General features: G+C 43.4%; 4 protein-coding genes and 1 long non-coding RNA gene across 8 annotated transcripts; 3 read left to right on the forward strand and 2 right to left on the reverse strand.

The window, feature by feature from the left end:
- The first annotated feature begins 474 nt into the window (after positions 1 to 474).
- Positions 475 to 19,050, forward strand: MGC75872.S (uncharacterized protein mgc75872 S homeolog). 2 transcript variants are annotated; one of them, XM_018232828.2, is made up of 6 exons: positions 475 to 632; positions 1,928 to 2,023; positions 3,215 to 3,341; positions 14,604 to 14,822; positions 17,587 to 17,712; positions 17,826 to 19,050. In XM_018232828.2, exons 2-6 carry the CDS (start codon positions 1,977 to 1,979, stop codon positions 17,904 to 17,906), a joined length of 600 nt encoding a protein of 199 aa, XP_018088317.1. In that variant the 5' UTR covers positions 475 to 632; positions 1,928 to 1,976; the 3' UTR covers positions 17,907 to 19,050. The 2 variants fall into 2 exon arrangements, with proteins under 2 accessions (XP_018088317.1, XP_018088318.1); XM_018232829.2 differs by having other exon boundaries at positions 481 to 632; positions 1,932 to 2,023.
- Positions 19,051 to 25,130: 6,080 nt separating this feature from the next.
- Positions 25,131 to 60,900, reverse strand: hcfc1.S (host cell factor C1 S homeolog). Of its 3 annotated transcripts, none has more exons than XM_041574279.1 (26): positions 60,312 to 60,745; positions 52,514 to 52,662; positions 51,881 to 52,041; positions 51,557 to 51,765; positions 51,279 to 51,363; positions 50,489 to 50,595; positions 50,201 to 50,380; positions 49,741 to 50,094; positions 49,493 to 49,653; positions 48,991 to 49,188; positions 48,653 to 48,874; positions 48,393 to 48,497; positions 43,420 to 43,639; positions 43,059 to 43,201; positions 41,969 to 42,101; positions 41,592 to 41,809; positions 39,509 to 41,075; positions 36,589 to 36,812; positions 35,986 to 36,430; positions 35,193 to 35,588; positions 34,992 to 35,101; positions 34,777 to 34,911; positions 32,504 to 32,689; positions 28,325 to 28,622; positions 28,172 to 28,235; positions 25,131 to 27,742 (listed from the first exon to the last, which is right to left on the reverse strand). In XM_041574279.1, exons 1-26 carry the CDS (start codon positions 60,496 to 60,498, stop codon positions 27,703 to 27,705), a joined length of 6,297 nt encoding a protein of 2,098 aa, XP_041430213.1. In that variant the 5' UTR covers positions 60,499 to 60,745; the 3' UTR covers positions 25,131 to 27,702.
- Positions 60,901 to 61,118: 218 nt separating this feature from the next.
- On the forward strand, positions 61,119 to 62,122 carry LOC108700005. Its single transcript, XR_001932917.2, has 2 exons — positions 61,119 to 61,256; positions 61,807 to 62,122. It is a non-coding gene; the product is annotated as an uncharacterized LOC108700005 (long non-coding RNA).
- Positions 62,123 to 72,233: 10,111 nt separating this feature from the next.
- On the forward strand, positions 72,234 to 73,456 carry tmem187.S (transmembrane protein 187 S homeolog). The gene has a single exon (XM_018233717.2). The coding sequence runs from the start codon at positions 72,503 to 72,505 to the stop codon at positions 73,292 to 73,294; it is 792 nt and encodes a 263-aa protein (XP_018089206.2). The 5' UTR covers positions 72,234 to 72,502; the 3' UTR covers positions 73,295 to 73,456.
- A 22,057-nt stretch (positions 73,457 to 95,513) lies between these two features.
- LOC108700006 (interleukin-1 receptor-associated kinase 1) lies at positions 95,514 to 126,902 on the reverse strand. The gene is made up of 13 exons (XM_018232831.2): positions 126,599 to 126,902; positions 117,240 to 117,413; positions 115,821 to 115,985; positions 115,543 to 115,676; positions 112,747 to 112,926; positions 110,619 to 110,683; positions 109,998 to 110,112; positions 108,982 to 109,302; positions 106,837 to 106,905; positions 104,289 to 104,516; positions 101,172 to 101,736; positions 98,244 to 98,369; positions 95,514 to 96,665 (listed from the first exon to the last, which is right to left on the reverse strand). The coding sequence occupies exons 1-13, from the start codon at positions 126,885 to 126,887 to the stop codon at positions 96,613 to 96,615; spliced, it is 2,484 nt and encodes an 827-aa protein (XP_018088320.1). The 5' UTR covers positions 126,888 to 126,902; the 3' UTR covers positions 95,514 to 96,612.
- Positions 126,903 to 144,179: the final 17,277 nt, after the last annotated feature.

Raw genomic sequence — 144,179 nt, forward strand, 5'->3', positions numbered from 1 at the left:
AACTGCCACGTGTGATTAGCGCCGGCGTTTTTTCATTTTAGCCGACGCAGGAACAGGGAAGGCGTTTGGGGAGATTGGTTGCCGCAAAAATGAGTCGATTAGTCACCAGGTGACCAAATCTCCCCAAAACGCCCTGTGTGAACTAACCCTTAATAGAATTTTTATTATTCATCTTTCTATTCTATTCTATTCAGGCCTCTCCTATTCACATTATAGTCTCTTTTTCATATCAGTGCATGGTTAGTAGGGTAATTTGTACCCTAGCAAACTGGTGAAATTGCAAACTGGAAAACTGCTGAATAAAAAGCTAAATAACTCAAAAACCAAAAATAATAAAAAATGAAAACCAATTGCAAATGGTCTCAGACTATAACTCTCTACAAGATGAGCACAACCCTTTTATTAATACCATGGGTGCCAGGTAAGCAGCAGAGAAGGCAAGTGATGATCTTTAGGTTCCACTGCACCTTAGGGTGAGAGACACCTCCCTTGACTTATTTAATTCACTCCTCCTCTTCGCTCTCACATGTACCACAAGCAGGAACTCACTCAGCCCCAGCATGATTTTCTAATCCTCATGACTCGCTGTGCAAACTTGCAGCCCTTCCAGCTGGAGAAGCAAATACATTAAGGTACGTGGGCAAACTATGTATGCCGAGCACAGAAATCCCACAGAAATTCCTGGGACTGACTGGCATTACTTGTGTCTGCAATACTATAGATAGTTACTATTGTGATTCAGTTTATGATCTAAGGGAGAAATATTGTTCTGTAATTGGAAATAAAGGGAATGTTTTACCTTTGTGTTCTGAAATCCCTGATGGTATAATAATGGTATAATAGACTTTCCCAAATCTCCCAGCTGCTGTATAAAACTGCTGCACAGTGGCCACACGACTCACCGAGTTACTAAACAAGCACACGCAACGACAATTGGCAGCATGGTGTCGCCCTTATTGCAATTAACCAATTAAAATGCTCAAAAAGGATGTAAATAATTGCAATGTTGCTTGTGTTCTTTGGGGGTTATGTAATAAAAAAAAAAGCACTAAGTTTGCCCAGGAGCAGTAACCCATAGCAACCAATAAGATGTTTGCTTTTAAACAGGTGACCAATAAATGCTGCCTGCTGATATGTATTTTGTGTTAGGTTTGGTCATTGGGCCCCATTTCAGTCCAGTTTCTTGTGGCCCCCAAAGTCTTGTTCACATGTGACATGCAAAGCTGAAAAAATAAATAAGAACATATAGTACAGCTGCCCATACATGGCCCAATAAAAGCTGCCGACTTAGGTGTTGGCAGCTCATTGACTGTGTAAGGCTAATGTCAGACCTTGCAGATCTCTGCTGCTCCTCTGTTGTTTAATCCGCCTGCACCCTGATATATTACCTCGACCTGAGTGCATGCAAATGCGGTGGATTTTGGTGCCAACACATAGGAGAGATCTGCATTATGTTCGGAAGCACCTGATTCATGCAGCATTTTTAGTGGAACACCTGATACAGGCAGGGGCATGCTGTTATTCCAGAATGACAACCCTGCTTCTATAAATGCAGCTGCAGAGCTCAGAGAGTGGAGAAACAATTTACAGTTCCTGAAATACTTTCACCAGGGATCTCAAACGAACCCCTGCAGCTGTTACATTTGTGGAGGGAGTTTGCAGCAGTGGCGGAGTTCATGACTGAGGTTGTTGCAATGGGCACTTGTGCTGGAGACCTGGTGGGTCCTGGATCCCCCAGTCCAACATTGTGTATTTCTATTTGATTCATATTTAAAAGCAGTGATCTAAACAGATGTGGGTGCACCCTCTCACTTACCCTTCTGTAATACTCCAGATACCACTAGACTCATTCAACATGTCCCCCCTAATTCATCTTACGAATGTACAGTACAACAGACCCCCTTGCCTGATTATGTCTCCTTTTCAGACAGAGCTCTTCCTGGCTCCTGCTCTCTCTTGTCTGAAAGGCTTCCGCCATGTTCCACAGGAAGCACATCAAGCTTCTTCTCATTGGGAATGCAGGGTAAGTGTGAAACTACAAGGTCCCAGAATCCTCAGCCAACAAAATTCGGTCCCACTGAATGCATAAAGCGGAATTGTTGAGACCAAAACCCCTTAGAGTATTTATAGGGTCACTGCAGCTTCACAATCTTTTGGCAGCATTGTGCTTAGTGCAGAGGAATACCTATGTTGACATAGATTTATAGTGTCTTTTGGCTGATGGGATCTTGCCCTTCTGAATGACTGGCATTGTAACAGAATAGGAAACCTATAGAAGCAGTGGCTACACAGGCTAGGCAATAACATGCACATGGAGCAATCAATAACCTCAGATCCAGCAATTAAAGCAAAAGTGAAGGAAAATAAATACCCATTCATCTAGTAATGTTTCCATTAGGCACATCCGTGGAGAAAAATAAACAGCATAGATGCACTCACCCTTTAAATACAACCCATTTTTCATATTAATAATTAGATTGAAAGCTCTATGGTACAGAGATATCCTGGCACCTGGGATTCTTAAAGGAAAAGGAAAGCATCAATCCAGAAGTGGTGCTAAATATTAGGGCACCTCCCCCCCCCCCAAGGACCATATTGACTTACCGGTTCCCCTGAGCCAGTGCTTCTGTTAGCAGAAAATTGCACCAGCCTGGGACACTTGTGAGAGAGTGAAGCCCTTTCTTTACCCTCATCTGGAAGAAGGAAGAAAGAGGGTTGCTCACCCGGGCCCCACCAGGGCTGCTGCCTCAGGACCCCCACACCCCCCTGCCCTAGCCGCAACCCCCTCGGGCACCTCCACTTTCTTGCAGGTGGTGGAGGGCCAGGGAGGGAGGTCAGAAGCCAACCTCTGCAGGTAGAGGGTCTGGCCCAGCGGGGCCCACGAGGGTGGGTACCTGCCAGGTTTTTTCCTGCTATGCTGGCCGCCAAGTCAGACCCTGCTCACTCAAAATTCCACTGGGCGGGTACAGTTTTCTGCTAACACGAACCCCAGACCAGGGTACCTGTAGTCCAGAAATCTATTAATACCTTCACTACAGCAAACAAGGGGCTGCAGACAAATTTGAGACTACTGTGTCTCTTGAGACTGCTGAGGAGACAGCCCAGTTATAGAAACAGAATCTCTACCATAAAGCAAGACAGTGCTCCAGTTTTTCAGAGAAAGGACACAGCCATAAGAGTAAACATTATTTTCTTGTCTTCCATTTGCATTCAGATCAGGAAAGTCGGCACTGATGAACCAGTATGTCAACTGTCGGTTTACCAACTACTACAGAGCGACTATCGGCGCAGATTTCTTCACGAAGGAGTTACGGGTTAATGATAAGTTTGTGACAGTGCAGGTCAGTATGTGGGGTCTTGAGTCACGGTCATACTGCGTGCTTATATATATATTTCCCATGGTCACTATGGCAGCCTTTACACTAAGGGTTCCCCTGCTTCCCAAAGCCGACAGGACAGGTTAATAATGAATTCTCTCCCAATCCACCAATCTTAATTATCTATAAATACTCCCCCTTCCGCCATCTGCCCCTTGTCTTTTTTCCTGTCCTCGCTGCTGACGGAAGGTTGGTTTTTTATGGGCTTTTCAGCTCAGGAAATTTTTATTTTATGGCTCATCAGGACCCGGAGAATGGGATCCATTGACCTGGGGAGTTAGCCTCTCTCCCTGGAAGGGCTTTTGCAGGGTGCTGCCTCTCAGAGGAGGCAGCTAGCCAATATCCCGTTTTTAGGCAGCCCGGGATTACTAAAAGATCCTCTTGCAAGAGCCAGATTCAATCTAGGCAGCAGAGGTAGCGTGTATTCATACCTGAGTGATACACCAGGTGAGGGCGGCACCAGGGAACTTCTCTTGCTGTTTTCCATCGCGAAGTTAGGGAGGAAGTAGCCGTGACGCCATTTTGTTTATGGGCAAATGTGGAATGCATTCCTTCCAGGCGCAGGCAGCGTGACATCATCAGTCGGCGCAGGTGTAAAGCACGCTTTGGAAGGAGCGTGTCCTGGAGGCCCAAACGCTGTGTTAGGAGTGGCGGTTTTGTCTGTTCTAAGGTAGGGACAGTTCAGGCTATGTTTTTATGGGGCTTTTGTGTTTTAAGGCTCTCATGTTTGTTTCTTCGCAATTAGAGTAAAAGCTCAAGATGGAGCCACAGGTGCCTAGTAGCCCAGAAATTGCTGCCCGCAATGTTAGGAGGTGAGCCATATTTAAGGTAGGTTTGTGTTTGGGAAAAGAGTGCATTGGTGTTAATGAATGTTTTCATTTATTGGCAGTGTGTCTTCACCTAGAAAAAGGAGCAGTAAAGAGAAAAATAAAGTGTGTGCTGCATGTCAAAATCAAGCACAAAAACATTCAAAATTTTGTGATAGATGTGCAAGAAGATTAGCTGGAGATACTGCAGCAGATACAGCAGACATAATTAAATGGATTAGAGAAGCAGTGGCTGAAGGAGTTAAAACAGCCACAAAGAGAAAGAGTGGAGATTTTGAGCAAGAGCCAGAAATGCCGCTGTATAGAAATGTTCAACAGCACCCAGATTTCGCCTTGTCAGAAAATTCAGATGATGAGGATTTGGCAGAAGAAGAATCGAAGTCCTTATTTGATTTGTCACTTGTGGAACCATTAATCAAAGCGGTCAGGTTACAATTGGAATTGCCAGAGAAGCAGGATGCTCAACCGTCTTCATTTAACCCCTTTAAATCTTTGAAAAGAGACAGAGCTACTTTTCCTATACATGAAGTGATAAAGGAGATTGTAGCAAAAGAGTGGGAAAAAACTGAAGGAAAGTATCCAATCCCAGCTAAAGTTTTTAAGAAATATCCCTTGCCGTCTCAAGAAGAACAAGTGCTGGATAAACCTCCCAAAGTAGATGCAGCGGTTGCACGATTGTCCAGAAGAACAGCTTTACCAGTAGAGGAAATGGCAGCTTTCTATAATCCAATGGATAAAAAAATGGAGTCATCATTAAGAAAATCATATGTGGCTTTGGGAGCTACTGCAAAGCCAGCTCTAGCGTTAACATCAGTGTCAAGAGCATTGCAGTGCTGGTTACAAAATGTGGAAACAGCTCTGAAACAGTGAGTAAACAGAGCAAGTATTGTAGATGCATTGGAGGAAGTAAAACTAGCTGCAGATTTCATAGCGGAGGCCTCAGTGGATATGGTTAAAGCATCTTCCAGAGCAATGGCTTTATCAGTGGCTGCAAGGAGAGCATTGTGGCTGAGATCTTGGTTAGCAGATACAACTTCAAAAGTAAGTCTCTGTAATTTACCATTTGAGGGTTCGATGCTGTTTGGAGAAAAGTTGGATGATATAATCAAAAAAGTTACAGGAGGAAAAAGTGTCTTCCTGCCACAGGATCGAGCACCGGCAAGAGAAGGAGAAAGCAGTCAATCTAGACAATATTTTCAGGATAGACGTTTTAATAAAGATAAAACATTTAACAGATCGTCGAGACAAGGTTTCACAGCTACTCAGTGGAAAGGAGGGCAAAACTCTCTTTTTAGACAGCAGAGAGGAAGAGGTGCAAGAATTGGAGGCCAAAGCAAGAAAATGTTCTGAGGACTTGACAGTCCAGTCCTCCCTAATACCCAGAAGGCTATCACAATTTGTAGAGGTCTGGACAGAGTCCATCAAAGATCAATGGGTGTTGCAAACAATACAAAGAGGTTATTTCCTAGAGTTCGAAAAAACCCCAAAACACAACTGGTTTGTTTCATCAGAAATCCCAGTACAGAAAAAGAAAAAGGAGACCATGTTGAATTATGTACAACAGCTACTCATAGATGGAGCAATTGTTCCAGTTCCAAGGGAGTTCAAGAGAAAGGGATTTATTCAGTGATGTTTTTATTGGAGAAGAAAACAGGAGACTATCGTCCGGTGTTGGATTTGAGACCGATAAACACATGTCTAAAAATAAAGAAATTCAAGATGGAGTCTCTTCAGACGATTATCGCAGAAATCCACCTACAGGATTGGATGTTGTCACTGGATCTAAAAGATGCTTATTTACATATTCCAATTGCAGAAAGTCATCAGAAGTTTCTCAGATTTGCAATTGGGGAAGATCTACATTTCCAATTCACATGCCTACCATTTGGACTAGCAACGTCACCTCGAGTGTTTACGAAAGTGTTACAAGCGCTAATAGCGGAAATAAGGAAAGAAGGCATTTTAATCTATCATTACTTAGACGACATCCTCTTAAGAGCAAGAGATCCGGCAACATTGATAAAACATCGAGACAAAGTAATGAAGATTCTTCAGAAGCACGGGTGGAAGTTGAATATGGAAAAAAGTCAACTCCTACCGTCACAGGACTTAGTCTATCTAGGGGCAAGGTTTTTGACGAAACAAGCACTTGTAACTCTACCAGAAGAAAAGAAAATCAAGATAAGGAAAGTGATTATGGGTCTGATCCAGACAGTAGTGATGTCAGCGAGAGAGATATCCAGTGTAATCGGTCTATTAAATTCAGTGGTGCCGATGGTGAAGTGGGCCAGGTGGCATATAAGACCTTTGCAGCAGGTTTTCATTCAACAATGGAGACACTCGAATCACTCCTGGAATCAAAAGTGGATCATTCCAAATCAAGTGAAGCAAGACATGAAGTGGTGGTTAGAGGATGTGAACTTAGCGAGAGCGAAATCCTTGGACGAAATTCATTGGGAAGTGTTAACAACAGATTCCAGCCCGTGGGGCTGGGGAGCACATCTGGGGCAAACCTGGCTCCAAGGAAGGTGGGAGACGGAAGAACAGTACCTGTCATCCAATGTATTAGAATTGAGAGCGGTGTGGAAAGCCATACAAAGATTACATCACCAGCTGAGAGGGTCTTGTCTAAAGGTACAGGTAGACAATTTGGCAGCGGTAATGTATATAAAAAAGCAAGGAGGAACTCGAAGCATGAGTTTGTTGGAGGAAATGATTCCCATTATGAGGTGGGCAGAACAACATTTACAGGAAATGACTGCACTGCACATTCCGGGAAAGCACAATCAAGTAGCAGATTTCTTGAGTCGCAGTGTAATCAGCAAACACGAGTGGGAATTGAATCAAGAAGTATTCCTCAAAATTGTCCAGAAATGGGGACAACCAGTGATAGACTTAATGGCGACTCGGAAGAATCGGAAAGTGAATCAGTTTTTCTCGAGGAATCAATGTTGCCAATCGTTGGCAATGGATGCTCTTGCTCAAGACTGGAGACAAGGTCTATTATACATTTTTCCCCCAATTCATTTGATCCCGAGGATACTCAAGAAAATAAGGAAAGAGAAAGCCAACATAATAGCAATACTGCCCGATTGGCCCAGGAGGGTCTGGTACCCACTGTTGAGGTCTATGATGATAGACGAACCTCTGAATCTTTGGGGCAGATGAGACTTGTTGATGCAGGGGCCAATCAGTCATCCTTACCCGCAAACGTTATCGCTGAAGGCATGGAGGTTGAAAGGATCAGGCTGACAAAAGAAGGGTTCTCAGAGGCAGTAATAAAAACAATGTTGGCATCGAGAAAATCATCCACAAATAAGACTTATCGAGAAAATCATCCACAAATAAGACTTATCAGAGGATTTGGAAAATATTTCTGTCTTGGTTACATGACAGGGAAAGTACTTTGGAACAAGTGACAGTGTCGCATGTGTTGGATTTTTTGCAAGATGGATTTGACAAAAATCTGAGCCTGAGAACTTTGAACTTCAGACCTCTGCTATTTCAATCCTGACAGAGAGGCAATGGGCGAAAAATGAAAAAGTTATAAAATTTTTGTCAGGAGTCCTTCATTTAAGACCTCCAGCGAATACACTGTCTGCAACTTGGAGCTTGCCGTTAGTTTTAAAAAAACTAGCCACAGAGCCATTTGAACCGTTGGAGACAATTTCAGACATGTTGTTAACGCTAAAGACAACCTTGTTGGTTGCAGTTACTTCAGCAAAAAGAGTGGCTGATTTGCAGGCATTTTCATCAGAAGAACCCTATACTGTGATTCAAGCTGACAAAGTATTGCTGAGAGCAGTACCAGAATTTTTACCAAAAGTAGTAAAAGAGCACTATTTAAATAAGGAAGTGGTGTTACCATCTTTCTTTCCAGAACCTGTGTCAGAACAGGAGAAGGAGTGGCATAATTTAGACATGGTCAGATGTTTATCAGTCTACTTGGCTAAAACAAAAGTTTGGAGAAAGTCAAACAAATTATTTGTAATCCCAGCAGGAAGCAGGAGAGGACAAGCAGCCTCGAAATCCACAATAAGCAGGTGGATAATTAACTGCATTAAGCTGGCTTATGAAAAAGCTGAAGTGCAGCTACCAAAAGGAATTAAGGCACACTCCACTAGGGCAATCAATGCTTCATGGGCTTTTCAGGCAGAAGTCTCAAAGGAAGAAGTATGCAAGGCAGCCTCTTGGAGTTCTGCAAATACTTTTCTGAAGCATTACCATCTGGATGTGCGTTCCACACAGAGGGCTAATATTGGCCTTAAAGTTTTGGAATCAGTGTGTGAATAAAATATATTTGGTTTCAGCATTAATATTAAAAATATTAAGCTGTTTGTTTCCTCTCCCAGGTAGATTGCTAAGGTATATCACCCTTAGTGTAAAGGCTGCCATAGTGACCATGGGAAATAGAAAATTTAACTTCATACTTACCGAAATTTTCTTTTCCTGGTAACTATGGGCAGCCTTTACACTAACCCCTCCCCAAACAACTAGCTGCTCGGACATTAAAAGACAAGGGGCAGATGGGGGAAGGGGGAGTATTTATAGATAATTAAGATTGGTGGATTGGGAGAGAATTCATTATTAACCTGTCCTGTCGGCTTTGGGAAGCAGGGGAACCCTTAGTGTAAAGGCTGCCCATAGTTACCAGGAAAAGAAAATTTCGGTAAGTATGAAGTTAAATTTTCTATATTTCCTGGCCATCCCCCGTCAACATGGAAAAATACACTGATGGGTAGTCTCCTACTGCTTCCCAGCCTGGACAGAAGAAATGGTTAATTTTCCAACCCCATAAAGTCCACCCCTTCCTATTCCTCCTCAGTCTTTTCTTCTGTCCCAGCCTGGATGCAGTTAGAGATTGTTCCCTCTGTATAACCAGGCAAAATCTTACTCACATAGATGACCGGGCACAGTTCTTAGGGAGATTCTCTCTGCCCGCAGCCCCTGTCCTGTGTGGCAATTGCATTGGCTGGAAGGGGATCCTCTGTGCGGCTGGAAGTGTTTGCCACATTCGAGGTTCTAGGTTGCACTCTAGCTTCAGCGCGATGAAATCATCACCAGACGACCGCTGAAAATTTAAAAGTTTAGCACCAAAGCCAGTGTTACCCTTGTTGCTGCTGGTTTTTTTCATGTGCAAGATGGATCCAGCTCCCCCGTAAAGAGCCGCTTCCAATGTTGTAGTGTGTGTACTTGTTTTTTTTTGTTCAGGTAAGTTTATTTGAACAATAATTGCATATACAGCAGTGATAATGCATTGTCATGTTACAGCAGTATACAAACCAGATAATATGCTCGCATTTTACATTCAACAGGCCTGTCTATAGCTTACAGTGGTTTTCATGCAGTTCATACATTTTCCAGTATCCACAGTTGCCAAATGTTAAGCTGTTGTTTAATTGTACCATTATTTCTGACTATTAAATGCTCAACTGCTTGTGTTTCCTGGATAACTTTTTCCCATTCAGGGTATGTGGGGGGAGTTGTTTCTTTCCAGTGCTGTGCTATAAGCCTACGGGCTTGAAACTGTATTTTATTGGCCGGGCAGGTCAACAGAGTTGGAAGGTCCATTCCCATTAGGTACCACTTTGGGTCCAGCGGTATCTCAAACCCCAGCAATTTGATAATTCTCTCCTTTATTGCCTCCCAGTATGGCTTTATTTTAGTACAGGAGCAGAAGGTGTGTAATATAGTCCCTTCTTCTAGGTTGCATCTTAGACACATAGGGGAGATCTCAGCATTAAGCTTGTGCAAGAGGGTTCTCGTGTAATAAGCCCTGTGTATGAAGTACAAGTAGTAGTCTAAACTTCAATATGGGGGAAATCATCAGGGGGGTTTGGAGCACTTGGTTCCATTGGTCATTGGTTATTTGATCTATATTGGCCTCCCACCGGTCCCTGGCTTTCAATGGGGTTCTTTGTACTATGTGTGTTATCAGGGCTTTATAACACATGGATATTTTGTGGCCAGTTTGCTCCAGTATGAGTACTTCTACCATTGGAGATACTGCTAGCTGGCAACTTCTGGAGTCGAGGGACTGCTGCACTGCCCTTATAATTCTGTGGTAAGTGAACCATTGCAAGGGAGGGATTGAGTAGGCTTCCCTAAGGTAAGAGAATGAAGCTATACCTTGATCAGACCATACCTGCCCCAACATGTAGACCCCTGCTTCCAACCAGGGTTTAGGCGGGGGTAGTTTATTAAGTGGGGTTAGTTTTTTATCTAGCCACAGTGGTGTGTGTGTGGGTCCATTTCTCTGCCCTGGTTATATGGTTGGCCATGGTGAGAGCATATTTTTGGGAGATTAGTACTGGGTTGTTAACGGGTTTGGTGCACTTTGGGGTTGTAGTCTCCAAAGCGTGTATTTGGGGGAACTCCATCTGCAGTATTTCCTAGTGTGAGTACTTCTAACTTCCAATGTTATGTTTGCGAAAAGAATGTCCCCTGTATAGTGGCTTATGTATGCCCTTATTTTTATAGTGCCTCATCTCTCTTCTTACTGGGCTCTTCAGAAGGAGCAAAGCAGGATGCTGAGAGGAGATGCAGATCATGTAATAATATTACTGTTAAAGATAAAAGATTCTGTCAAGACTGATGACTACCTCTCTAGAGAGGTTAACCTTCCGTGGCCAGGGATTCCCCTCAGGATAACGCTGTTCCTTCTACTTCTGCCACTTTGCTTATTTATTTGATCAAAAGCATCTGAGTCAGCTCATTAAAGCTAGCGGATGCCTTCTAAATTTGGAAGATCCAGATCAGCCTTCTACCTCCCTTCTGTTTTCCAAGAAAGCTGAAGTAGCTTTTCCTATCCATAAGGAGCCGCAGGAGTTACTCCATTTGAAATGGGCTAACATTTTTAAGAGAATTACAGCTGAAAGAAGAATTGAGAAGTTATATCCCTTCTCAGATGATATCCAAGACATTTTGAATACACCTCCTTCAGTGGATGCTCCCGGTGGCAAGATTGTCAAGGAAGACAGCATTGCCCATAGATGATATATCTGCTTTAAAGCATCCTATGGACCGCTGCATGGAGACTGAGCTGAAGTGTTATATGTCAGCGGGAGCAGCCTGTAAGCCTTGTATAGATTTGGTGTCAGTTACAAAAGCGAGCTCCCTGTGGGCAGAGAATTTGGAACAAGCTGTTAAGAGAATTTTTTAGAAGACTTCAGATTAGCTTCCAATTTCTGCCTTCAAGTATCGTTGGATTTGGTAAAGTCTGCTCGTTTGATGTCTTTTGCGGTAGCAGCACATAGAGCCCTTTGGGTAAGATCTTGGTTTGCTGACACCGCTTCCAAGAATTCATTTTGCAAATTGCCCTATGAGGGTAAGAAGTTATTTGGGAAGGCCCTGGATGACATTATATTAATCTCCTGGGGGCAAGAGTACCTTTTGTGATAACTTCAAGAGGTGTCCAGAGAATTCCTTTTGGAGAAGAGATGATTTCAAGGGATTCAGATTCGGAAGAGATTTCTTGGTGCTCAGGTCAGACCGCCTTCAAGTCCAGAGTTAGACCTCCGAGGTCCCCAAGGTCCTCTTCAAAGGCTCAATGAAGGTCCCTCTACCCATCCCCCTGTAGGGGCCTTTCAGGGAGAATGAGCCAAAGAATTTTCCGATGTGTGGGTAGTCACTACAATCCAAAGAGGCTACCCAGGGTCGGACTGGGGGGCCCGGGGCCCACCGGGATTACTCCCTATTGTGACGTGCCCCCCCAGAATGTGATGCGCCGAGCGTGCATGTATGAAGGCTGCATCCTGAGTGAAAAAACAAACTTTTTTTTGTAGATCGGGAGAGGGGTCTGGCCCGGCGGGGCCCATTAAGGGTCGGGGCCCACTGGGTTTTTTCCCGGTGTCCCGCCAGGCCAGTCCGACACTGAGGCTACCTGTTTGAATTTTCTTTAAAACCTACCTTAGAGAGGATAGAGGTTTATCATTATCTGGATGACTTACTTCTTGTAATAAGAGATCTTTAAAACCTACCTTAGAGAGGATAGAGGTTTATCATTATCTGGATGACTTACTTCTTGTAATAAGAGATCCGAGGATGTTATCTGCCAACGTTTACAAAACCAAGGCTGTTCTGGAGAAATTTGGCTTGATCATAAATGTTGCCAAGAGTCAACTGATACCAGTTCAGAGGATGGTCTACTTGGGGGCTCAGATAGATACAATTCTGGGTATGGTATCTCCATGAAGATCCGGGCAATCTTGCAAGCACTTCTGGCCTTCAAGAAGATCATTCTGGGTTCCTCATTGAAAGTCAGGACAGACAATTCCTAAGCTGTGGCATTTATCAAAGGCCAGCGAGGAACAAGGAGCAAAACTCTTTTCAGAGAGACAACACCAATAATGCAGTGGGCTCAGGTCAGACCTTACTGCTTAACACATTCCGGGTGTTCAGAATTCGTGGCTGGACTATCTGAGCCTTCACCATTTACCTAAGGGGGAATGGGAACTGAACCAGGAAGTTTTTCTCTGGATAACATCTATTTGGTGTTGCTCACAGGGGGATCTCATGGTGACAAATCAGAATGCCAAGCTTTCAGTATTTTTTTCCAGGGCCCATTGTCCAGGAGCAGCAGCAGTAGATGCCTTCTCCAAGAATTGAGAGGGTCTATTTGCTTATGTGTTTCCCCTAGTACCGGTAATACTAAGAGTTTTACAGAAGATTTTGAGTTCAAAAATGGAAGTGAGAGCGATCCTCCCCAACTGGTCCAGAAGGTCCTGGTATCCACTTTTGTAGTACTTATCAATTGTGGATCCATTACCAATTCCGCAAACCAGAGACCTTCTACTTCAGGGAAATTAGAAATCTCAATCCAATGAGTTTCAGGCTGATGGCCTGGAGGTTGAGAGGAGAATCCTAAAATAATATGACTGTTCTGATTCAGTGATCGAGACCCTAGTTAGGGCCAGGAAGAGTAACACTAAAGCCAAATATCACAGGGTTTGGGAAACCTTTTAAGTCTTGGGCTTCAAGCAAATGCCTCAATCCTTTGACACCCTCTGTGTCAAATATTTTGGAGTTTCTCCAGTAAGGACTTCAGAAAGAATTAGGCCTTAGTACTTTGAAGGGCCAGATTTCAGTTTTATATGCAGTTCTGGAGAAGAGATGATCCAAAGAACCACTAATATAGAGATTTTTCAGGGAGTAAAGAGAATTCGGCCTTCAACTAGGCCCATTTGTCCCAGCTGGGATCTTCCACTTGCATTGAAAGTCTTGTTGGCCAAACCTTTCAAACCTCTGGAGCAGGTTCCTTTATGGTTACTTACCTTAAAAACTTTCTTTTTGGTTACCATTACGTCAGTTCACAGGATTTCCGAACTCCAGGCACTTTAGGCGGATCCTCCTTATACCGTTTTTCATGAGAAAAAGGTGTACCTTAGACCGTTTTCAGTTTCCTTCCTAAGGTTGTGACTAAGTTTCACATCAATGAGCCAATTACTTTACTTTCTTTTCAGCTTCCTACATCTTCCCATTTAAAAGATTTGTCAAGAGATGCTTAGAAATATACATCAAACGAATAGAGAGCTTCAGGAAGTCAAGAATGCTTTTTGTTATTCCCGCTGGGTAAAGGAAAGGGGAGCCAGCTGCTAAGTCCACTCTGAGTTCCTGGATAGTCAAGGCCATATCAAGAGCATATAAGGAGCAGGACAGCTCTCTACCTAAGGGAGTTAAGGCACATTCTGCTCGTGGTATGGTGACCGCTTGGGCAGCAGAGGCAGGAGTCTCGTCTGAGGTGAACTGCAGGGCAGCAACTTGGGGCACACCCAATGCATTCATTAGACATTACAGATTAGATGTGATGTCTTCTTCTCAGGCCCAGTTCAGGCAATGAGTTCTTTTTTTCTGGTTATGCTGTATAATAAATTTGAGCATTATTATCTGCTGTTCCTTGTTCTGATTGCTTGGGTATAACCCGTCAGTGTATTTTTCCATGTTGACGGGGGATGACCAAGAAAAGAGAAAATTAATTGATACTTACCGGAATTTTCTCTCCTGGCCATCTTCCCTGTCAACATGCCCGCCCTATTGTGACCTATTGAGGAGGAATAGGAAGAGGTGGGCTTTATGGTTGTGGAAAATTAACAATTTCTTCTGTCCAGGCTGGGACGCAGTAGGAGATTACCCATCATTTTTTTCCATGCTGATGGGGAGGATGGCCAGGAAAAGAAAATTCCCGTAAATATGAATTAATTTTCTCTTGTATATATAATATAGTATCTAGCCTATCAGCATGCAGGCTGAACAAAAAGGCGCCATGTGTACAGCCAGTTTCCTAACGTTCCATTCGTTTAGCCCAGAATCCCAAACAATTAGAACTGCAGGAAGTAAAGAGAGAGACTAGTTTTATAGAAGACACATTCCTGAACTCACAAGGCTTGGATTTTGGTGGCAGATATGGGACACAGCGGGCACGGAGCGCTTCCAGTCATTGGGTGCTGCTCTCTATAGAGGCACAGACTGTTGCCTGTTGGTGTTTGACGTGACCTCCCCTAAATCCTTCCATGCTCTGGATAACTGGCACAGAGAGTTCCTGGTACAAGCGGATCCCATATCTCCTGGAAGCTTCCTGTTCGTGGTGATCGGTAACAAAACAGACCTACAGGAGCGGCAGGTAAATTGGAATGAACCTGATGGGCTCAAGACATGCATGTTAAACATTAAACAATCTCTAAAAATCATGATACAAGACTATTAGTAAATAAAGGGGCGGTTCACCTTTAAGTTAACTTTTAGAAGGTTATAGAATGGCTAATTCTGAGCAACTTTTTCATTGGTCTTCATTATTTTTTTATAGTGTTTTTTTAATTATTTGTCTTCTTCTGACTCTTTCCAGCTTTTAAATGGGAGTCACTGACCCCATCTATAAAACAAATGCTCTGTAAGGCTACAAATGTATTGTTATTGCTAATTTTAACAAATATTTATATTCAGATGGCCTCTCCTATTCATATTCCAGTCTCTTATTCAAATCAGTGCATGGTTGCTAGGGGAATTTGGACCCTAGCAACCAGATTGCTGAAATTGCAAACTGGAGAGCTACTTAATAAAGAGCTAAATAGCTCAAAAACCACAAATACCGGTAGTAAAAAATGAAAACCAATTGCAAATTGACTCAGAATATCACTTTCTGCATCATACTAAAAGTTAATTTATAAGTGAACAACCCCTTTATTTAATCCACATTATATAGCAGCATAAAAACCACTGAATTCTGCATCAGAACTTAATTATCAGCCCAGTAGCATCAGCTTTTATGGTAATGATTTTGTTATGATGATTATCCACAACCCCTAAACTCAGGTTCTCAACAGCTGCCCAGAGCCCACTGAGCATGTGCAGTGCTGCTGTCATTGGCCTAACAAGATCCAAAATGGTGAGGTTCTGTGGACCATTTTACATATCTGAATCAGTACTGATATAGGGCTGCTGAGCTCTTGTGTTGGTACAGTAAGTTCAGTATAAATAATATGGCATTTCTAGCCATATCCTTTTTTAGGCTTTATTTCTCCATTAACTAGCCCCTCTGTTACAAATGTTCAATCTTGCACAGTAAGTGGGCTCACACTCTGGCAAAGTTCTCTCAGTGATAACAATACAGAAACTATTTGTGGCATGTCGTATGGACAGAATATCCTGAACACACACAACTTGTGAAGAAGAGAAAGCTCTTTATTCATTGGCTATCCATTTGCAGGTAAAGTGTGCTAAATGGACAATAACCCCCCCTCCACCCTTGTTCAACATGAATGCTACAAATACGGCTTGTCCTGAATGAAAAATAATTTGTGCCTATTGTTTTAATTAAAATATATACAGGTGTGGAATCCTTTATCTGGAAATCTGTTATCCAGAAAGCTCTGAATTATGGAAAGGCCATCTCCCAGAGACTCAGTTTCATTCAAATTTTTCCTTTATCTCTGTAGCTTGTACTTGATCCAAACTAAGATATACTTAATCCTTATTGGAAGTAAAACCAGCTTATTGGCGTTATTTAACGTTTACATGATTTTCTAGAAGACTTAAGGTATTTTAATAAAATCCGAACTCCGTGGGTCACGTTTTAGTGGTGCTCTATCTGGGAACTTTGCTGCTCAACAGTTCCATTTATACAGCAGAAACCAAGAAGATTCAGATGGCACACACATAGCAAAATGTGCTTAAACTTTGTGATTTATTTGGATCTCTGGTGCAGAGATCCAAATAAATCACAAAGTTTAAGCACATTTTGCTATGTGTGTGCCATCTGAATCTTCTTGGTTACTGCTGTAGACTTAAAGGGATCCTGTCATCGGAAAACATGTGTTTTTTCAAAACGCATCAGTTAATAGTGCTACTACAGCAGAATTCTGCACTGAAATCCATTTCTCAAAAGAGCAAACAAATTTTTTTATATTGAATTTTGAAATCTGACATGGGGCTAGACATTTTGTCAATTTCCCAGCTGCCCCTGGTCATGTGACTTGTGCCTGCACTTTAGGAGAGAAATGCTTTCTGGCAGGCTGCTGTTTTTCCTTCTCAATGTAACTGAATGTGTCTCAGTGGGACATGGGTTTTTACTATCTACCAGGCAGCTGTTATCTTGTGTTAGGGAGCTGCTATCTGGTTACCTTCCCATTGTTCTTTTGTTTGGCTGCTGGGGGGGAAAAGGGAGGGGGGTGATATCACACCAACTTGCAGTACAGCAGTAAAGAGTGATTAAGGTTATCAGAGCACAAGTCACATGACTTGGGGCAGCTGGAAAATTGACAATATGTATAGCCCCATGTCAGATTTCAAAATTGAATATAAAAATTCTGTTTGCTCTTTTGAGAAATGGATTTCAGTGCAGAATTCTGCTGGAGCAGCACTATTAACTGATTCTTTCTGAAAAATTTTTTTTCCCATGACAGTATCCCTTTAAGGTATAAAGATCCAAATTACAGAAAACTCCAGGTCCTGAGCATTCTGGATAACGGGTCCCTTACCTGTTCTATGGTTTTTTGTTTTTTTTCTTGCACAAAACTAGTTATGCAAAATCACTGTTTGCAAAGGAGCAGGTAGTAAAACAAATGATCAGTCAATAGATATCCCTGCTATATAATGAGCAGTTCCTTATTTGAAAGACAATCAAAGTCTATATGGGGCCCCCAGGGGTGCATATGCGTCAGCCAGGCCCTCCCCCCACCACCACAGCTGCAACCTCCCTCTGGCCCCTGCGCTTACCTTTTTTCCTGTTTGTGGCCGCAGCCGGGAGGGAGGTCGGAGGAGCAGCGTCAATAGTGGGACTGGGCGTTGGGGCCCACAAGGGCTGGGAGCCCACTGGGTTTTACCCGGCATCCCACTGGCCCAGTCTAACTCTGCCCTCGTGTATAATCTATATCACATATTGTGCACAGGTTTCACCACGGGAGGCAGAGGAATGGTGTAAAATGTTCAGTGCAAGATACTTTGAAACCAGCGCTAAGGAAGCAAGCAACGTAGAGGAGGCATTCCTGGAAGCCATCAAATTAGCCTTAAACTATGTATGTAATTATATATGATTGGGGGGGGAGTGTTGAGTTTGGTGTGGCTTTGGTGTATTAACCATATTCTCACCTTTGTATCCCCTGGCTATCCTTTCTTTCACTTCACACAGCACCAGGAGCCTGACCAGAACTGGGAGACCAAGGTAGTGAACTTGTCTCCTCCGAGCAATAGCAAGAAATGTGACTGTTAGAGCGAGTGGCAGGAGAACTGTATCCATTGTGCCTCAGGAGACCTTGTACAGGTGAAAGCAACTATAGCCAGATCAGCCTCACCGTCACTCTCAAGATCACAACGAGTTACTGCAAGGATGGAGAACTGCGGGCAGATCCTGTTTACTCATCAGCCTGTACAGAACTTGTCAAACTGGTCAGGGCTACAGGAAGCCTATCCTTATCACTGAGATGTGGCACAGGAACCAGTGGGTAACTTTACATTTCTCAGCTGGAACAAAATAGAAGGACTTTATTCTCACTCTTTGGGTCACCACCAGGAAGAAGACCCTGCGGCTTCAGGGTACCCCATGAGGCCCTAATTAATGAGTAATTTGAATATATATTGGTAAAACAGGACAACCTCTGGAGAGTTTGGGGGGCTTAAAATTATTTTGCTGTAGGGCCCAGTAACATCTAGTTATGCCACTGGTCACCACAAAGCCATCACCAGGACCAACCAGGTCTGCCTGTAACCCCACCAACTTCCCACTAAGGCCTGCCTGTTATACATGGACAAATGACAGATTGGACTTTGCTGGCAGTCATATAGGGGGCAGGACTGGACTGGAAATCTGGAAACAGAAGGGTGGCTTATACTGGGTCTGTGTGGGGCCCTGAACATTTTTTGGAGGTTCAGTATCAGCTCACATCCTGGTACTAGCTGTAGGGGGAGGATGGTATTTTTATATTCCACAAGATTTTACAAATATATATTTAATTGGCAAATTCTAAGAGCATATTACTAAAAACCAAAAAAACACCATTGATTTTTTCTCGGTTCTATAACATATTAAATGAGAAGTTTTACTTTTACTTTTAGGGTGGTGGCACACGTGAAGATTCAGGGGAGATTAAGCACCTCACGAGGAAACTTCGGAAAACCGAAGCGATCCGTCTGCCATCCCGCTGACAATTCACACTTGCAGGAAGGCATTTCAGGAGATTAGTCGTCTGAAGAAGAGATTTGTTACTGGGCGACTAATCTCCCCGAATCTGCATGTGTGCCACCACCCTTAAGTATATTTTGATAATGGTTACCTATTGTTCTGTTTTTATTTGCTTTTTTTCTTTTCTGACCTGAATATCCAGCTATGTTATTCTTAAAGGGGTTGTTCTTTGCAATTGGTTATTTCGCTTTTTATTCCACAGTTCTCCAGTTTGCAAATTTAGCAGTCTGGTTGCTAGGCCCCAAATTACCCTAACAACCATGCCTAGAGTTAAATAAGCAAATGGAATATGAATATGAGTGACCTGAATAGAAAGTAGCATTAACAATACATTAGTAGCCTAAAAGCAGTTGTTCACCTTTAAATTAACTTTTATTATAATGTTGATTACGATATTCTGAGACAATTTGCAATGGTTTTAATTTCTTATTTGTGGTTTTTGAGTTATTTAACTTTTTATTCAGCTGCTCTCCAGTTTGCAATTTTAGCAAGCTGGTTGCTAGGTCCCAAATTATGCTAGCAACCATGCACTGATTTGAATAAGAGACTGGAATATGAATAGGAGAGGCCAGAATAGAAAGATGAGTAATAAAAACATACCTCCCAACATTTTGGAAACAGAAAGAGTGACAAAAAGATTTGTTGCGTATATTGCGGCAAATTTTTTGACCATGTCCGTTTTACAAAATTTGGCAGGTTATGAAAATTTGAACACATTTCTGTGGTTTTTATGTATTACTAGACATTAAGCCCGTTAAATTAACGGGCGCTAGAACATATGTAGTCAAACATTTATAAAAACAGAATTGTCTAAAAAAAATTCGCTAGAGACGGTCCGTGGGGCACATGCGCAGTAGCGCAATCCCACGGATACAGGGACTGGACGCAGAGACACTTCAACTTTGTTATATAGGATAGGATAATGAGCCAAGATACACTGGGTCCCCCCACACCTTATTGCCCTATTATCCCCTATTGCCCTATTCTACGCCCCACAACTTTCCCTCTGTGCCCCCCTTTACCTGCTGTTTCACCCCTGCTGACCCCACCCAGACCATCCCCATCAGACACCCCATTATTCCTTCCCCCAATCAGACACCCCATTATTCCTTCCCCCAATCAGACACCCCATTATTCCTTCCCCCAATCAGACACCCCATTATTCCTTCAATCAGACGCCCCATTATTCCTTCAATCAGACACCCCATTATTCCTTCCCCCAACCAGACACCCCATTATTCCTTCCCCCAACCAGACACCCCATTATTCCTTCCCCCAATCAGACACCCCATTATTCCTTCTCCCAATCAGACACCCCATTATTCCTTCCCCCAATCAGACACCCCATTATTCCTTCCCCATCAGACACCCCATTATTCCTTCCCCCAACCAGACACCCCATTATTCCTTCTCCCAACCAGACACCCCATTATTCCTTCCCCCAACCAGACACCCCATTATTCCTTCCCCCAACCAGACACCCCATTATTCCTTCCCCCAATCAGACACCCCATTATTCCTTCCCCATCAGACACCCCATTATTCCTTCCCCATCAGACACCCCATTATTCCTTCCCCCAACCAGACACCCCATTATTCCTTCCCCCAATCAGACACCCCATTATTCCTTCCCCCAATCAGCCAACTCAATCAGCCAACTCTGCCCCAAACAGCATCTCACTGGATCCCGACCTCCAAATTAGTGACCCCAGTCTCCCACTCTGTATCCCTGTCCCCCAATTAAAGACCCCATTATCCCAGTGTGTATCCCCAGAGTATCTCACTGCTTCCCAACCCCCATCAGAGACCCCACTCTCCATTCCTGGATCCCTGTGCCACAATCAGTAGCCACCCCCGTATTCCTTTAATCCGCCCATCTCTGTTCTCCAGCCCCGACCCCCAATCTGATCGCCTCCTCCTCCCACAGTCCCAGTCAGCTCAGTTGTACACGATCATCATCATCAGCGCAGCCCGTGTCCCTGTGTCGCCCCCACGAGTGTCCTGGTGCCAAATAATGACGGGACCCTAATCCTGCGGCTCCGCGACTGCCCCCCAGGGTCCCTGTGCCCCTCCCTCTCCCCCATCCCAGGCTCCCCCCCCCTCCTCTGCCGCTCAGCCCGTAACATTGTCCGTGTCCCCCTCCCTCCCCTCCCCGGGCCGCAGCAGCTCCTCAGACACACGAGGAGAGAGAGAGGGATCGGCTGCAGGGACTGCTCACTGGGATCGGGGAGATGGCGGTAGCGGCCGGGCCGAAGATCAATGCTGAGTGACTGGGGAAGCCGATGCGGCCCTCGGGCCTGATTATTGGCGCCTCAGGCAGTGACACAACGGAGAGAAGATGTCGGGGGAGGTGCGTCTCAGGCAGTTGGAGCAGCTCATTCTGAAAGGGGCGGGGGGGGGATCCCTGAGTGTGGAGAGTCTGCTGCACATGCGCAGTAGCAAATTCCACGGACACAGGGACTGGACGCAGAGACACTTGCACTTTATTATATAGGATTACAGTTTTGCTGATGTAGGTGAATTGCCCTTTAAACTGTGAGTCTAACATCTTAACTAAAGCTGTTACAAAAGTATCTATTCTGGACTCTCTGCCAAGAGCCAATTAAATTAGAAACTTTGTATATTTTTCTGGCTGTTCAGTAGATCAAAAAGAAACTCGAGACTTATCAGTACAAATCCGGGACTGCGGGTTGAGCTGTCGAAAGCAGGACTGTCCCGCTCAAAACGGGACATTTGGGAGGTATGAAAAAAAGGACCCATAACAATACAGTTGTAGCCTTAGAGAGCATTTGTTTTTTTAGAGAGGGTCAGTGACCCCCATTTGAAAGCTGGAAATTCAGAGGAAGAAGGGAAATGATTTAAAAATTATAAAAAAAGAAAAATTAAAGGCCAATTGAAAAGTTGCTTAGAATTAGCCACCCTATAACATACTAAAAGTTAACTTCAAGGTGAACCACCCCTTTAAGGTGTGGCCTGCTTGACTCCTTTGTATAGCACACGCACTCTAGGCCATGGCTGTTCAACTGGCGGCCCGTGACCCCCCTTCCCTTGTGTGGCCATCTACATGAAAGTCTGTCAGCTGCGATCTCTTATCTTGTGTAACATTTAAAAGATATCAGTACTGAGATTAACTGGCCCCTGCGTTGTTTACAACTCAAATTCAGACAGTAAATTTCTGCATTCACACATGTAATCCCCCTGCATTGTTCATACATGTAACACCTCTATTGTTCACACCTCATACCTAGAATGGAACTGCCCACATTGTTCACACCTCATTGTGTCACTGTATGTAGCACAGTATGCCTGTCCTATGCTCCCTGTGTGTACCATACGCTGCCTGTGTGTGCCATACTCTGTCCTATATACTCAGTTTGCCATATTCTGCCTGCCCTATGCTCCGTGTGTGTGCCATACTCTGCCCAGGGCTGGATTTCCTACCAGATTGCACCTAGGCCACGTGGTCCTAGCGCCCGCACTCCACCAGAGCCGAGTGTCCCCAGTGTTCCTCAGAAAATGGCATGCTTTCCCTCATTTTTTGTTTCCCTAGGCCAGGCCTTTGTGGAACGACGCCGCTCCCTGTGTGTGCCATACTCTGCCTCCCCTAGTGTCATACTTTGCTTTTCCTATGCTCCCTGTGTGCCATATTCTATACCTTGTGGGACTTGACCCTGGTAGGGTTTGTTAGCATTTGGAAATTGTTGTTAGGGGCCTCTAAGGTGTTTAATCATGTGCTGGGGGGATGGGGTGCTGTGTTATCCACAGGGAAGGAAGTGGTTTATGGATTTAAGAGTCTGTCTATGGTATATTTAAGGGTATGACAGATATTTTTCACAGATGAGTGATATCCCTGCAGTGAGCACCAACCATTTTTTTGTGTTACACCAACATTAATGTGGACATGGTCTTAAAGTTCTTGAGATAACATGGGTGTGGTTTAAAAGGGGCATTGTCAACCCTGGATTCTATTTGCCCTCCACCACATAAGCCAGAAAAATTCCGGGTATCGGTACCACAGAAGTTGGACAGCACTGCCCCAGGGCAATCTCTTAAGAAAAATACCCAAAACTTTCTCACAATTACTCTGTTCTGAAAGTAGAAAATGAACAAACTGATGTTTTTGGAGCAGGGCATGTATGGAAGCAGGAATATTTGCCAGATCAATCAGTTAATAGTTATAAAAACACATTGTGAGTACTGTATTTCAGGAATGTTTATTACAGAGACCGCATAACTGCCAGGCGGGTTAATAGAATGGTAACACTGAAGGCTACTGCTTTCAAGGAGAAGGTAAAAGCAATTGGAGGTGCCAAATGTTAAAGCACTTGTCACTTTAAAGGAGAACTAAAGCTTAAAGAAGTAGGCTAGAAATATACATTATGTTTTGGCCTTCTGTACCTGCCTAAGGCAACCACAACCCTTTAGCAGGGAAGATCTGGGTCTCAAAAGATGCCCCAGTAGCTCCCCATCTTCTGTGCTGCTGCCACTTACTGAGCGGAGTTCACAATATACAGTACACATAGAATAGAAATGTCACTATATAAGGCTGATTAGTAATTAATACAGATAATTACTACATGGCAGCACAGAAATCAGTGCAACTAGCACCTGAATTTAATATCAGCTCTGTAGCATCAGCTTATATTACAGGACAACCTCTTTCTGTTTGATAATTTGCAACAACCCCTAAGCTTAGCTTCTCAACAGCTGCTCAGAGCCCACTGAGCATGTGAGTGTCGCAGACACTTTCCCAGATGGTGACTCCCTGTGATAAGTTAGAAGTCCTGGATCATTGCTGCTATTGACAAGCTGAAACTTGAGGCTGGTGCAATAAGTTCAGTATATGAATTATGGCATTTTTAGCCATATTCATTTTAATGGTTTAGTTCTACTTTAATAGCACAGACCGGTTGTACCTGTAAGCAGAAAACTGCACCATGCAGCAATCTTCATTCCTCCATGGGCCAGGGCAGACACAGTACAGGTAAGGGATCCATTATATAGAAACTAGAAAGCTCCAAATTATGGAAAGGCCATCTATCAGACTGCAGTTTACCCAAATTTTTCAAAAAGGTTTCCTTTTTCTCTGTAATAATAAAACAGTGGCTTGTACATGATTCCAACTAAGATATAATTAATCCTTATTGGAAGCAAAATCAGCCTTTTGGGTTAATTTAATGTTTATATATTTTTTAGTAGACAAGGTAAGAAGATCCAAATTATGGAAAGATCTGTCATCTGGAAAACCCCATGTTTCGAACATTCTGGATAACAGGTCCCATACCTGTAGAGTGAAAACGTTTTCAGTTTAAAGTCGGCTTTTTACAATACTATGGACACGGCCGCCCAGATGAAAGGAAGAAGTGCAAGAAGATCTGGCTGGTGGAGGTTTCAGGAAACAGGAGTGAGGCCACATCATGTTGGTGTCAGGAATGGACCACATTGGTGCTTTGTTGAGGCTCTATCCTAATGGGTTTTTGTAACCTGTCTGATTGGTCAAGCAGGCTCCTGTACACACGCAATAAACTACCAGCTTGGTGTGAGAAGGCTGATTAGGCAGCTTCAGCAAGTGTAATGGAAGCCACCTTCAGGCTACAGTCACACATCCTACTTCTCCAAACTGGCCTCCTTCCCTCAAATTCAAAGTAGAATTCAGTCCCGTCAAAGAAGAATCAAACACTAATTATCATGTACTCTGCTCTTTGCTTTGATTCTCATACCTTATATTTGAACTTATTCCGATTGAATCAAGGCTACTCAAGAACGCTTGGCTTTTTGCGTGTTACCCTGAGAGTACTGTCAAAGAAGGCAAAATTTGACAACAGCCTTAGCAATACACACAAGCAACAGCATATTTATACACAGTCTTGCCCATCACTAAATAACCCACCACATTCCCAGAAATGATGCAAGAAATGGCACACCACGCTTCAAAAAATGTCTTTTAATTGTTCAAAATAGCACAAAAACGACAGATAGCACTATAGTAATATTGATTCACTTGGAGAACTCCTCTACAATGGAAGTAATAGCTTTTCTTCTCAAAGAAAAAAAAAGCAAGGTGAGGTTTTTAGCAGGAGGTTCTAGGCCATAACACACAGTAACACTATAATACAAAAAACATGGACTTGGCAGCAGGAGTTTGATGCAAAGGTCTCCCTCTGTAGTTTTTTTTCCCCACTGCCTCTTCCAATCAGCTGCCAGCAGAGATTCCAGGCAAAGCTGTAACTGCTTTGTTTTTTTTTTGTTTTTTTGGGGGGGGGGGGGTACGGGGACAGGCCACTACTAAAGGACAAACTCTCTTGTACGCTGTTCGTAACGCTTAATTCTTCCTTTTCCTGTACTACTAATTTATTTCACCTCCGACTTCAAGGCTGCCTTCCCTACCAACATAAGAGCCAGAACTCGCAATACGACTCAAGACAATCTCCGTCCTGGGAGCAGTTACTTAAAAACTGACAATTCATAGAATTATCAGATACCTTCTCAGAACATTGCAGCTACCCCCATCCCTATAATCAAGCCATTGATCAAACGTGGATGCAAGGGCAGGTTTAAACCCCTGACAGTCCTATATCAGGCATAAAAACAAAACTGAAAACACACGAGGACTAGGAAAAACAACTCCCCCTTTTGACTACGAGGAGGGAGGGGGGGAAGGGAGGTCAGGACTTCATTTCTAGCGCACACTTTTACAAAAAAAAGCCAAAATACCACAGTGGCAAAATGTTGTGCCATGTACGCAGAAGTTTTGGAACCTGCTAGAGATAAAAAGAAAAGGCGGGAAAAAAAAAATATATATATATATATATATATGTACACACATTTAACCAGCTCAACATGAGGAAGAGTCTGATAAAAGTTACTGAAATAATGTAAATCCTAAATGATCTTTTTGTGGTTTCCTTTTTTCTTTGTAGAAAAAAAAAAAACAAAAAACCCAAAATCATGCTTTTAGCTACGGCTGTTTTTTTTTTTTTTTTTTTTTTAAATTTTCTTATAAACCATGTTTTTATTTTGTTACAAAAAGAAAAAAAAATCCCACACCCATTTAAAGAAGCCTGTTTAACAACAGCTCCAACGGTGCGCATATATATTTATATATGTATATATACTTTACTTATGTATATGAATTTGCCAATTTAGACTGCCTTCCCTCCAAGTACTGGGGGGGTTACTGACTTTCTGGTGAAGAGGAGGGAAGAAACAATTGGCAAGCCCCGGGGGGGGGGGGGGGATGGGATTCGAAATTTATAAATTTGATGGTTCCCTCGGAAAAAAAGGCATGAGGAAGAAAAAAAAAAAAAACTGAACAGTGCAGGGGCGGGAATTATCTCTCACCTTGATGTATTATAGCTTTGGAAACAGGACTGTCCCCTGACAAACCATGTCGTAATGTTTTTTTTTTCCCTACAGAAAGCACAATAAAAGGAAAAGACAGGTGTTGGTCTGGGTCAACTAAGCTTATATAAAAGGAGGGGGACAACGATATTTAAAGCGTACAATGCAGAACTTTGTACAAAATTTGTTGCTTTTCTTTGCCAGATAAGACATCCTTGGCTATGTTGGCAAAAAAAAAAAGCCAATAAAGGTGATGCCATCAATAAGGAAAACTCTCAGCCTGCAATACTGGTTTCAGCAACTACCCATGAACCTAATGTGATCAATAAGCTTTAAATGGGTGGCGATCAGAGGGGTATTACTGACTGCCATCCTAAACTGGGGGGAAAAAAAAATTATATAGACTCCACACATTGGAAATGGTTATACAAATTGAAAACTTCATTCAAACAAACAATGTTTCAATATATATATATATATATATATAGATATTAAAAAAATGTGAAATATTGTTGGTGGAGAAGAAGTTTCCTGGTAACGTCTGGCAAGATGTGAACAAGTTTCCAGAGCACCCTGTGCACAAAAAAGGGCAAAGAATTTATGCACGTGAAGCTCACTCCTCATTTGTCTTGAGAACGTCAAGTCAATCAAATGTTTGTTGGTGAAGCGTTTATACACATGCGGCACCCATCGCAGAAACAGAAGAGAGGAGTACGGATCATAACCAGATGTGCCGCATTAGTTGTGCAGCATGGCTCTGTCCATTTAAAAAGTAGCACAGGTAATAAGATCCTTCCAGGACTACAGTTCAAATTTACTCACCCCTACTCAAAGTCCACTCATGTCCTTAAAAAAAACCATTACACCTCTAAACACCAGGATGGCTGTGATGTAAGTCCAAGTGCTTCGGTTGCGGATAAATCAAGCAAGTTCCCAAAATTGATGCTCCCATTTACTTGTACAAAGAAAACAGTGCGGACCAATCAGGAAGGCTTGTGGAAAAATCCCCATGTTTGAATATTCAATAGTGAAAAAAGGTGGGTTTTTGGAACGGTTTGCTTGTCCAGGTGACAAACTCCTATTCATTTACATTACAAGTGTCCTCTATGCCTCTAGCCCATGGAAGGGCAAGGTGGTTGGTGAGAGAAAAAAACCAAAACAAAACAAAACCTGAAAACACTGATACTGAGAAAATGCGATAAATTGAAGTTCATTTCAACCTCTCAAAAAAGGGAGAAAAGTAAAAATGTGCTTTTGCTGCTATTCCCACAATTGGTTTACAAATTAATCATAAAAAAAAAAAATAAAGAGGAGGGGAGGCAGAGCAATAAAACCAGGCCTTACTACCAACCCAAAGAGCCAGTGTAGAACAAGCAATATATATATATATTTTTTTTAAAAAACGATGGGGTTTAGCAATTGAGGAACAGCAAGGAGCAATTTGTTGGAGGGTCTTTAACAGGATGGACAGCTGCTATGATTTTGATCAGGCGTGATCAGACTTTGCTTTCTTTGGAGCCGTTTTCCTGAGAAACCAAAAATAAGTTAAAAATCAGTACAGAACTCAAGCCATGGCAGACATTTTCTAGTTATAGTCCAGCTAAACACAATGGGGGTCATTTATGAACACTGGGCAAGTTTGCTCATGGGCAGTAACCCATGGCAACCAATCAAATTGCTGCATTCATGGTTTTACTTGCAGCTGGCTTCAAAAAGCTAAACACGGATAGGTTGCTATAGGTAACTGCCCATGGGCAAATTTGCCCAGTTTTGATAAATGAGCCCCAGTGTTATTGAATTTCTAAATCATACTTAGAACTTTTCTGTAACATAGTCTTGTTCGAAGGCCAGGTTCCATAAAATCAGATTTTTTTTCCTGAAAAACAGAAATGAGTCCGTTCCAATGCCCTCACCTCAGCTAGAAACCTATAGAATGTTCGCAGTGAAATACTTACATATCAGGGGAGGATACGGGCCGCTTATTGGCAGGCTTCCCAGCTGATCCATCCTTGTTAGATTCTACAAACAGAATTTAAACAAATATCATGAAAACCCATTTGGGGAAGGTTTAGATAGGACAAAAAACATTTATTGAATGGATCACTCACCCTGCAGCCACCTGACTTGGGTGGCAGGTCCATAGCCCTTTTCATTTCGAGCAGCAATGCGAAAGATTATGGCAGGTTTTGTGGTGTAATCTATATGAGCATTGGAAAGACTGGAGGACTGCACCAAACAAGAAGGGTTAGGGCCACAGTACACCCTCATGAAAGCCAGCTGAGCTGGTGTTGACTTCTGTTCTCCACTGGCTTGGCTGCTCTGGATGGCCAGATAAACGGAGTACTCTATGATTTTGCCTGAGGTCACAGAGGGAGGCTCCCAGGTAAGGTGAGCTCCATCAGGGCTCTGGAAATAAAAGAGATAAATAAGGACCATGCAGAGGATAATTACACACATTAAAACATCACTTTAGACATTTTTAAAAAGTTGATAAGATGCAGTTGGGGGCACAGAGGTGCTGCAAAAAGTGCATGACTTAAATAAGGAGATTTTTAGTATAAGTTACAGTTAAATCTCTCTCTCTAGGCACTCGGGGGAATGGGAGGAAAAATGCATGTGAGCCGGAAACTGCCATGAAAGTGTCATGACGTTGATGCCTGCTGCCTGTGGATCTCTGCTCTTTTTGGCATCTTTCTGTTGTATTGAGATGCCATCAGATCGACTTGTCACCACCTGTGAACTACGATGAGTTCCCATTCTCCCGGATCCAGATGATGCCGGCTTAGGTAATCGGCCTCCCAGTTGTGGATGCCTGGAATGTACACGAGCCTCCACCCAGGCTGCGGGCTCCCCCTTGGTGATTTATATACCTTGGTGATTTATATACGCGACTGCGGTCACATTGTCAGTCTGAACCCGCACTCAAAAGGTCCTCCCAATGGCACAGTGTGAAATAGATTGCTCGAAGCTGCAGAACGTGAGACCATCTTCCCTGAGCGGACCTTTGCACAAACCTTGCTCCCCATCCGGTCAGGCTGGCGTCGGAACTTTCCACCGAGTCTCTCCCCACCACCAGCCCCTGGCTAGATGAAGAGTGTCACCTGATCCAGTGCCGCCTTCTGCCAGTTTTGTAAAGTGCACAGTTGGAGAGGACGTAGATGGAACTGTGCAAAGGGTGCTGCCTCCATGGTCACCATGTACCAGGATATCGTCTAGGTACAGTATGATAGATATACCCTGAAGGCGCAGGATCGCTGTCATGATATCCGTAAATGCTCACGGAGCTGAATAGAGGCCAAAGGGGAGGGCCACAAACTGGTAGTGCCGTTGGAGAAAGGCAAATTGCAGGAATCTGTGTTGCCGTGGCCAGACAGGTATATGTAAGTATGTGTCCTGGATGTCCAAACACGCAAGGAATTCTACCTGTTTAGAAATCTTATAACTGATTGGATAGTATCCATGCGGAAACAGACAGTATTTGACGAACTTGTTCAGACCTTTTAGGTCCAAAACTGGGTGGAAAGCGCCGTCCTTCTTGGGCACTATGAATAAATTTGAGTAGAAGCCCTGGAAGAGCTGGTCCTCTGACCCCAGAATGTAGTAGTCCTGAGACAACCTGGAAGAATGCTCCTCTCTTTGGATTTCTTGGGGGAACCCTTGAGAGAAAGAAACGCTGTGAAGGGCAGGATAGAAATTCGAGTTTGAACCCCGCCGACACCAGTTCGTGAACCCAAGCATCTGACAACGAATCATACCACACCTCCCGGAACGAACGCAGATGTCCCCCCCATACCACCTGTTTCAGTCCAGGAGGGTTTGAGTCTGCCTTTGAGTCGGGAAGAGGAGGGAGGAGAAGATCCTTTTGACGATCTGAATCTCCCACGACTCTGTCCTGTATTGAGGCGGGACTTGCGCTGGGGCAACAACGTGCTTTTACCCCCAGTAGATTGTGATGATATCTTCACCAGCACGTCACAAAACGGACACTTGCCCTTGAAGACCAAGGAGGTCAGAGGTTTCTTGGAGCCGAGGTCAGCCAGAGTGCTCTGCTCACTGCCAATGCTGCGGCAGACAGACATTCTGGCGGAAGCCAGCAAGGAATCAAGAAGAGCATCTCCCATGAAGGCATTGGCGTCCACAATCTGGGTGGCCAACGAAGATAAATTTGCCCGAGTCTAATTATCTATGAGGCCATCCAGCAGTTCCTGAGTCCAGTCGGGCATAACCCTGCTGACCCATGCCACCGTGATGACCGGTCTGAAAGTGGAGCCTGTAGATGTGAAAATGGATCGGAAGAATCCTTCCAGGCGCTTATCTGTGGGATCCCTGAAGGCTGCTGCGTCTGGGAAAGGGAGGGCTGTATTCTTAGACAGTCACGATTACTGGAGAGTCAACCGCTGGGAGGGGGGGCACTTCACTTTTCTAGGGGTTCCTTAGAAAAGGTATAGGAGCCTACGAGAAGGCTGGAACTGGACAACCCCATTCCTGTTGGATAACATCCCCCAATTGTTTGCGAAAGTGAAATTCATTGCTCTGCTTACGTGGCGCTTAAATGGAGCCTTGGCCGCCGAGCCAGATGGCTCATCCAACTGTAGGGAATCTTAAATGGACCTGATAATCCCATCTATATCAGGGGCACCTGCCTGTCGGGATCAGGAATACTCTCAGATGAGGCTGAAAAAGTCTCTCCCTCACTGAGCTCAGAATCACCGACTCTGCAGTCGATGTTGACAGAAGAACCTCTCTCTTGCATGGTGCCTTCCTGTGTTAGGTCTGAGGCTGAGCAGATAATTGAGAGACAAACTTATCCAACGATAAGCTTGCAATTCCCTGCAAGTTAGCCAAGGATTGGGACAGCTGTAGCGCCCAAGGCCAAGGGTTATTACCCATGGTGTAGGTTTGGGATACTGTAGCCCCGTAGAGCAGCCAGAGGCTATTTGAGCAGAAGAATTATCCCAGCGCAAGGCTGCACAAATGGGATCTCCCTGACCATTGATGAATTTTGTGCTGCATGAAACGCAGGCCAAGTATGACACGGAGGCAGTGGCCATCACCTTTCCTCCCCTGGGAAACATGTCCCCCTTTTGCAGCTTTGGCCCCTGGACGTAGAAGTTCCTGCTGCACAAAGCCTATGCCCACCACCGACATGAAGGGAGAGAGAAGAGCAGCCACCCAGTCTGGTGAAAACAGGAAATACGCTGTCCTGAAGAGAGGAGCAGCCGAGAGGAGTCCCCCTTCCCAGCGCAGGAAGAAGGGCAAGAGTGAAGCTCATCAATCCAAAACCCCACCCCCAGAAGTTACACCAGAGTGAGTCGTATGGGGTCGGCTGGAACAGTCACCAGGACCGGAAGTCGACGTCAGTCCTGGGTCCCCCTGCTCTCTCCCGATAACGCTAGAATCTTTCTCTCTGGACCGGTGCATAGAAGGGCACAGAGTCAGTGTGCGGTGTGTTCTTTCTGGGCTCTGCGGTGATGAGGAAAGGCCAGTTGCAGGGATAGGCAAGGGAAGTCCGCACAAGGAGGGCATGCATACATTCCCTGGTAAGCCTACTCAACAAGAGGGGTCCCCCGCGATGTATGGCGATGGGGGACATTGCAGCTCCCCCTCATAAGCCTTTCAGGCTGGCCAACAAAGTTCCTACCGTGCCGGCAGGCTTTAGGAGTGTTGGGTCAGCATGAATCAAGTCTTATGGAACCCAGACAATGTATCCAGTGAAGGAGGTTTACAATGGAGTACAGGACTGTCCCTGACTCGTCTCACCCCAAGCGTCAGTGCTATTTGCCGACCGTAGAATCCTCTCGTGGGGCCTCCAAGCAGGAGGGATATAGAAGAGGGAGAAGGAGGAGTCCAGCTTTTGCTACACGTGTCCTGCCTCCTGGAGGGAGGAGCTTAACCATGTGGTTCCTTTGTCCCGCCAAGGCCGTAAGAGAAATTAGTGAATACAGAGAAGGCAGAATGTGTGCCAGCACTCAACACTTTTATGCCACTCTTTATTCCTATGCTATTCTGGACAATTTCATCAGGAGCCAATAAAGACTCACAGCTGTCAAACACATTATACTGAGCTAATAAAAATTGTACAACCTCTCCCTATACCGAAACAGTAAATCCCAGTGAAACAAACAAGATAACAGTAAAGATATGCTACTTGAATTTCTTATCCAGGTACTACAGAACCCAGGAAAGCCATAACAAATGAGGTATGCTTCAACACATCCCGGCAAATGTAAAAATGCATGGTGTGCAAGAAGTCCATTCAGACCACACAGGTTAACATTTATCCTTACCTTGCTGATCTTTATGGCACATGGTGCGCCAGGGAAACCAGGCAAACAAGTTTTAAAAGCTGATATTTCACTGTAGGGTCCACGACCACAAGCATTTACACCAGCAACCCGGAATTTGTAAGCTGTGCCAGGCTGCAGCTCTTGCTTCTTCAACTGGCTGTAATCCGGCAGAACAACAGAGTCATCCTGTAGAACCAAATATATGAAAGCATTTAGGGGTTGCCCAAAAAAATGTATGTTTTAAGAAAGTTACTGAATTATTAAACAGCTTCAATCACTAATGTTAACAAACCCAAAGCAACAGAAACATGAAACTGAATGCAAATGGTTTGCAGGAAATCATCCAGTATAAAAGAACCCTGAGGAAAAGCCACAAAAAAAAAAAAAAAAAAAAAAAAAAAAAAAAGGTTCATGTTCGTGTTGGAAGGCTGTATTATAAAAAATAAACATGTAGTAATAGAAAGTTAGTGAATCTTTTTGCAAGAATGTCTGGGCAGATCTGTGGACTTAAATCCTTTCTCAACACTTCGCATCAACACAATTGCCCCTAACATGTTCTGTGCATCACTCTTTACCTCTTCTTCATTAACACACAGACGCTGCTTTGCCAGTTTGCTCTTTCCAGCTGCCCTCTAATTACCATTCACTGCCGTCAGCAAAGAGTCCTTAGTAATGCATTGAAGAAACCACTACCATTTTTATTTGCTCAGGTCCTCTTCAGACTCTCAGTTGCTCCTTACACAGAATCCTGCCAGTTGGGATGAATAACCATTCTATGACCACACTTTTCAGCTGAATAAATACAGGATGGCAGTGACTTATTTTTATACCCCCCAGCCTCTTTCAAACGCCACAAACAGCTGTGTATGGTATAACGTATTATAATCTACAGTCTGGTCATTTCCCTAAGGGACCAGACTGTAAATTATATCCCTATAAACGGCGCATTCTGACGTCAGAACGCGCCGTTTATTTGAGTCAGCACTTCCGCCACGCTGCTCAGTACTTCCGTCTCCCTGCAGCTTTACCTCCGCTCTTGCCTCCCTCCCATCTGACTGCCAGGATTAAATGTTACTTACGCAGCACGGAACACTCCTCCTTTCCTGGGAGGCAAAACTCTAAGCCACAGGGAGCTGTACTGTCAGACGTGACGTCTAAGGAGGCGGAGTTTTGACCTTATATGGGCGCCTATTCCCTCCCCCTCCTGTTAGGAGCAGCGCCGCTTGTTTAGTGCTGAGTGACTGCCGCAGCCTGACACAGTGCTCAGGCTAAGAGCAGAAAGGCTTGTGCTCCAAAAGAAAATAATTGAGGGAATGATCAGCGCAGAGGTTGTTCCTGGGCACATTTGGGATAGGCTGGGATTGAGGGGATCTCGCAGAATAGATGGAAGTGAACAAAACTCAGCCCTCTATCCCCTAGGAATGGAACCTTTGTCACTCCTCAAGAAACTGGCCCTCATTGCTTCGGTCTCAGTCATGTCTCACTCCCCCCCCCCCCCAGCACATCCACGTCTGCTCTCCATTTCCTCTTCCCATTATCTCTCTCGCACCCCGTCTCAAGTTTCGCTACCTGCCTCTCCACTTTCACTCTGTCTAGGCCCCCTCTTCGATCTCCCTTCCCCTCACATGGTCTCTCTCTGTTCTTGCCTCCCCTCTTTTCCACCGACCCTCAAAGTTTTTGCATAACTTCTCTCTCTCTCTCTCCGTCTCTCTCTCTCTCAACCCTTGTTCCCCCTCCCACCTTCAATCTCCCTCCTTCCCTGGCCTTTCTCCTATGATGTTACCCATGGCAGGCAAGAAGGCAAGGTGAGAAAAAACTAAGAATTCAACTACAGGTACTGTAGAACAGCAAGTGGGACAGAAACAAAACAATCTTTTTGTAGTTCATAAAGCAAAGCCAGACATCTTTAGGAATCACGACACTGCACCTATAAATTATAAATTATAGCAGGGGGTACATTATGCATTATAATCTACAAAGAAATTAGAAGTCACCTCTGAGTTATGTGACCTGTATAAAAGCACTCGGCCTTCGGCCTCGTGTTTTTATATGGTCACATAACTCCTCGGTAACACAATATCTTTATAAATTACAGTAGGGGGTACATTATCCACTATATAATCAGTCCCGTAAACATGGGATACATGTAGAGAATACGTAAAAAATGACCAGACAACTGGGACAATATGATCTATTAAAACGGGCATTTAGAAACTTATGTAACTGAGCAGGTTTAGTATATAATGACCATTTTTTCCATTCACTGTACTCACATCATTAACAGAGTCATCAGCAGGCAGATAATAATGTGTCACCATCATATTAGTGGCTTTTATTACTCCCACATCAAACCACTGATTCTCTTTTTTCACTGGAGCCTTAGCCTGTTGTGGTGGGGAATCCTGTTTCTGTAAAAATAAAGAGAAGCATGACATCAGGGCAGGAATTTAAAAGGGCTTGTGGGATGCACATTACTCTGAAAACCTACCGATTCAATTCCGTTCGCAACCTCTGTTAGAGCAGCTGCAGCCTGCAGTTTGGCAGGACTGGCAATCACAACAGGTTGAGGAGCTGTGAAAGTATTGGATACAGTCAAATCTAAAATAGCAAGAGGGGAAAAAAACCCAGTTAACGAACAGTTTAAAAATATTTTCTATTAATGGTTGGTAAAACCACATGTTTTACTTACTGTCAGTGGCTGTAGTTGGCAAAAGTGCCACTGCGTTGGTCACAGCACTAGTTAGTTCACTGAGCCCATTGCTTTCACTGGCAGGATCATTAAGACTATCAGCTGGTGCGAGGGCCTCTGTAGGCACGTGGTGCAATTGCTGTAAATGTTGCAGCTGCTGCTGGTGAAGCTGTTGCTGTTGTTGCAACTGCTGCTGTTGCAGTTGCTGAAGCTGCTGCTGTTGGAGCTGATGTTGTTGAATCTGCTGTTGCTCCTGGAGTTGTTGCTGCTGCACCAAGGCTGCTAGCTCTTGCTGTGTAAGGACAATGGGAATGGTTGTTGTAGGCCCTTCAGTCGTCAGGTGACGCAGCTCAGCATGAGCCACGTCAGAGGTATCCATAGGTTCCCCAGATGCAGCTTGGAAACCCATAGAAAGAATAACAAAAATCATGTTGCAGGTCGCTGATATTAAGGTTATGTAAAAGAGATGAGGCTTACCAGGACAGAAAGCTTAAATATTCTATGACCATATAGTACATCTATAAATAACATCTGTATTGATCTCATGCAAGCATTTTATGAAGGAATGAAGGGGTTTTTAAGGGAAGATTGCTTAAAAGTGTCTATAGACAAAAGTAGAAGCAAAAGTAGAAACAGCTCCATTAAACGTGCATGCACAGTTGCTTGGGTGGGCTTATGTCTTCTGGTGAAATATGTATACATATGTATTCAGGCCTGCATATCCAAAGTGCTTCTCTTCTCTAGAAAGAAAACCATATTTTGGAGTTGTTGCCTACTTTCCATTAAAACTCACCCATCACTGCCTGCTGGGCTGCCTGTAGCACAGCTTGGATGGCCAATGCCTGGGCTTCCTCTGTTGCTGCGGCTTGAGCTGCTGCCTCTGCTGCAGCAGTTACAGCAAGTTCTTCGGGTGTCAGTCCTGTCACCATCAGCGTGGTTGTCTGCCCTTCTGCCATAAGTTCTTGAGGAAGAGACAGCTGTTCTACTGCATGTTGTTCAGCAGCCACTGCAGCATTCTGACTGGATTCTGCTTCAATAGCTGCATGCAGCTCTGCTGCATTGTGTTCTGGCACTGCACTATCCATTGGCTGCTGAAGTGCTTCTGCCTCAGATTGTACGTCCTTAGATGGCTGAAGAATATCGGAGGAAAGTGGAGCTTTTGACTGCTCCGGGCACGAAACTGCTTCAGATCCTTGCACAGCAACGTCAGAGGATGGTTCAGTAATAGAAGAGATGTTCTGTAAAGTAATAAGTATATATTATATATATGAGCATCACAGGAGAAACCCACACTCATAGGACTTAGATATACTGACTTGATATCAATAAAGGTTTGTTTCTGCCAAGATTTACAAAAGTTCTTTCTGCAGAAAACGTATAAGCAGGTGCTTCTTACCGGCACAGACGGTCCAGGAAGTTGCCTGGACTGTGTTACAGTTGTTACTGCTCTGGAGACAGCTGGCACTGTAGAGTGTACTGGAGAGGAGGATGCGGTAGCAGCTACAGCCACTATAGTAACAGGGGAGGATGAGGACCCAGTACTGATGTTGCTGCTTTGGATAGATTCATCAGCCTGCTCAGACTGTTGTTCTTCTTCTTCCCCACTGGCAGGTGGCTGATCTATATTAAAGTAAAAAGATTGATTGAGGGAACAAACATTTGACTGTATATCATTTTACCATCACATGAGCATTGGACAAAACAGTTGAGTGAGCTGTAGCACCTTTAAGGATGTTTACAGTAATAACTCTCTGCATAGAATAATAAACATGGTGTCAAATAGACCAACCCTCAGATTTTTGATTATTGCCCAGTACCAAATATAAATTATTCAAGGATGGCCCTTCTACCGCCTACATCTCTGTCCCGTACACTTTGCCGAAATAAACTGTGCGAAGAACAAACAAAGCAGACATTTAAAGGGATGCTATCTTGCTATGTTAAATATTCTCAGAATTATAGCAAAGTGACTTATGAGCATGCATTCATTTATCCGTATGTCATTTATGGTAAATTCAGAAGGGGGGTGTTAGTTTAGGCTTCAACCCAAGAAGACCATAAGTCTAATGTCTGTGAAGGCAGTAACAAGTCAAGTCAACTGGAAAATTCTGTATTTTATAGTTATCCGACTAGCTCTCCCAGATCTGAATTGAGTAATCCATTTGTATGACTAACAAAATGTCTTCTAGAGAAAAAGCGCAGCAAGTTCTAGTTGATTTGTCAGGAAGCCTAACAAATCTCATGAACGCAGATATTAAGCTACTGTAATATGATCACTACAGAGGGAAAAAAACCCTCCACAAGTAAATAGAACAACATTAAGAGAGGTTTGGTTTAGATGTAGCTTATTAACAATATTGAATACTCTGCAAATTTGTAAAGGTATTAAAAGATTGCAAGCAAAAAAAAATATATAAAAGTACTGGAGACATTTAGATTTTAAAGGGGATGTAAAGGCAAAAAAATAAAATACAATTTTTACTTTCTTTAATGAAAATGAAACCTATCTCCAATATACTTTAAGTAAAAAATGTGTACTGTTTTTATAAGTAGACAAAGGATAGCGATGTGGTAATGGCAAAACTCATCCCATGCATGCCAACTCCTGCTGGACCGCAGCTCTCGCGATGTGTCGGTCACTTCTAAGCGGCTACTACATCAACCACATCCACCGCCGCGGAGCGCCGATCAAGGCATTCAGGAGTCTGGTATATTTAATATAAATCTTTTGACTATTCTTGCGCTTTAAAAGTTACAGAGGAGGGGATTTACATCTAATGTGAATTGTCAGAAGTTCCCTTACTGCTCTACAGGGAAACAATCATACTTATGAACAGCAGGGGGAGCCACCAGCCTAATTCCTAGCTGTGCAGAACTCAAGCAGCTTTGTTTTTTTCCCTGTACAGCAGTCGGTGATTTTGTAGAGATTTGTATTGGATTTTATTTTTGCCTTTACATCACCTTTACTGTTTCCAACTCCAGCTGCAGGGACAAAGATCCTGGAGCCAAATTTAAACAGATAAACTGGGATTTGATATGGAGGACTATTTTGCTGCAGCTACTGGTTTAGCCACTGGAGAAAGTTTGTATTAAACAATACAAAAACTATAAAATCCACATTTGATTACATAACACAGGACCCAGTGCAGTCTGCCTATTCTGATTTTTAATCAGTCTTGCTGTATCGACTTCTGGCAGATATTATTTGACTTGTGCGGTTTTAATAATTGCAAAAGATGTTTAACAGAGTTACAAGATGGTGACCCACTGTGGCCAACTTTGAAAGCATAACAAATTTGCTTGATTAGGCTAGTGGTGCAGTAAGTTCATGTTTTATGTTTAGTATACAAAATTTCTAGCCTTATTCGGTTTTAGAATTTACTTCCCCTTTAAGGACAGTATATACACACATTTCTGTTAAAGACAAGCTCAATATGTATTGCAACTATAGAATGTCACTGACTTATATATGGTTATTATTTCTTGCACAAAATAAAGTAGTAAAACCAACTGACCTGTTTTCTCCCCCCCCCTTCTGTTTTTTCAGAGCAACAGTTTCAGAAGAAGATGGTAGTTTTAACCCCTATGTAGAATTAATTCCTTATTTTTAAGGATAACAATGACAGAAAAGCTTGTTTACAGACAACTAATTTTCTGATTAGTCAGAATGAAGTAAAACCTTAAAGGAACAGTTGAGTGTAGAAATAGAGCACCGGTATAAAACTCACCCCACCAAATAAAAATGGTAACCATAATATACTGCAGCTACGTCTTTAAAAACTGCTCAAGTGAAAACCAGTAACTATCTTTGACAGTTCTTTATGAGGGAATGGGCATCATCTGGTTTGCAAGCGGATTAATAGAAGGCAAAACCAGGATATTGTGCTGGCCCCACAGTAAAAGCTTAACGTCTAGGTAAACATGCCCCAAATTCTTCAGCAAGAGGTGCTACATTAGCAGTGAAGAGATTGAGAAGACACTAGTGCAACTCCACAAAGTAAGGCATTGAAAACAAAATTCAGTTTTGTAAAACTAAGGTACACATAGTATTATTGCTTTAGTAAACTTTTGGTTTTACAACACCTGACTACATGTGGTTGCATGCTCACTCTACTCAAAAGGCCAACAGCACATTATATCACAATTGCGATCCCAGATAGAGCCATTATGTCCAGCAATGGCACAATTAACAGGATACCACTTTCGAACAATATCTGTATAGTCAACCAGGTAAATCAAATAGTTTGCTTTTTTAAGACACAAGTGACGCTCACTAGCATACATTCACTTACAGGGCTCCATTTCATAGATCTCACCTTCGTTGGTTCCCATGCTGGCTGTAACTGTGGTGGCCGTATGGGTTGTTCCAGTCTCGTGAGTTTCACAAGGAGGGTTAGAGCAGACTTGCTGAGTAGGAGGAGCAGTAGGCTGGTTGTCTATATTAGATGTTGATGTTGTTGCAGTGTTGGTAGTATTGGTTTCATGGGTTTCACAAGGAGGGTTGGAGCACACCCGCTGCTCTAGGATGTTTGGTTCAGTCTTTGTACTTCCTGCAGAGATCACCTGGTCTGTGTTCTTGGAAAGCTGCTGGATATTTGCAGCCTGCTCTGCCCCAATGTTGGACCTAGAAGTAGTTGAGGTATTGGTGGTGTTAGTTTCATGAGTCTCACAGGATGGATTGGAACACACAGAGCTCCCAGTTTGGTTGTCTTCAACAATATCGTTGGCCTCACTACTTGAAGATGGTACTTTATTTGACTCCGATATGGTCATCCTGGTTTGTGTGGAAGTCACCTGATGGGTCTCACAGGGCGTTTCATTGGCATTCTCCGTTTGCCCAGAACCAATGTTAGATCTTGCTGTGGTAGGAGTATTAATGGTGCCAGTTTCATAGGTCTCTGAACGTGGGTCAGAGCATACATTAACAACATTTTGTGACTGGTCTGTTCCGACGTTAGCAGTTACATCTGTGGTTGTGCTGGTGATATTCGTCTCATGTGTTTCACAAGGAAGGTTGGAACTAGTCAGTCCACTGGTAAAGCTATCAGGCACAGTCATGACTGTATGGGTAGATACAGTTTGCATCGTCTCACATGGCGGTTTAGACAGCCTTTGAGTATTGTCTGTTTGTTCTTTGCCAATATTTGATCTAGCTGTTGTAGCTGTTGGAGTTGTGCCTGTTTCATGAGTCTCACACGGTGGATTAGAGCAAATTTTCTTACTGCTTTCACCCTGCCCACTGTCCATATTTGCCATCGCTGTGGTAGAAGTTTGAGTAGTTCCTGTTTCATGGGTTTCACAAGGGGGATTTGAACAAATTCTGGTCACAGTTCCCATCTCCCCACTGCCGATATTTGACATAGCTGTTGTTGGAGTTTGAGTGGTTCCAGTTTCATGGGTTTCACAAGGTGGGTTGGAGCAAACCCTTGTGACTATTCCTGTTTGGCCAATACTGGCCATGGCTGTAGTTGATGTCTGGGTAGTTCCTGTTTCATGGGTTTCACATGGAGGATTTGAGCAAACTCTCACCACACTGCCATTTGCTTGTGCTAAAGAAGTTGCTACATATGTTCCAGGCTCTTGACCTTCACAAACAAATTGTAAAGTGCCACCAGGTTGCTGGACAATGCTGCTGAGATTTACAAGACTGGTGGTGGCAGTATTGGTGGTTCCAGTCTCATGAGTTTCACAAGGTGGGTTGGAGCAAACCAAAGTGACAGTGCCAGGTTGGTCTCCTTGGCCAGAATCTGCAATAGTTACAGTAGCTGTGGGCTGGTCAGAAGTTGGTGAAGCCAGTATGGACACTGGAAGATCGTGAACAGGCTGGGCCTCAACACCACTAGGAGTTGTAATTAATGTCACTTGTGTAGGCTGAGAAAGCGGCTGTAAAACAAAATGTAGAAACATTGTTTCATATGCATGCAACACAGCAAGTTGGAATGTTCATTGACAAGGGCACACTCTGTTAAACATAGTCACTAATTGAATACCCCAGATGTAGAGCTAGAAGGAACCCCTTAAGTATCATACCCTACATAGTGCAAGTATTCACTTGAACTTAGCACATTAGCAGGAATATTTTAGGTTAAAAAGATAGTATTAGTTTCAAGTGCAAAAGGATTATCTAAAAACCTATGGGTTTCTATTGATTATACAACTACAGCTTATAAAAGGGAAATACCTTATTTCTTTGTGTGGCTTATTCATAAAGAGTATTCGTTAAACATTATATTTAAATAGGTTTCAGTTAAGTTTATTAGAAAACACAGCACACACTCCGTAAAAATGCCCTCAAACAGATTTGAAGGGGCAGGGAGAGGGGGTTATAACCCTAGCATGAATGTCCAACAACACCATCCTCAAAAATATTCAACAGGAAATGTAAATGTTAGTTTTTACCTGCATGGTAATGGTGGGAGTGGACAGTCCAGATGCTGCAGTGAGGGAAGTCTGAGCTGCAGACATAGTAATGGCACCAGGGTTGATCACCTGACTGGAGAGCGTAGCAATTGTGCCCAGAGTGTTTATTGGTGTTGCGAGAGAAGCACTGTTATGAACCCCACCTCCGGCTAAACTTGTTGAAACAGTCCCTGAAACAGTGCCAAGAGTGGTGACACCTAAGAAATATTAAAAGTAAGAGGGGTATTGTCATAAGCAGAACAACAGACAAAGCAAAAAAAAAAAAAAAAACACACAACACACAAAATAAAACCGTAATGCTGCTTGTCCCGTTTATGGGGTGTTTGATTCTAGACGTATGGAGATAGAGAAAGTACCTGTGGTGCCTTTCACAACAAGGGTAGTGACAGTAGGTTTCACTGCAGAAACTGGAGTGACAAGTCTCATGCCACTCATTGGGACAGTACGAAGAATTGTGCCAGGCTGCCCAGGAGCTCCTTTTAGGACCACCTGAAAAAAAATGTAAGACATTAATAATCTCTCACTATTTCTGAATATTTTAAATCAGAGTTTTATTACAATCTTTTACATTCTAAAGTGGAGAATATTGAAAGAAGCTAATCTACCTCCCGGACTGTGCTCAATTACAGCAAGTCTATGAGCAAACATGATCCGCACCCACCAGATATTTTTATTTAAGGCCTTATTCCACTGGTCTAACTGCCAATTACATTAGGCCAACACTCTATTGCTATTTATTAGGAAATAAAATAGGAGGGCTAAGGCTGGCCGTGAATATAAAGTTGAACAGGCAGATTTTTGACCAATTTAGTCATCTAGGGCTCAGAGTCTATAGCTGGCCATAGACGCAAAGATCTGATCATACGAATCGAGGATTTGTACGATATTCAGACCATGTGTGGAGAGTCCCAACATTTTTCGTCCGGTGGAGATCGTCGTTTGGTCGATCGGACAGGTTAGAAAATTTCTGTCGGCTGCGGGTAATATCTCTGCGTGTATTGCTGATCGTACGGTTTCAGTGGGAGACTGTCACTGGCTTTAACGATCGTATGATGGCTGTCAGGGGCAGAACATCGGCTGATCTGTTCTTACAACTTTATATTTGATCTGAATGGCAAGACTTTGATCTTTATGGTTAGTGGCAGGTCGGGAGATGGGAAAGTCCGATCGTACGTTGATTTGTACGATCGGATCTCTGCGTCTGTAGCCAGCTTAAGGCAGCAGGTAAGAATATGGCAAGCCTGTGCCCCCTGACACTATGCTCTCCACTAAATGCTGGAAATTTAAAATTTGGCTCTTGATGCAGAGCGTTTACTTAAGACTATCAAGGGGCACACCCCCTCGTATCTTTCAAAAGCCAGCATGCTTTAGAAATGGGCAAAATTGGCAAGTTATTTTACTCTTCTCCAAAATGTATTAAAATAAATAGACCATTAAAAGTCAAACCTGTGTTAATCCTTGTTGTCCAAGAGTAGCTGTATGTTTCGGAACAGCTGTAATTATTTTGGCTGGGGTTCCAGTGCCAGAGGTCCCCATTTTGGTTGTAAGAATGGTAATTGGTGACTTAATACCAGCAGTGCTTGTTACACCTGTTAAATAATATTTTGAGACACAAAAGAAAAAACATGTAATGGTTAAAGTGATTAGCCTAATTTAACACACTTCCTTGTGCTGGCTACACTGAAAAAAGTTATTGGCATCTTCTAGACTTGTATCAGAGAAAAACTGTGGTTAGAAGTTACAAATCAAAAAAGAGGAAGTCTGACTAATCAATAAATCTAATACAACAGCAAAAGAACACACTCACCTGTGGCACCTGCTTGGGTGATAATGGCAGACATGGGAATTGTCTTAATAATGGTGGTAGTCCCAGGCTTAGTGGTATTTGGAGAAACACTGCTAATACCCAGGATGGTAGGCTTGGTGCCTGTGCCTCCAGCTTGCGTGGTGGTAATTATAGTTGCGGGTTTCCCATCAGCAGATGTTACAAGCTTCAGTATTGTTCCTGCGGGTAGCGGTCCTTTGGTCTTGGCAAAAGGAGGAAAAACATACAAATCAGCATTTGCTCTATTTACGCCATGGATGGACAGCCAGCTGTTGGAAAGACATCTGTTTGACATCTGTAAAGGTGTTTTCATTGTGTTTTCCATTTACTTAATTCTCTAAATTCTTTCAGGATATAAGCCTATATATTGCCTGTCCAGGAAGCAAGTTCTATCTGGTATCAATTTCCTTAAAAGCTTGTAAAACTTTAGGTGAGCTGAAGACAAGCTACAGTAAAGAAAATGAGATTTTGTGTACTCACTGTTAAATCTCTCTCTTGGGGCACTAGAATAATGGTGTACAGCTGGTACCACTTCTGCTGGATTTACCCCCCAGGTGGGAGGAGCCCAGCTCAGTTTGTACCAAAGAGGAACAGGAGAACACGTAACTATAAACAGGAAAAATCTTCCACTTAAGAGAAATTGCTGGTCCTAGCTGGACCATGTCAGATGAGATTATGATGGCTTCTGTTCAGGGAGGGAAGTCCTGTGTCCCCCAAGAGACTGGAAAGAAAGATTTAACGGTGTGTGCACAAAATCTCCTTTTCTCCATTTGTCTGCTTGGGAGACACAGGAACAATGGGGACAAACCAAGTGGGACAGTACGAAGCACTGCTCGGTTGTGGTGGAAAATGAGAAATGGAGACTTGTGAGACAGGGCACGGAGTGTTTGGAAAAGGACAGATAAGGCTGAAATCTGCGACATGAGAGATCCGAGCAAGGCAGTCAAGTTGAGTCTGGCTGGATTTGGATGCCAGATTGGACCTGGGTTTAAGAGGTCCTGCACCGGAGTTCAGGACTGCCATCAGAAATCGCAAGGCCCCATACGACAAAATTTCCTGGGCCCCCTGGGCTGCGCCACTGCAAGCCCCACCTACAGGTCTGCCCTCCCCAACCCAGAGGTCCGCCCCCCACCACACAATAAAAAAAAACAAAAAAAAAAAAATATTGGTGGCTAGGGTTGCCACATGTTAATAAAAAGATATTTGTGGCCAGGGCCCCCCCATTAAAAAATATTGGTGGCTAGGACCCCACATGAGAAAAATAATTGGTGGCCAGGGCCCCCCCCACATAAGAAAATTGGTGGCCAGGGCCCCTTAAACATCCATGCCTTCCCAAAGTCAGCAGCTCTCACAAAGATTGGGGTCCCGGCTAATCAAGTAAGTCTGGCGTGGCCGGGCCCCTTACCCTCGGGGCCCCCTACAACTCTCCCCCGTCCCCCCCTGATGGCTGCCCTGCTGGAGTTAGTGACCAGGGTTCTGCTATTGAGAGGTTGAGACGATCCTTGAACCAGGTGTGTCTGGGCCCCCTGGGTGCAATGAGGATGAGCGTGATCTTCTCTCTGAAGCTTCCTGATCGTTCTTGGAAGAACTGGAAGTGGGGGGAAGGCATATGCGATGCGAAAGTTCCATGGAGCTGTGAGCGCATCTGCGTCTATTGCTAGGGGGTCCCGACAGCGGGCTAAGAAAAGTGGAGACCTTCCGGTTCTGACATGTCGCCACGAGGTCCACCTCTGGCAGTCCCCACTTTGACGCCCTCTCTCGGAAGACCACTTCTTTTGACCACTCGCTTGGGTCGTGTTTGGCTACCCAATTTAGCAGACCCGGAATGTATATGGCCGACAAGAGTGTGATGGGATTCTGCCCATTGAAATACAAGTTTTACTTTGGTCTGATCTGCTCCTTGTGCCCCCTTGATGATTTATGTATGCAACTGCTGTGGAATTGTCTGATTGAATCTTTATGGCCTGTCCATACAGTTCTTGCTACCAGTTGCACAATCCCAGGTGTATTGCCCGAATTTCGAGTAGGTTGATCGGAAGTCGATTTTCTTGCTGGTCCCATTGACCCTGAGCTGAGCGCCCTTCCAAGACTGCTCCCCAACCAAAGAGGCTTGCATCTCTCCACAAGGGCTCTCCCAGGGTTCTGCCTATGGATAGCTAGGTGATCTGCAGCCATCAGGAGAGGGATGCTTGTGTCTTTCTCGATAGTTGGTTCACCGATTATGTCCCACTGGAGTTCCCTGAGGTGGTGTTGGGTGAAGGGAACCACTTCTATGGTCGAAACCATAACTCCATATACCTTCATACAGAACCTGACCTTATGTTTCCATCTCGCTAGAAGGGAACTGATCAACTGATTGTAGATGTAAAATCTTCTCCTGTGGGAAAGAAATCTTTTGCATCAGTGTTGAACTGCATTCCCAGAAATACCATTGATTGACTAGGAGAGAGAGAGGATTTTGTCCAGTTGATGTACCACCCGAGTGGTTGAAGCTTTGAGATGGTAACGGTGACCGATTGGTGGGCTTCCTCAACTGAGGACGCTGTGATTAGCAGGCCGTCCGGGGATTTTGGTGAAGACCCACGGGGCAGACGTCGGTGTGAGTAAGGGTGGAGAAGGAATGTCCACAGCGGTAATTTACTGGGTCCTGTGTGTTAGATTTATGGCTGATCTGCGTGCTACCTTTACCGTTCACAGCACTGAACGAGCTAAAGCATGCTTAGGAATAACGGCTGTGTGCATTCCTTCTCCACTCGCAGCACTCACAGAAGTAAATTACGCTGCGGACATTCCTTTCCTGCTTGCAGCACAGAAGTAAGTCCTGCAGAGGTCTGTAAAATCCTCAGTACAGCAGCAAGAACTAGCTTCTAGGCAGAGATGTGGAGTGCCGCACCTCGGATTTTGCAAAATCGCCCTTTCGCCATTCTACAGTGTACATCTGAAAGCAGAGATTTAATATGTTTTTGGACAAAGCATTGAATATAATAAACGTTATGCACAAGAGCTGTTATTGAAGCAGTTTAGAGTGGATTTGTCACATAAATTTTTTTATTGTTACGGTTCCTTTAAGTCCAGGATTGATTGAACAGAGCGTTCTGTTGTTGGAACGGTGTGATTACCTCTGTTCTGAGAAGGCTAGGTATTACCTCTTTGAAGGCCTTCTGTTTGCTTAGTTCTTGAGGCAGCCTGGACATAATAAAATGCCTAGGAGGGAAAATTCTAGGCGATAGCCTATTGTTACCACCTTGTGTACCCAGGAGTCCTGGATGAGCATGACCCATGCGTCCATAAAGTGGCATAGCATTCCTCATATTGACATATGGTCTGCCGTCAGATTCACCCCATCACGAAGTGGACTTGTCTGTGGATCTTGTGATGGGCTTGGTTTGTTCCCGAAGTGGTCTCTGAACGAGAATGTCTGATGTGGAGGGGATGTTCTGGCATTGTTCTGTTGAGGACCATCTTTCCGTCAGTTGTGGGAGCAAGGTACTTTTCCCCGCGGATGCACTGACTCCAGGATTTGGCCGAACCGGATCCTAATTTGCGTATGCAAATTAGGGGCGGGAAGGAAGACGAATGACTGTCACAAAACAAGAAAGTAAAAATGCTTTCCACTTCCACCACTAATTTGCATATGCAAATTAGGATTGAGATTCAGTTTGGTATTTGGCCGAATCATTTGCAAAGGATTCGTTGGTTTGGCTGAATCCAAAATGTCTTTGGGTTCTCTAGCCGTGACAGAAGATTGTATGGTCCCTGTGGCTTACTGGACTGGCCAATGCAGAATGGGCTGCTGATCTGCCAAGGATGCATCTCTTAAAGGGATAGGCGGTTCTGCCAACTGTTTTTCCATATTGCCACCCGATGGTTTCACCTGGGCAGTTTGGACCACCTGGGGAAAATGAGTTCCTGGAGGCTTAGGAATCTGATCAATAGTTTTGCATTTTGAACATATAGGGTTGTTATGCCCTGAAAGTAACCTTTTGCGGCATTTGGCACAGGAATTTTACTGAGGCGGATGATTTCCCTCTGGAAAGAAAGAGCCTCACTGGTTCCCTCAGAAATGGTGTGGCAAAATTACCTCCAAATAATGAGAAATAGGTTAACTGGTTTGGCTGAAAATGAGTTGTGCACTGACCTGTAGCCAGAACAACCAGAGCAAGACAGCAATAGCCAACAGGTGCACTGTTGTTGTGTGACCTGCTGATAGTAGTCTCAGCTAATCCCTGCTATGAGGAATCTGGGCAGCTGTGCAGTGTGAAGAGATGTGGATTCTACTTCTTACTGTATGAGGATGCGTTCTGGGAGCGTTCCGGAGACGCCACTGCAGCTCTCGCGAGGTTTGGCACCAAAATTCAGCGCAAGTGTAAAAAAAAAAATAAACCAAGACGCGTGTCAAAACTCAGCGTGATGAAGAGCTCAGTCCAGGTTTCCTAATTTAGGATTGGGACTCGAGTGAAGGGAAAAAAAAACATCCTATCCCCTACCCTAGGAGGAAGGGGGCTTCAAGTCAGCAAACTTTCTCTCTGTGAGGAAGAGAGGGTATGGCGAGGCCGAGTAGTCCGTGCTACAGGCACATGAAGGACTACAGAGGTCCTTTATTCCACGCTGGGAAATAAGATAGGCACACTACTCAGTGTAGGTGAGAGTGTTTCCCCATCCGTCAAATTAGGAGAAAACTTTGTCAGAAAATAGAAACTACCATGAAGCTCCACCCACCTGGGGGGGTATAGCCAGCAGAAGAGCCAGCACACCTTTTGCTATTGATTGTGTCCTGCCTCCTAGTGGTACCAGCTATACCCCATTGTACCTGTGTACCCCAAGCAGATGAATGGAGAAATTAAGCGATCCACTTTAGAATCAAAGTTCAATGGCTCCCAGTGAAAGTAGTTTAATCCCTCTGTCCCTTTATTAAGGCTTAAATACAGCCCTCTTCATAAAAGGAATGAAATTACCTGTATGATCTGTGTCAATGGTCCAGTGGATGCCTGCCCTGTAATTGCAGAGGTTTGCACTGGTTTAGTCTGGACAACAGACATCATTTTCCCAAGATTGGATATCTGTAAGACACACGTTTTTAAAACATGTTTACAGAACAGCCAAACATTCCCTTAGATAAATTACTAAAGGGTTATTTGTTTATTCATACATGTAAATCTTTAATTTTCTAAAGGCAACAACTACCATTAAATGTGCTCGCTTACTGGCAACTTACCAAAGCACTGCCACCAGGAACAGAGATGGGACTCTTAACTAGAGTGATGGTTTTGGTAACACCGCCCACCACAGTGGTTACAACCTGGGCTTGTTGGGCAACAGTCACAGTTCCTGACTTATGCACCGTGATTATTGGACGATTCTGTGTATTGCTACCAGGAACTGAAGTTCCAACTTGTGCAGCGGCTGTTTTCAACATACGGGTTGCTGGGTTGCTGACCTATTAAACATTGCATAAACAGGAAAAATTATTGGAGGCAACAAAGGCTACAATTGATTAGTTAATGCAAAACCATTACTTTTGGACACTCAAAGTTTCATTTTATTATTCCATACCATTATTGGAGAGGATGCCACTTTGACAGTAGTGGGAAGTGAGGTGACTCCAGAGGGCACAGCCACAGATTTCACCATAGTAGCTCCAGCAGGGACACCAAGCATGGTGGGTGCAGAGGAAGGGGGTATCTTCTGTGTTGCAGCAGCAGCTGCAGCAAGAGCAGCCATGCCACTCATTGGCTGACTACTGCCAATAGGCTGGGGGGAAAATGTATATTTATTATATATATTTTTAAAAACTTGAAAGGCAACATCTCCTCCCTGACTAGCCTCCCCGAGAAAGCTGGTTAACAACTCTTTAACTAAGCAAAAACTGTTATACATAGAACGTGGCTTTCCAGACAAATTTGATGCCATCAGAGAACCCTGGTTATCTCTGTTGCACAAAGTCATCCATGCAACTCTTGAGGAGTTATCCCTCAGCAGGTCAAATACAATCTACAGGACTCCAGCTGAAAACCCTATTCTAGAATATACCCTTCAAGATAAGTTATATACTTACAGCTCCCTGGGTGCTCTGTGCAGGAACAACCATACGCACACCAGGCGGGAGAGAAGTGACTGTAACAGGAGCTTTACTAATCTGATTAGCTGGCCTTACAGTAACTAGAGGCGTGCTCAGAGTGGACTGCTGGCCTCCAACTTTAAGGACAGCTGGGACAGCTACAGTAGAAAAACAAACACAGGAAAGAAAGTTTATCTACTGGCAAACCCCAAGATAAAGCAAAGAAAGAGATTTAAATAACTTACCTTGTGTGCGAAGAGCAGCAGACACTGCAATAGGACTCCCAGGCATAGTAGGCAAGACCTGGATTGTGGCTGTTGTGGGAGGTAAAGAGGCTGCTTGCGGTAAAAGGGTGATACCAGTGTGAGCAACCTGCTGTACTGTTGGAGCTGCAGATGCAGGTGCAGGGCTCTTGGGTGGATTCACTGGCACAGATGGAACTGGATTGGCTGGAGACATTGCTGCAGCAGCAGCTGGTATGTCATACTTTTGTAGCTGCAATAAGTAACTGTCTGCAGTGGGCACAGCCCCCCAGCTAACCTCCAGGGAATTGGTGTTTGCTCTTACCAGTTGTACACGAGCAGGTGCAGGTGGTTTCTCTACAAGACAAATATTGAAATGTTATGTTGCTTTAATTTTTCACCATTACTACAGTCTCATAAGCTCTTCTAGAGACCTGGGTAGTATTTGAAGCATGCCACTCACCTGTTTCAAGGTACCACAGGTCCTTGCAACAAACCTGGTTGTTCCAGGCTTTGCGGTAACCATCTCGACCACTCCAAATATAAAGACGTGTATTGATGGCCACTGCACAATGGCCTGCACGAGCACGTGGAATGTTATCCTCTAAGGTGTCTATTACTATATGCTCCCATGACATACTCTCTGCAATTAAGAAAAAACAACTTACTCCTACAGATCAATATACTAGGACTGGACAGGCATATCAAAATGATCATATGCAAGTGGTACAATATTAAAGTATGCACTTACCAAGGTTGAGGCACGCAAGTGTATTAGTGCATTTCCATTCTTTCTCATGGGTAGCTACCTTAACATCATCCATTACAAGAGGCACCCATCCTCCAAAGACATACATTCTGAAAAGATTAAAAAAAAATCAAAAACAAAATCAGGAGGCATGATTACACCTTTTAGACTTACAAAAATCTCTAGCTGCTTTGGCACAGCAAAGCTTTCAGCTGGCAGAAAAGTGTCCAGAATCAACAGATCTCTTGTGCAACACGCTGTTTTCTAGTTTGCCAGTATTGGGGTCATCCAGGCATTTCAACTGAGGGCCCAACTTCAGATGCATTTCAATTGGCCTACGTCATTAAAAATGTATGTCTCAACTGGAAAGCATACAATTAGTGGTACTAATGAACTGTATGTCCCTGAAGCTATGGGGATAGAGGAAGAGTATACACCAGAGAAATGTTACCACCAATGTAAGCATTTGTCTCCCTCCCCAAAGAATACGTGGCTTACATCTAAAGAGAACTAGATATACCAACCACACAGCTACATATCTGTGGGGTGCCTAAACTTTACGCAAATTATTCCTCACTAGCAGCGCCAGCCATTAAACGGAGGGAACACCGATGTTTTAATATCAATCCGGCTTTATTGTTTCACACAGTGCAGAGTTGCATTCACAGTGGGTGCGCTATATCAACCTACGCGTTTCGTGTCTAAGTGAACGACACTTCCTCAGGGTTACCCTTACCTTGCCTAACCTTTATATGAAGCTATACATTCATGAAGACAGCAGTCCCAAACTTACTTATTCAATATAGTTGTGGCAGAATGAAGACTTCTTGGGAGAGGTGCAACACCATTCAGACTTGGTTTGCTCCAGGTCAGAGTATCTAAAGAAATTGTTAAAGAATTTTAGAAGTTTGCCTACAAAATCTGAATGCAAGACCTAAAAAAGATAGAGCATAAAACAATGGAAACATTTATTTTGTTCTTGATCTCTAGCTAAAATATAGAGGCTTATCTAATATCTATCTAAATATTTCATATTATACCTATTTTTGAACTATCGATTTTTAGTCATACCTATATCCAAAATCCAAAGATCTCCAAGTCTGCATCCACTCATACCCCCGTATATTACCAGACGGGACTTCTTGTTATCTTTGTCCGTGTAAACCACTGCAGTGTGGGACTCACGAGGTGGCGGCAGAATACCATATGTTATAGGAACATCCCAAGCTACAACTCCAGAGCCAGCGCGCAACTCCAAGATGTAAAGATCATTAAGGTACCTGATAAGAAAAAGTATGAAAGTGTAAAATCATCAAAGAATCAAAACAAAAAAAAAAAAAACCAGATCCATTGGGAGAGAAGCAAAGCTCATTAAACTCAAGTATGATGAGATACCTAGGAATGTTGTTCTTGGGGTCCTCACTATCATTAGCAAGCCCACCAAAAAGATAGCATTTGCTTCCAACCAATGAGAAACTGTGTCCAAGACGAGGACATGGCGGTGGACCATTCTTGGGTGCTTTGGCTTTAAGTCTTTTCCATTCCCATCTGCTTGCCTGAATGAAAAAAATTGTCAGTCATCTATGTGAAATACAGTACAAGTTCAGTAATCAGTAGTTGAACGGTCATTCCTCCCCAGCATGGCACTGACAAGCAAATCATTTCTTGACAACAAAATGCCATCTGCAAAGTATCTTTCGCATATTGCTTTTTAAGGGCTTAACATTAAGAGCAATGGAACATGTACGTGTATCTAGAGATGATTTGAGAATAGGGTGATTTTTCACTGTGGGCCTGAAATCTATCCGATACGACGAAAATCACAGCTGTCAGGTAGTAGTCAGAAACATGGCAGAATTTCCAAGCAACAATAGCCTGACATGCCTGTACATGTAGGATTCCAGGTGTTTTGCCACCTGTGACACTATTATTTGGGTTACCAAACCTGGAACATAATGACTCTGGGGGTTAAAGGTCAGCTGAAAACAAGGGATTGTATGAAAAAAACAAAAAGGTAAAATAAAGTACCTGCAACTCATATAGGTCATTGCTGTACTTCCCATACTCCACCATTCCTCCAAACACAAGTAAACGTGTCCCATCACAGACAAATCCATAGGCGGCACATCCAGGCGGTATGTCACCTCTCACAGCTGGAATAAACCACTGGTTTGTGGCTGTTAGAAGAAACAAAAGCATTAGTCATTTATCTGACCCAAAAAAAGCTTCACAATTACAATCAATATAGAATGATAAAAAAAGCACTTTTATGGAATATTTTAGAGACGGTGGAAGTAATGCAGCAGCTAGGCATGCAGATAACGGGGGGGGGGGGGGGGGGGGGGGGGGGGGGGGTTTGAATGATCCCAGAGTTATGAGGTAAGCAATAAGTCAAAACATGGCCACCCCTGCTGACAGAGGCTTTCCCTGTCATTAAAAGGAAAACTATACCCCCAAAATGAATACTTGAGCAAAAGGTGGTATTGTTTGTGTACACCGTGAATCATACGATCCCAGGGGGCTACACTTTTTTTTTTTTTTTTTTTTAAATGGCAGTTTTCTATTTATGATTACCCAATGGCACTTACTACTAAAAAAGTATATTATTATGAAAATGGTTTATTTACATGAAGCAGAGTTTTACATAAGCTGTTTTATGCAATTATATTTTTAGAGACCTACATTGTTTGAGGGGTATAGTTTTCCTTTAAAGCAGTGATCCCCAACCAGTAGCTCGTGAGCAACATGTTGCTCTCCAACCCCTTGGATGTTGCTCCCAGTGGCCTCAAAGCAGCTGCTTATTTTCGAATTCCAGGCTTGGAGGCAAGTTTTGGTTGCATAAAAACCAGGTGCACTACCAAACAGAGCCTCAATGTAGGTTGACAATCCACATAGGGGCTACCAAAAGGCCAATCACAGAATATATTTGGCAGCCCAAGAACATTTTTCATGCTTGTGTTGCTCCCCAACTCCTTTTATTACTGAATGTTGCTCACGGGTTCAAAAGGTTGGGGATCCCTGCTTTAAAGGATAAGGAAAACTTAAAAAAAAGTGAGTGTAAAATTGAGGAGGGTGCTATTCTAAGCACTTTTGCAATGTACATTATTTATTTTGTTTTTATTCCAAGATATTAAAGGGGTTGTTCACCTTCAAACAACTAGTTGTTATCAGATAGATCACCAGAAATAATGACTTTTTCCAAAGACTTTCTATTTTCTATGTGTGACGGTTTTTCTAATACTGAAGTGTAACGTCTCATTTCTTTCCTTCTGCTCTGGGAGGGGTCGCCGATCCTGTAAACTGTTCTAAATGGATACATTTAGTTGATACATTTCTTATCTTTGTCCCTGCTGAGCAGAATCTCCGGGTTTCATTACAGGCAGCTGTTTGATACAATAGTTGCTAATGCTCCAGAGATGCTGCTGAGAAATGTATCAACTCAATGTTGCAAAATTGTAACAGTTCAGAGTCTGCACATGAATTACTGAGCTGCCAGACTCAAACACCAGAGACACGAACATTCAACTTAGATTTTGGGAAAAACATAAATAAATAATGGAAAGTAAAAAAAGTAATTGATTCGTACGACAGCATCTGTGCGTCTATGGCCAGCTTGACTGGCTCCTCCAGGGGGAGGCAGATAGAGTCATGCCAGGGGGCGGATTTGTCAGGAAGGAGGAACATACTAGGAGTGGATTATGATACCTTGTCGCAAACTGTTGCTTTTGTGTTTGGCTGAATGGGATTAGCAAAAGCTTGGTCGAGGATACAGAGGTGAGATAAGGCTATTGTTTCATTATGTGAAAAAACACTATGTTCAATATTCTTGTTAATTTTACTGTCTAATACAGGGCTGTCCAACTGGCAGCCCACGACCCCCCTTTGTGTGGGCCCCCAAAACTCCTGGGGCTGGAGGTGCTGTTATCCAAGGGGAAGAGGAGGCAACTGGATTTAAAGGGGTTGTTCACCTTCCAAACAGTTTTTTCACTTCAGTTTAGATTGTTCCCCAGAAATAAAGGCTTTTTTTCAATTACTCTCCATTATTTATTTTTATGGTTTTTCCAAAATCTAAGTTGAATATTGATGTGTCTGGTGTTCGAGTCTGGCAGCTCAGTAATTCAGGTGCAGACTCTGAACTGTTACAATTTTGCAACATTGAGTTGATACATTTCTCAGCAGCATCTCTGGAGTATTAGCAACTATTGTATCAATTCTTACAGCTGCCTGTAATGAAACCCAGAGATTCTCCTCAGCAGGGACAAAGATAAGAAATGTATCAACTAAATGTATCAATTTAGAACAGTTACAGGGTCGACGACCTCCCCCCTCCCAGGGCTGATTCAGAAGGTAAAAAAATGACATTTTACACTTCAATATTAGAAAAACGGTCACACATAGAAAGAAGAAAGTCATTGGAAAAAGTCGTTATTTCTGGTGATCTATCTGAAAACAACTAGTTGTTTGAAGGTGAACCACCCCTTTAAGGGTATGTCTTAATTTGACAACTTTTCACATATGAGTGATGAGTAATATCCCTGCACTGAGCACCAACCATTTGGTTTTTTGGTGTGTTAGTACAATTAATGTGGACATGCTCGTGTGGTAACATGGGTGTGGTTTAAAAACAGGGAGAGGCCAACATTGGCTTCCATTATTGGCCCTCCACCATGTAGGCAGGAAAAATTTCAGCCCTCGGTACCACAGAAGTTGGACAGCACTGCTGTAATAGATAGAGAACACTATATCTCATGATAGTTCTTTAATATCTTGGAATAAAAACAGAATAAATCATGAATGTACATTGCAAATGTGCTTAGAATAGCACCCTCATCAATTTTACACACACTTATTTTAAAGGTTTATTTATTCTTTAACTTGTTGCATAATAGATTAAAGGACCAGTAACACCAACATTTTTTTAAAAAAGCATTAAAGACCCTTTTAGTACCTCATCCTTACAGCACAATGTTAATTATTTTGAATGCTTTATTAAAAAATACCATAATGAATATCTTCTTCCGGTTGTGCTGTGTCTCCAAAATATGGCGATATGCCCTCAGCTTTATCCTACGTGTGCACTCCAGATCTCCTAACCCAACTTCTTTAGGTGGTAGTCAGTTGATGTGCTGCTGTAGAGGATTTATGGCTGACCTGGGTGCGGCCTTCGCTACTCGCAGCACTCATAGAAATAAGTCAGGCTTAAAGTTAACATTCAGGCTGAAAAATCCTCTGCAGCAGCAACTGACTTCCGGCTTAAAGGTCCAGTAACATCAAAAAAAACGCAACACAAATTTAACTTTAAAATAGCAAAGCCTTTATTAAGAAATAACTGACAGACTCTGCTTCCCCTCCTCTTCAGTAAAGGCGACCATCCATCCTGCAGTGCTTGATTTCTCCTCACTGGCTATTCCACCGACAGCGTATCCTCTGCCCCATTTCCTTCTCCAACAACTCGCCTTCATCCTCTTCCCAGCCCGGGGCTTTGAAGGTCTCTTGTCTGAGTCAGGGTAGTAGTTTCTGAGGACTATGGGCTCGGGTGTGCAGCCGAGGTGCCGACTTCTTGATTTCCTCAGGTACCACAGGCTTGTCTTCCCCTGTCTGCTACTCTGACTCGCAACTGATGAGCGACCCAAGATTTTGATTGCTCACAGCTCTACACAAGATACCAGACCCTGGAGCTGGAAAATGAGTTTCACTTTAAACGCTACCTGACCTGGCAGAGGCGCATCAAGATCACCCACGTTCTGTGTCTGACCGAGCGACAAATCAAAATCTGGAAAATAAGTCAATTTTCTATGTGGCATCTAATTTAGCCAATTATTCCACAAGCGTTGCAACATTTTTTATACTTTTTTTTTTAAGGAATCCTAGCTCCTGAGAGATCGTGATTTAAAAAAAAAAAAAAAAAAAATCTTGTGACTGTGTTTGAATAGTTTGGCTAGTCATCCCCTGCCTGAGACTCTGACTTGCAACTGAAGGAACAAGCCACAGGTTGTTGGGGAGGGGGGAAACACAATCCTACACAGTAGTCTCCCGATTATATGGCACAAACTATTCAAACACAGTGACAAGATTTTTTTTTTTAGATCATAGATCACGATCTCTCAGGAACTAGGATTCTTCAAAAAAGGTATAAAAAATAAAAATGCTGCAACGCTTGCGGAATAATTGGCTAAATGAGATGCCACATAGAAAATTGACTTATTTTCCAGATTTTGATTTGTCGCTCGGTCAGACACAGAACGTGGGCGATCTCGATGTGCCTCTGCCGGGTCAGGTAGCAGTTAAAGTGTAACTCATTTTCCAGCTCCAAGGTCTGGTACCTTGTGTAGAGCTGTGAGCAATCAAAATCATCTCAGGTCGCTTATCAGTTGCGAGTCAGAGTCGCAGGCAGGGGAAGACAAGCCTGTGGTACCTGAGGAATAAGAAGTCGGCACCTCGGCCGCGCACCCGAGCCCATAGTCCGCAGAAACTACTATCCTGACTCAGACAAGTGCCCTTCAAAGTCCCTGGCTGGGAGGAGAATGAAGATGAGTTGGAGAAGGAAATGGGGGCAGAGGACATGCAGTCAGTGGAGTAGCCATGGAGGAGAAATCAAGCACCGCAGCATGGATGGTCGCCCTGTCGCCTTTTCTGAAGAGGAGGGGAAGTGGAGTTTCAGTAAGTTATTTCTTACTAAAGGCTTTGCTATTTTAAAGTTTAATTTGTGTTGGTGTTTTTTTTTCGATGTATACCAACATTTTTTAGATGTTACTGGTCCTTTAAGAAGTCGGGTCAGGATGATAAAGCTGAGGGCATGTCGCCATATGGCCCTATTTCTGAGAAACAGCACAACCGTAAGAAGATATTCATTGTGGTATTTTTTAATAAAGCATTCAAAATAGTTAACATTGTTGTGCTGGAAGGATAAGGTACTAGAGGGGGCTTTTTTTTTTTTTTTTTTTTTAGTGTTACAGTCCTTTAAAGCTGCTACACAGCAGCCCTGAAAGTAAAGTGAATGTACAGCACACCAATAATCCATATTTTCAGCGTGCAGGACCAGGTTTCGGCTGCCACCCAAAATTAATTGCATGATGAGCAGCTATTAATTAGGGCTAAGACTTCTGTGATTTGATGCTATTAATAAAAAGAGCTAAAAACAAAGCATGCACAATGCAACTAGGTGACACTATATGCTAAAATGATAAGTATAGGTATAGGACCTCTTATCCAGAATGCTTGGGACCTGAGGCTTTACAGATAATAGATCTGAAGATCTAAATTATGTAAAGATCCACTAGAAAATCATGTAAACAAGCTAGGGTCCAAGTTACTCTAGCAGCCAGTCAATGCTTTGAATAGAGGATATCGGGTGTATTGGAGAGGCTTTGAATAGAAAAAGAAAAAAAAAAAGTAACGTACATTTATAGTCTCACATAGCTGCTGTCTTAAATCCCAAATTAAAAGCTGGGTAAAAATGAAGGCATAAACCATTCTATAGATTAGTAACAGTGAATTTCCCTTTAAACCATTTAAAGAGCATTGGCAAACCAAAGGGTCAGTAAAGGTGGCCAAACACAGGCAGATTAACTGCCGATATCGATCCTTTAGACAGGTCTCCCCAATCTATATCTGGCCAAGATATCAATCAGGGAAGTTTGATTTTTCTGGCGATCGAGGACAGCATTGGTTAGTCGATGTGGTCCTCATGTTGGCGCCCATTCTCTTCTTTGCAATCCGATCATTCGGCCGACTGTTCGGTTCAATCCGATATGACCCTGCCGTTGGTGGGCATATCAGGGAAAGATCCGCTTGTTTGGCAACCTCACCAAATAAGCGGATATTATGGTGTACGGCCACCTTAACCTATTGTATAGCAACCGTTAATACATCTCTTACATTAGATGACAAAATAGATCAAGACCAAGTAAACAAACAATGGTCAACAGAAAACTGACCAGGAGGGTTGCTTACTACTAGGACTGCAGATAAGAACCATGTAAATTGCTAGGTTGTGTGTTTAATATGGCTGTAAAGAGTCAACTCAACAGAAATATCAAAGGGTTAACAACATTACTGAAGAACTAAAAGCACAATCTACAAACAAGTTCCAAAGCCAACAATGAGAAATATATAGGACGGCCAACTTATATTAGAGAATGTGCCAAAGCTTTGCAGTAGTAACATCCCTACTGAAAGAAAACAGGGGTGGAGGCTGAAGGAGCAGCATTTGAAACTTGAATTTGGCGGCAGGAGTCACAGCTATGGGGAAAGCAGCAAGCAAGGGATTGGTCAAAACCTACTGAAGAATCCTCCCCTAAAAGTATAGGCTATGCTAAGGGGTGGGGTTAACATACAGATTCCAGCTCCGTAGAGTGCTACTTTCAACTGACAGATCACAAATGTACATCAGGCTCCTCACATTATCCCCGCTCCTATTATCCATAGCAACATTATAGCACTGTACAAGCATTAGCCATGGAGAGGATGAGGCTGCAAGTCAGATATAGGAAGACTTAACTGAATACAAACATTTCAAAGTCGCAGAATACTCTTCTCTCAGTCATAAAAGCCTCAGGGGGCTGTAACAAGCACCCAAGTCTGACAGTGGTGATATAGACTATACATTAATATGAAGTAACAGTACAGAAGCCTGCTCAGAATCCCTGGCAATGGGAAATCTCTTGCAAATACCAACAAAGTGCAATCAAAATCTGAAATCTTTTACCACTCTAGATTATGCAAATCCCAGTGTTCCCTATTGGCGTGTGGCACACTGGGAGCTGTAGTTCTGCAAAAAAAATGTAGCAGAAGCCCCTAAATGAAGACGCTTGGCTGGTATCTACAACCTTTTTCCACAGGCTGCTAGTTCCCCCATTTGTGCAGCCATGATTACAGAACAGCTAACATGAATACTGTAACAATGTTGCCATGTGTGCAAATTATAGCAAACATACACAGAGCTATATTTGCACCCTGAATGTGCCTCGACGGGGTCTTTTGTCTGTACTGTTACAGGGATGGAGACAGAAAGAGGGGGTGGTGCCGTCTACAGCAGCTCTTACTTGGGGGCTTCAGTATGAGCGCCTTTGATACACGCTACCCACTGGCACATTGGGGTAATAATAACAATTAACATTTCCCCAATTTATTTTACTATTAGACGATTATAGCCCCCCCCCCTCTATATTATACACACATTTGTGTGAAATATTAATGCTGGTAAAAGCAAGGCCCCTTAAATGAGGTATCCTGAACTAAAATGTTCTGAAAGCTTGCTATGATTATATTAGTTAGCCAATAAAGGGATCACCTTCTGTGTTTTTTTTTTATTTCAAAAGGGTTGCCCTGTAACAAAGTAAATTCTGAGACCCTGTAGTAAATCTCTCACTAATGTACTTTTCAGCTGTTTAACTATATCGCCCCTCATTCCACAAAGCCTCTGACTTTCCTTTATTAGAATAACATTTCCCTGCAGGACAAATGCATTGCCATGTTACATTGGCGGCCCAGGATTGGCTGGGCAGACAAGCCCCACCCACTTTCGCTCCCGTCTACCAGATCCTCCCGCTGCAAGGGAACCCGCCATTTTTCTTTGTGGATTGAAACATAAGGGAAGAGAGCGGATGGGAATATCTGCGGTGCCTGCTCAGACAGCCTTTACATAAACAGTATAAGAGGGCCTCAGATTAATAGCTGTAGTGCAGGAATGTCCTGACCACGTTCCTTCCGCCCTTTCGGTCGGGTGCTGGGAGCTATAGTCCTCCAATAGCAGCAGCGGAGGGAGCATAGACTGAACTACATACAACTTGTGACTGATTTCTAGTTCATGACAGGAGTTACTCACACGTGTTATAAACATGCAGCTCGTCCACGATGCCCTCGTTTCCTCCTCCAAAAACCACAATAAGTTCCTTAATAGCCACAGCTCTGTGTCCATGCCTCGGCCTAGGCACAGGGCCTGACCATCCAACTACTCTCTTCCAGCGAGGCTGTAAAGCACCTGCTGTCGATAGGGCCGGAGTCGCAGCCATTGTAGATCGCTTGCGATAGAATTCCCTCCTTCGTTATAAGTCCAGGGGCAGACAGTATTTTCTTTATTCCTAGTGATAAATAAAAGCCCAGTGGTTCCGTTGCAGGTACTATAAAAGTGATAGGAATAAAACGGGGGAGAAAATATCAGATGAGGCCTAGTTTGTTGCCGGTCTCACTGAGGCGCTATGGGAGCCGCCATTTTATGACGGCGGCCAGAGAGAGAAAAAAGCGCTAATTCTTCTCCTGCCCACGGGCTTCGCCCCTTCTATGGCCACACGGGGACCTTCTACCGTCCTCTCCTCAGGCAGCTTCTTTGTTGCCTCGCTGGTGAAGGGTAAGTTTCCTTAAAACCGCCCGGGAGTTACAGAGCTGAGGGAGTCCATGGGAGCCGCCATCTTGTGCCGTCCAAACAAACCAATAAAGAGTTGGTAGGAAGAGCAAAGATGGCGGCGAGCGGGGCGACAACACACAGAAATATCCAAACTCCTCCCTTTTTGTTGTGGGTTTCGATATTGGTTCGGGTCGTAGTCAGGGGGAATCGGTAGAAATCATCACTGATCGAACGTGCAGACCAGATGTCATAAAAAAGAAGAAAGCCGGCAAGCCACCAACTCCCAGCTGCCCCTTCTTCCCACCTGTCAACTGGATTTCCTTGAAAAACAAAAGAAGGCAACAAGAAAGGAACACAGAGTGCGAAGCGGCAGTTTTTGCCCGCCTGGAAAATCCGTCTGCGACCGCTGATCTCGCCGTGCACACGGTGGGTAGGGTACCGGAGACTGTTTTCACGCCTCCCTGGGAGCCGCCATCTTGTTAGCGCCCGCCTCCAACCTTCCTCCTCCTCCGGAGACAATAAGATGGAGGCGGAGACTGCGCTGTGCGGCGGTGGCGGGCGGGGTAGAGGAAGCGGCGTTTACTGCGGCCTGGCGAGAGTGAATAGAACAGGGGGGAAAATAAAACATGAAGTGGTTTGTCACTGAGCGCCTCATCCAATATGGCGTCCATGTAAAGACACACGGAATGTGCGACACTACCACAGTTCCTCATTGTGCTGCACTCAGTGTGCGTTCCATTGCAGTATAGCTTTAAGGCGGATATATATTCCACCTGAGCGCATTGCCTCCGCTGCTGAACTAAAACTCCCGTCATGCACAGTTGCGAATGTGTAAAATGAGTTTGAATAGACGCTTGTATAATAGGCTAGTGTGCTTTTTATTTAGTTGTAAGTGCCTTTTAATTATAACGACAGACAAAAACATTTGATATACATTTATGTAGTGGGTCAGATTTTATTATCAAATCTTTTTTAGGTCATTTCCTGAGGCAAAATGAAGCGGATCCAGTCTTATGCCAGAGATGGAATGGAAATCATAATGGAAGAGCATTCAGACCTCTTGGGAGAGGACAACATTACTAACGTGTCCACTAAATATGTGGGAGGATGTTGAAAAGGGTCCCAACAGGCCCTGACAACCTAAGATTCCTGGGCAATATTGCTAGTGAATGATCAAGAATTCTTTAAAAGCTTAAGCCCCAAAGAACGGAAGAAGGCTGCCTGCATCCTAAAGAACTCCAGTAGTTCAAGCATAGCTGGTTGAAAAGTGATTAAAGATTTGCTTAACACCATTACAAAGTGTATGGTTTCTTGGGAGCTGTCAAATAAGATTCAAGACCTTCTATATGCTGTTACAGTATAACTCCCAGCAGCCTTAACTCTTAGCTGTTGTTGAGAGTTGTAGTTTAGTAATATCTATAGAGCAACTAACCCAGTTTTTGTGGGGCTGTCCGACGGATAGTAGGCTTATGGGGGCTCAGCCTGAAGGCCAGCTAGGGTGAGAAACTATGTTCCCTCTAATTCCTTTTTGGCTATGTGAGCAAAAAAATATTATTTTGTGCATCACATTCTAAACCCATTTGCTCAGTTTTTAAAAACTGTGTGCTCAGGTCAGAATTAATGCAAAATTCTATGTTTAAACACAAAATTCTTTGTACGTAGGCCTCAAAATTTGTGTTTGACCACACACCTTAGAGGGAACATTGGTGCGAACTGAAAAAACTGATTTTTCAAGACATTCTCTATTTTAGCCTCTGTAGGGCGCTGAATAATAGGGACCATTGATCTTTATGGGTATGTGCACACTTGGAAGCAAAAGCACAGAGCTGTATTTCTTTTGTGCTATTCTGGGAGGGAAGGGGTGGATACACACAAGTGGAGTGAAAAAAAAAAACTGCAGTAAGAAAGTTTTTGAAACAAAACTATATCATCATTTTGACATTAACAAAATCATCTAATTTTATTGGTGGGGGGGATACTTTTGCTGTGCTGCTAGGGTTGCTACCTTTTCTGGGGAAAAAATACCGTCCTTCCTATATATTTATCTTTTTTCCCTATTAATAACATTGGGATCAGCCATAATTTTTACCGGACAGGTAAATTTGACCCTATGTGCTGGTCAAATTTTCATGCTTCCCTGGTCGCACGGTGTCGGACTGGTCCGGCGGTACAGGGGGGAGCAGAGGGCGCTTTGCATCCAGCGTGGGTAGAGTTGCCACCTTTTCTGGAAAAAAAATACCGGACTTCCTATATCATACCTCCCAACTGTCCCGTTTTTAGAGGGACAGTCTTTTGACAGCGCAACCCTCAGTCCCTCGTTTGTACTGGAAAGTTTTTCTCTGCACTGAACAGTCGGAAAAAGAAACAAAGTTTCTAACTTAATTGGCTTTTGGCAGAGAGCCCAGAACAGCCATAGCTGCATATAATAATTTTTTGTAACAATTTGTAACAATTTCAAGATAAGCAAATAAGTAATTGTAACAATATAAGATAACAGGTCTCTTGGGAAAAGTTAGACTCACAGCTTAAAGGGCAATTCACCTTCATAAGCAAAACTGTAATAATTGGAAAAAAAACACATAAATATGTTCAAACTTTCATAACCTGCCAAATTTTGTAAAATTAACATGGTAATTGGGGGGTGTGGCCACAAAAAGGGTGTGGTCAAACTGATTTCAGCGCACTACGTGCGGCACCTTTTCTGTCCCTCTTTTTATTTCCAAAATGTTGGGAGGTATGCCTATATATTGATTTTTTTCCCTATTTATAACATTGGGATCAACCATCATGTTTACTGGCCAGGTTGGTAAAATTCAGGCCAGGGTACCACCCATCACATGTATAAAATCTAGTATTTTGCTGCTTTTTTAATATGTAATTACGGTGTTTCTTTAAAAAATAAATATAATTCCTATGAAGCGACCATATATAGGCACAACTGCACCCTCAGTCAGTCCTATATGGTTAGTATTTGGAGTCGTGACTAATTATTGGAGGCTTGCGTTATCCACTGCACCTATAATGGGAACTGCTAGCTTTAATGTCTCATGACTTCATTGTGAAATCCAGCGTTAACGTTTATATATGGGGGAGTTTTTCTTAAGTTGAGAAGTGACAGGCGCCATCTTGCTAGCCGCTCTCCTCCCTCGTAGTTAAGAGGCAGACGAAGTAATGGCGCTGGGTCTCTTCCTCTGTTCCCCGGATGTTGATGTGAAAACAAAAGGACGGGACATTAAAGCGTTATAAAAATCGGGCTCTCGCTCGAGAAACTCTGCTTGCACTTAGTTATACCGTCACATAAAGAATTCAACTACGAAAGATCCTATGTTTCAGAAGGTGTAGGTGCAATTCTACTGCTGGGTGTCATGGCGCCGATTGTGGAACACGGCGGACATCTTATTGTCGGCTCTTAGCAACGGTTGCCATGGGCCGTTGGCAGGCGGTGGAGGAAGCTTCCATTTTCGCTAGCTAGCTTCGTCTTCTGTCCCTTTGGGAGGCGGGAAAATATGGCGGCTCATTAGCATAGTTAAAAAAAAGAAATCGGTACACGGGTTCGCTTTGTTTGAACCTGTTTTGCCCTCGTAATGATTTAGCAACTATTGGCTTAATTTGAAATTGTAAAAAAAAGCTGTTTTTTTCTAAAAGGGGAGTCAGTGCTCTCGCTCCACCTCACGTGGGTTTGACAATAAACACATGTAGAACAATTACATCCTTGTCAGTTCTTTCTCATTTTCTGTAGAAAAAAAAAGTTGCTGGTGTAGATTGGGTCCCTCCTGTTTTGTAAAAGTGCCCAAGTGCCACAGATTTTATAAACAACCAATTCATATGGTTTAGGCTTATGATACTTACCCCTGTCATTTAGCATACCTCCCAACATTATGGAAGTAAAAAGAGGGACAAAAAAATTTTTCCCGCATGTAGTGCAGCAATTTTATTGACCACACCCCTTTCTGTGGCCACACCCCCTAATTACCATGTTTGTTTTACAAAATTTGGCAGGTTATGAAAGTTTGAAAATAGTTCTCCTTATCTAAACTGTGTTTTTGTGTCTCAAAATTGTTACAAAGTATCTTATTTGCACCTGTTAGCTGTTCTGGGCTCTCTGCTAAAAGCCAATTAAGTGAGAAACTTTGTTTCTTTTTCTGGCTGTTCAGTGCAGAGAAAAGAGGGACTTTCCAGTACAAATGAGGGACTGCGGGTTGAGCTGTCAAAAGAGGGACTGTCCCTCCGAAAAAGGGACAGTTGGGAGGTATGATTTAGTGAAATGGAATCTGCCACAGGCTGCATGGCTACTTCTCTGCCGGCTGAAATCTGCACAAACCAATCCATAGGCATTGAATGCATTAATATTATTGTAATTGTGACTAGGGTTGCCACCTCACCCCTTTAAAATAAAAGGGAACACATATGGAATACACAGCTTGCAAGGCTAATTAGCATTTAGATGCATCATGCAAGCCATGGAAGCTGTGTATTCCATATGTGTTCGGGTTTAAAGGGGTGAGGTGGCAACCCTAATTGACCTTTAAAGGGGTGAGGTGGTAACCCTAATGTGACCTTTAACCTGCTTATGTCGGTGGAGGATTTACCAACTCATAATCAGATATAAAAAGAAGAAACCATAAAAGCAGAAACTATTACGTCCTGTCCCCCCAATGTCCCCCCAAATGGATCAGCCCCATCCCACCAATGGCCAATACGGGTCATAAGAAAAAAACAGCAACCCTACCTGCACCCCCCCCCTTGTGCATGTGCTAGGGCCACAACTAAGGGTAGAAGAAAGACCTCCTCTGATGAAGTGCCCAATAGCACGAAAAGCGTCAGGAGAGAGTGGCTGAACATAAGGTAGGCAGACTGGGGGTGAAACTGCATTGTGGTGTGTGTTGTTGAAATGTCTTGTAAGGCTTATGTGAATTGTAGTTTGTTTAAATTGCACAAATAAATGTTTTAAGTGAGATGCTGTGCATGTCTTTAATTTAAATGCAATAGAAGAAAGAGGCATGTATTTTCTGACCCTTCTATAGCTCCTGCTCCTCCCTTTACGCCCCCCACTTGTTATAAGTTGTTCTGAGTAGTTACATAGAGCGTTTATGGGGCTACTGGTCTCTAAAGCTGGCCATAGACGCAAAGATCTGATCGTACCGTGTGTGGAGAGTCCCGACATTTTTCGTCTGGCGGAGATCGGTCATTTGGCCGATCGGACAAGTTAAAAGATTTCTGTCGGCTGCCGATAATATCTCTGCATGTTTTGCCGATCGTATGATTTTCAGAGGGAGACTGTCACTAGCTTTGGTCGGACATAACTTTCGCACGATTGCTGTCAGGGGCAGAACATCGGCTGATCTATTCTTTTGCACTTTATTTGATCTGAATGGTTAGTGACAGGTCGGGAGATGGGAAAGTCCGATCGTACGATGATTTGTACGATCGGATCTTTGCGTCTATGGCCAGCTTTAGGCAGCAACTTTGATGCTGTCCACCTTCACCTGCTCAGCGCTTAAGCTTTGGCTGAATTTAAAGTTAAGTAACCAGAGACTGCTTTTTGCTGCCTTTGACTGCTCACTGCCACCTGAGGCAAGGTTCTCACCTTGCCTCATGTCAGGAGCAACCCTGGCAGGTGCTATGAGTGACTGTGAGGGATCAATTTAGCACCTATGTTCATAAATCAACCCTACATCAAATCCTCCATTTTATTTTAGTACATGCATTGTTTAGATTTATAAATAAGATGTTGGCAACCATGCGACTTCCTTCATGAATCTCCCAAGAGTCTGGAACTCTAAAACATAGGTTGCCCAACTGCCAGACTGCCCTCCTCCCCTAAAATAGCTTAAACATGAGATGGGGGCATCCACATTAAAAGCCAATTATTAGGTTGAGATTTGGGATTGAATCTTCTTTGCTGTCTAGTATTTTCAAGGACTTATTTCAGGGTGAGTGTAACAACACTGTAACCTTATTCTACTGATATCTAGCCTGGGGATTCTGATAACTGTGACTCCCAACATTCCAGAGACTGCCACCTGTTTTTATAATATCTATATGATAATGTACTTTGCTAAAGTTGGGTAACATCCCCTCCCACTACTCGGCTCATTAGGCAATCCTTACTCCTGCCATTGATCCTCAATCGTGGGAGTAGGAGAAGCTCAACTGGACAGTCAGAATTGAGCTGCTCAGGGGGGTACACAAAATAGTGCCCACTAGCTTAACTTTGCTTCTGGTTTGAGAATCTCTAATAACATTGGTGGATGGGAGGGAATGCAATTCAAATTTGCCACTGTACACTCATTCTTGCCCTGAAACCCATCTGCTTTTAGCAGTTTCTACTTCTCTCTATGAAAACTATAAAAAAAAGACAGAAACACCTGCATTGCCACTAATAAAAGCATACCATACAGCAAATTGCAGAGAGAACACACACATCTGGAATAAATCATAAGGGACTTCCCCTATGTGTAGGGCCAAGTAATTTGGTTCAGATGAATTAGTGTAAATATAGTGTACTGTAATTAGTGGTATAGTAGTATAGTGTAATTATTGGTGTAGATATGATGCAAGTTCACAGATTGGTACAGTCAGTTGCACTTACAGCCACTTCCTTCCTTTGAAGGCAGATATGAATCCCAAATATATATATCTGACTTCAAATGAAAAAAAAATATATAATATAAATAATAAAGGGCTCCCATATATATATATATATATATATTAGCAGTAGCTCCAGTTTTTTTCCAGCATTTATGGGTGCAAGTGTGCAAATTTTTGCACTTTACGGCGCATCTCTTCAAATGAGAACTATAGCCACCAGCAGTGGTGAATGGGGGTACCTTGGACCCAACATGGTACTGAACCTCTAGGGCCCCCTGTCTTTTGCTGCCACAGACCATCACCACCCCTCCATTCACCTGCTGACTGAAAGCAAATAGTGGGGGGTTAACAAGACAAACCAAGGGGTCAAGGGCCCACTTGGATTTTCACAGAAATGTTACCCGCTCGCAGCGCTGACAGACTTATACACGGGAGGCCAGAGTGCGTTAGTTTGCTGTGCACCCACCACAACTGTACCACCTTGTATTGCTTCAATAAAGCCGCAGTTTAAAAGTATCAATCTGGCCTCCCGTGGATAAGTCTGTCAGCGCTGTGAGCGGGTAACATTTCTGTGCATAAAAAGTATCAGACAAAGCTACCGACATCCCGTGATAGCTGCGATGGACGAGGTGAGGCTCTCTGTGCGGGTGAGCTCCGCCATTAATGCCTCTCTTCTATATTCTGGCATCCCACTTGGATTTTACCCAGTATCCCAATGAGCCAGTCAAACCCTGACGGATAAGACAGATGTCGGTTGGTGGCGCAGCAGTAGCAGCAGCGGCCTCTCCAGACCCTGGTAGTCCTCCAAAACCAATATATCAGTTTTGGTTTACTCTACAAATCCCATCTGGGTAACTGACAGTGGGAAGAGAATCCTAGATAGCGCTGCAGTAAAAGCAGCAGTAGTAGCGTTCTAGGTACTGGACCATATGGCTTCTGTGTTCCTGAGCCCTGCAGGAAGAACTCCAGAGAGGGTGGTGAGCGCATCTACCGACGCGAAACACTACTGTGGTGCAGGATCTGCTGACAAATAACGGCGATGCGTTTTCTATAGTCGCCTGAAGTTGCCTCCCTGAGGCAACTTCAGGCGACTATTGAAAACGCATCGCTGTGTGTGCATTAGCGCAGGCGACTTTTCATTCTAGCTTATGGGGAAAAACGCAGAGGCAGTTCGGGGAGATAGTTGCGCAAAAGACGAGGCGATTAGCCTTACCCTAAGAACGGCAAGGGCAAAACTGTCCAAGGCCATCAAGGTAGCCAAACGTGCATATAGTCATAGGATACATAGCCAATTTCAAGACAGCGGGAACACCAGGCGCATGTGGCAAGGTGTTCAGGATGAACAAATGGATGACAACACCAGTCTGTGATGATGATGCCTCCCTTCCAGATATGCTTAATAAATTTTATGCCCGGTTCAACAAAATGAACAACAAGAAGGTGTCGAAGACCATACCACAACACAACAACCAGGTGCTATGTCTAACCAAGTCTGATGTGTGGAACACTCTCTGCAGAGTCAACCCACGTAGGGCTTCTGGACCAGACAATATCCCTGGAAGAGTGCTCAGAGAATGTGCAGACCAGCTGGCAGATGTTCTCACCAACATCTTCAACATCTCCCTGAGCACCGCTGTTGTTCTGAGGTGCTTCAAGGAGTCCATCATCATTCCTGTGCCAAAGAAGTCCCACGTGTCCTGCCTAAATGACTACCGTCCTATCGCACTAACATCCACCATAATGAAGTGCTTTGAGAGGCTGGTCATGAGACACATCAAAGGCCTGCTCTCGCCATCTCTGGATCCACTGCAATTCGCCTACCGTTCCAATCACTCAACGGACGATGCCATCACCAATAGCCTGCACTAGTCACTTAGCCACCTAGACAATAAAGACACATGTATGTATGCTGTTCACAGACTTCAGCTCAGCATTCAATATAATCATTCCTCAGCACTTGAGTGTTAAGCTGAGCATGCTGGGTCTGAACATCTCTGCAACTGGATCCTGGACTTCCTGACCAAGTGACCTCAGGTAGTCCGAATGGGAAAAACACCTCCAGTACCATCACACTGAGCACGGGAGCTCCCCAAGGTTGTGTGCTTAGTCCACTGCTGTTCACACTGCTGACTCATGACTGTGTGGCAAGTCATGGATCCAATCACATCATCAAGTTCGCTGATGATACAACCGTAGTAGGTCTCATCAGCAAGAACAATGAGTCAGCATATAGACAAGAGGTGAAATGGCTAATGGACTGGTGCAAAGTCAACAATCTGTCTATGAATCCAAACAAAACAAAGGAAATAGTTGTTGACTTCAGGAGAACACGTGGGGATCATTCCCTACTGTACATTGACGGATCTCCGGTGGAAATTGTCAAGAGCACCAAATTCCTTGGGGTACATCTGGCAAAGAACTTCTCCTGGTCCCTTAACACCAGCTCTATAGTGAAGAAAGCACAGCAGCGTCTCTACTTTCTGCGAAAGCTGAAAAAAGCCAACCTTCCACCACCCATTCTCACTATCTTCTACAGAGGGTCTATTGAAAGCATTTTATGCAGCTGCATCACTACCTGGTATGGAAACTGTATCAGATCGTAAGATCCTGCAGCGGTTGGTGAGGACAGCAGAAAAGATCATTGGGGTCTCGCTTCCTGCCATTATGGATAATTACCACACCCGCTGTCTCCAGAAGGCTACCAGCATTGTCAGGGATAGCACCCACCCTGCACATCCCTCCTGCCATCCTGTAAAAGATACCGCAGTATTCGAGCGCTGACTTCCAGAATGCGAAACAGTCTATTTCCACAAGCCATCAGGATCTCAACTCCCAAGGACTGAACTGAATATATTCATAAGGAACTGAAATGTCCACTTTGCCCAGCATGACTTTGTACTAGAGTTGTTGTGTATAGCAACGGGGGGTTCTGGAGGAACACCATTTTGTTTCTACTATGTACTGTATTTACTTTATATGGCTGAAATGACAATAAATTCCACTTGACTTGAGATAGTCAGGTTCGAACTGGGGGGCCCTTGGTCCACCGGGGCTGCTGCTTCAGGGCCCCCAAACCTCTCCATGCCCCCTGCCCCAGCGGTGAAAACACCTCAGGCCCCCCCACACCACAAACCCCCTCTGCCCCACCCTCCGCACCTTTCTTTTTTCCTGCTTGCTGAGGCTGGAAGGGAGTTCAGGGAGCATCGCTAATAGTCGATCTGGTTGCCTGCGGGGCCTACAAGGGCCTGGGGCCCACCGGGTTTTTCCTGGTGCCCAGTTCGACCCTGCAGATAGTACCACTATACCTCCAAAATCACTTGGGAAGACCATTTTCGGTCCAAGGGTCTTTAGCTGGACAGGTGTAGGAATGATATAAAACAGCACCCATAAACTGACTGTACCTTTTGATTCTTTTGAGTTAATTTTTAGTATGATGACTAAGGGCTCTTACAGACGAGCGTTTGAAGCTGCGCTCCCCTGAGTTCCATTTTTATGTGTTCAGCTGCAGGGGAGCGCAGGAGTAGACGCATTCAGTTTTTTTCAATGGGGCTGTACTCACACAGGCGTATGTAGGCGCCGAACGCAGGTTGAGATGCAACATGCTGCATTTTTCCTGCATTCGTCGCCTACATGCGCCTGTGTGAGTACAGCCCCATTGAAAAAAACTGAATCCATCTACTCCTGCGCTCCCCTGCGGCTGAACGCATAAAAGCGCAGCTTCAAATGCTCGTCTGTAAGGGCTCTTACTGACGAGCGTTTTTACCTGCGCTCCCCTGCGTTCCGTTTTTCTGCATTCAGCCGCAGGGGAGCGCAGGAATAGACGCATTACATTTTTTCCAATGGGGCTGTGCTCACACAGGCGCGTGTAGGCGCCGAACGCAGGAAAAATGCAGCATGTTGCGTCTCAACCTGCGTTCGGCGCCTACACGCGCCTGTGTGAGTACAGCCCCATTGGAAAAAATGTAATGCGTCTATTCCTGCGCTCCCCTGCGGCTGAACGCAGAAAAACGGAACGCAGGGGAGCGCAGGTAAAAACGCTCGTCAGTAAGAGACCTAAGAGACCTAAAAAGAAGAACCGGTCTCTTGGGTTCTGTCTTTTCTTGCCATGCCTTGTAACTCACTTGTTAATTTGGGATATGTTCTGAGACATTTAGCAATTGGTTTTAATCTCTTATTATTTGAACGATTTAGCTTTTTATTCAGCAGCTCTCCTGTTTACAAGTTCAGCAATCGGGTTGCTAGGGTCCAAATTACCCTAGCAACCATGCACTGATTTGAATAAGAGACAGCAATATGAATAGGAGACCTGAATATAAAGATTAGTAATAACAGCAATAACAATAAATGTGTGACCTTATAGAGCATTTGTTTTTTTAAGATGGAGACCCCTATTTGAAAGCTGTAAAGAATCAGAAGGGGATGGCAAATCATTAAAAAAACTATAAAAAATAAACAACAATGACCAATTGAAAAGTTGCCTAGAATTGTCCATTCTATAACATGCTAAAAGTTAACTTAAAGGTGAACCACCCTTTTAACAAAAAAGTGCACAATAAATCATTTTAGATGGATAGAACTGTGCTATGTCACAGGGCTGCTGTAACCTTTTCCATGGACAGCAGCCCTATGAAATGTAATTTATGCCCCTGTGGGCATTCAGTGGTGGGTCTGGCCTTTTGTATGGCTTGCAAAGCACCAGGGGAATGTGCATCTCCTGCCCAGGTGTTCTGCATGCTCCGCTCTGAATAGCATTTTTTAATTGATATTCAGCAGCAGATTTCATGTAGAAAAAACCCTTATTGTACAACCCCCCTGCAGTTCATTCAAGCATAAGAGGAATCCTTGACTTTTGCTCCAGTGGGCCGTGCAGATGACTGCAGGGGAATCTGATAGCCAGTCCAATCCTCTGAGCCCTTTCATTGCTGCATTCAGGAAATGCTGCCACAGCTGCAGAGCATTGAATGCGTTAGAGAGTGCAGCTCTCTAACCTGCTCATTAGACAAGAATAAATCTGCTAACTACACGCTAATTCCATGCCATAGGGTCTGAAAAGGGCCCCTTTCCAAAGCAAGGCCTTCAGAATGGAATCCACCGTATACAAGGACAAAGCCTTTTGGCATGTTGCTGCCGCCTGCATTGCGTGCTTGGTAATAGTAAATACAGGTATGCTGGATGATGTTTCCACAGAGTTGGGCTACAGTCACTATGCAGAAGAACCGGTCTCCTGGGTTCCATCTTTTCTCGCAATGCCTTGTAACTCACTTGTTAATCTGGGATATATACTGGTGGGTGGATACTGGCACTGCCAAGACAACACGGCAATGGGAATGAAGGAGCAAACTAGGCAATACCTGAAAAATATCTTTTCTTGGATGGCACTGATATACGGCCCTGTCCAGTGGGTCAGGATTTGGACTCAGTCCCACTACTCTGCTGTGCTGGATCAGTGGTTTACGCTGCCTATATTCTCCTGGGCCTGCATCTGGTGCAACACCCTATTGGAAAACTGGAGCATGTGGCATTTCCTCGCTGTAGAACTGCTTTCTTTTACCAGTTATTTCCTGAGCCTTCTACACCCCCTAGGCTTCGAAGTTGCTCTCACCATCCATATCCTATGGGCCCTTGTGTCTGGGCTGAGAGCACAAAGCAGATATGGAGATGCCTTGTCTATAAAGTATTTAACACTTGCTTTGACTTCATGCCTTGGCTTTGTAGGCCTGAAACTCCTTGATCATTGGCTGGCACAGTATTTTGTATTTCAGAGGTTTACAGGTCACTTCTGGTCCAAAGTATTTGATATTTTACAGTTCCATTTTGCATTCTGCTTCCTGACTCATTTGAGCCAGAAACAACATTTTAGGAGAAATAAATGAAGACACGACAGGCTGCCAGTTCTTCTCTTTTCTTTAGGTTTGGATTATAAAAGATCTTAAGAACAGTGTTAATGTAACAGTGACCTATGGATACCTTCAAGTGATAAAGGATCCATGTTGATCCAAAACATGTTGTGATTAATAAAGTATTTTGCAGCAGAACCTGCAAACTCGTGTGCTCCATCCTATGCCTCGGTTTGAAAGTATTACATTCTGGCTGGTGTGACCTTAGCAAGGAAAGAGCATTAACACATGTGGTTGTCATTAGAACAAAGTCTTTCTTCACCTATGGATACCTGTCCATGTGTAGTAGTATTTAAAAGAAAATAGCAAATTATGTGAAAGAATTATAAGGTCAGTGGTGCTCAAGCTGTTGACCCGACCAGGGTGATGCTGGTGCGATGCTATACTATGGTGCCCATAGGATGCTATGGCACTGATAATGTATGGACAGTGCCATAGTGATGCAAAGGAAAGCACACCAGGCTGGTTTTTTTTTTTTAAAGGAAGATGTGTGTCAACTTGGGGTCTGAAGTAAACCTCTTTCTAACAACTTTGCACCCCCAAGTGACAGTGTCCTTTAAGCCCGGCCTAAATATTTGGACTAAACCGTTACAATTCTAGATATTGTTGGAACTATAGCAGGGAAAGGTTGTTGGGCTCATTTATTACAAGTGCAGCAAAGATTGCCACAAATAGGGCAACTTGTGTGTTAGGGAAGAGATTGCACTTGGCATGGTACACCATGGCCACACTTTCCATACCCTTTATCACCCTAGTTTTGTGGAGTTAAAAGGGGAGCGAGGAGAACTGTGTGGTATGAGGAGGTCAACTAAAGATCAAGAAAGATAAATTTTTACCATGTTAAGCCTCTTTTCTACTGGGCCCAAAGCCAATTCAAGAGATATACAAATTGGGGATTAAGCTCAAGTCTAGACTGGGTGCAGGGTGTCAGAAGTATATCTGCAATGGGGTCCAAGTCATTAACAGTCAACAAATTAAATAAATGTGTGGACCCAATTGTGGTGTTTATACAAATGGCCTGTAGATGTCATTGTGCTCTAGACTTATACTGTGCATACTTTCTATACAGCTTGTGGTGTTAGGGTTGCTTACTGTTGTGTAATGGCTGCATGAGCCTGCTAATAAAGCACTGTTATACTCTACTCATCCTCAGCTACCAAAACGTAACACCAATACAGAACAACACCCCACTTGGAAACCTAGTCTAATGAGAGAATATACCATACTCTCTGCACATAATCCTCCAGCCAGTTCTCTATCCATGTACAAATAGCACATACAGACCCCAGTTTAGCAACCATGCTATGTAAAAAAAAATGGCAACATTTTAGGAACACTGCTGTCCTAATGCCTATGCATCAGAGTTGTATTTTCAGAATCTCATGAAAGCAGAATATTAGACCCATACTATCAATCTGCACATTTTTACTGTTTACGTAAACCACTTTTGGGATAGGTCTCTGCAAGTGAAGCAATCAGATCTTGCTTTTTTATTGTTCCCTTGATTGACCTTATAATATGAATGCTAATGTTAATAATGTTTTATTTCATTGCAATTCCTGGCCACGTCTAGTTATGCCTAGGCACTCTTATGATCCATTAAGGACCTCACCCAATTTTTGTCCCATTTTTGTGCAGCATGCTTTGCTTTCACCCCCCGGCCAGAGCTGTCTTTAGGAGACAGCACCCAGAGAGTATGGAGTAAGTAAAGATGGCCGGAATATCAGGACAAGATGGCGCCAGTAACATGTAATTTCAAGGTTAACAACCCTGTCAAAATGAAAATATACACTCACCAACAGGATCTTAGTTAAAATACAGAACACCAGGAGGTAGATTTACTGACATTCAGAAAAATTATTTTCCAATTCTTGGCATTGTCCATGTTTCCTCCTATAAAATGCTTTTGCATTATCATTGTCCCCTATATTAAATAAATATGTACTGTATATCTTTGTATCAGTATCTCCTGAACAACTCTCTTTGCTTATTATATGGTGAAATGTGTGACCTTCTAGTTCACCCTATGGCACTAGTTGTCTGGCATTTAGCTGAGAATGCAGAAAACAATGAGGACTATTCATGATTGAGTCGAGCCGGTGCAGAGTAAGTAGAACACATATGCTGAAGGAATCTTGCCTACTAATTGCAAATAGTACAGATGTTGATGGAAATGTTACCGTGGGCAGAGCAAATCAGTCGGCAGACTATTTTGTGTTTATCCATAGAATTAGCATATCTATGCCCAAGTGTACATCCCCACTAGAGACTCGGGCCTTGAGCCAGCATGTTTCGTTTAACTGTGTCTACATTAGTACAGTAAAATTGTTATTTCAGCCAATAAAATATCTCAAAATGATTTGAGAGAGCTGACCTGAAGAAGGCCCGGCGCCTCCTACCACTCCACGGCCAGTTACAAGGGTCGGCAAGAAAACGCCTTTTGTAACTTTAAGAGCCGAGTTTCCAGGTTGTAACCAGCTCCAACGCTGATTTTTAAGCGTAGAGCAGGAGGAGGGGCATCTGGGCTGCTGCCTCTGGTGGTAGCAGCCCCAGAATCGCCCCTGGAAGAAGGGATTGGTATCCTTAAGTGATTCTAATTACCAACCTACTACCTGGGGCCAACTTATCTTCTTCAAAAAATGTGCCAATTAGGGGCAGTGGGGTAACTATAGAAGAAGCAGTCCCCGCTTTTGCAGGGTGGGGCCCCAGACCGCAGGGGTAGTTAGAAATTCCCCTATCCCCACCCGTCCTTACCTAGAGCAGGCTGGGAGCGGGCAACATAATTCGGCAGGTGGGTGGAGGGTTGTTATTGTATGACTAGACATTAAGCCCGTTAAATTAACGGGCGCTAGAACATATGTAGTCAAACATTCGCCAGAGACGGTCCGTGGGGCACATGCGCAGTAGCGCAATCCCACGGACACAGGGACTGGACGCAGAGACACTTCAACTTTATTATATAGGACAGGGGTCCCCAACCTTTTTCACCCGTGAGCCACATTCATATGTAAAAAGAGTTGGGGAGCAACACAAGCATGAAAAAGTCGCTTGGAGTGCTAAATACAAACTGTGATTGGCTATTTGGTAGCCCCTATATGGATTGGCAGCCTACAGGAGACTCTACTTGGCACCATACTTAGTTTTTATGCAATTAAAAATTTCTTCCAAGCCTGGAATTCAAAAATAAGCTCCTGCTTTGAGGACACTGAGAGCAACATCCAAGCGGTTGGAGAGCAACATGTTGCTCAGGAGCTACTGGTTGGGGATCACTGATATAGGATAACAACAAGAAGAGTAAAAGAGAAGATGCCACTGAGCTATCCACTAACACCATGTTAATGAGTCTAACCAGGAAAGGACAGACTGCTCAGTGATGTCAAGCAACAATGAAAAATCTGACGTAAAGCTTAAAGCCTTCTTGATGCAACACCTATTAACACCTATTTACCTATGGGATGGCAGAGCTTTAGCGTTACCTTTGGGTTGTGATCTTTTAGTGTGATGAAGAGAGTGATATTCTATCATCAATTTGCAATTGGTTTTCATTTTTTCTTGTTTTAGCTTTTTAATTCAGCAGCTTTTTCAGTTTGCAATTCCAGCAATCTGGTTGCTATTGTCCAAATTACCCTAGCAGCCATGCAATGATTTGGATAAGAGACTGGGATATGAATAAGGGAGACCTGCACAGAAATATGAGTAATAAGAAATAGCAATAACAATACATGTGTTGCCCTACAAAGCATTTGTTTTTAGATGAGAGTGAAAAGCTTTAACGAAAAAAATCTGACAACTTCATTCTACAGCTGTCAGGGAGCCGGGAGCTCCCTCCAGGGAGGTTGTCTGGATCAAGGAGGAAGCCCTCTTGAGGGAACAAGGTCGCGGTATCCAAAGGGTTAAACGGAGAATAGTCAGGATCAGGCAAGAGTTCACAGGCAGGCAGAATACAAACAAAGTCCAAAGTCCAGGCAAAGGGTCAGGATACAAGGCAGGAACAAGATTAGGCAATAAGGCACACAGGAAACCCAGGATATGCTTCAGGAAAGTAATCCTATTCTTGGGCGCCATTCTGGCGTCTAGTTGGCGTTTTTATTTTCAAATTTGGCGCCATTCTGACGTCATTGACGCTCTTGCGCCGACGTCGGCGCGCTGACGTCATCGCCCGGCGCCGCTACCCACGTGGCGGCCATGGGCGCCGCCATTTTGGGAGCGACGCCGGCGAAGATGGACGCGCCGCCCGGAGCTCCTGGGCCTGCTCCGGGCGGCGATCGTTACAGTACCCCCCCCCTCACGGGGGGCCTCTGGACCACCAGGACTTGGCTTCTGGGGAAACTTGGAATGGAACTCCCTCACCAGACGAGGAGCGTGAACATCACGGTGTCCTTCCCAGGAGCATTCTTCAGGGCCAAAGCCCTTCCACTGAATGAGGTACTGAAGGGACCCTCTGGAGATTCTGGAGTCTAGGATTTTCTCCACCTCGTACTCGAGTTGACCCTCCACTGAGATGGCAGGAGGAGGAGACTGACCGCCAGAGAACCGGTTGGTGATGGCGGGTTTCACCAGAGACACGTGGAACACGTTGGGGATTCTCATCTCTGGTGGAAGCTGGAGTCTGACAGCCACAGGGTTGATTATTTCCAAGATGGGAAATGGTCCCACGAATTTTGGACCCAACTTGGGAGATGGTATCTTCAACCGGATATTCCTGGAAGAGAGCCAGACATTATCACCCACCTTGTAGAGAGGAGAGGATCTTCGACGACGATCCGCGAAAGTCTTATGAACAAGAGCACTCTTCTCTAGGTTCAACTTGGTCGCAGCCCAAATAGCAGACATATGGGCTGCGGAGTCGTCAGCAGCCGGGACGTCAGATAGCACAAAGTCTTGGGGAAAAGCTTGAGGATGCTGACCATACACCGACATGAACGGAGACCTTCCTGTAGAGGAATGACAAGCATTATTATGAGCGAATTCCGCCCATGGGAGGAGATCAGACCAGTCATCCTGGCAGAGGGATACGTGGTTCCTCAGGAACTGCTCCAGGGCTTGGTTGACACGTTCAGCTGCCCCATTCGTTTGCGGGTGGTATGCAGATGAAAACTGAAGAACAATTCCCAGGTCTTTGCATAAGGAACGCCAGAACTTGGCAGTAAACTGGGTGCCTCTATCGGAGACGATCTCCACCGGGAAACCATGCAGGCGGAAGATGTACTGGATAAATAGCTGGGACAACTCCACCGCAGAGGGCAACTTCTTCAGAGGGATGAAATGGGCCATTTTGGAGAAGCGGTCAATAACAACCCAGATCACAGTATTCCCACCGGAGGGAGGAAGTTCGACAATAAAGTCCATAGAGAGGTGCGTCCATGGACGAGAGGGTACCGGCAAAGGCTGTAACAACCCACTGGGGCGGGAATGGCTAGGCTTAGAAGTGGCGCAGACATTACAAGCAGCCACAAAGTCCTTTACATCCTTGCGGATATCAGGCCACCAGACTAGGCGCCTCAAGAGTTCAAGGGTCTTAGCCGAACCAGGATGTCCAGCTTGCCTGGAGCAGTGGGTTTGTTGCAGGATGGCCAGGGCGAAGTTCTGGAGGGACGAAGGCCATGCCAATCGGAGTATCTTGAGGAGCCGAGGACTGCCCAGCCAGAATCTGGTCGGCAAATTGGGGATACAGAGAGGCAATGATCTTGACAGGTGGAATGATTGGTTCCTGTCTCTCAGGGTCACGGTCCACCGGAGTGAAGCTACGAGACAAGGCGTCGGCCTTCAGATTTTTGGAACCTGGGCGAAAAGTCAAAACAAAGTTAAATCGGGAAAAGAAAAGGGCCCACCTGGCTTGTCTGGGATTTAGCCTCTTGAGGGACTGTATGAACTCCAGATTCTTGTGATCAGTGAAAATCTGGACAGGAATTTCAGAACCCTCCAGGAGGTGACGCCATTCTTCAAGGGCAAGCTTGACTGCCAAGAGTTCTCGATTCCCGACGTCATAGTTCTGCTCTGCGGATGAGAACTTCTTGGAGAAAAACGCACAGGGGTGCAATTTTCCATCAGAGGAATGTCTCTGAGACAGGATAGCTCCGGCTCCGACTTCAGAAGCATCAACTTCGATGCAGAAGGGTAGTGCAGGATTGGGATGTCGAAGAACAGGAGCGGACGTGAAGGCCTCTTTCAAGGACTGAAAGGCTTCTATAGCAGATGGAGGCCACAGGCTGGGTTTACCCCCTTTTCGGATGAGGGCCAGGATAGGTGCAATGCGGGAAGAGAACCCCCGGATGAACTGTCGATAATAATTAGCAAATCCGATGAATCTCTGGATTGCTTTGGTACTCAGTGGGAGAGGCCACTCCTGGATGGCCGACACTTTCACGGGGTCCATCTCAAATCCCTCTGGAGAGATAATGTATCCTAGGAAGGGGATCTTGGATACCTCGAAAACACACTTCTCCAACTTGGCGAAGAGAGAGTTCTTCCTCAGACGAGAGAGTACCTCCTTCACCTGGGAGCGATGACTTTCAAGGTCCTTGGAAAAGATCAGGATGTCGTCCAAGTATACGACTACGAACCTTCCTAGGAGATCTCGGAACACATCATTCACAAACTCCTGGAAGACGGCAGGGGCATTGCATAGGCCGAAGGGCATAACGAGATATTCATAGTGCCCATCCCGAGTGTTGAATGCCGTCTTCCATTCGTCACCCTCCCGGATGCGAATGAGGTTGTAGGCCCCCGGAGATCCAACTTGGAGAAAATCTTTGCCCCTTTCAGCTGGTCAAAGAGCTCGGCAATCAGGGGCAGAGGGTATCTGTTTTTCACGGTGATCTTATTCAGACCCCGATAGTCTATACAAGGCCGAAGGCCTCCGTCCTTCTTCTCCACGAAGAAGAACCCAGCCCCTGCAGGAGAGGTAGAAGGGCGGATAAACCCCCGCTGGAGATTTTCTTGGATGTACTCCTTCATAGCGGTAGTTTCTGCAGGAGAGAGAGGGTAGGTGCGCCCTCTGGGGGGCATAGCTCCAGGCAGGAGTTCAACCGGACAGTCGTAGGAGCGATGTGGGGGAAGGAACTCTGCAGACTTTTTACAAAACACATCGGAAAATCCCTTGTAAGTGGAGGGCAAAGTCTTTAATTCCGCAGAGGAGACATTCACCTTCTCGAGGGGCTTTGGCGGAAGGCAATGTTGCAGGCAAAATAAACTCCAACGAGAGATCTGCCCAGTGGACCAGTCTATGGTGGGGTTATGCAGACGTAACCATGGAAGACCCAATATCACTGGAGTAGAAGGACAGGGGATGATGAAGAATGAAAGTTTTTCTTGATGCAGCGCCCCAACTTGTACAGATAGTTCCGCCGTGAACTTTGTGACGAATTCAAACTCCAGGGGTTTGTCATCTATGGCAGTAATTCGCAGGGGAGAAGACAATGGAAGCAGAGGAATCTTCATGCGTTCGGCAAAAAAGGCATCCATGAAATTGCCATCCGCTCCGGAGTCGAGGAAGGCCCTTTCGAAGATAGACTTACTTGCCAGGTGAATCTGCAAAGGAAGGAGAAGCCTGCGTGAATTTTCTTGATACTTCTCCAGAGAACCTCGAGTGATGCCCCCTACATGAGAAACCTGAGACATACCTCGGAGTACAAAACTCTTGGCTTTGGCAGGACAGGCGTTGGCAAAATGGGAATGCCCACCACAGTATAAACAGAGACCTGCCATACGTCTTCGGAGTCTTTCCTGCTCGGAGAGGCGAGTCTTTCCTACTTGCATGGGTTCCTCCAAAGGAGACGTCGACACATGGGTCACAGGAACAGCGGGTGTTTGCAGAATCGGCCTTTGAAAGCGAGGGGCCAACATGGGAGAAAATCGTCTACTGCGCTCTCTCTCCACCTGGTGCTCTCTGAGACGAGTGTCCACCTTAATGGATAGAGCGATCAACCCTTCCAGGGTGTCAGGAGTCTCCCTGGAGACGAGATCATCTTTGATGCGGATGGATAGGCCTTGGTAGTATACAGCCTTGTAAGCGTCATCACACCAGGAAGTCTCCGCCATCAGTGTTCGGAAGTCTATAGCATACTCATTGACACTGCGGCTTCCTTGCCGGAGCTGCAAGAGACGGGCAGGGGCGTTCGTAACCCGACCTGGAGCATCAAAGACTATACGAAAAGCTTGGAGAAAGTCTTTAACATCAAAAGTCAGCGGGGAATTCTTCTCCCAAAGAGACGTTGCCCACTCCAGTGGCTTGCCTTCCAATCGAGACATCACATACCCCACCTTGGAACGCTCGCTTGGAAACTGTGTGGGTTGGAACTCAAATTGAATTTGGCATTGCGTGGCAAATCCCCTGCAGGCTTGTGGGTCCCCACTGAAACGAGGGGGAGGTGGAATGCGAGGCTCACCTGTCGGGTAGCTTGTGTTCGTGGGGGCTGCCGCCATGGGGGGATCCCCAGTAGGTGGAGCAGTGGAGGACGCAGAAGGCACTTGAGCCAGCAGGACATCGAGTGCTTGCCCAATGCGAACCTGCTGGTTTTCGTAGTCCTCCATGCGGGATGCCAGTCCGCGGAGCGCTCGTCCGACATGAGGTGTGGCTTCCTCAGAAGGATCCATGGCCCAAGAATAATGTCAGGGAGCCGGGAGCTCCCTCCAGGGAGGTTGTCTGGATCAAGGAGGAAGCCCTCTTGAGGGAACAAGGTCGCGGTATCCAAAGGGTTAAACGGAGAATAGTCAGGATCAGGCAAGAGTTCACAGGCAGGCAGAATACAAACAAAGTCCAAAGTCCAGGCAAAGGGTCAGGATACAAGGCAGGAACAAGATTAGGCAATAAGGCACACAGGAAACCCAGGATATGCTTCAGGAAAGTAATCCTATTCTTGGGCGCCATTCTGGCGTCTAGTTGGCGTTTTTATTTTCAAATTTGGCGCCATTCTGACGTCATTGACGCTCTTGCGCCGACGTTGGCGCGCTGACGTCATCGCCCGGCGCCGCTACCCACGTGGCGGCCATGGGCGCCGCCATTTTGGGAGCGACGCCGGCGAAGATGGACGCGCCGCCCGGAGCTCCTGGGCCTGCTCCGGGCGGCGATCGTTACAACAGCGCATGCGTCTGCCCCTGGAAATTTGAAGAGTGAAGATGATGATGGCTCCATGGTGGTCTTTGGCAGAACCCTGGGCCAGTGTAGATTTCTGCTGATAGGAGCACCAACCTGGGGTGTCAGGTAATTAAATACAATCACTTGGGGGTGCCTGACTTTTGGCACCCCCAAGTTAAAATGACTTTCCTTCTCCTTTAAACAAAGCAACTTTATCTAAACCTTTATATTAGCCACAATTTACTGAGATAATAATTTCCTCTGCAAAACTTTAAAACCATAATTCACAATGTCATATATCCAACCTACACATTCTGCTATACATTCACGCACCCTTTCTTTGCATTCCCCCATAATGCTTTAAATCAAATACAGATATGGGATCAGTAATCTGGAAACCCATTATCCAGAAAGCTTTGAATTACAGAAAGGCCATCTTCCATAGATTCCATTTTATCCGAATAATCAAACTTTTTACAAAATTATTTCCTTTTTCTCTGTAATAATAAAAGAGTACCTTGTACTTGATCCCAACTATGATAGAATTAATCCTTATTTGAAGCAGAACCAGCCTATTGTTTTTTTTTTTAAGGTTTACATGATTTTCTAGTAGACTTAAGGTATGAAGATCCAAATTACAGAAATATCTAGAAAATCCCAGGTCCTGAGCATTCTTGATAACAGGTCCCATATTTGTATTACTTCCTATGAAAGTAAAAACTAGCATCTGCTATACATTTTTCTCACCATTGTGACAAAACAATATATATTTAATATGTATAACAAACAACTATGGGGTATATTTATCAAAGAGTAAAGTTAAAGATCGCCACAGTCTGCTAGAGTGAAATTCTGCCACTCTCCATTCATTTCTATGGGATTTTGAAAGGCATGTTTATCAAAGGATGAACCCATTGATAAATACTCTTTTAAAAATCCCATAGAAATGGGAAATCCCACTCTTTGATAAATATACCCCCATGTATCAGAATTACAGAATGCAAAATACATTGAGTCTATCAGTTGTACCACTGTAATTTCACTGAATGATACACTCCTGTAAAATCCTAATACAGCCAGGCTGATTAGCCCTGAGCCACTTCTTGTGGGTCCTTGTGGCCCCCAACACAACCCATTAGCAGTAACCTTATATACCTGCACCCACCCTGCCTCCAGTGAGGTTAGACATGGGCAGTTGGGTGCTGCTATATAAGAGATTCAGACTGGGTCAGAACTGGGAGAGAATGATTTAGAGTCACAAAGTGTGTGTGTACATAAGTGTGGGTGGTCTGTTAGCTGGTGATACCCAGATTGGCTGTAGATACCAAGTCTACCTAGGAACCCAATCCACTGCTGTACAGGGGATGAAAAAGATGGAGGTGCAACACTCAGAAAGTAACTTTCTCCATCGCCATAAAAACCTAAAGTCCTATATATCGAAGTTAATGGTGCAAAGGTACTCCCAGTAACTCTGATCAATAACCTTTTAATAGGAACATGTGTAGTTGAAGCCGATCCGAACCTGAAGGAGCACCTGCCAATCCTGCTATGTATGACGCCCACATTTAGAGGGTGTACGTCAGGAGGGTGGAGGCTCAGGGCTTAGTTTTTCTTTAAACAATCACACAATTTCTCACATAATTCAATCCCATTCTATATTCCTGGTAAATTGGTGCCTCCTATTATGACTTCATTCTATACGCCTGGTAAATTGATGTCTCCTATTATGACTCCTGTTACCGCTGTTGAGATCTTTTAGAAGCTCCGTTTAATTTGCAGTCTCAGGATACTTTCGTACAAATGGTGTGCCAGGAAAAAATGCCAATTAAAAGCTGTCACCGTCATGAATAGAAGATTTTGGATTTTACAGATAAGCCTTTTATAAAGTCCTACCCACCATTATCTTATGAGTCTGCTTCTTCTACTGTTGTGCCCCTGACAATGGATCAGGCTACAACTGATGTACTTTATGCATGCTCCATTACTCCAAGCGGCTGTGTCCCCCCCCTTATGTGGCCACCTATTTAAGTCTGGTTTTGCTGATTGCTTACCTTTGTTTAAGCTTCAAAAAGGCATCAGAACTGAGATAAACTGGCCCCTACATTAAACTGCAAACTGACGTCACTTTCTTGGCATACGGCGTGTGACGTCAAGCGCACAACATTAGGAACGTGTTTAGATCCGGTGCCTAGGGCAGCATCGGACCTTGTTGTTGTTGTTAGGGGGTCCCCAAGGTGATTTACCATGTGCTGGAGGCTGTGGTGCTATCCACAGGGGAGGAGGAGGCATATGGGTTTAAGGTTATGTCTTAGGAACCAATTGGTCGCTTTACTTTGAACAAAAAGACTAAACACAAAACTAAAATTCAGGAGCTGTTACAGATCTAACTATCCTAATGTCTGGGCAACAAAATTAACTTGGTATCTACATAATATTTAGTGTTATTATAACTCCACCATGCGAGGTTTAGATTTGTTTTAGTTTTGTGTTGCTTTTCTTAGCATATACAGTAGATCTAGTTACTAAACATTATTGTATGGGTCATTACACTATATAATCTATGTATAATCTTTATGTTTTCACAATTTTATTATGCCTTTGTGTTTTAAACAGCATGATGTATGCATGAAGTTAAGTAGCTTAATCATACTCAACTTGCACTGTGATAAGTAAATCTTGTTGTTTATTTTTGGAAAACCCAATAAAAATGTTGAAAACAAAGAGTCTTAATATGACAAATATGATGAGTGATATCCCCACAGTGAGCAACAACCATTTTGGTTTTTGGGTGTGCTAACACCATTAATGTGGCTTAACTATAGAGGAAGCAGAGCCCACAGTCACAGGGAGGCCCGGGCAAAAGGGGGCCCAGGACTGCTGGGTCTGCTTCCTCTATAGTTAACAAGAAACCTCCCCCCTTCTCCAGCCGCTCTCTTACCTGCGGTGGGGAAGGCAGAGTCTGGGCAGGGCCTGGGCAGAGAGTGGGTGGATGGGGATCAGAGCGCCTCTGAAGTTTTTCCAGGGGGGCCCAGCGCACTCTAGTTACGCCACTCATATTGTCTTAACATTTCTTGGGTGTGGTTTAAAGTGAGTGTAACGCTAACTTGGGCTAATCAGACCAAATGGGGTTAATAAGTACAAAAATAGGAACAAAGGCACACTCACTACAATGCATCTGCAAAAATTCAAATCCTTTTCATTTTATTTCTGGTGAGATCTCAGCAAACATTTCGGGGCAAGCCCCTTCATCAAGTGCTATGTAGCACTTACGGAAGCTCTTTTCCTGTCCTTCCGCATGGCAGTAGGCACTAATGGGTTAACTCCCTCGCACAGCGGAAGTACAGGAACCAATAAACCTAATTCCCAACCCCCTTACCCCATCTCTTTTTTCCTGTCCTCGCATCAGGAAGGATTCCCCTGTGCCGGTGCGGTTTCTCTCTGCCTCACCGAAGCGACCGGTTCACATATAGCCGGTGGAGCCTGGTAGCTGGGCTCTTAGAACGCGGTAAGACGCGGTGTGTGCAGTAAGGCGTTCTGAGCGCAATAAGTCGGATCCCGCGGTAAGACGCTGGGGCTTGACGATGATGTCATCTCAAGGCGCCCTTAGCTCTTAAAGGGCCCATTACCTGTTGTACAGCAGGTTTTGTATGCAGTACATGCAGCAGGAGCCGCTTGCTAGTTGGGAGAGCCTGAATGTAAGCGGTGTTGCAGGCCTACCTGTTGGGGACCTATGTGAACTGTACAGCTACTTATGTTTACTCCTCTTTTTTCAGAGCATGAGTTCTAGGAGCCGGAGATCCCGGTCATCCTCTAGGGGGTAAGTGTATCAGAGAGATGTATGGTGACTCCTATGTGATGGTAACAGACTCATTTCTCTGTAGGTCACCTAGGAGGAGGAGTCATCATTCAAGGAAGGCGGTGGAAAAAGAGTGTTCAGTATGTGATAATCCAGCGATGCATAACAAAAAAGTATGCCTAATGTGCTGGGAATCTATGTCTGGCAAGAGAGCAGATGATCAGTGGAGTGCTATGAGAGACTGGTTTAAAGAGTCTATGGCCAAATCCCTGGAGGACCTAGTGGGAACTGTGACAGCTAATGTGATACAGAAAGTGGGTCCCAGTGCCCCAGTAATGGGGAAAGAGAGCCGTGATCCTAAGATGTCTGCGGAGTGTGAAGCACGTCAGCAGGGGGCAGCGAGGTGTAGCCTTTCAGCTACTTCAGAGGAGCTAATTGTATTGGATGAAGATTCCTCGTTTGATTTGGATCTAGTTGAACCTCTAATAAAAGCTGTCCGGAAAGTATTGGAATTAGAAGGCACTGAACAAGAGAAAAAGCAGGACAGAATGTTTAAATCATCAGGAAAGAAAGATTTGGTATTTCCAGTCCACGATGTACTAAAAGATATTATTAAGGAAGAGTGGGCAGTACCAGATAAAAAGTACTCAGAACCTAGACACATGAAGAAGATGTACCCGTATGCGGAGGGGGATGTGAGTCGGTGGACCAACCCCCCCAAAGTGGATGCTGCAATCACAAGGGTGGCTCGTAAGACCACATTACCAGTGGATGAGGGGGTTTCTTTGAAAGATCCTGTAGAAAGGAGACAGGATACAGTGTTAAGGAAGGCCTATTCGGTTTCGGGGCTACTCTGCAAGCCAGCGGTAGCAGTCACGTGTGTGGCGAAGGCATCCAAGATCTGGCTGCAAGAGATAGAAACTGAGCTGCAGCTGGCTGGAGACAAAGACAAGGTGGGTCACCTAGTTGATGATATAAAGGTGGCTATTGATTTCATCACGGATGCATCATTGGAGGTGCTGAAATTGGCAGCCAGAAATATGGGGTATGCAGTGGCAGCTAGGAGGATGCTGTGGCTAAAACATTGGCAAGCAGATACCCCTTCCAAGTTCAATCTGTGTGCGCTCCCTTTCGAGGGGGAGTTGCTGTTTGGGCCAAAACTCGACAGTATTATTTCTAAGGCTTCGGCAGGTAAGAGCTCCTTTTTGCCGCAAGAAAGGCGTATGAGACGTCAGCCAGTCCGTGCAGGCTGGGTGGACAGAATGCCGTTTAAGGAGGCTAAGACCTATAGGCCTGGAAGGCAATTTGATAGGCAGCCCTTTTGGAGAAATCGCGTGCAAAATCAGCTCAAAAAAGAGTTCAAGCAGGGAAAGCCTAAATCGTTCTGACGGTGTTCAGGCCCAGCTGCCGCCAGTAGGGGGAAGACTACTTCAATTCCAGGCAGTCTGGGGAAAAACTACGATGGACAGTTGGGTCCAGGAGGTGGTATCCTTAGGTTACCACTTGGAGTTTTCAAAAAAGCCAAACAGAAGCATGTTTGTGGAATCAAAGGTTCCGAAAACTCCGGAAGCTCATCGAGCAATGAATCACATTTTATTAGAGCTGTTGGAAAAGGAAGTAATTTCAGCAGTGCCGGAAAACCACAAGGGACAAGGTGTCTATTCTCCAATCTTCCTCAGGAAAAAGGCGTCGGGGGAGTTCCGAGCTATCTTAGATCTCAGAGCATTAAATTCATTCCTGAAAGTAAAGTCGTTCAAATGGAGACATTGAGTATTATTTCGCAGAACCTACGGATAAACGATTGGCTAGCAAAGATAGATTTGCGAGATGCATATCTTCATGTCCCTATTTTCTTAAGTCACCAGAGATTCCTCAGGTTCTCGGTAAGAGGGGAGCATTTTCAATACCGAGCACTTCCCTTTGGGCTAGCGTCTTCACCGAGAACCTTTTCAAAAGTTCTGGCTCCAATCATAGCCGCCCTACGCCTGCAGGGCATTCAGATCTTCACCTATTTGGACGACCTGTTGATAAAGGCCTCAAACGAACAACTTCTGAACCAGCAGGTCCAGCTGACCATTACGGTTCTAGAGGAACATGGATGGTTAATAAATTTCCAAAAGTCACAACTGGTCCCGTCACAACGGATGGAGTTCCTGGGGGTTCTAGTGGATACCAAGCAGTCGCGACTATATCTTCCCCCAGGCAAAGTGGAAGACATTATTCGAAGAGTGCAGAATGTTATCATGTTCCCTTATACCACGGCTCTGATCTGTCAAGAGGTAATAGGGAAACTGGTAGCTACGAAGGATGCCGTCAGGTGGGCAATGATTCATCTTCGACAGCTTCAGTTCGAGTTTCTTCAACAGTGGAAAAGAGTTACTCAGTCTCAAATCATTATTCTTTCACGACAAACAGTGAAGAGTCTGGAGTGGTGGCTAAATCCATTCAATCTTTCTCAAGGCAAGCCAATAGATTGCTCATCGTGGCAGATGGTCACGACGGATGCCAGCAGCCTTGGATGGGGGGCTCATACGGCATGTATGTCAGCACAAGGCATATGGCCACCGGAAGCAGTAACGTGGTCCTCGAACTTAAGGGAACTGAAAGCGGTGTTGCAGGCGCTAGTGAGCTTCAAAAGTCAGCTCAAAGGGACAGCAGTCCTCATTCAGTCAGACAACATAACGACGGTGAAATATATAAAGAAACAAGGAGGGACTCACAGCTGGAAATTGTTGAGTCTGACTTTGGAGATTTTCGAATGGGCAGAGAACAATCTCCTCGACTTGTCAGCAACTTATATCCCTGGTCGTCAGAATATTCTGGCAGATCTGTTGAGTCGGAGGACACTCCACCCAGGGGAGTGGGAGTTGTCACAGGGGAGTTTCCAGACGTTAGTGAATCGTTGGGGCCTCCCTCAGATAGACCTCATGGCTACATCCAGGAACAGGAAGGTGAGACTGTTCTGCTCTTGGTGCCCGGAGAGGCAAGCATTGTGTCAGGATGCTTTCAGTCTGAAGTGGATGTTCAAACTGGCATACATTTTTCCGCCGATCCCGATCATATCAAGGGTATTGAACAAAATTCAGAAAGACAAAGCGACAGTTATAGCAGTATTGCCATGGTGGCCGAGAAGGCCTTGGTTTGCCCGGTTGTGGGAAATGGCATTGGACAATCCAGTCAAACTACCATATCATCAGGGTTCGCTATGCCAAGGCAAAATATGCCACCCAAACCCACAAAAATGGGCTTTGACGGGGTGGCTTTTGAGCGGAAAGAGCTGACAGAGCTAGGGCTCGCAGAAATGGCTATTGACACACTGTTGGCAGCTAGAAAGCCATCAACAGAGAATACCTACCATAGGATTTGGGAGAGATTCAGGGAGTGGTGTACATTGTCAGGAGATTCATTTACATCACCAACCGAGTCGGCAGTAGTAAATTTTCTGCAGTCAGGCTTAGAGAAGAATCTCAGCTTGGCTACCCTGAAAGTACAAGTGTCAGCCTTGTCAGCATTGACGAAAGTCAAATGGGCGGAGTATCCATTAGTGACCCGCTTTATTCAAGGAGTCAAACATCTGAAACCGCAAGTGAGACCAATCTTGCCATCATGGGATTTGAATTTGGTTCTTCAGTCTCTCATGACGGAACCATTTGAGCCTCTGGAGTCAATTAGCTTGGACCTCCTGTCAATGAAGACTGCTTTCTTGATAGCGGTAACGTCAGCACGGAGAGTGGGGGAGATACAAGCATTGCTGAGGAAAGAACCATATCTGAAGATGTTACATGATAAAGTAACGTTAAGGCTACCAGAGAAATTTCTCCCGAAAGTGGTTTCCTCCTTTCATGCTAGTAAGGAGATTGTGTTGCCGGTTTTCTTCCCTAACCCCTCTACGGAAGAAGAAGTAAATTGGCATAAGCTGGATTTGGTGAGGTGTTTGTCAGTATACTTGCGAAGAACCGAGGCATTCAAGAGGTGTGATAGTCTCTTTTTGCTATTTAAAGGATCTTCTATGGGCCATCAAGCTTCTAAGCGTGTGATTGCAAGCTGGATAAAAGCTTGTATTAAGAAGGCGTATTTACTCAAAGCTATGCAGGCTCCCCATGTTAAGGCTCACTCCACTAGAGCGGTGGCTGCGTCCTGGGCGTTCGAGGCTCATACTACGCCGGAAGAAATTTGCAGTGCAGCCGCATGGTCCTCTATATCTACTTTTGTTCGTTGTTATAAGCTTGATGTTTGTTCCGAAAACAAATCTGGTTTCGGGCATAAAGTCCTCTCTTCAGTTCAATTTAATAAATGATTTTCCCGCCCAAAGTCTGTACTGCTTAGTTAATTCCCATTAGTGCCTACTGCCATGCGGAAGGACAGGAAAATGGAAAATTCTATCATACTTACCGTAATTTTCCTTTCCTGGACTGAAGCATGGCAGTGGGCACGGCCCACCCCTTCAGTACCTGAGCTCGGACAGGGAAAGAGATGGGGTAAGGGGGTTGGGAATTAGGTTTATTGGTTCCTGTACTTCCGCTGTGCGAGGGAGTTAACCCATTAGTGCCCACTGCCATGCTTCAGTCCAGGAAAGGAAAATTACGGTAAGTATGATAGAATTTTCCATTATCTGCAGCAGGGCTAACATTGAGCACATCACACCATTATAAATTACCATTTAAAATATATCGAAGCGGAAAAAAGCTTTTTGAATTTTGTACAAATGGGGTTAATGTCCAGCTAGTGATTAGAGCATGGTTTACATGTAGGGTTGCCACCTGGCCAGTATTTTACCGGCCTGGCCAGTAAAAATGAAGGTTGATCCCAATGTTATTAATAGGGAAATATTTTTCCAGAAAAGGTGGCAACCCTTGTTACATGTGACTCTAACACTTAAGGCAGGGCCTTCGCTAAGTGGAAGAATAAAGGTGTTGTGTAGTGTCACTACAACTCCTACATGCTACTGTGCAATAAAATATAAAAGAATGGACACCAGGAGGTTCTTGCGGTGCAAATAAAAGAGTAGCAGTTTATTTGTCCAAGACAAATGACCCACAGGGTTACTAACAATAATGAGGCAATTGCAGTATTGAAATACCAGTGAACTAGGACAGGCAGATGAGGCAGCTGAGAATGTAACTCACAAGATGTAGTCAAGTAGTAAGGCAGACCTCCAGACAGATGTACCTTGAAGGGGTCCAGATCCCACCCAGCAGAGTGGTCAGGAAGGAGTCTAAGCCTGAAACCCTATCCAATGTGGTCACTTCACTAAAGGCAATCTAGGAGCCTTGGGAAGCTACTCCCTGCTACAATCCTTGATGGAGCACAAAGCTGTTATCTCTCTCTCCTCTCTATCTTAGTCTAGAGAGTACATTACAGATTTAATCCTGTCTCTAACTAACCTCGTTCATGGGATCCCTGCTCCCCGACAAGGACACGAGAGGTACTGGTCCCTCTAGGGCAGAATGGCTTTACTGGGCCTTGGCGTACCCAGGCTCAATGGGAACATCCAGATGGTTAGGACACCAGGAGCCAAAGAGGAAGATCCACTCCTAACCAAGCACTATATTAGTGTGGCAGGAAGTGGTCATAACACCTCTTGGCCAATAACTGGAATATGTAAATGTAAACTAGATGCATGTGTTTTTGCCCAGCAACTAGGTAAAAGGAGGAAGGGTAGGGATTTAAAGCCATAGGGGCACATTAACCCTAGGGTCCCTACATGAGTGTGGCTTCAAAAGGGAAGTGACTGGACAGCACTGCCATAGACCATGAATTGCATTAAGCACTATCTACATTTATTAGCTATGAAAGTGGACCCTAATTTTCAGGTTCTGTTCTTAGACCCAAGAGTGCCAGTCTGACACTATGGCCCTGTCCCTGCTCATTGGGCTAACCAGAACACTCTGCAAGAACCCAGGGAGACTTAAATGTTCCTGTACCTCTATAGTTGAGCCTCTCCTGTTTGCCTTCTAACTGTCCTTCAGTGGCACTATTACAGTCCTTTCCAAGTGCTGATACAGTTTTGTTTGCTCACGTTACCCTTTCACTCCACATCCTATTATGGACATGTGAAAGGACATAGTCAATGTGGTTAAAGGAAGATTAGTGTAGAATTCTCATAGAGCCGTAACAGAAACAGCCTATTTCCCTTCTTATGCTCAGAATGTCAATTCAATATAAGAGCAATAAAGAACTTTTTTGTTGAAAATAGGCTTGGTCTATTATTTAATACTAAAACATATATATTTATAGATATTTATTTTTCTTAACAGTGACTATGAGACAAATGTTTTACATGATCTCCTTCCGTTCCTAAAGGTATACTGTCATGGGAAAAAAACTTTTTTCAAAATGAATCAGTTAATATTGCTACTCCAGCAGAATTTTGCGCTGAAATCCATTTCTCAAAATAGCAAACAGATTTTTTTATATTCAATTTTGAAATCTGACATGGGGCTAGACATTTTGTCAATTTCCCAGCTACCCCAAGTCATGTGACTTGTGCTCTGGTAGATCTAAGAACAACACTCAATAGTAAAAACCCATGTCCCACTGAGACACATTCAGTTACATTGAGAAGGAAAAACAGCAGCCTACCAGAAAGCATTTCTCTCCCAAAGTGCAGGCACAAGTCACATGACCAGGGGCACCTGGGAAATCGACAATATGTCTAGCCCCATGTCAGATTTCAAAATTGAATATAAAAAAAAATCTGTTTGCTCTTTTGAGAAATGGATTTCAGTGGAGAATTCTGCTGGAGTAGCACTATTAACTGATGCGCTTTGAAAAAACATGTTTTCCGATGACAGGATCCCTTAAACTCGGCAGAGCCACTGTAGGAGGATTTGGTGATTCTTTAGTAGCCCTCTCTCACCCAGTGCAAGAACAGAAAATTATACCTGTATAGTGAGCTGCTGTCCTTATTCTGGAAAGATTCACAGGCAGATGAGGTGTTTATCCATATAGTAGAGAACTGTTATAGTTTATATAACTGTCAGAAATAAATTCCTCCCCTGCAACCTAAAATAAAATATCAGTATAATCTCCATATACAAATAAGGAACAAAAATTGTATGTTTAATAATGTCAACCACAATGTTCAAAAAAATAATTAAAAAAATGTAGCCCTTAAAGGGAAAGATAACCTTTGGTATTTGCTGGTCCATTTTATTTATCAGTTTCTGAATTAGCTGCCTTGTACTTCTGACCCTTTACTGTTTCTAAACAGGGGTCGATGACTCCAGCAGCCATAATAACTATTGCTCCATATCATTTTTGTTACCTTTTATATAGAACCCTACCAATCGCTAGCTAAATGATTAAAAGAATAAAAAATGAAGACCACTTGCAAACAGTCTCAGTGGATCACGGTCTACTCCATTCTAAATATTAGTTTAAAGGTGAACTACCCCTTTAACAGGACATTTTCACGTATCATTTACAAAGTAAAAATGGATCATATTCTTGTAGGCAGATTTTACAATACATATACAGGTATGGGACCTGTTATCCAGAATGCTCGGGACCTGGGGTTTCCTGGATAACAGATGTTTCCATAATTTTGATCTTCATGCCTTAATTCTACTAGAAACCTATTTAAACATTAAATAAACCCAATAGGTTGATTCTGCTTCCAATAAAGATTAATTATATCTTAGTTTGGATCAAGTAAAAGCTAGTTTTATTATTACAGAGAAAAAGGAAATTATTTTTTAAAATTTGGATTATTTTGATAAAATGGAGTCTATGGCAGACGGCCTTCCCGTAATTGGGAGTTTTCTAGATAACGGGTTTCTGGATAAAGGATCTTTCTGTTATTTGGGTCTTCATACCTTAAGTCTACTAGAAAATCACGTAAACACTCATGTATAACACTGTTTACACTGCAAATATTTCACTCTACAATATAAAATTTCATCCCTGAACCAGCAAGTGCATTTTGTGAGTGTATTAAGTAGTAATATTGGTGTGTAGGCAGCCATCTCAGGTCATTGTGCCTGGTCATGTCATTTTAGAAAGAGCCTGCACTTTAGGATGGAAGTACTTTCTGGCAGGCTGTTATTTCTCCTACTCAATGTAACTGAATCAGTCTCAGTGGGTCTTGGCTTTTACTATTGAGTGTTGTTTTTAGATCTACCAGGCAGCTGTCATCTTGTTAAAGGGAGCTGCTATCTCGTTACCTTCACATTGTTCTGTTGTTAGGCTGCTGGAGAGGAAAGGGAGGGGGTGATTTCACTCCAACTTGCAGTGCAGCAGTAAAGAGTAACTGAAGTTTATCAGAGCACAAGTCACATGACTGGGGGCAGCTGAGAAACTGACAATATGTCTAGCCCCATTTTAAATTTTAAAATGAAATATAAAAATATCTTTTTGCTCTTTTTTGAAATGGATTTCAGTGCAGAATTCTGCTGGAGCATCACTATCAACTGATGCGCTGTAAAAAAACATTTTTACCCATGACAGTATCCCTTTAAATAAACCCAATAGGCTGGTTTTGCTTCCAATAAGGATTAACTATATCTTAGTTGGGATAAAGTACAAGATACTGTTTATTATTACAGAGAAAAAGAAAGTAATTTTTCAAAATTTGGATATGAGTCTATGAGACAGTCTTTCCGTAATTCGGAGCTTCCTGGATAACGGATCTTTTCGTAATATGAATCTTCATACGGGTTTCCAGATAACGGATCCCATACCTGTAGTATAAAAATAAGCATTGGGCAGTACCTCATCGACAGCAGTGGTGTAGAGGAAGCAGACTCCATGGTTGCAGGGGGGGCCTGGATCGTGGGGTTTGCTTCCACCATAGCTGGAAATTAGTCTTCCCCCTACTCCCCAGCCACTCTCCTACCTGTGAGTTGGGCGGGGGACACTGACATTCTGGAGGTGGGTGGCAGTGTCGGACTGGCCCCAACGGGATACCAGGAAAACTCCCGGTGGGACCAGGTGTCAGTGGGCCCTCATGCTGCTAAATGTTTGATCTATTTCATGGACATTCCATATTTCTATGAGAACAAAGAGGCTAAATAGATGGAATAATAGATTATCATATGTAAAGAAGAGAGACTAGGAGAATAGAGGTTGCGTGAGGAGAGAAAGAAAATAGTACTGAGAGTGGGCCCCTGGTCTAAAAACTTTTGGTGGGCCCCTGGTGTCCCAGTCCGACACTGGAGGGTGGGATCGCTGTGTGTCGGCTTGAAGATTTTTTTGCACGGGCACCAGCCAATACTAGTTACGCCACTGCCAAACAGACAACATTTGGTTGTTTCATAGCTACACCATCAATAAAATATCCATTTTTTAAAAAAAGAGTGCAAAAACAGACCAGACAAACGCAATGAGGCTGCTGATACATTTTATTCTTGTACCAAAATGTTCCCTCATTAATAGTGATGATTTATAACCAATGCGGCTGCCCCAGGAGGTATAGGGGCCCTATTAGGCCCTAATTCATATACATTTTCAATAAATACTGGTAAAACAGGCAACTTCTAGACATTTTGGGCGCCTGAAAAATAATTTGCTGCGGGGGAGGCAGTAATATCTAGTTACACATCTTCAGCCTCAGGGCACCCCCAAACCATCTCCCTGGCCCCCAGCTGCAAAGTCCTCTCTGCCGCCACCCCCACTGCACCTTCCTCCTGCGAGTCAGCGTGACCAGGGTCAGAGAGGGAGGTAAGGAGAGAGAGTGCAGGGCAGAGCCCAAAAGAGCCGAGGCCCACCTGGTTTTCCCCGGTGTCCCGCCGGCCCAATCCGACCCTGGCTAACAAGTCGGACTGGGATTCAAAATAGGTCCTGGCATTTTTGATGGAACCTCGTCTAATTATGATGAGGTTTATTGTTGGCAGACATATGCAGAGTAAAGAGGTTTGCTCAGCCGCTGTAAAGCTCTACATTAGCATTAAGTGTCCTTTTCATTTAGAAGGATGTCAATGAAGACAGGCCACCTGCTTTCTTAAGCACTTGGAAGGTTACAGAGCTTGACCTTTAAAGCTGGAAGAAAGGGTCAGCATTGTTTGCCAGTCTCTGTGACATGAATTCGCTGTATGGAGTAGCAGGCAAGTAAGGGCAATTCTAAGTACCAAATAAAGTTTACTAAGAAAACAAAAAAAATGACAATAAATACAAAAGAGACAAAAATAAAACAAGTTTTGGCTGTCTGTGTGCTCAGCTCCAAATCCATGGCTCAAGGTCATTAGCAGAACTGCTGCCCACATTACAGGAGGCTGTGACAGCCCGTAATACTGTTCCTCCAACATGGGTACAATCTTGTTGGATCCCATAGGCACTTACAGAGAACATCTACAAGTTTTAAAGTTTTTTTCCCCCCGTCTATGCAGAAGCACGACAGAGCCAATAATGTCTCCTGCGCCAGCTTCTTACTGAGAACTTCACCCAAAAAAAAAAAAAAAGGAATTACTGTTTATGACTATTTTATTAACTGGTAAAGTCGTCGCTCTCTTCGGGGTTATGGATTTCCTGGTGCTGCCCTAAGGAGAGAAAATATACAGTTTAAGACCATCTTTTTGTGTAACATCACCTGTGCCAGAAATAGGAAATCTCATTTATACATTTAGAAGGGGCACTACTATGGGTTCCTCAGCCCTGGATTCTCAGACCAGGTAAGGGAAAAGGGGGAGCCAATGAAGAAGCATTTTAGGGGGAAAGGAGCCCTGTGGTTTGGTTGATATGCTATGCCATGTTGACTTCATGTAAGGTACAAGGTCCTAAACTATAGGGCAAGCCCCCCCAATGCAAATCTAAGGCAAGAGCATATGCAGCAGATAGGGTACAAGCTTAAAGGAATAGTAACACCAAAAAATGAAAGTGTTTTAAAGTAATGAAAATATCATGTACTGTTGCCCTGCACTGGTAAAACCGATCTGTTTTCTTCAAAAACACTACTTTAGTTCATATAAACAAGCTGCTGTGGAGCAATGGTGGAAATTGAAAAACGGCTATATGGCACAGGTTAATTGATAACAGATAACACCATTAGACAGACAAAGCTTTTTTGCTATCTGCTGTGTGACCTGAGCCTTTTCTCCTTTGAATGGCTGCCCCCATTGCTACACAGCAGATTATTTAAGTAATAGTAGATTTATTCTGAAGCAAACACAGCAGTTTTACCAGTGCAGGGCAACACTGCATTATATTTTCATTACTTTAAAGCACTTATTTTTTGACGTTACTATTCCTTTAAGCAAATGTTTTTTTTTTTGCCCCAAGTATTTCTTGATTCTCAGCCTTAAAGGGGTGGTTCACCTTTGCGTTAACATTTAGTATGTTAAAGAATGGCTAATTTTAAACAACTTTGCAATAGGTCTTTTTTTCTTCTTTTATAGTTTTTGATTCAATTGCCTTCTTTTTCTGTTTCCAGAGTCAAATGGGGGTCACTCACCCCACATTTATTGTTACTACTACTTTTTATTACTCATCTTTCTATTCGGGCCTCTCCTATTCATGTTCCAGCATCTCATTCAAATCAATGCACAGTTGCTAGCGTAATGAGGACCCTAGAAACCAGATGGCTGAAATTGCAAACTGTAGAGCTGCTGAATAAAAAGCTGAAAAAACGCACATATTAAAAAATTAAAACCAATTGCAAATTGTCTCAGAATATCACTCCCTAAATCATACTAAAAGTTTATCTAAAGGTGAACATCCCCTTTAAGGCCCATTCAGGTAATACACTCTCATTTGCAGTTTTAGTTATAGTATGGCATCTTTTGTAAGACTGAACCTGCAAGCTATGGAAACAAAGCAAATGCCAAAAAAATTATACATGCACCTCCTGATATTTCTAAATGCAAAATGAGTAGCCCTTTTCTAAATGTAAAATGAGTAGCCCTTTTATTTGTGTGTGCTTTTAACTAGAGAGTAAAGTACTTCTCTCCAAACAGGCTGGGAGTTGTAGTTCATAGCTGCAGGGCCATCAATAAAACTCTTTTCTCTGACTGGGTGCTTCTTTCCAAGGACTGAAATAAATGTGGCCTTGTGCGTATTTGCTGGCAGGCTGCAGTGACAGGGAGGGGCTGGGGTCAGGAGGCTGCTCTTTAGCTGGTTACCTGGACTGATTCCAGAGGAGAGAAGCTCGAGGCTGTTTATTTCCCCCTGATCGTACAGTGCCAGCTGCTCCACGAATCTCTGCTTGGCTGGATTCATGACGATCTGGTGATGTGGCACAAAGATAGCTGGGGGGGAAAAAAAGAGAGAAGGAAAACAGTGTTCATATGAGGAAAGTGATGTCAGACATCAGGATTGACTGTGTGCCAATCAGGAGATGCACAGCCACACTCAATATACAGTAAGCCCTGGGGCATATGTAAATCAGTATGGATTTTGGGGGGGGAATATGTAAAATCAGTATGAATTTTTTTATAATTTTTATAGGCTAAACGACTATTTAGTCTTCAAAATGACACACCTTTTAAATAAAGGGGGATTCATTTTTAGAATGATGTAGGCAGTGATTCTCAGACAACCATAGTGGTTCTATACATGCTTCAATACACCGGTGACCATACTTCCCAACATTTTGTAAATAGAAAGAGGAACAAAAAAGTTTTTGGCCACTCCTATTTTGTGGCCACACCCCCAATTACCATGTTCATTTACAAAATTTGGCAAGTTATGAAAGTTTGAACACATTTCTGGGGTTTTTATGTGTTTTTACAGTCTTGCTAATGAAGTGAATTGCCCCATTAAGCTGCAATTCACAGTTTTCCCAAGAGACCTGCTTATCTTAAATTGTTACAATTGTTTCTTTTCTTATTTTAAATTGTTAAAAAAGTATCCAAGTGCAGCTGCACCATATTCTGGGCTCTCTGCCAAAAGCCAATTAAGTTTTAGAAACTTTGCATCTTTTACTGGGCGTTCAGTGCAGGAGATCAAAGAGAAATTTAGGACATTTCGGTAACAATCTGAGACTGCGGGTTGAGCTGTCAAAATCTGGACTGTCACCCAAAAAACAGGACAGTTAGGAGGTATGTATGGCAAGTGTATGGCTGCAGGACAGTGATCTTGCTTGGCTTAGTGAGGAAATCTCTGATGAGTGGGATGAATTTATTCCTCAGCCTCTAACCCATTGGAGCTTACAATCTAAGGTCTCAATCAAATCCATTTAAAGAGGGCACCTGCACAGGTCTCCATCATGGGACCCACACCCAATCCACGCTCTACCACTGAATCTGCCCATGCAAATTTGTATTGTCTGTGCAGAATAACCCATGGGTTCTACTGAACACCTATAAAAGTGATATTCAAACTTTTTGGGTACAGACCCCCTTGGCAGGTGAAATATTTGTCTAGGCCCGCCCCATAACTCATATACATATATACAAGACAGTCTATCAAATTTAACCCTAACATTCCTTTATACTTGACCCCTTTCAATGATTTGGGCCAACCCTATTGGGTCTAGCCCAACAGTTTGGAAACCACTGACGTATAGGGAAATTAATAGTTCAACTTTTTAACAGTACAATGCTTCTTTAATAGACAATAAATCTCTATTGGCAAAGCTTTTCTTGTAAAAGGGTATGAGGGGTTATCACCCATTTTCAACTTTCCAAACCCAGACCAAGCCCTAGGGCTCACTAAACTATATCCCTTTTGGAAAGGACAATATAACAGTACAAGAAAGGGCTATTGCATGTGATGAGGAAGGTTGAGATCAGCCTGCAGAGGACAACAGAATCTTAAAGGAACAGTAACACTAAACTTGTACTGCTTTAAATCAGAGTTTTCACCTTGCCTTTAGTTTAGGTTATGTTATAGGAGAGGGTGCGTAAAGGAAAGGGCTGCAAGTGGGGGGGGGGGGAATTTAGGTGCATTGACTTATGGTGTTCTGTGTGTTCAATTTATGGAGGCAGGGGCATAACTACAGAGGAAGCAGACCCAGGAGTGTAGGGGCCCAATAACATCTAGTTACAGAAGCCTTTACTGCTCACAGTACTTACAGAGTTAAAGCAAACAGAGAAATAAGGGAAAACTAACAAACTCTTAGGGGCAGATTTACTAAGCTCGAGTGAATAGATTCGAAGTAAAAATCGTTCGACTATTCCACCATTTGATAATCAAGTACTGTCTCTTTAAAAAAAACTTCGACTTGATACTTCGCCACATTAAATCTACCGAACTGCAATGTTAGCCTATGGGGACCTTTCAGAGCACTTTTCTAATTTTTTTTGATCAAATAAAAATCATTCGATCGACCGCTTACAATCGTTCAAATCGTTCGTTTCGAAGGATTTTATCGTACGATCGAACGATTTTTATTCGATCGAACCTTTTGCGCTAAAATCCTTCGAATTCGATATTCAAAGGATTTTACTTCGAGGGTCGAATTAAGAGAGTTTTTTGACCCTCGAAATTCGACCCTTGATAAATCTGCCCCCCAGTATAGATGCAAGAACTAGCTTTCAGTTTAGAAGTCTGACTAGGAGGAGATGTGGACCGCCACACCATGGATCATGTCGCCCCCTTCGCCTTATTGGTAAGAAATCTGGAAGCAGAGTTTTATAACAGTATTTTTGATAAAGCATTGAATATAATAAGCTTGATGAAGGAAAGAGCTGCTATTGGAGTTGATTTCTTACCTAAAATGTTTTAGTGTTACTGCTCCTTTAAGCAAGCCAAACTACAAGCCAAATTAATTTCCTTATATATGCTAGGGGAAAAACAAAGCAAGTGTAAACTAATTAACCTTGATATTTCCATAAAAAAAATACAAAGGGGACGGTTCTGTATATATGGATTGAATCTGGAATTTATGGGTTTGTAGAAACAATTCCAATGGGGTTATGTAATAAAAGCCACTAAGTTTGCCCAGGGGCAGTAAGCTATAGCAACCAATTAGCAGGTAGAATTCACTAGCCACCTGTTTAAATCCAATCAACTTTTTGTTTGCCATGGGTTACTGCTTCTGGGCAAATTTAGTGACTCATATTACATATAAGGGTATGTGTTCCACCTTATTCTCCTAACCAACCTACCTTGGGGTGCCCCTGACGTTGAGCTGCTACTTCCTGAGAGTTCATTGCAGTAATGTCTCTGCTTTGGCTGAGCTGGAAATTGGTTCTGGTACTGAACAGGTGGATTTGGACCCTGGTCAGATACCCTTGGCAATAGAGGTGATATGCTCGCTTGCAGTCTGTTGGGGTAGAGAATTTGTTGCTCCCTTGGTACCGCTGAATCATCAGAGCCACTTAAATCCAGGATGCTTTCATCGCTCTCCACTGGCGTGTTCTGACCTCCCTGAAATGCTTTGAGGCTTTGGCAGGAAAACAAGCTGCATAAACTGTCCACTTTGGCCAGGTACTGGGGCTGGACAGGGGTATAGGATTGAACACTGCCTTTAACTGAAAGCCCACAGGGAATATATTTGTCAGTGTTCTCCTCAGGGGTGAGAGGTAAATCGTATACACTGGATGTCAGCTCAGGAATGGGTGGAAATCTTCGCTTAGTGGATACACAAGGGGGTGTAAAAGAAATTCCATGCCCCTTTCCCAACTGTGGTCGGTGGAGTTGCTCTTGTAGTCGCTTTAGGGTGAGAAAGACCTGGGAAAGCAGAGGAAATCAAACAGCCAAGAAAATGATTTGATTACAAGGGATAAAGATATTGTTGAAGAAGTTTATTACTTTAAAGCAGTGATCCCCAACCAGTAGCTCGCGAGCAACATATTGCTCTCCAACCCTTTGGATGTTGCTCCCAGTGGCCTCAAAGCAGGTGCTTATTTTTGAATTCCAGGCTTGGAGTCAACATTTGGTTTCATAAAATCCAGGCGTACTGCCAAATAGAGCCTCCTGTAGTCTGCCAGTCCACATATGAGATACCAAATAGCCAATCACAGCCCCAGGAACCCCAGGAACTTTTTGCATAACTGTGTTGCTCCCCAACTCTTTTTATTTTAGAATGCGGCTCACAGGTAAAAAAAGGTTGGGGACCCCTGCTTTAAAGGGTAACTAAAGCCCCAGCCAAACACGGCTTGACACTGTCCATAATAAAATATAGGGATTGTGTGCGGATTCCCAGGTACAGCAGCCCCTTCTTAATAATCTTCCCTGTCCTTGTGCACACGGCAGTGCCCTTTGTATACATTGTCCAGTCCTATATACTGTATACACACACACACTGGGCAGGCTATAATAGCTGGCAGCACTAGGTGCCATGTAAAATGGACTTTTGGCGCCAATATTGCCTGATAAGAATCTGGCTCCTAGTGGCATAACTAGATATTACTGGGCCCCCACAGCAAATTATTTTTCAGGCCCACAAAATGTCTAGAGGTTGCCTTGTTTTACCAATATTTTTTGAAATTGTATATGAATTGGGGCCTTGTGAGACCCCTATACCACCTGGGCCCCCCTGCAACCACAGGGTTGGCTTCCTCTATAGTTGCGCCCCTGCTGGCTCCATGTCTAAAGTAAGAAAAGTTGGCTCCTACAAGGGCAATACGTCTGCACACAAAACAAAACTTTAATCCTCCCCATAAATGAAAATGGAAGATATACATTTCTTATAAATAATATTAAGTCCCTTTAAAAAGGAACTGCAGAAACGGTGCATAATGAAACAAAATGTAATTCTAAGCCACTTCCCAAAATGCATTCATGATACATTTTTATTGATCCTAAAGTTACTACTACTGAAAGCAGCATCTGTCTGTCTCTTTCTGTCCTCTGCTTTGGGTTTTTAAAACAGCCATCAGCAGTCAGTTGATCAGCTGGTTACTACAACATGGTACCATGTCTGAAGCAGCAGTGCAGAGAATAAAAATGTGTAACATAATAGCCAGAACACTACTTCCTGCTTTTCAGCTCTCTAACTCTGAGTTAGTCAGCGACTTGAAGGGGGGCCGCATGGAACATATCTGTTCAGTGAGTTTGCAATTGATCCTTAGCATTCAGCTCAGATTCAAAAGCAACAGATACCCATGTGGTCCTCCTTCAAGTCTCTGATTGGTTACTGCTTGGTAACCAGGGTAACCAGTCAGTGGAAACCAAGAGAGTTGAAAAGCAGGATGTTGGGCTATGTTCTCTTATGTTAGACATCCCGTCACTCCAGCCTTTATACATTACATATTTGGCTAACTAACTATATTAGAAACATTTTTTATTTTGCACAGCCTATCTATTTACCCAGTTTTTATTTTTATACTGAACAATTCCTTTAAATTGCTTGGAGTTTCATTATGCAAACACATCTTTTGAATGGATATCCCCTTTAAAGGAGTAGTTCACCTTCAGCATGTTGTAAAATAGACGATTCTTAGCAAATTTTCAGAAAGCCTTCATTTTTTATTTCTTACAGTTTTTTTTAATTATTTGCCTTCTTCTTCTGACTCCTTCCTGTTTTCAAATGGGGGTCACTGACCCCATCAGCCAAAAACCATATCAAAGTAAGCCTACAATTTTATTTTTATTGGTACATTTTATTGCTCATATTTCTATTCAGCCCATCTCTTATTCATATTCCAGTCTCTTATTCAAATCACTACCTGGTTGCTAGGTCTACAAACTAGATACCTGATGAAATTCTAAACTGGAGGGATGCTGAACAAAACGCTGATTACAAAAAACTGTAAATTACAAAAAACAGCAAAAAGTGAAGACCAACTGCAAATGATCTCAGAATAACAAACCCTACATCATATTAAACATTAATTTTAAGGAGAACAGGCCCTTTAACGGGTTAAGCTGTATGGGTTAAAGACATTTACAGGGATTTTCACAGATCTGTTACAACTGCCTTGGCACACCTGGCATTTTCAAAGGCAAAGTGTTCTTTTGATATTGTTGTTCACAACCGTTGAATAGCTAAGAGGGCACATTACACTTTTATGCTGCTTTTTCATGTATTGCCACAATGTTTTTCAGTTGTTATATAAACAGAACAATCCTCTTATTTACTGTTTCTGCGAAGGAGCCTGTACCAAGAAGTGCATCGCTATAAGAAATATACAGAAAAGGCTGTCCTTTCTACACTTTTATACAAAATGTAGGGATCTGTGACTTGGCATTTTGCCAAACATCGTTTTGGAAGCCCTATAGATCAGCCGGGGGAAATGTATCTGCTTCGGAAGCTATGTAGATACATAAAAATACAGTACCTCCTGCATATTTGGTCTCTTCTTTTGACGTCCCAGGCACCGACATGCCAGTAGTGAGAGTTCCTGGGCTACTTCTTTAGCATGCTGCCATACCCAAAAATCCAAATGATACTGGCATATGCGAGCCGCCACTCGTGCTTGCTTGGCTTCTGCTCCACTTGCAATGCTGGCTCCATGTGTTTCCTCCTCCTCCTCATCTTTGTACTCTTCTTCCTTTACCAGATCCTTCTGCAAGAGAAGGGAGCTGGGTGAAAAGCAATTCAGTGTTATTAAACTTATAAAGACTAGGGAATGCTACAGGGGTTTCTCTACTAACAATATGGTTAATGCCACAAGAGGCAGACTCTCAGTTTTCTGATGTGCCTGCATGCAAGGGCACAGGCAGATTTCAGCACTGAAATGAGCAAGTGTGCATTTTGCCAACGAAATCCACTCCATGTTTCTGCAGCCGGGCTGATGTAGTGCCTTAGGGTGCAGTCATTGGTTAGGCTGCTTCAAGCCTAGTGGCTGATTCTCGGCCAGTGTTTATCCACAGGCTGACAATGAGCCTGGTGTGCCAGTAGCCTTACAGCATGGGTCAATGCAATTCCTACCTGGGCCTTACAACAGGCAGGATCCATATATACCATAACAGGACTGGATGAAGACTTTGCTCAGACCAGTCTTGCTATAGAGCTGAACTGGGACCTGGACTGTCCAATAGTTGAATAGTCTGCTTTCTCTATAGTAAAATTCCTGATCATAGGAGTCAACCCCACCCTTAGCAACCAAAGTAGCTTGATTCCACCAGTCATTAGGAATGGGCTGGTAACCCTTGCCACACACATTCACAGCTTGTGCATAAATTATTGCTGTTTTTTTAAGACTTCCTAAAACAACCTGAATTCTAGATACCATATATCTTTTCTAGTATGTTTTGTATTGCAAAGAGCTAGCTAGATTTGCTCCAGTTTAGCTGCTAGGATGGGATAGAGAGGCATGCTCTCACAATAACACTGATTCCATTCCTGGAAAATCACAGTGATTGGCTGCACAACCAAGATTTTAACTACAGGCAACCACTGTGCAGCTGACTGCACCATCACACAATGCTTTACATGACATGTTACAGTCTCCTGTTCAAATTCCCGCCTGGAACAATAATGGACCACAAGGATCATGCGTGCCATTATGGAAAGAAAGCATGGACAATCACATTTGCCAGTTTTGGCTGTCCACAAAGAAAAGTAATTTGCCACTACTACCCACATTGTAGAGAATATTTCCATCCAAAGTAGCACATTGTGTTACATAAGCATTAGGTGATAGTCAGAAGAGCTCCCTTGCATAGCAGTACCACTCCTAGGCTTTGGTGTTGTGGAGAGTTAGCTATGTATTGTATCCAAAAGATGTGAGGGTCTCCAAAAATAAAGAAACAAATGTAAAAAGTAAAAAATTTATTAGGACATGAAGACCTAACGCGTTTCGTGCCTATAGGGGCACTTACTCATGAGCCTATAAGTAAGTGCCCCTATAGGCACGAAACGCGTTAGGTCTTCATGTCCTAATAACTTTTTTACTTTTTACATTTGTTACTTTATTTTTGGAGACCCTCACATCTTTTGGATACAATGCTTATGGTCTCTGCACCTTGGGACTGAGGTGAACTGTGAGTGTTTTCCTTCTTATTATTTTTTCTATTATATTTTCTTTTGTATCTTCAATTATTTAATATTTATGTTGAGTGGTACCATAGATAACTTTTTTGTGGCAGTAGCACAAACCACACTATTTTCAGTTAGCTATGTATGCCTTATGTATCGGGTGTAGTTTCCCCTTTAAATTGCTCCTGCTGTTAAACCCACAGCATCAACATAAAGGTTTCCTCATTCCTTCCTCTGACAGAAGTATCATAGTCCCCCAGGGAATAGAGAACCAAAACATGAGTATTTCTAACCCTACCACAGCTTAAACCTTAAACACAGCCCAGGAAATGTCATATGAACATTATCTAAACGGATAACATGTTTGTATACACCCCCACTTCCTTTCTGTACTCAGTGTAGAACTTTCAGTTGATGACAGCTGCAAAGTGAGCAAAAAGGCTAATGCATCCCCTGCCGTTATATGTAATATATTAGAATTCAGCAAAAGTTCCAATCCCATATAAACGCATGAGGCCACAAACCACTTCACACAACTCAAATGTAACTTCTTAGATCTAGGCCTGGATTTGTGGAAAGGCTGGGCCTAGGGCGGCATGCTGCCCAAACACATGCACTTGGTTCAGAAACATAGGAGATAAGATTTAAATGTCCTGTGCGCCAATCCCCAGTGCTCAGGATCTAATGATGAACATTTGCACATGTGCAAGAATGAAGGGGAGGGGGCGACGAACCGCAGTGGGACTAGGGGGCATCCACTATGTAAATCCGCAGTAATATCTTATGTCCAGGTGCATATACCTCTAAAGGACTTATTGTCCTACACTGATGTAACACTGTCCCCTTGAGAAGTCTTTAAAACATTGGTACGAATGTCCCCATCTGATTACCAGACAAACACTTACCAGGTACTTGGTGTGAGACTTGCTGTCACTCTCTATAGCTTTTCTCCCTGTCAGATTCTCCAGTAGAACCTACGGCAAATACAGCATGCAGAGAGAATTATGGCAGTGAAACCAACATGAAAACAGGGCATTTAAGGAGCAAAACGTGGTTTCCTTCCTGGGATTCTTGCTGCAGTGCCTCCTTAAGAAAATAACGGAAGGACCAACTCCATTTTATCCAAATAAACCAAATTTTAAAAAAAGATTCCCTTTTTCTCTGTGATAATAAAACAGTACCTTGGACTTGATCCTAACTAATATATAATTAATCCTTTTTGGAAGGAGAACCAGCCTATTGGGTTTATTTCATGTTTAAATAGTTTTCTGGTAGCCATAAGGTATGGATATCGAAATTACAGAAAGATCCCTTATCCAGCAAACCCCAGGTCCCGAGCATTCTGTCTAAAAGGTCCCATTCCTGTATTACATCTCCGCAGACTGACATGGGATACATTTAGTCTGCCATAGAGCAAACTCATCAGGGGCCATTTCCAAGGCAGCAGCACCTGCAGGGCCAATTAACAAGACTTTATAGAATTACACTTTATTAATACACCTTGTCTGCAGATTTCTTTGCAGAAGAGTACACAAGTAATCCTGCATCAGTCACACTCATCATTTGGTGAAGTCAAGCAAAGATTACACTACTTTTCATAACTGTGACCAACAGAGGGAACTGTTCTATGAAAGTCAATGGCTGATATATAACCAGTTGAATGGATAAAGAATAGCATGGCAGCCACCCCTCACGTGAATTCACAGAATTATACTGACAAATAAGGCTCATCTGGTAAAATAACTTACGCTCAATGGGTTACAGAATATTTCCTGAACACTGAAGTAAATGGAAGGGTATTTACCCTTTAAATTGAGACAGGAAATTATTATTATGCCTTTTGCGGAATTCTGGCTCCTAATCCTGACTGTGTTCATGATATAAAAGACATTAACCTACACTAAAAGCACTTTTCAATTTATATAGGTTTTCTAGTTTCCAAGATAGTATTCGGTCATTCTGAACTTGTAGCAAGGCAGCCATACTGTGTGGTACACAGAGCAATCAGCTGGGTACCACATGGGATCAGCCATATACAGCCCCCAGTGTGCAGGTCTGAAAGGGCTGGTTGCAGCACATGCATTGATATCGCATATTACAGAATATTTTATACTTCGATAGGGATAGGTTTCCCTTTAAATGTTTTTTGGTTTGAATTAACCTGACACTTAGCAATGGCAACATTTCACTAAAATGACAGCTGTAGTAAAAATCTGTCCTGCTTGTAGATAAAGAGGGTTTAAAGCTCCTCCACACCCCTGTTAACAATGGCATTTTGCCAGTTTCCCTGAGAACTGTCTGTACTGTGTGTGCCATCTAGTGGCAGATGTAGAATCTAAAATAATAACGTTGGTTAAAATCTTAAACAGAGGTTTCCAACCTTTTTTTTTTTTTTACTGGTGAGCCACATTCAAATGTAAAACAAAAGTTGGAGAGCAACATAAGCAGGCAAAAAGTTCCAGGAGGTGCCAAATATAGGCTATAGCCCCTATAGGAACTGGCAGCCTACAGGAGACTCTGACAGGACACCTGGTTTTTATGCAACTAAAACTTGCCTCAAATAAGCACCTGCTTTAAGGCCAATGGGAGCAACATCCAAGGGGTGTTGAATAATTAGTGCAAGGAAAAACTAAAGTATCAGTGTTCTTTACATCCAGTGTCGGACTGGGAAGCCCAGGGCCCACAGCACCCCTGGGCCACCAAGTCACAAAACTCCCTCTCTCAACCTGCCAGTCACCCCATCCCAACCGCAAAAACCTGCACCCCCCCCAACACGCCCCGGCAAGCGCGCACGCCCCTGCCTGCTTACCTTTTCCTGCGCGTCACGGCCGGGGTCAGGGAGGGAGGTAAGCAGCGGGAGTGCAGGGAACAGGTCTGGGCTGCCAGGGCCCAAAAGACCTGGGGCCCACCCAGATTTATTCCTGGTGTCCTGCCGGCCATGTTTAAAGCTGTAATGTTTCTATATCTGGAGGCAGAGGTTTGGGATTGGGATTGGCTGTCAAACTAACCAAATATAAATGTAGGTGTAAATGGACAGGAAGGAAACTCACAACTCCAAAGCTGTAGGTGTCCAGTTCAAACGTCAGTTTCCCCATTTTCACATACTCTTCAGGCAGATATGCCAGGGTGCCCTTCACTGTGCTGGTCCGTGCCAATGTGCGACTTTTGCCCGCATTGCTTGTGTATCGGCTGAATCGAGCGAGCCCAAAGTCACCTAGTTTAGGTTTGTAGGCCTGGTCCAGTAGAATATTGGAGCTCTTTACATCCCCGTGGATGATGCCGGGCTGATAGTTATGCAAGAACTGAAGGCCGCAAGCTGCCCCCTGCAGGATGCTGATCCGCTGCTCCATGGGGAGTTTGGGAAATCTGCCCTGAGGAAGTGGTACCTTATTATTCACAGCACTCTTCATAATCAAAAAGCTGGTATATTTATATTTTATGCAAAAACTTTAGAGCACATGGCTCAGGTATTGATTTCCAAGTACAGCAGCTCATTGACACAGCTAGGCCCATTCACTTGACTTTCTAGCCTGGTAGAGGTGTCTGTGCAGCATGCTGCCTTTCTCTACGGGGTCCCTGGTGTGCAGAAACCACACTTTCTACTTCTGAGGATATTAGCAGTTCTTACACAGGCTCATATAACGATTTTGAAAATCAGCCCCCTTTTTCAGTTTGCATGCCTGCATAAAATCATGCTTAGAACCAGGCCCAGACTGGCGAATTGTGGGTTCTGGCAAATGCCAGAGGGGCTGCTATAAGGTCCCATATCAAGTCAGTATTTAGTGGGCTGGTGGGGACTGTTTGGGCCTCTATGTGGGCTGATTGGGCCTCTGTGTACCTGAAATGCCAGGGCCTATTTTAATTCTCAGTCCGAACCTGCTTAGAACTTACCAGAGAAACATAAGATTAAATGTCTCTGCTCACTAACTTTATTTTCTCAGCAGAGCAACACAAGACTCTTCTCACATAAGCATGACTTTAGCTCCTGTGTCATATCCCACTCATGACATTTACCAATATTCAAAGCCATAAAATGGATTTGCCTTGCCTATTTCCTTGCCAGTACCTGAGGGTGCAGGTGGTCTTCCAAGGAGCCACTGGGCAGATAAAGATAAATAAGGCAATATTCTTCCCCCTGGATGCTGTACCCCGCCAGGTCAATTATATTTGGGTGCCGTAAGCTAGAAAGTAAAAGGAACATAGTGAATGAAATGCTCCAAACTGTTCTTCCAGGCCATAGCACCACTAATCAGTGAGCCTGTATAGGAGAGCTCTACATACAAACATCTTAATTAAGAGGGTTCAATTATTGTAGAAGTTATTTTTAGATTGAATCTCCTCTTGAAGCAGATTTAGCTGTCCTTTTCCTCTGTACTGCCTGTCCTGACTACAGACAGACAAAGGTCAGCTCTTCTCCAGCCAGGACTCCAGTTCTCACTATTGCTTGTATGATCGGGGAACCGAAGGAAAATCACAGAACCTACAGGAACTGAAATCTTGGCTAGAGCACAATTGTCAATTTCAACATTGTTTCAATGGTACAGTGTAATGATTAGGTACAATGCTGTGTCATTTAAAGCTCATCTTGATTGGGGCAAATAATTTTAAGAGCACACAGAGCAAGCAATAGCAGCTGCTGCTTCCCCTCACAATAGTTCATTCAACTGGTTATCTCTGGTGCACTTACCAAGTCAGTTTCTCTATCTCTGTTAGGAAGCTCTTCTTCATTATACTCCACTCCAGCTCGGAATCCTGCAAACAGAAGTAACAAGACCTTTAATATCAGAGGCATCTAATTATAGTGTTTTAAGTGGTAGTTCCCCTTTAAAGGAGAACTAAAGCCTAAAAATGTATATGGCTATAAATGCCATAATTTATATACTGGACTTATTGCACCAGCCTTAAGTTTCAGCTTCTCAAAGGCAACAATGATCCAGGACTTCAAACTTGTCACAGTGGGTCACCATCTTAGAAAATGAGGTTGGCCTGTAATATAAGCTGATGCTACAAGGCTGATTATTATATTCTGATGCTAGTTGCACTGGCTTCTGTGCTGCCATGTAGTAATTATCTGTACTAATCAGCCATATATTGTGACATTTCTATTCTATGTGTACTGTATATTGTAAGTGGGTCCCTAGGTTCAGTAAGAGACAGCAGCACATGTGCAGTGAATCAGCAGAAAAGAAGATGGGGAGCTACTGGGGCATCTTTGGAGACACAGCTCTTTACTGCTAAAGGGCTGTGGTTGCCTTGAGCTGGTATAGAAGCCGAAAACATAATGTACAACATTTCTAGCTACTTCTTTAGTTAGGCTTTAGTTATTCTTTAAAATAATATTTAGTAGGTTATACAATAGATTATACAATTCTTAGCAACTTTTCATCTTTCTTCTTCATCTTTTCAGCCATCTTATCCTGCCTCTATTCAGCTTTTAACATGGGGGTCACTGACCCTGGCAGTCAAAACAAAACAATTGTTCCATTGTTGTTTGTTTATCCATTGTTTATCTTCCACTATGCCATTCAAACCATTGGTAGGGTAAAATGAATATTAGAAACCAGAATACTACTGAAATTGGAGACAGGAGAGCTGATGAACAAAAATCTTTTAACCAGTAAAAATGTAAGACCAAATGCAAATTGTCTCAGAAGGTCATGGTCTACATATACTCAAGGTTAATTTAAAGGTAAAGCACCCTTTAATCCTATTAAGCCCCCTGGGGGGAAACGGAGGGGGGGGGGGCAAGAGGGTAGAGGGGCCAGTAATTAACGAGCAACATATCTTGGTAGAATTGGTCAATTTAGTAATGTTTACCAATAGAGCATTGCTTGGCTTTGCGATAAAATGGTGTCTAATTATGCTTTGTGAATCTATGGTGATATTCATATGGCCATATGACAGCATTTATCTCTGCCCAGTGCTCCAAGTCATGTTAGGACGCTATCGAGGGTTGTTGCGTTACTAGAACCATGTTAAATATTTTTGTATAGAAGCAAAAGTTTATTTTCCCTCACGTAGATGAGCTAATATGAAAGGGGTATGTTACAGAATCTCTCATTCTAAACAACCTTTCAATTGGCTTTTATTTTTTTCTTCATTATAGTTTTTAAATTATTTGCTTTCTTCTGACTCTTCCCAGCTCTCGGGGAGGGGAGGGATCAAGTTGGCCAACTTGTGTAGTCGGTCAGGGGGCATTGACAAAAAGGGGAGGGATGTTATATTATTTGGGGGGATCAAGTTGGCGGGCTGGGAAACAATGCGATTGATCGTGAAGAGAAAAGTCAAATTTTGGGTGGGTCAAGGGCTTATGTAGATGGGCCAAGGGCTAAATGTACCGGCTACTACTTTGCCGGTAAATCTGTATTACCTAGCCCCGGCTAGGCCGGTAAAATATTGGCCAGGTGAACCTAGGGGTCACTGACCCCATCTAAAAACAAATGCTCTGTAAAGCTACAAATGTATTGTCATTTCTACTTTTCATTACTCATCTTTATATTCAGGCCTATCCTATTACATTCTCTTGTTCAAATTAATGTATGGTTGCTAGGGTATTTTGGGCTCTAGCAACCAGATTGTAGAAACTGTAAACTGGAGAGCTGCTGAAGAAAAAAACACCTAACCACAAATAAAAAATATATAGACTTATTGTAAATTGTCTCAGAATATCACTCTCTACATCATACTAAAAGTTAACTTAAAGGTGAACAACCCCTTTAAACAAATTATGTTAAGTAACAGCAGAACAATCATGTCCTGTAGAGCAGATGATGGAAATGAGAGAGACCCAGTAGCCAGAGCAAGAGGAACCTCACCTGCTTCAGCCGCTTGACTGCATAATCAGTGTTCCGCATGGTCGCTTTATACACACAGCCAAATCCACCCTCCCCGATCAGCAGAGACTGGGAGAAGTTTCTTGTGCCCTCGACCAGCTCTTCGAAATTCCACACGAAATGCCTGGGCAGCTTAGTTAAATTGCTGGGTAGAAAGGATTCCTGAATAATGAAAGGTGGGGGTAGTAAGAAAAGAAAAAAGGCAATATATCTAAGGAATTTCCCAGGGATGAGGGTTGTCCCAAAGAGGAATCGTACACAGAGCTGTACACCGAATAAATTGTACAATGAATTCCCGGACAGTGTAAAGGTGTCCATAGACGTAACCATAGCCGCCATTAGAAATCACGGGGTATAGTACAACAAAATTTCCACCCACCACAGCTCCCAAACCCCACCCAGATCCACCCACACCACAGTTAAAAGACCACACAGATATCAGAGCTAAAAATGGTAAAAAATAATACATTGGTGGCTAGGGGTTTAAAAAAATAAAAAAACATACATTGGTGTTCAATAGAACTGAACTTCTGAACGGGATTTTGGCTGTTCGGGACTTTGGAAGAGGCGGCACGGCTTTGGCGCTGTCAAGGGGGGCCCAGCTATTTAGAAAAGTGCAGCACAGCCGGGCCCCCCTTTAGGCCCAGTGCCTGATGGCAGCCCTGGATATAAGAATTATAATATATCCTGGAAAAGATGTTTCCAAGAAAGATTGTTCGTTTCAATACACACGTGTAGAGCTCAATCGTCAGAATGGCCAATGTTCAGGTGCCTTCAAAAGCGTCCGATTAAAATTTTCCGGATGGCCCAATCGACGACCCGACTGATATCCAAGTCATCGGCAAATATCATTCGTCTCCCACCATACATGCACCGAATAATGTACGAAATTTCATTTTGTACAATATTATTGGTGCGTCTTTGGCCACCTTAAATTGGTTGCACGAGAATAATCCCTGACACCCATATCAGAGTCACACGGGGTGCTCGGAGATTACTACTAATTATATCCGCAGTAGCTAAGAAAACGATCCTTCAGGTCTGGATATTGAATACACCGCCCACTGTCAAGATATTTCTGGAGAAATTAGTCAGAGTTTTTTATATGGACTGGGTAGAATCGTCCTTAAATAAAAACACAATAGTTCAACGATTTTTCGAAACGTGGGAGACGTTTATTGACATCATTCCACAGGCAGTAAAGGTTAGGCTACAAGAATGCTTCCAACACACAGAATGGTTTTCCTTGAGAACTATAAGTGGGGATCCTCCTATTAGCTTGTGACGAACATCCACAATGTGGGTAACTGGCACCTCCGGCACTGCGACACCTAGCACTTCTGAGACATAGCGACAAACATAGAGATCCGGTACTGGTCATCACTTCCACACTGGTTGTTAAAATGGTTTATATGTTATATATGTTGAACAGTCCATGAATACTTGCGGAGACCATTCGCATGGCTTCATGTCATGTACCACTGCCTACATCTCCATTTCTACTTGACGTTTTGGTAACTTTATTTGTACAAGTTAGTAACTACCGTCAATGTCAATGCATAATGCTTCCTGTGTTTCTATTTGTCGTATGACACTGTTATTCTCTACACCTGTATTATGCCAACTGTTGTAACGGAAATATCATTGTGCACTTTCGGAGCTGTAGAAAATGTATCTAACTTTTGCTCGAATAAAAATTGTTTTCTTAAAAAAAATTGGTTGCACGAAGACAAGGGATAGGGTAATTTATTAACAGTGCAGCATTTTAGACACTGCGCTTGGGAAATAGTGGAGCTACTGGGCACAACCAAAAGTAAACTGTGTGATATGGAAAAGTAAACAATGAAGGGCAAAGTAGAGGAAAATGCAGTATCAAGGTGCCTACAAAGTTTGTGTGTTAAATTGCTTGTTCACCTTACAATTCCATTCAGTTGTCTTTGTATTGTTCATCAGAAATAAAGTTTTTTTTCCAGTTGCTTTAAATGTTTTATTTTTTAAATTTTTTCCCAAAACTGAAGTCTAAAGTTTAATGTTCCTATTTTTGTTGTTTCAGACTGGCCGCTCAGTGATCCAGAGATAGATTACAATTTGCTACATTAGTTGATACATTTCTCAGCAGCATCTGTGGGGGAATATTAGCAAATATTGTATCGATTCTAACAGCCTTTAATGAAACTTAGGAATTCCGCTCAGCAAGGCCAAAGAAATGGATCAACTAATGTATAAATTTAGAACAGTTACATAGTCGTGACCCCCTGTGAAAAATTAAACTTTAAAGGGCACCAGCCACTTTTATAAAAAAGAATTCCACCAGAGGGGCTACCAAAGGGTTCTACCAAAGCTTCCCCCAGGGCACCAAATCCATGGCCTGAGGCAGAGCCCAAAAGGATCAAGTGTTTCTCCGAAGATACTACACATGATCTTAGCCAAAAGGCCAAAAAACACTGAAGCACTTAAATCCCAGGGAACAGAAAAGTGTCATTTAAAGTTGTAAGCAGAACAGAACAGAGAAATTACATCTCACATGTCACATATGGGTACTAAATTGAGCATAATTTATGCAATTAGACCCATGGCCCATGCATTTTGCTTAATATGACTCGCTGGGGCCCCACCACTACTAAGACAAGCCCTGCCCCAAATAATCAAGTTTGCTAGGAGCTGCTCGGCAACCCATAGCCACAGAAGTCCTATGTCCTATGTGCTATAATGCTGGGGAATCTGCTATGAGGGGAATCACACACTGATCCACTTCCAGTGTAAACGAACACACTGTACCTGCACTGAAGAATGGATTAGGCTGCTAGAACAATCACTGCTTCTCCCTGTGCTGGAGGTGTGGGATGAGCAGATGCTGCTGTCATTGAGTTCTTTTGGAGGGGACCCGGGAAGAGGCAATGGCTGAGGTAGATCTAAGGCAGCAAAAGAAAAACAAGTTCTTTCATACTGTAAGGAAAAGTTTTGTTCAGAAGAAGAGCTAAGCACGAGAGACACAGAGCACAAATAAAACACACAGTTCAGCTACTGACAAAGCCATGAAATGGAACACTATATACCTGAAGGCATAGTAGCCTCTGTCTGTGAGAAGATCTCTGTTATTGGCTGGGGCATCTGGAAATGGGGTGCGCTTTCAGGGTCTGGATACGGATATGGGGGAGGAAAAGGTAAAGGTTTTGCCTTAGAGAAGTTCTGTGTGCTCTCTGACATGTAGCTTGATCCCCCTGTAAAAAAGACAAAAAAAAATGTTTTTATTAGAAGACATATTTGGGATAACAAGCAGTATTCCCACAGTCCTATGCTAACACCCAGGTTGTTACCTGCGGAATAGCCGCAAAGTGGTCGTGTTTCAGACAAACCCCCCAATTCCTCTGTCCAAGTGGGCAGTCTGTGGGTGATCTAGCTGGGTACCCAACAAAGGAGCAGGCTTGATCCCTCCCACCCTCCCTTGTGGTTCTTTCAGTTTTTTTTTGTTTTTTTGTGAAGATTCAATGCTGGAGTGATGTCATGTCTAGACAAATGTGACATCACTTCTGGTTCTGCTTGTTCCCCCGGCAGGGCCGCTTCTGCCATGAGGCAAGGTGAGACCCTTGCCTCAGACGGCAGCGAATCAGCCAAGTTACAAGGGGCGTCAAAAAGCCGCCTCTTGTAAGTTTAAGAGCCGAACTTCCGGGTTCCGGGCCCCAGATTCGGCGCTGCCCCCCGGGTTGGAAGGTTAGTTGGCGGATTGCGGGTAGGGTCAGGTACGTGTTTCAAAAAATGGACCCACACAGGACTCTAGTACCATGACATGCAAATGAATCCTTAGCTGCCTCTTTAGTCAACTGTATGGCATTGTCATACTGTAGTGTCTATTTAAGGGGATAATAAATAATAATACTTCATGGTAAAAGATTAAGTGCACAGGCGGAACCATAAAGATCTGAGGGCTTATAGAGAAATGGTGTAGTGTGCAGTAATTATAGTAACCAAGCAACATTTGCCTTTTGTCTGATGAGGTTACAAGAAGTAATCTGATTGGTTGCTACCGACAATGGATAACAGGAATGGGGCAAATTAGATAATCTATGGTTTTGGCCACAGGACTGTGTCCATTTGATTCTGTATTCCTGATGGACTGGTTTAAGAGGCCAATTTTGTATAACATACCCCCCTAAAATAAAAGTATATAATATATAAGGAGTTTGGTGACTATATAAAGGCACAAGGCAGAAGCCCAAGTTCTTTTATAGGGGTCACAGAACTCCAAAGTGACTTCTAATTTACAACAGGGGGTGCTAGTAAGTTCCAGTTATGTGACAGAAATGACAACTCTTAGCACCGATTATAAGCAATTGACATTACTAAGCACCATTTATAAGGGTACAATTTCCAGGATATTGAGGGTTCCTGAGTATTACAGAATGATGTACACTGCTGTGTATACAAGTATGTCAAATATACATACATACATACATACACACTGAATCAGCACTCACAAGATTCGAAGACATCAAGGGCCCGTAACAAGTTTAACGACCTGAGGATAGATAGCAGATCCCCCACCACTGCATTCCTATTAATCCACGTCCAAACGACTCCCTCTGTGCGAGAGCGCGTTGCCTGCTGCTCCAGGAGCCGGAGTTCAGTCATATCTTGAATGATCATAGAAGCTGGTGAGGGAAAGAAAGGGAAATTAAAAATGAACAGATACAAAAACCTAATATTTACACAGTCCATAAAGTAAAGGCAAACTTGAGCTGTCCGAGACATTGCATAAATTACAGCCTCCCCACTGCCACAATGGATTTGTCTGTTCTAGAAATATGTATGCTAATGCTTGCCTAAATGCACTAATGCCCAAAGTATTTAGCAACCAGGGGTCCTACCGCTGTCACCCTATTAGGTGTTGCATTAAAAATGCCAGTTAATACCCCACTGCACCACTGTAGATAGAATATACTTCTTCCAAGAACCATTGCCAACTTTCAGGGCCACCATCAGGAATCACAGGGACCAAAGCCTGAATTAAGATTCAAAATAGGCCCTGGAATTTCAAGAACACAGAAGTCCAAACAGTGCCCCACCAGCTCAATATATAGTGATTATCTGTGGCACCATACAGCAGCCATTCTGGCAGTTACCAGAATCCTCAGATTGCCAGTCCGGGCCTGCAGGACCCTATATTATTAAGATAGCATGGGAGCCCCAATTATTACAATGTAATTCTCCTACCGCACACCTGTAGTTCACCAATCCTGCAAGCTGGTGGTGCGTTCCTTCCGTTGACCCGGCCGGGTCCCTTAGCAACCAATGTGTAAAAGAAACGGATCCGCACACACACCGATTAGTGCAGTCGGGGATTATCCCCTTTTATTCAGCCACCAAACATCAACGTTTCGGGGGGGAACACGCACCCTTCATCCCTAATCGGTGTGTGTGCGGATCCGTTTCTTTTACACATTAGCCCCAATTATTAGCCATTGGTTACCTGGGCTCCTTGGCAGAGGGCCGTGTAAGCCATTATCCACCTGAAAAAACTACATGGATTTCCCCAATATTAGACAGCTCTAGCAATTTTCAGGAACCCCACACCCCTTTCTGACAAAGCAGGTAAAAAAACAAACCCATGTGGACATTCATTACTGCATATTTGTATTTATTTATAGTAATCTACAGGAATAATATAAAAAAAATCAACAGAATGCACAGCCAGGCCATGGAACTTTAGCAAGACATCCACTGCCCCCAAGGTGGTTGCACGGGGGGGGGGGGGTTGAGACAAGTTGGCAGCACTTACTAGACATGAACAAATATTTTCATGAAAGAAGAGGCTGCCATGAGGTCAAAATTTTGCCATGATTTACCCTTTACCCATTCCTAGAATAGTAACATCTCTATTTTGTGAGACTTCCTCATACTTTTCAATTATTTTAGGTAGTAATTACATAAACACCCTTGTTTCATATGAAACTGTAATTACACAATCACTGTAGGCAGCGTCCAAGAATGAGTCACAGGTACAAGTGATAACATGGAGCCATCACCATTAGCTCTGCGTAATCTGGAATTTATGAGAACATTGTATGTAAAACAGTCAAAGACTAGGATTCTGCAAGTCTTGCTGCTCCGGCCTAGTCCAAATCCACAAAAACCAAACTTAATTTCTTTTTGTAATTTCCCCTCTAAAATGATTTCCTCTCTCAAAGCAATTCTGGTGAAGACTTGAAACCGCTATGGTGATCACATGTCCTTAATACAGGTTCATAATACAGGTATGGGACCTGCTATCCAGAAAGCTCGGGACCTGGGGATTCCAGATAGTGAATGTTTCAGTAATTGGGATCTTTATACCTTACGCCTACAAGAAAATCATGTAAACATTAAATAAACCCAATAGGCTGGTTTTGCTTCCAATAAGGATTAATTATATGTTAGTTGGGATCAAGTACAATGTACTCTTTTATTATTACAGAGAAAAAGGGGAATTATATCAATATAATAAAGTCTATGGAAGACGTCCTTTGTGTAATTTGGAGCTTTCTGGATAACGGATCCCATACCTGTACTGGCATGGAAACTATTATCTTGAAACCAGTTATGCAGAAAGCTGATAAATATAGAAGTCCAGTTTAAAGGGATTATTGGCCTTTAACTTCATTTTTAGTATGTTAAAAAAATTGACAATTTTTTATATTTTTATAATTTTTTTTACAACGATCTGCCTAAAAATGTTGCCTCTTTCCAGCTTCCAATTTAAAATGCTGGCTATCAGTAGTCTCTGACCCTGGCAACTAAAACCAGATACTATGTGAGGTTTCATTTTTAATGTTACTTTGTTATATATCTTTCTATTCAGGCCCTCTTCTGTTTCTCTTCCAGTTGTAGCTCAAGCCCCTGCCTCCTGTCATGCTCTATATATGTGTCACATGACATGGCTCAAATGAGCAACCTCACCTGCTATTGCCTTTAGAGAACTCCCCTATGCTGCTTTCTAACCTTGGTTACATTTCTGGGTGCCAGTTTATGATTAGTTTATTAGTTTTCTTGGCAAAATAGGTGGCACTTCAAGGGATAAGACTACAAGTTAAATGAGCGATCGGGGTGCTTGTTCAGTACAGCATGGTGTCATCAATGGACTTCAGAATACGGACAGATTTCAATACTGTATAGCAGTTATGAGGACAACAGATTGGATTACATTTCCCTATATTTATGAATTATAAAAGGAACCCCTCAGTGACTTAATATATTTATAATTTACAGTAGGGGGTACATAATCTCTTATAATACACAAAAGCCTTGAATATCCTGTAAATTATATCCTTATAAACGGTGAGTTCTGATGTCATCAGTTATAAACGGTGAGTTCTGATGTCATTTCTGTCACATGACTCACCAAAACTTGTGTATTATAATAAATAAAGTACCCCCAGTTGCAAAATATGAGGATATTAGAAGTTACCTTGGAGTTCCATGACCTGTATAAAAACACTCGGCCTTCGGCCTCGTGTTTTTATATGGTCATGAAACTCCTCGGTAACTTATAATATCCTTATATTTTACAAGAGGGGGTACTTTATTCACTATATAATACATACGTGGTGGAGGGCTGATAATGGAAGCCAGTGTTGACCACTTCCTGTTTTTAAACCACACCTGCTTTAAACCACACCCATGTTACCACAATACCATGTCCACATTAACGGTGGTAGCACACCAAAAAACCAAATGGTTGGTGCTCACTGCAAGGAAATCACTCATCACTCATATATGAGTTACAAAGTACAATTGTTACAAAGTATCTTATTTGCACCTGTTAGCTGTTCTGTGCTCTCTGCTCAAAGCCAATAAAGTGAAAAACTTTGTTTCTTTTTCTGGCTGTTCAGTGCAGAGAAAATAGGGACTTTCCAGTACAAATGAGGGACTGCAGGTTGAGCTGTCAAAAGAGGGACTGTCCCTCCGAAAAAGGGACAGTTGGGAGGTATGTCTGTAGCAATACCTTTTAAATCTTGGTAAGCAGACACTGCAGGCAGACTTTCATGTGGGGGGCCACACAAGGGGGGGGGGTCGCAGGCCTGCCAATTGGGCAGCCCTGCAATAGGGGGTACATTATCCCTTATAATACATGAATGACACTCAAGAGTCCCCTGCAGCCTTGTGCATTTATATGGTCACATAACCCCTCAGTGACTTCTAATATCCTTATTAACAGTAGGGGTACATTATCCCTTATAATTCATGAATGATAGTCAGAGTTCTCTGTATAACTCAGCCTGCAGCCTTGTAGCTTTATAGTGTCATAGAACCTCTCAGTGACTTCAAATATACAGTAGGGATTAATTATCCCTTATAATACTGTACATGATTGTGACCAGTATAAATCTGCTCATATAATCTTTAAACTCCTCCCTGATTTTGAAAACCTTTATATTTCACAGCAGGGGGGTGACACTATTCCTTATCTAACATTCCATTTCAGAATGAATTCCTAGACGTTCTAATATATAATGTGCTTGTACAGTAATCCTGTATAGCCAAGCTCCACATAGAATTAGCTGCTATACAGAAACCCAGAAATCATTTTAATTTGAGTCTGCATCCATCAACATTATTAAACCCACAAAGAGAGTACACACTTTGTCTCTTTTTCGGTGTGTTTAGATAAAAAAGGGACTATCCCAATTAAAAGCAGTGGGTGGAGGAGAGATAAACATTTACATAATGGAGACCTTTGTTGGGATTCCCCCCACTGGCAGTTGCACGGGTACCGGCTATGCAGATGAACCAGGAGATTTCTCATTTACAATCCTCAAATTTTTGTCCTTATTCATACAGTAGCACCTGTACAATTGGCTTTAGAGTGAAGCAGCACCAAGACCTGAAGCCTCTAAGAAGCTTTTCTGTGGGGCCCCAAGATGTATAGGGCCCAGGGAATTCTCCACTCCGTGGATTAAAGACATGAATACACACAGCCTTAGCCCTGGCATAAAAATAGCTCAAAGCAGAGACCTGTAGTAATTATGTCTCTCAAAAATAGGCAACCAGAAGAAGATCCCAGAAGCTGATAACAGAGAAGATAAACAATATACAAGTGAGTTTTTCAGCCAAAGTTTCAGGAAATTTGACCTAAATAAGAATGTGACACAGAGACTGTGATCGTGTGGTCAGACCTGAAAGGGCCCTATATTTTTAAAAGCCCCATGTCTATCTAGAAGCTTCTTTACAGAAAGTAGTAGTAATAAAGGTATGATATCTGTTATACAGAAATCTATTATCCAGAAAGCTCCGAATTATGGAAAAGCCATCTCCCATAGAATCTATTTTATCCAAATAATCCAGATCTTTAAAAATGATTTCCCTTTTCTCTGTAATAATAAAACAGTACCTTGTACTTGATCCAAACGAAGATATAATTAATCCTTATTAGAAGCAAACCCAGCCTATTGGATTTATTTAAAGGTATACTGTATACTGCTCCAGCAGATTTATGCATTGAAATCTGTTTTTCAAATAAGCAAAAAAGACAGTTAACAGTTTCCCAGGTGCCCCCAGTCATGTGACTTGTGCTATGATAAACTTCAGTCACTCTTTACCCCTGTACTGCACAAATGAGTGGATCTGCTCATATATGACCAGCTATAGAGGCATGTGGCAGAACTGCCTAGAAATCAGTCTGGAGAATGAAATGAAATAATTGCTAATAGCCATAAATATGATAATGTCATGGGATAAGGACTAATGCTGGCCATACACTTGAAGATAAGCTTGTTTGGCGAGGTCACCAAATGAGTGGATCTTTCCCCTTGAGGTGAAAGGAGATGCAGGCGGAGCAAGGACCACATCAATGAGCCAATGCGCTCCTCGATCTCGATTTAAACCTGTTCAAGTGTTATCTGCCCAATTTTCGGCCAGATACTGAAGGAGGTGGCCCCCACCTTAATTACCTCCAGTTTTTGAACTACAATTCTCATCATCTGCTAACAGCTATGGCAGCACATATGCCATGGGTCAATGAGCCAAACTGTATGGCTCTCAGGACCATACCATCCAAAACCCAAAAGTATAAGTAGCACTTGTTCATGGTGCAGTGGTGGAGATGTGGGTGGGGGATTTACCCGTCAGATGTGACAAGTCAATCACTGTTGAGGAAGAACTTTCTTAGATATTCCGTTGGGGGTTTTCAAGTCACAGCTGTAGGGATTTGTAGAAAGTGTAATAACATGATTCTATAACAACACTGAAGATGAACTACAACTCTCCTCTTGAAAATCTTCTGCATAGTAATAGATCATAAGCAGCAGAACCAAGTTTGGGGCTTGGATGCATCTACTTAATTATAAGCTACACCAATTTGACTTCAATGCCAGTTTTGGCAGTACTCCTGGGATCTTTACCTTAATTTGATCATTTTCCCAGGCCTTTTGAACTGGACATATACTGTATGGACATATGATATATGTATTAACCGGAGGTGCCCCTCCAATTACTGTGCTTTGTTTTTATGGGATAAGGTATTTTAACAAGAGTGGTGTATAAATAAAATCTGAATTGCAGCATCTTATGGTTCTGGTGCTTTTAATCAATTTAACCTTTTATTCATCTTTAATCAAGTTTATACACACCAGTGGTGCCACAATAAAAATATACAGTAATATTTAAATACAGACAAGTGATTACTATAATTAATTTAATAACCCAAATGCAGACAGCATGAGAAACAAGAAAGTAATGTAAGGGATGTACCATACCTCCAAACATTTGAAAAACTAAAAGAGGGACAAAAAATTGTGCCACATGCAGCGCCCCAAAATTCTTTTGGCCATGCCCTTTTATGGCCATACCCCTAATTACCATGTCCATGGTTTTTCCCGGTGTCCCGCCGGCCCAGTCTGACACTGGGTCCCTGTTTGTTTAATGTTTTCACAGGTCAGCGATTGTTTCATTATTATTTCGAGATAATAACGTGAGTGTGACACCTGCTTTCCAGTAAATGCGCACAGAGAATGGAATTTGCCATTCGGAAAGATCAACAGGTTCAGAATTACACTTGCATTTATTTATTTTTTACGGGTTTTTCAGTCAAAATGGCATGAGTGGAGGGCCAGGACTGAGTATTAAAGGGGTAGTTCATATTTAACTTATGGAGTTAGGTAACACAAGGTGCGACAGCTCTAATCAACTACAGCAATCAGGATGTAGCGTTTACTGGTCACTTGTTTAAAAGCAAACACCTTACTGGTTGCTATTGGTTACTGTACCTGGGCAGACAGTGCCTTTTATTCCATATGGGGATTAGAATGATATAGAACGGCCTATCCTTAGCAAGTTTCTCATTTGTTTTCATTTGATTTGTATTGTTTTAATGATTTGCCTTCCTCCTCTGCCTCTTTCCAGCTTTCAAATGGGGGTAAGTGAACCCTGCCAGCCAAAAAAATCTATTGCTCTGCAAGGCTACAATTGATTTGTATTGTTACTTTTTATTCTATATTGTCCTATTCAGGCCTCTCCTTTTCATCTTCCAGTCTCTCATTCAAACCAATGCCTGGTTTAGAGGACCAGGACAGTAAAAAACAATCAGGAGTGCTTATTTGTCAGGTACCCCCTCCACCCCAGATTTACAGTACATAGCTGATGCTCCTAGGCCTGCTGTCGTTCATTGCCCCCATCCCCTCCCCTTTATTAGCGCAAATTTTTGGAGCAATGGGAATTGGCGCACAGGAAACTTAAAATAACATTGTATCACATTTCGCTTTAGATGACTTTTTATACACATTACCATGCAAATGTAACTTGTGTGTCACTATACTCTGTAAAAGAACATTATGCTGCACTGTCTGTATAATTGTATCTGATATCTTGCTATGTATCCTTTTTTTTGGAAAATAAAAAAAAGAGAGAAGTTAAAATAACATTGTATCTCCTGAACATCCCCAGTGTTTCTGAACCAATCTGGGAGTGGTTTGCCGCACCTAAAATCTTGCCCCCCTTTGCCCGGGCCTTGGTAGCCTTTCCACAAATCCGGGCCTGACCCCCCCCCCCCGTGATTATGACTCCAAAGTGACCCTCTTTGCTGAAAAATGGACAGGCACAAAGTATACTCCTTCCTCGATATGTGCCCGCTATGCTCAGCCACTTGGTCCCTTTCGTCTGTGGGGCTGAGTGCATATGAACTGTATAGCTGTCAGTCTTGAAAATAATAAAACTGCTTTGTGGACACTGGAACCATCAACACCACATAACACCAGGCATGGTGAAGTGTAAAATAATGGTATAAATTTCAGCATTTAAACATAAAAATTCACATTCTTGCCATATACCAGTACTTATGTGTGTGGGTTTGCATAAACCATCACAGCTAACATATAAACCAACTTGTGCGACCAAAACCAAAACCTGCTTCAGTTTCATTCTGTTCATTTTCCAGCATGGACCAGTGACAGTCCCAAACCTGCATATCTGAGCTTCTTTCTCCAGCATGGAAACGTGACCAACAAACCCCTACACTTGGAATGTAGTGGGAATTACAGAAAGCTGTCACAATAGTTACACTGAGTACCTCCAGCAGCCCCACACCTATCCCTCTGCTCCCCCCCAGCGGCCCTGTACCTATCGCTCTGCTACCCCCCCAGTAGCCCTGTACCTATCCCTCTGTTTCCCCCCAGCAGCCCTGTACCTATCCCTCTGCCCCCCAGTAGCCCTGTACCTATCCCTCTGTTTTACCCCTGCAGCCCTGTACCTATCCCTCTGTTTTACCCCTGCAGCCCTGTACCTATCCCTCTGCTCCCCCCCCAGCGGCCCTGTACCTATCCCTCTGCTCCCCCCCGCAGCCCTGTACCTATTCTTCTGCTCCCCCCAGCGGCCCTGTACCTATCCCTCTGCTCCCCCCCCAGCCCTGTTCCTATCCCTCTGCTTCCCCCCCACACACACACACACATTTGTGTGATTCATTCTGTAACATGGACCACTGACCCACACGCCACCCAATATCACCCACTTGCATGTCCAAGTAAAATCCCCAGCCACACCTGCGCTCCATGTTCTAGTATAACCCGGTGACAACCGGTAGCACATAGTCTTGACTAAGTGGCATGGATCAGTGCCCGTCACCCATCACTCCGCTCCCCCCCAGTAGCCCTGTACCTATCCCTCTGCTCCCCCCAGTAGCCCTGTACCTATCACTCTGCTCCCCCCCAGTAGCCCTGTACCTATCCCTCTGCTCCATCCCAGTAGCCCTGTACCTATCCCTCTGCTCCCCCCAGTAGCCCTGTACCTATCACTCTGCTCCCCCCCAGCCCTGTACCTATCCCTCTGCTCCCCCCCCCAGTAGCCCTGTACCTATCCCTCTGCCCCCCCAGCAGCCCTGTACCTATCCCTCTGCCCCCCCCGCAGCCTGTACCTATCTCTCTGCCCTCCCCGCAGCCCTATACCTATCCCTCTGCCCCCCCCAGCGGCCCTGTACCTATCCCTCTGCTCCCCCCCGCAGCCCTGTACCTATCCCTCTGCTCCCCCCCAGCCCTGTACCTATCCCTCTGCTTTCCCCCCCACACACACACACATTTGTGTGATTCATTCTGTAACATGGACCACTGACCCACACGCCACCCAATATCATCCTCTGGCATGTCCAAGTAAAATCCCCAGTCACACCTGCGCTCCATGTTCTAGTATAACCCGGTGACAGCTGGTAGCACATAGTCTTGACTAAGTGGCATGGATCAGTGCCCGTCATCCACAGCAGCTTATTCCCTGGCACCCATAGAGTAAGTGTACTAGCTGAGCCAGCAGCCTGGGATGTCCCACATGCAGCACTACACAAGCTTTAATCTTGTTACTCTTTCTCATTTGGGGAACTCACCAAACTTTTTCCAGTCCCTCTCCTCCAGCGAGTCCATGATCTGGTAGAAGCTGTACATGACCTGAGAGGGAACCCGGTACAGAAATTCCAGCTCGAAGGAGCCCCTGGACATGGTGATTGTCTGTCCTGTGAAACCATTGATTGAGCCCGGCTCCTCCACCCAGACACGAGAGGACTGTCCTGCTGTCACGCAGCCCAGGACTGGAGAAGTAACTCCGGCTGAGATGAGCCACTTCCCCTGACGTCCCTGCTGCTGCACGCCTGAGTACTGTGAGAAGATCACATCCATGTGACCTATGGTGGGCGGGAGATAGTGATATCATTTTGGGGAGGAGCTTATGTCTCTGCTAAGGCTTCACATGCTACCCTGAACCTGAGGAGGAACATTGTGATGGAGAGTTAACAGGGAGGGAACATTAATGTGAAAAACTGAAAGTGTTTTAAAGTAATAAAAATATTATGCAGTGTTGCCCTGCAATGGTATATGTTTGCTTCAGAAACACTACTATTGTTTATATAAATAAGCTGCTGTGTAGCAGTGAGGGCAGCCATTCAAAGGAGGAAAGGTGCAGGTTACACAGCAGATAAGCTCTGTAGAACATAATGGTGTTATCTGTTATCCACTATTTATACTGTGCCATATAGCCTTTTTTTCAATTTCCGACATTGAAAAACAGTAGCTTGTTATATGACATATGAACTATAGTAGTGTTTCTGAAGAAAACAGATCAGTTTTACCAGTGCAGAGCAACTCTACATTATGGGCTACTGGGGGAGAGCAGAGGGATAGGCACAGTGCTGCTGGGAGGGGGAGCAGAGGGATAGGTACAGGGCAACTGGGGGGGGGGTAGAGGGATAGGGACAGGGTTGCTGGAGAGGAACAGAGGGATAGGGACAGGGTTGCTGGGGGAGAGCAGAGGTATAGGTACAGGGCTACTGGGGGGGGGAAGGGAAAGGTACAGGGCTGCTGGGGGAGAGCAGAGGGATAGGTACAGGGCTGCTGGGGGAGGGGAATAGGTACAGGGCTACTGGGGGGGAGGTATAGGTACAGGGCTGCTGGGGGAGAGCAGAGGGATAGGTACAGGGCTACTGGGGGGAGCAGAGGGATAGGTACAGGGTTGCTGGGGGGGATAGGTACAGGGCTGCTGGGGGGGATAGGTACAGGGCTACTGGGGGAGCAGAGGCATAGGGACAGGGTTGCTGAAGGGGAACAGATGGATAGGGACAGGGCTGCTGGGGGAGAGCAGAGGGATAGGTACAGGGCTGCTGGGAGTTATGGGTACAGGGTTACTGGTGGGAGCAGAGGGATAGGCACAGGGCTGCTGGGGGGCATAGGTACAGGGCTACCTGGGGGGAGCAGAGGGATATGTACAGGGCTGTTGGGGGGGCAGAGGAAAAGGTACAGTGCTGCTGGGGGGGGGAGCAGAGGAATAGGTACAGGGCTACTGGGGGAGCAGAGGGATAGGGACAGGGTTGCTGGAGGGGAACAGATGGATAGGGACAGGGCTGCTGGGGGAGAGCAGAGGGATAGGTACAGGGCTACTGGGGGGGAGCAGAGGGATTGGTACAGGGCTGCTGGGGGGGATGGGTACAGGGTTACTGGGGGGGCAGAGGGAAAGGCACAGGGCTGCTGGGGGGGGGGACAGGTACATGGCTACTGGGGGGGGGAGCAGAGGGATATGTACAGGGCTGTTGGGGGGCAGAGGGAAAGGTATAGTGCTGCTGGGGGGAGCAGAGGGATAGGTACAAAGTTGCTGGGGGAGCAGAGGGATATTTATAGGGTTGGTGGAAGAGAGCAGAGGGGCATTTACAATGCGTGTCCCATTAAGTTACAGGGAACTGTCACTTGTTTCTCCGAAATGTATGGCATAGTAGTACTTAACACAATAAGTGATATGACCGAATGGAAAGTAGGAAAATATACTTAACCTTAAAGCAGTCACATGATTGCACACATGGGCCAAGTCAGGAATCAGCTTCTACAGCACATGCGCAAATCGGCTTTGAGACCAGAAGACAATACGAAGAGCCGGAAGATGTCGACAGTGAGCTCCGCTGCTCTTTTCTTTATATAAAGGCCATAAATTAAAGTGCATTGCAGGGAGGGGGGCCATGCCTGAATGTTTGGGGGGACTTTTGATAGAGGGGGGTTAATTCTTCTTAAAACTGCACATGAAATAAAGGGATGACACGTTTATTATCTCTGTTGGTAGTGAAGGGGTAGTGTGCCAAGAAGCTGCTGGAATGGCACAGGTTTCCGCTACAGTCATTATGGTAAGTGACTCGTTTGGAACATGTTACAAAACACAACCACTATAGGGAAGTAAAATCAGGCACCATGGTCTCTGCTTCTTAAAGTGAAACAAAAGGTTGACAAAGCTGCTTTTTGGGATGGGACAGCTGGGAGCACTCAGCCTGTCTCTGATCACTGATTCTTCACCATCATCCTTAGGCTAATGGCTCCTGGGGTATTGTTACTTACGGAATTGTTTTTGTGCACTTCACTGGTGATGGAAAAATGCAAATACACACTCCTGGCCATGCCCCTTATCCCCCAAACCCACCTCAAGCCCTCCTAAAGTGCTTCATCCCCCTAGCAGGCAAAGTTGCGCCCCTTTTGCTAAATCTTTTTTTATTGTTAAAGGGATTAAAGGGAAAGTGAAGAGTTAATGTTAGTTCAGGTGTCAAATTAGTGGTGCCACATTTGTGAAATGATGGATCCTGGGACTTATAGTACCTCTGTCATACCTCCCAACATTTTGGAAATAGAAAGAGGGACAAAAAGCCAAGTACATTTTTTGACCATGCATATTTTTGTGGCCACACCCCCTAATCACCATGTTAATTTTACAAAATCTGGCAGGTTTATGAAAGTTTAATAACACATAAAAACCACAGAAATGTGTTCACAGTTTTGCTAATGAAAGTTAATTGCCCTTTAAGCTGCAAGAGACCTGCTTATCTTAAATTGTTTCAATTGTTTCTTTGCTTATCCTAAATTCTTACAAAAGTATCTATGTGCAGCTGCCACATATTCTGGGCTCTCTGCCCAAAGCCAATTAAGTTTTAAAAACTTTGCTGTTCAGTGCAGGAGATCAAAGAGAAAGTAGGGACATTTCAGGACTGAGCTATCAAAATCGGGACTGTCCCGCGAAGTTGGGAGGTATGCTCTGCTTTCCACCCACAATGGAAACTGGGAAGTTCAATAGAGCATATGGGCCTTACTGAGAAGTGTAACAAGAGTGCATCAGGCCCCCTCCATCAAAAAAATCTTTAGAGGGGCCCAGCACACATAGCTGCTCCTGCCCCCAACCCCCTAATGCTATAGAGGAAGCTAACACTGCGGGGTTTGCTTCCTCTATGGTTACATAATTGGCCTTACACACTATAGCAAGTGCAGCAATAGACACACAATAGTGCACAAGGTTTGCACAAGCAGAAAAAGTATATCCCCAATACTAACCTGGTGATTGGAATGTGCATTGCTTGCACACATCAGTGAATCAAACATAGTTTAATGTATAAAGTTGTGAAAAACAGCTTCAAGGCAGTATTTTCAAACTTTTATTAGCAGTGCAAAACACTACATGTTTCGGGTACAGCCCCTTTTCTCAATTAATGTTACGCATTATTCTCTTCTTTTTCCTTAGATACTAAATACCAGTTAGCTGTTTTTTCAATCTCACAGAACTCCTGCCGTCATTTGATTACATAATCAATACATACTAATTAGTGCAAAGTACTGATACAGGAGCTATGCTTTAACTACAGGGCAGCCATCAGGGGAGGACAGGGAGGAGAGTTGTAGGGGGCCCCGAGGGTAAGGGGGGCCCGGACATGCCACACTTACTTGATTAGCCAGGCCCCCCAACTTTCTGAGAGCTGCTGACTTCAGGAAGGCATGGACGTTTAACGGGCCCAGGCCACCAATTTTCTCATAATGTGGGGGGCCTGGCCACCAATTTTTTTTCTCATGTGGGGTCCTAGCCACCAATATTTTTTAATGGGGGGGCCCTGGCCACAAATGTTTTTTTATGGGGGGCCCTGACCACCAATATCTTTTTATTTTTTATTAACATGTGGGAACCCTAGCCATCAATATTTTTTTTTTTTTTTTACTGTCTGTTGGGCGGCGGACCTGTGGGGTGGGGAGGGCGGGACTGTAGGTGGGGCTTGTGGTGGGTGCAGCCCAGGGGGCCCAGGAAATTTTGTTGCGATTTCTGATGGCGTTCCTGTTTAACTATGCTGGTACTGGTTAGTCTAACCAATTATAAATAATACATATATGCTTCTTGTGACCCTTAAGAAGGCATTGTTTTGCAGTACTTTTGAATTCTTGTATTTATCACCAGTGATAGGCTGAGAATGCAACTTCCCGGATATGAACTTTTTAAAAATATCACTGGACATTCTAAATATATTACTGGACATTTGGATATCACTTGCACATTGGGATAAACACCAAGGCACATTGGATTTGATCATATGGACTTTTATACTTAATATTTATTTATTGTTTTACACTGTGTAGCTTGTTGAATTTTGGAATTTATGATATGATTGGAGGAGGATCCTGGATAGGAGGAGGTTATTTAATCCCATGTTACCTTGCACTTCCTTATACACTTGAAAAAGGGTTGTGGCCGAAACATGTAGTGTTTTGCACTGCTAATAAAAGAAACATGTGCACATGGGCGGAGGGTGATTTTTTTGTTTGGGGAGGCTAAAGGAAGATGCACTCACAAGCTGAATTAAAACATTTAAGTTAACTTTTAGTATGTTATAGAATGGCCAAATTTAAGCAACTTTTTATTTGGTCTTCATTATTTATTTTTTATAGTTTTCAAATGATTTGCCTTCAACTCTTTCCAACTTTCAAATGGGGGTCAGTGACCCCATCTAAAAACAAATGCTCTGTAAGGCTACAAATGTATTGTTATTGCTGATTTTCATTCCTCATCTTTCTATTCAGGCCTCTCCTATTCATATTCCAGTCTCTTATTCAAAACAATGCATAGTTGCTAGGGGAATTTGGACCCTAGCAACCAGACTGCTGAATGGATACTGGCACCCGACACACATGAAGTGATTGGCAGTAAGCACTGGTACCCACACACCATCACAGTGCTGTTAGAATAAAATGAAGATATAGTTGCCACTGTAGAACACTGCAAGGCATAAATGAACATGAATCACAGGCCCTCAATCATATACTTTATAGTGATGGGCGAATCTGACCACTTTAACTTCATTTATAAATGTACAAAGAATAGTGACGAGCAATTTTTTTCGCTAGCCATGGATTCTTGGAAAACTTCAATGCGACAAAAAAGTCTCCAAAGAAAAAAAATTCTCAGAGACAAAAAAGTCAACATAAGAAAAAATGCCCTTTGACTTTAACGCATTTGGAGTGAGAAAAATTGTTGCACACAAAACATTTTGCTTTTCTGTTATTTCACTCGTGTCTTCTCTCCCACTTTCCTCCACTTTTGCTTTTACTTTTTCTTCACATTTCAATCTTTTTTCTCTCTTCTCACATCTGCTTATCTATCAGCCACACTCCTCATTTCCATGTTCTCTACATATATACAGTATGTGCCCCTTTTCTGTATACAGCAGTCCAGTTTCTTATCCCACTCTGCACACATTTCTATGATTCAATTTTCTTCCACTTCTCTTAACATTACTTTTTTCATTGTTCTTCTCTACTCTGTCCCACCATGTAACTTCTCTGCCATTTGCTCTATTTCCACACAAAAAACAACCTTGCTCCCTTTCTGACCTGCTGCTGCTAAAGTCATAGATGTAAGAACCATTGGGGGGCAGGAGGGATAGTTACTGCTGTACTTCAATCCCGGCTGCTCATTTTTTGCCTCAAAGTCAGAGTCGAGGAAACAGAAACGGGATTGGCTGGAACAAGGGTCACAGTGATCACCTCCAACCAATCGGATTCCACAAAGCTGTACGAATCATGGATTAGTACGATTTTCGGACCGTGTGTGGAGAGACCCGACATTTTTCGTCCGGCGGAGATCGGTCGTTTGGTCGATCGGACAGGTTCGAAAATTTCTGTCGCCTGCCGATAATATCTCTGCGAGACTGTCACTAGCTTTGTCTATCGTACGATTGCTGTCAGGGGCAGAACATCGGCTGATCTGTTCTTTTACTACTTTATTTGATCTGAATGGTAAGACTTTGATCTGAATGGTTAGTGGCAGGTCGGGAGATGGGAAAGTCCAATCGTATGTTGATCTGTATGATCGGATCTTTGCGTCTATGGCCAGCTTTAAGCTTTAAAGGTTAAAGGTACTAGCACTGAGACTGCAGCATATGTTACATAATACTTGAGCTGTGTTAACGGAGACAGGCTTTCTACCAGCAAAATTGTAAAACTGCAGCAATTTTCCTTCTTATTTACTGTCAGGCAGATTTGGGAGGCTTAGGGGTATATTTATCAAAGAGTGAAGTTAATAGTGAAGTTCCGCCACGCTCCATTCATTTCTATGGGATTTTTATAGGCGTATTTATCAAAGGGTGAACTTTCACTTTCACCTATTGATAAATATGCCTTTCAAAATCCCATAGAAATGAATTGAGAGCTGCGGAATTTCACTCTAGTGGCGGAACTTCACTCTTTGATAAATTTACCCCTTAGCCTCCCCAAGCCTTATTGAAAATCCGCCCATGTGTGCAGTTTGAAAATACTGCTTGAAGCTGTTTTTTCCGACTTTATACATTATCCTATTACTTTTGGGAGTGTGACACAGGCTCCTTGGAATCTACAGTGATATACCTCCTGAATTTATATGCTGGGACCAGCCACTTGTTTTACTTTAATCAAACATAGTTCCCAATATGCATATACAGTTATGGGATCTGTTATCTGGAAAATTATTATTTGAAAAGATCCAAATTATAGCTGTACCTGAGGTTAATAAACACCGATGCATTTACAAACTGATCAGTGGACTCCTCGCAGAATAAAACATGGATCTGGCACCGTGCCTTTCATTGCTCCTCTTTATCCTGAAGGGGGCATTTATTACCTTTTAATATGTGTTCAAACCTGCTACAGTCGGAGCTTCTCTTCTAAACCAGTAGAATAATGACAGGGAACATAGGCTGCTATTAATAACCTCCCTGCCAAAACCCTTTGGTACACTCAGCTGGAATCACCACTGATGTGACCCCAGGTCATATGGCCAGTGCAGTTCTGACCCCATACAAAAAAACATGCACCCACATAAATTTGTATAATTTTTATTCTGTATACAGAACATTTAATTCACTGATGACAACCATGGCCCATACATGAGATCATGAGCCGCTATACTCCCCTCTATGGGGAGTTCTAACTAATGACTTTGCAGGACAATGGACTGGACTTGCTGTGAGTTGGTTCTGAGTGTAACAAGGAATACATAAAATGCAAGTAGTTCTGAAATAGGTTCCCAAACCACATCCAGTAGTGTGAATTAATTACGGCCTCAAGTTAAAGGGGTGGTTTGCCTTTAAAGGGCACCTGTTACCAAAAAATATTATCCCCAACCAAAAGTCAGGGCCAATAGAGCCTGCACTCCGGTTGGGGGTAACAGTAGTTTTTTTTTAACAAGTCTTTCCCCCTGGCAGCACTAGGAGGGAGCTCCCGGAGTGTGGCGCCTGCACCCTGATAAATATGGCCCCTTGGGGTAACGACTGTTACCCCAAAAGGAGTGCGGGCTCTATTAGCCCGTACCTTTGGTTGGGGATAAAAAATTTTGGCAACAGGTGCCCTTTAAGTTTAGTATGTTTAAGAATGGCTTATTCTAAGCAACTTTTCAATTGGTCTTCATTTTTTCTTTCATAATTATCTTTGTATTCTGAAGTGTTTTATAAAATGTTGAACCCTTGGGTCCACCAGAGGGCCTGAGCTCAAAAGACCAATGACTGGCCGAACACCAACACTTCAGCTTCAATGCCCCACTCTGTGCTCCCAAATCTACTGACTTCTGGGGTGGGACATGGCATAATTCCTCCTGGTATCTCAATGGGTCGGTCCAGCCCAGGAGATTATACATTATTCCATTCAGTCTAAGTACAAACTAAGGTCCTTATCACATTCACACACACCAGGGTCAGTTTCATCAGGAGCCAATTAACCTGCTTGAAAGATAGAAAGGAATCTGGAGTACCCAGAGGAAACCCAGGCAGACATGGAGAGAACACACAAACATGCCCTGGATGGATTTGAACAAAGGACCCCAGCAATGCTACGCTACAATGCTACGCTGCAATGCTATGCTGCAACACTTTGCCACCATGCTACCCGCATCTAGGTTACTAGAACTGGCACAAAGATATAACCCACTAGTGGATCAGTGTACATCAGCTGCCATATTCTTCCTGCTGTCGGTAGGTTAGGGCCATGTTTCTTTTTTTCACTCCATCTCTGCACAGTGTTTTTCTAGAACTGGAAGCGCTTGCTGTTTCCCAGACACTTTGACTCATGAAGAGAGAATGCAGCTCGGGTGCCAGAGGAATCCTTAGCTATGCCTCACTGAAGATCTCCAGGAAGAGAAAGAGGAATGTGTTCAACACAGTGGCGGCTGCCGCTGACAAACATTAAAAGGAACACTACGAACTAAAGTTTATATCAATAAGCTGAAATAGGGCGCAGGTTCAGATAGCAAATAACAGATAAGCTCTGCAGAATACAATGAGTTTAGTTCTTGCACAGGACAGACATGTCAGATGACATTCATGATGGCATGTCTATAGACGTATAGAATGAAGTTTGGAGGCAAAACAGCAATTTTGCTTTCGCTTTAAGATGTCCTTGTGACTTTTTTTCATACAGTACTTGCTTGCGAAAAAAAGATCAATAATTTAAAGGCCACTGACTTCAATGCTGATTGGTAGATCCTCCTGGCACTGTATGTTCTTGAGTGTTCACTCTGCTGTTCTGAACTTGCACTATATGGGGGAAATTTACTAAAGGGTGAAGTGGCTAATGCTGGGGAAAATTCGCCAGCGTGACGTCATTTCGAAACTTCGCCGATTTTGTAACGGTCACTGGCGTAATTTCACTGGTGAAGGAGATAGACTCTAGCGCAACTTCGCACTCTGTCGAATTTACGATCTGTCGAAAGAGCATTACTATGCAAATTCACTACGTTTTTGATTTTACGGACTGTTACCTCTATCGCCAGACTTGCCTTCGCCACCTCAGACCAGGCGAAGTGCAATGGAGTAAATAGGACTTACTTGAAATTTTGTTGAAAAATTTTCTAAGTCCCAAAAAACACTGGCATCTTTTACTTCTTACAGGGTGATAGGCTGAAAAAGATCAAAATATTTTTTTTGGAGTACCCGGCTTCCCCCCCTACATTTCCTAACATATGACACATAAACTATACAGTGGGCTCATGTGTAGGGCAATATAACAACTTTATTTTATTTTATTAAGGTTCCCTGGGCTTGTTTAGTGTAATGTATTTGATGCAACATATATGTCCATAGAAATTTAAGTTCCCGCTGCAACTTTGAATTATAGCGCAACTTCACAACCGCTCTGTGCCGGCGAAGAAACTTCGCAACTTATTGAATTAGCATTGCCTGAGCAACGTTTCGCCTGGCGAAGTGTGGTGATGGCGGGGAAGCCGTCGCTCGCGAATTTTCGCTGGTTAGTGAATTTGTCCCTATGACTTTTAACCCAATTCCCAATGCTACTTAATTCCTTGGTACTGGACTTTGCCAGTCCTGTCTGTATCTAAATAAAGGGTGGAACCTATCTTACTCAGGGGCCCTGCGTCAATGGGGCAAGCTGAGAAACTCACCTCAAAATTGCAGCTCCTGGTAACTTTAAGAGCCACATTTCTGGTTTCCAACTTTCAAATTTGTCTCTTCTAGTACAGGAAGCGCAATTGCATTTCTCTGTGCTAGTGAGCAGTAAGCCGTCTCAGATGGCAAAGGAGCCAGTATCACCCCTGGTCTTACTAGCACCTATCTTATTCTGTAAATAAATATATATATAGTATAACTACAAGGGCGCAGAAGGGAGCAGATCAGCTTCTCTCAGCCTGCAAAAAACACCAGCTGAGATCAGCCAACACTCCCTGTGCCTTAGCCTAAAGGTAATATGGTGGCTCAGCAGATCTTCAGTTTGGAATTTAAGCAGAAATTTGGTTGCAAGGGTGCGATTTGGCCTAGTAACCAGGTCTACATAATAGGCAGGAATTTGAATATTAGAGGGCCTGAATGGAAAGATAAGGAATAAGAATTAACAAAATTGTAACCTCACAGAGCAATATTTTTTATAGCTGCCATAGGTAAAATGACAGTATACACCAGTGATCCCCAACCAGTAGCTTGTGAGCATCATGTTGCTCCCCAACCCCTTGGATGTTTCTCCCAGTGGTCTCAAAGCAGGTGCTTATTTTTGAATTCCAGGCTTGGAGACAAGTTTAAATTGTATAAAAAACAGGCGTACTGCTTAAAAGAGCCTTAATGTAGGTTGACAATCCACATAGGGGCAACTAAATGGCCAATCACAGCCCTTATTTGGCACCCCAAGAAAATGTTTTCATGCTTGTGTTGCTCCCCAACTCCTTTTACTTCTGAATGTTGCTCACGGGTTTTAACGGCTGGGGATCCCTGGTATACAATCTTTTTCAATGAATAGGGCTTGTGTTGAACATATGTTTTTCTTTGGTCTTTGTTATTTCTGGCAATAAACAAGAAATGTCAAGCTACTTTCACTTTAGTACTTTCTGTCCCTTCTGGTACCAAAAAACTGATAAAACTTAATTATCAGTCAAGGGAGGAGCCCCTTAGGCTAAGGCCACACTAGACGATAGCGCCGCGATTTGACTCGTGGCGACTTTTCGCCGCGACTTTTAAGCCGCAATCGCTGGGGAAACTTTTGCGCTGGCGTCTATGGGGAATTGCGAAAAATCGCCAGCGTAAAAACACACGCGGCGATCTTTTTTCTATTGTCGCTCGAAATCGCCTAGCGAGGCAATTTCGAGCGACAGTAGAGAAAAGATCGCCGCGTGTGTTTTTACACTGGCGATTTTTCGCGATTCCCCATAGACGCCAGCGCAAAAGTTTCCCCAGCGATTGCGGCTTAAAAGTCGCGGCGAAAAGTCGCCGCGAGTCAAATCGCGGCGCTATCGCCTAGTGTGGCCTTAGCCTTATAATGAGCTGTCAACTGTTGTTACTTAGATAAAGGAGAGGTTTGTTTGTTTAAAGGTAAATAGGGAGCTCTGAACAAGATAGAGGAAGGGGAGTTGAGGTCAATGAACATAGTTCAACTTCCAAATTAGTGATTTAAAAAAACTGAAAGATTAAAATGACAAAAAATCGATTGGAGGTAATGGATCATTACGATTTGAATGATCTTCTTGGAAAAGCATGGTTGTGCTTCCAGGAAAAGTAGATTTCAGTAACCTTGTGCAATGTAGTACCTCCAGTGGGTAGGGTTGCCACCTGGTCGGTATTTATCGGCCTGGCCGATAAAAATGATGGCTGATCCCAATGTAATTAATAGGGGGAAAAAGATAAATATATAGGAAGGCCATTATTTTTTTCCAGAAAAGGTGGCAACCCTATCAGTGGACCTTGTGGAGGAGTTCTGGAGCAGTTGCAGGAAAAAAAAAGAGGTTGTAGGTGGTCTGTACAATATGATTAAAGTGTTCTGTTAGACTTCCATGTAGTTGCTCTGTGCTTGCAACTCTGCTATACCAGTAAATCAAAATAAAAACAGAGGAACTCCAGTAGGATAACTGCAAATTATTTATTCCAGGTTGTGGGATTTATTTTTTAAATTCACAATGCTAAAAACTCAAAAAAAATCGAGTTTTTTTTAAATTTAGAATACAAATTTTTCAGGATTTATTATACCCCAAGGATGTAAAAAGTCAGAATCCGAAAATCCAGCATCTCAGACCTGCCGAGGTTGTATATTAGTCAATGGGAGAAGTCCCGATTCTCCCGAAGATATCTGATCTGCGCTGGGTTTCATGCAAAAATCCGAAGATTGGTTTTCGGTCAAAAATCTGATAAAAATAGAAGTATTTGGATCGGAAAAGCGGAAAAACTTGTACGATTCGAATTTTTGGACGATTTCAAGATTTTTTCGAGTTTTTTTTCCCAAACTGGAATTTTTCAGGAAAATGTATTGATAAATAATGGGAAATAACCCATGCGGATTTGGTCGGAGTATATTTCAGAAAATAATGAGATAACGTTGGATTTTAAAAAATAACTCCCATAGTGTAACCACAACCTGGAATAAATCATTTGCAGTTATCCTGCTGTAGTTTATCTTCCAATTTTTTTAAATTTACTTTTACATTTGCACCCCCATTCGGGGGGGGGGGCACAACTGGTCGATTTGATCACAATCAATATTTTATTGATCAAATTTCCATGGCCTTTTAGGGGATTTGAGAAGTCTTTTATTAACACACTGCTAATCTGCGAAGAAATATTACAGCAAAATCTGTTTTTTAGCACTGCTTCACAAACAATATACAGTGCATGGTTTAGCCTAACCAGAAAAGCTTGCAGAACCTGAGTAGCAATGCATTGTGCAGCCATCTTTCAGCACAAGATTTGAGTGCCATGTGGCTCATAATATTTGGTTGGGTTCAGATCATATATCGCCCCCCTTACTCCCTCCCTCTCCCCTTCATTAAGGCACTTGCAATGTGCTGACGCTTTAATGACGGCCCGGCTGTTTCCATTCCAGTGGGGGGGGGGGGGTCATATAAAATTACACTGGCCCATTCTCCGTTCTGCTTAGTGTTCCAGCTCAAGGAAAAACATTTGTAATGGCACAAGTTAACGGCCTGCGGATTATTTGAAAACAGATGCCGAAACCACCAGCAGCTTGTACATTCACTGGCACTAACAAAGCTAACAGGCAACTTAACACTTAGATAAAAAAATATGAAAAACATGTTTTGCCTAATGTTTTCCATATTAAATAATTTACTGGTATATACATCTTTCTTCCTTCATACAGATCCATTTAATTGCTTTATAATAATTATCAGACTTCAAGGTCAGACTGGATCTCCTAGAGAGCCATCAGAGAGCCTGACATTGAGGGCCAACTCTCACAACAAAAAGATGGAGACAGATGGAGGTGGTGTCTAGTGTTGTATATGCCTATGGGAAAAAAAGAAAAATCATTGGACTTGGACCCACCAGGAGATCTCCAGGTGCTCTGGCAGGCTAGTCCAGCCATGTGGGATTTGTAGTTCATAAACGGCTCAGTCCAACACCATGTTGCGACCATGGGTTTAAAAATACCATCGGACAAGGGGCATGCCAGTGCCTTGATGTGGTTCTTCCTAGGCCCCAGTGTGTTATCCGCTTTATAATGAGCTGCTTATTTGCTTTGCCCAAGAGTGAAGAAACCACTCCTGTTAGAGAAGTTAGGTTGCAGCTAGAAGGGAGGGGTTTATTTATATAGAGGACATCTCAGTGGACTGCAGGTTGCTTTGATTTGCAGATACAGATGTATAGAAGCTTTTTGGTAGAATCTAAGACATTTCCATATTTATAAGGAAGCAGGGGGGAAATAATTTTTCTTTGTACTTTACACATACTTGTCTGAAGCAGAAAGTGATGATGTTGAGGTTTGAGTTGAAGTCTATAATATGCTTTAAATATCCACATCTAGGCCATGAAGGTTATAAGTTGAAATAGAAGGTGCTCATTGTTTTGAGCAGGACAGTCCTGATTTTGACAGCTCAACCTGTAGTCCCAGTTTAGTTAATGAAATGTCCCATTTTTTTCTTTGATCTCCTGCACTGAACAACCAGAAAAAAATACAAAGTTTCTAAACTTAATTGGCTTTTGGCAGAGAGCCCAGAATACATACTTAGATACTTTTGTAACAAGATAAGCAGGTCTTGATTTGCAGCTTAAAGGGCATTTCACCTTCATTAGCAAAACTGTAATAACAAGCCGAGCCATGCCAAGCCGACCGGGAGCCCTAGGCAACCTGGCCGGCCACCTTGCCTCCCCCTGTGTGAGTCCGCCTCACCTATGACGTAGAGTGCACAGGGCATGGAGAGAGGCAGCAGTAAAGCCTGGACTAGGGCTGGGCAGACAACTGTTTAAAAGGTACCTGCCAGTGCCCCCTCATCATTGCGCCCTAGGCAGGTGCCTACTCTGCCTACCCCTAGTTCCGGCCTTGATGGTTAGACATGGTTACAAAACAACTGTCCCTAGTTTGTGCCCCACAATATATAATATATTATACTAGCTATAGATTTATACATATCACAGTCATTAATATTAATGAGGTTTCATTATTATTTTAGGTATCACAGCAACTTTTGTGCTTGCTCAGCCCTTCAATTTGGAGTTTATTTGTACACATTCAATTGCTGAACTGACAAGATGCCAGGACCAGGCCAATAAGACTGCACGTAGGATGTTTAGTAAGAGGGATAAGCCTCTGTCAGTCACGTGAGCTGGTACTGCTGCTGGAAGTTTGTTATGTGCATCCACTACCCTCCCAGTAAAGCAGGTTGTCCTTACTGCAGAACTGAGCATTCTGAATTAGCTTCAAAGCATGGTCCGAGCATTTTACTTTTAGATTGATCACAGTTCACCTTTGGACATTTTCTGTAAAGAAGGGACATCCTTGTAGAGTGCTGCCTTTAGTACGGTTGCTAAACTGGGTAAATATCCACTAGTTTGGAATGTTTAGGCCCTTTATGTACTTGCTCAGATTTAGGCTTAAGGATAAAGAGGTGTTACATATAGAGGTGGGTTTAACTGGAAGAACTGACTTCACCTCCAATTGCTCTAAAACCAAAGAGGTGGAATCCAGTTGAGTGAACGTGGGCTTCAGTTCTGTAGTATTTAGTATAATTGGCAGAATTCATATCCAGCTCATGCCAATTTATTGCATTTAGGTTATACACAGTAGGCTGCTATTGCAATGCTCCACACAGTGTACAATGTACAAAATGGCTGCTATTAGGCATTTGTTGTACACTGCGTGGGGCATTTAAGGAATGGCTGCAGGCCCTGCAGATCGAGAGCTGACTGTGTAAGTTACCACTCAATCTAGCCTTCCACTTAACTCAACATCTGCATTTTGTGCCAAGAAAAATACTCAAAATCCATATTCATCCAAAACATGGAACACTTGATTCTACTGTGCCTGTAACAGGAGTGCATAACCTCCTAACATTCTGGAAACAGAAAGACGGACACAATTTTTTTATACCACGCCCCGTTTTGCAGCCAAACCCCCTAATCACCATGCCAGGTTATGAAAGTTTGAACACATTTCTGCAGTTTTTTATGTTTTATTACAGTTTTACTAATGAAGGTGAATTGCCCTTTAAGCTGTGAGTCTAACTTCTCCCAAGGGACAAAACTGTATCTTAAGTATATATTCTGGGCTCTCTGCCAGGAGCCAATTAGAGAAATTGGGACTTTCCAGTACAAACGCATGACTGCGGTTGAGCTGTCAAAAGAAGGACTGTCCCGCTAAAAACTGAACAGTTGGGAGGTATGTGCCATCCAAAACATGGAAAACTTCATTTTACTGTGCCTGTAACAGGAGTGTGCCATAGCCGTATGGCAGTGCATGATTGTGAACTGTATTTGTATTAGTGCCATAAGAGAAGGAATAGAAGACAGTAAACAAGGCAAAACAACCAAAGAATGGGTAAATGTAAAAAGGATATAAATCAGAGGGGGAGGCCTGGAACACCTCTATTTTTGTTCAGTTAATGTCTCTGTTGTCTCAGGTTTTCTTGAACTGGGTAATCTCACTTTATTTATAAAATCATATGACGTGATTTTAAACCAGAATCTGGGAGATGCTTGGTTACAAAATGACTTCACCTCCAACCTCAGAATTTAGCTTGGTTACAGTCTTTCTATGGGTATTTACTGCTGGCAGCAGGTTAAAAGTGGTACTGCAGTTGGCATGACTTTGAACTACAATTACTTTTGACCCAGACATGGAGACCCTACTATTTAACCAGCTAGGCCAGAATATATACAAGGTTTCCAACATGAGATAATTTCACTTTAAATTTAAATTTTAGTGAATTCAGAGGCAACATGAATTTGTCAGTCTCTATATAGAAAAATATGGCGGCTTCTTTGTCCAAAATTTGTGGAGTCTAGCAAATGCCGGTAGGGCTGCTGTAAGATGCCATAAATAGCTGCTATTGTGTGTGTGTGTATGTATATGTGTGTGTGTGTGTGTGTGTGGGGGGGGTTCTCTGTACCATTTTTGAATCTCAGGCCTGACCAGTTCAGCTCCTTTTTGTGAGCCAAAGTCATTAAAAAAGGTACAGTTTACCTTTAACATATATTTTAGTATTTTATAGAATGTTCTGTTCTTAGCAATTTTTCAGTTGGTCTTCATTTTTTATAGGTTTTTAATTTATTTGCCACCTTTCATATGAGGGTCACTGACCTGGCAACCACCGACTGCTCTGTGAAGCTACAGTTTTATTGTTGCTCTTACTTTTTATTCACTCATTCATTTCACTCTCCTATTGATCTTCCAGTCTGCCATTTAAACACCTCCTAGTTGCTAAATAAATTACACTATAGCAACCAGATGGCCACTGAAAGTGCAAACTGTAGAGCTGCTGAACAAAAAAGCTAAAGAAATTATAAAAAAAGTAAATTTTGAACGTGCATCATGACATGAACGTAAAGAACAAGTGTACAGGTATGGGACCTGTTATTCAGAATGCTCGGGACCTGGGTTTTCTGGATAATGGATCTTTCTGTAATTTGGATCTTCATACCTTAAGTCTACTAGAAAATCATTAATTAAACCCAATAGGCTGATTTTGCTTCCAATAAGGATTTATTATACTTTAGTTGGGATCAAGAACAAGGAACTGTTTTATTATTACAGAGAAAAAAGAAACACTGGGATTATTAGAATAAAATGGAGTGTGTGGGAGACAGTCTTTCTGTAATTCAGAGCTTTGTGGATACTGGGTATCTGGATAATGGATCCTATAGGGTACAGGTATGGGGCCTGTTATCCCAAAGGTGTTTTCCAGATAATGAATCTTTCTATTATTTGGATCTTCATACCTTTAGTCTACTATAAATATCATATAAACAATAAATAAACTCAATAGGTTGGTTTTGCTTCCAATAAGGATTGATTATATCTTAGTTGGGATCAAGTACAGAGAAAAAGGAAATGGATAAAATGGAGTCTGTGAGAGACGGTCCTTCCGTAATTCAGAGAATGGGTTTCCGGATAACGGATCCCATACCTGTATAACAAAAAGCAACTTGAATTACTATGACAACAGAATTTACACTTTACTAAACCTGTTTTATTTGTGCGTGGGTTCCCTTATGATAATGCATGAACTAAAGTTGGATTTCAGGAGTTATTTTACAAATTTACGATACAAACAAGCTCGTGTGTCAGGTTGAAATAGAAAGAGGCAGGGAACATACCTCTCAACATTCTGGAAACATAAAGAAGGACAAAAAGATTTGCAGCGCTGCAAATTTGTTTTGAGCACACCCCTTTTTGCAGCAACACCCTCTAATTACCTTGCCCATTTTACAAAATTTGCCA

The sequence above is a fragment of the Xenopus laevis genome, chromosome 8S (genome assembly GCF_017654675.1).
Source record: "Xenopus laevis strain J_2021 chromosome 8S, Xenopus_laevis_v10.1, whole genome shotgun sequence".
Lineage (NCBI taxonomy): Eukaryota > Metazoa > Chordata > Amphibia > Anura > Pipidae > Xenopus > Xenopus laevis.

Coding starts and splice junctions, on each gene's coding strand:
- LOC108700006 (XM_018232831.2), bottom strand. CDS start 126,887: ATGGATGTGATCTTCTCACAGTACTCAGGCGTGCAGCAGCAGGGACGT. Junction 109,303..109,997: donor AAGACCACCTGCACCCTCAG/GTACTGGCAAGG, acceptor CCACTTCCTCAG/GGCAGATTTCCCAAACTCCC. Junction 106,906..108,981: donor ACACCTACAGCTTTGGAGTT/GTGAGTTTCCTT, acceptor TATTTGCCGTAG/GTTCTACTGGAGAATCTGAC.
- MGC75872.S (XM_018232828.2), top strand. CDS start 1,977: ATGTTCCACAGGAAGCACATCAAGCTTCTTCTCATTGGGAATGCAGG. Junction 2,024..3,214: donor CTTCTCATTGGGAATGCAGG/GTAAGTGTGAAA, acceptor ATTTGCATTCAG/ATCAGGAAAGTCGGCACTGA. Junction 17,713..17,825: donor TCAAATTAGCCTTAAACTAT/GTATGTAATTAT, acceptor CACTTCACACAG/CACCAGGAGCCTGACCAGAA.
- hcfc1.S (XM_041574279.1), bottom strand. CDS start 60,498: ATGGCTGCGACTCCGGCCCTATCGACAGCAGGTGCTTTACAGCCTCGC. Junction 51,766..51,880: donor CCCAAGAACAACATTCCTAG/GTATCTCATCAT, acceptor TTTTCTTATCAG/GTACCTTAATGATCTTTACA. Junction 41,076..41,591: donor CTCCCACCATTACCATGCAG/GTAAAAACTAAC, acceptor TTTGTTTTACAG/CCGCTTTCTCAGCCTACACA.
- tmem187.S (XM_018233717.2), top strand. CDS start 72,503: ATGGAATCCACCGTATACAAGGACAAAGCCTTTTGGCATGTTGCTGCC.